This window comes from Oncorhynchus nerka, linkage group LG3, assembly GCF_034236695.1.
Source record: "Oncorhynchus nerka isolate Pitt River linkage group LG3, Oner_Uvic_2.0, whole genome shotgun sequence".
NCBI lineage: Eukaryota > Metazoa > Chordata > Actinopteri > Salmoniformes > Salmonidae > Oncorhynchus > Oncorhynchus nerka.
Window position 1 is genome coordinate 25024535 of NC_088398.1, and position 144179 is coordinate 25168713.

General features: G+C 42.1%; 1 protein-coding gene and 1 pseudogene across 2 annotated transcripts; one reads left to right on the plus strand and one right to left on the minus strand.

The window, feature by feature from the left end:
* Window positions 1-15649: 15649 nt before the first annotated feature.
* On the minus strand, window positions 15650-45775 carry rspo1 (R-spondin 1). Of its 2 annotated transcripts, none has more exons than XM_029627544.2 (6): window positions 45297-45775; window positions 32788-33513; window positions 30273-30464; window positions 24096-24239; window positions 22733-22939; window positions 15650-17466 (listed from the first exon to the last, which is right to left on the minus strand). In XM_029627544.2, the coding sequence occupies exons 2-6, from the start codon at window positions 32885-32887 to the stop codon at window positions 17177-17179; spliced, it is 933 nt and encodes a 310-aa protein (XP_029483404.1). In that variant the 5' UTR covers window positions 32888-33513; window positions 45297-45775; the 3' UTR covers window positions 15650-17176. The 2 variants fall into 2 exon arrangements, with proteins under 2 accessions (XP_029483404.1, XP_029483395.1); XM_029627535.2 differs by having other exon boundaries at window positions 32788-33516.
* An 80830-nt stretch (window positions 45776-126605) lies between these two features.
* Window positions 126606-144179, plus strand: part of LOC115114227 (nucleolar GTP-binding protein 2-like) — a 35618-nt pseudogene continuing 18044 nt past the window's right edge.

Below are 144179 nucleotides of genomic sequence, written 5' to 3' on the forward strand. Positions count from 1 at the left end.
TTGACTTTGTTTAGACATCCTGTAGTTGTAGTTGCATGACCAGAAACACATCTTCAAAGGAACAGTATTTATTCAGAGTGGTACATGCATTCACACAGTCTTCATTTATAGGATCCTTCACACTCTATGATTAATATGTCAAGTGATAAAATCCCAAATGATCAATTAAAAGTTTATGGAAACACCGCACTTTGTCCTCGTGTGAAAATGTCAGTTTATTAAATATCATACAGCTGAAATTTCATCAATCAAATCAAACATTATTTCTAAAGCACATTTCTTACAAACAAATACATTTCAAGGTGTTTAAAGTTTCATGCATTGAAAGGCATGTGTCACTTAACATCCTTCCTATTGGCAGGTCTCTATAGGTGACCAGGGGATTCTCTCCCCCACATGCAAATGACTCCGTGGAGCTCATAAGTGTACCCATACAGCCTACTTCTGTGGTTCACAATATTGGCCATACGGATATGGAATGCGAGTAGAGGAAGCCAACTACAACCCTCTGTCCCGCGAGCCCACAGAGAAGGATCTTCAGTGGCTAAGGAACCATCTCCGGAGCAGGTTCAGTGGAATGGCATGTCTCCTTGAACCTGAGCCAGAACAACTGCTACCATCCCTGTATGTACCGGACATTGTTAAAAAAAACAAGGGCACCTGGGGCCTGCAGGCATCCTGGCGCAGCAGGAGGCTATATGGCAGGCAACAGTTGGACAGAGCACAGAGGGAGGTTGACAGCCAGCAATTTTGGAGCAGTGACTAGGGCCAAGTGCATTGCTCCATCTCGTGGGGCATATATAATGAAGAGGAGGGCCTCAAAGAATTCAAAATGGCTACAGGGATGGACGTGCTATCAGACCTCAGGATAAGACCCAGATGCAGACCGTTCAAAATAACAGGGGACAGGCAAACAACAGGTCAAAGGCCGGCAGAGGTCAGTAATCCGGGGCAGAGTCCGAAAGGTACAGAACGGCAGGCAGGCTCGGGGTCAGGGCAGGCAGAATGGTCAAAAACCAGGAGAACTAGAAAACAGGAACTAACGAGAAACAGGAGGACGGAAAAACTGCTGGTAGGCTTGAACGAGTCAAGACAAACTAGCAACAGGAGCTAAAGGGGAAAATGGGTGACACCTGGAGGGGGGTAGAGACAAGCAGGTGAGCCATGCACAGGGTGATGGTGAAACAGATCAGGCTGTGACATGTGCAGGAGTCAGAGCTTTGAGTCATGGAGTCTGTGTTCCTGGGTGGTCTGGTGGCACCATAGCAGCAGTGGAGGTCAAGTGTCCCTATGGTGCAAGGGACCTTACCACTGAAGAGGCAGTGAAATTAAAGGATTTCTATATCCATGAAGACCATCCTTACTGGCATCAGGTCCAAGATCAGCTCCACATCACTGGGAGGGACAATTAAAGGATTTCTATATCCATGAAGACCATCCTTACTGGCATCAGGTCCAAGATCAGCTCCACATCACTGGGAGGGACAATTAAAGGATTTCTATATCCATGAAGACCATCCTTACTGGCATCAGGTCCAAGATCAGCTCCACATCACTGGGAGGGACACCTGCTTCTTCATTGTGTGGACCACCAAAGCTTCCATCACCATCCCAATCCAGTGTGATGACCTCCGACAGACTCCTATTGCTCCTCCTGTCAGTTTCTGTTTTCAGTGAAGCCAATGGTCCAAAAATATTCTGCATAGTTCATACACACACACTAGGCTCCCCGAATAGGTTATATTGCAGCCAACTAAGTAATGTAGTTAACTTTATCATGTGCACAGTGGGAACGTATATCTGTAATGATCAAATTATTTATTACATCCTATGTCTTACTTGCTGAAGGCCCCAGTCATCCCTTCCCGTACCTGACAATGTTGAATAACAAGTGAACAATGAATAACAATCATAGACCCCAACCCCAGCCAACCCCCCGCAGCTACTTGCCCAAGCCTCCCCAGCTCCTCCTTCACCCAAATCCAGATAGCTGATGTTCTGAAAGAGCTGAAAAACCTGGACCCGTACAAATCAGCTGGACTAGACAATCTGGACCCTCTCTTTCTAAAATTATCCGCCACCATTGTTGCAACCCCTATTACCAGTCTGTTCAACCTCGCTTTCGTATTGTCCAAGATCCCTAAAGATTGGAAAGCTGCCGCGGTCATCCCCCTCTTCAAAGGGGGTGACACTCTTGACCCAAACTGTTATAGACCTATATCCATCCTGCCATGCCTTTCTAAAGTCTTTAAAAGCCAAGTTAATAAACAGATCACTTACCATTTCGAATCCCACCGTACATTCTCTGCTGTGCACTCCGGTTTCCGAGCTGGTCACCGTTGCACCTCAGCAACGCTTAAGGTACTAAACGATATCATAACTGAAATCGATAAAAGACAGTACTGTGCAGCCGTCTTCATCAACCTGGCCAAGGATTTCGACTCTGTCAATCACCTTATTCTTATCGGCAGACTCAATAGCCTTGGATTCTCAAATGACTGCCTCGCCTGGTTCACCAACTACTTCTCAGACAGAGTTCAGTGTGTCAAATCAGAGGGCCTGTTGTCCGGACCTCTGGCAGTCTCTATGGGGGTGCCACAGGGTTCAATTCTTGGGCCGACTCTTCTCTGTATACATCAATGATGTCGCTCTTGCTCCAAGTGATTCCCTGATCCACCTCTATGCAGATGACACCATTCTGTATAAATCTGGCCCTTCTTTGGACACTGTGTTAACTAACCTCCAAACGACCTTCAATGCCATACAACACTCCATCTATGGCCTGCAACTGCTCTTAAATGCTAGTAAAACCAAATGCATGCTTTTCAACCGTTCGCTGCCCGCACCCGCCCGCTCAACTAGGATCACTACTCTGGACGGTTCTGACTTAGAATATGTGGACAACTACAAATACCTAGGTGTCTGGCTAGACTGTAAACTCTCCTTCCAGACTCATATTAAACATCTTCAATCGGCTTCCTATTTCGCACCAAAGCCTCCTTCACTCACGCCGCCAAACATACCCTCATAAAACTGACTATCCTACCGATCCTCGACTTCGGAGATTTAATTTACAAAATAGCTTCCAATACTCTACTCAGCAAACTGGATGCAGTCTATCACAGTGCCATCCGTTTTGTCACCAAAGCAAACTGCGACCTGTATGCTCTAGTCGGCTGGCCCTCGCTACATATTCTTCGCCAGACCCACTGGCTCCAGGTCATCTATAAGTCTATGCTAGGTAAAGCTCTGCCTTATCTCAGCTCACTGGTCACAATATCAACACCCACCCATAGCACGCGCTCCAGCAGGTATATCTCACTGGTCCGCCTTTCCTTCCAGTTCTCTGCTGCCAATGACTGGAACAAATTTCAAAAATCTCTGAAGCTGGAGACATATTTCCCTCACTAACTTTAAACATCAGCTATCTGAGCAGCTTACCGATCGCTGCAGCTGTACATTGCCCATCTGTAAATAGCCCACCCAATCTATCTACCTCATCCCCATATTGTTTTTATTTACTTTTCTGCTCTTTTGCACAACAGTATTTCAACTTGCACATCATCATCTACACACACACACATACATATATATATGTATATATACACACAATACCAGTCAAAAGTTTGGACACACCTACTCATTCCAGGGTTATTATTTATTTTTACAATTTTCTACATTGTAGAATAATAGTGAAATCAACAAAACTATGAAATAACACATGTGGAATCATGTAGTAACCACAAAAGTGTTAAACAAATCAAAATATATTTGAGATAATTCAAATTAGCGACCTGTAACGGGTTTCTTCTTCCTCCTCTGAGGAGGAGTAGTAGGAAGGATCGGAGGACCAAAATGCAGCGTGGTATGTATCAATGATGAGGACCGCCACAGGAAAGGAAGACCCAGAGTTACCTCTGCTGCAGAGGATACGTTCATTAGAATTACCAGCCTCAGAAATTACTACCCAAATAAAGGCTTTACAGAGTTCAAGTAACAGACACATCTCAATATCATCTGCTCAGAGGAGACTGTGTGAATCAGGCTTTCATGGTCAAATTGCTGCAAAGAAACCTCTACTAAAGGATACCAATAAGAAGAAGAAACTTGTTTGGGCCAAGAAACACAAGCAATTGACATTAGAACAGTGGAAATCTGTAATTTGGTCTGATGAGTCCAAATGTGAGATTTTTGGTTACAACTGCTGTGTCTTTGTCAGACGCAGAGTAGGTGAACGGATGATCTCCGCATATGTGGTTACTCCCGTGAAGCATGGTGGAGATGGTGTGATGCTATGTTGTACTTTGCTGGTGACAATGTCTGTGATTTATTTTGAATTCAAGGCACACTTAACCAGCTTGGCTACCACAGCATTCTGTAGTGATACACCATCCCATCTGGTTTGCGCTTAGTGGGACTATCATTTGTTTTTCAACAGGACAATGACCCAACACACCTCCAGGCTGTGTAAGGGCTATTTGATGGAGTGCTGCATCAGATGACCTGGCCTCCACAATCACCCGACCTCAACCCAATTGAGATGGTTTGGGATGAGTTGGACCGCAGAGTGAAGGAAAAGCTGCCAACAAGTGCTCAGTATATGTGGGAAGTTCTTCAAGATGGTTGGAAAAGCATTCCAGGTGAAGCTGGTTGAGAGAATGGCAAGAGTGTGCAGAGCTGTCATCAAGGCAAAGGGTGGCAACTTTGAATAATCTAAAATATAACATGTATTTTGATTTGTTTAACACTTATTTCATAGTTTTGATGTCCCACTGTTATTCTACAATGTAGAAAATAGTAAAAAATAAAGAAAAACCCTTGAATGAGTAGGTGTGTCCAAACTTTTAATTGGTACTATATATATATATATATATATATATATATATAGGAGTAAACTAATGGACTCTTAGGCTTCTACTTCCAGCTTAAACATACCATATAGATTTTACGGACACAGTATATTTTACAATGTTATCTTTTGTTTGGTTTTAGTCTCATCATTAAGCTCCCTTCAACCCCTCCCATCTATCTCTGAACACCATCCAGTTGATTTATTTTTGACATATATATTTTCAACTGTGCTGTGATGTTTCACAAAAGTTCTGAACCTTTCATTTCTCATAGATTCTGCATATTGTAAATTAAAAATAAGAGTATTATTAATAAGTCACCCAGCACTGCTATTTGCAGAGTTAGCTCCAGGTAAATGTTGCAATTCTTCAGCCATTCCTGAACCTGCGACCAGTTACATATATAGATTGTACCAAAACAAATGATCTAATGATTATGTCTCTTTGCAGCAAAATCTGTTGCGCTGGGATGGTTGTATTCCACATATATATAAGCGTTCTATTGGTTGCAAGAATTTTGTATAATTATTTAATTTGAAAAACTCTGTTTTGAATCCATGTGCCATGAATCGGTACATTGAAAATCTCTTCACTCTCAACTATTTTGCAATCTATATGACACATGACACAAAAAGTGTCTATTTTTGTGCCTTAAATGAAACTGGTATACTTTTTTATCATAATTTTCTTTAGCTAACGTTGGTCTTTCTCCCCCTTTCACGTTCTTTTTCCATTTTTTGCGGTAATGCTGTAATTAGTTGGTTGTAATTTTGAGTAGAGCAGACATTTCCATATATTTTTTGTTAGTTACATGTGTGACAACTCCACCAGTCCTATTTATGATATCATGACCACCTCAAGCTCTAAACCCTCAGCGGTAGTAATCACACCAGTGGGGAGAGGGGCATTCTTCTTACCAAACTACATGACCTTTGCTTTGGAGGTGTTCAGAACTAGATTAAGGGCAGAGAAAGCTTGTTGGACACTAAGAAAGCTTTGTTGTAGAGCATTTAACACAAAATCCGGGAGGGGCCAGCTGAGTATGACTATCATCTGCATATAAATGGTTGAGAGAGCTTCCTACTGCCTGAGCTATGTTGTTGATGTAAAATGAGAAGCGTGTGGGAGCTAGGATCGAGCCTTGGGGTACTCCTTTGGTGACAGGCAGCGGCTGAGACAGCAGATGTTCTCACTTTATACACTGCAGTCTTTGAGAGGGGTAGTTAGCAAACCAGGCCAAAGTCCCCTCAGAGACACCAATACTACTTAGCAGGGCCACAAGAATGAAATGTTCTAACGTATCAAAAGCTTTAGCCAAGTCAATAAAAAGAGCAGCACAACATTGCTTAGAATCAAGGGCAATGGGGGCAATATTTAGGACCTTTAAGGTTGCAGTGACACATCCATAACCCGAGGGTAAACCAGATTGCATACCATAGAATACTATAGACACCAAGAAAGCCAGTCAGTTGATTATTGCCAAGTTTTTCCAACACTTTTGATAAACAGGGCAAAATAGAAATTAGCCTATAACAGTTAGGATCAGCTTGATCTCACCCTTTAAATAAAGGACGCACATTGTCTGCCTTCCAAGCACTGGGAACCTCCCCAGGGGGAGATACAGGTAAAAAAATGTCAGCGATAGGCTTGGCGATAATAGGGGCAGCAACCTCAAGAAGAAAGGGTCTAAACCATCTGACCCAGATGTTTTTTTTCAGGTAAAGTTTAAGGAGCTCCTTTAGCACCTCGGACTCAGTGACCGCCTGTAGGTAGAAACTTTGTAGCAGAGCAGGGGAAAAGAGGGAGGTGCTTTGGGGATAGTTGCATTAGAAGAGTTGGGAGATGAGGAAATGTTGGACGGGCAAGGAGGCATGGCTGAGTCAAATAGGAATCCTGACTTAATGAAGTGGTGACTAAAGAGCTCAGCCGTGTGCTTCTTCAGTAACAACCACATCATCAACATTAAGGGACATGGGCAGCTGTGAGGAGGAGTGTTAATTCTCCAGGTCTTTAACTGTTTTCCAGAATTTCTGAAGCAGTGCTTAAAGCATCAGACATGTTTAGCACATACAGTTGATTTAATTAAAACACATAGGGTGTCTATATGGAAAAAATACAACAACAAAAAGACTACTATTGTTAGACCAATATTTTTTTCTTGTCAGGGACAGCCGTAGTAGAAATGCAGGAAATTAGCTTTAGATGCCCCAAAAAAATTGTGAGGGAGGACCCCCTGCCAGGTTATGTCCCCCCACTTCTAAAACCAAAGTTGCGCCACTGGATTTATCACAAAACCAGACAGCAATCTCTATCCAGTGAAGTCCACAACGCATATACAGTAACATAGTTACATGACCATTAAACAACTATTGATTTAAAACCACAGAGAGAGTTACCACAAGTCGCAAAGAAAACATGAGCTGCCTCCACTATTACAGCACCATTTGAACTTCAACATTTGAACATCATCAAATCACCTCTGCTTAGTCTAATACAGTGACAACCAAAACAATTTAGTCCAATCAACGTAAGCTAAATATGATGTGGCTGTCCATGATTCTGATTTCTGTGTGTACGTGTGTGTGTGCATTCGTGCAAGTAGAAAAACATGTTGACTCACCCTACTTGTAGAGAAACGTCAATGTCATCCTCCTCTCTTTCATGTTGACGAAATGGCCTATCACTCTGTCATACAGTACACACTTCTTTTTTTTTGTCCTAGGCTACCTGGCTAAAATGCTTGCTTGCCTAACTTCCATTCATGGGCAACATTAGTTCGTTAACATTAGCCTTCTACATCTAGCTACATATTGAACTTCCATCCTCTCAGGCCAGGGGCACAACAATGTATGAATTAATGGTTGGATCAGAATTGTCGTTGCTTCCCTTGACAATTTCTTTGGGTGCGCCAGGACCATTCACAGTTGAGCTCGCTTAGTTTAGCTCAACGCTGATTGGCAAATTTGGTATACTTTTCTTGTCAAGGGAGGCCAGATGTTCATTGGCTTCCCTTGCCTTTAATGCTACGGGCAGCAACAATGTCTTACTTGTTTGGACCAGACATCATCAGATAGATGGCCTACACACAGTGTAAAGGTTCTGTAACAAAAGATGCTGGGAGACGAGAAGCAAGTACAGGGTGTGGACATAATAATAACTAGACATGAAACAAAACAAGACCGGTGTCTAGACAGAAGAAACATAACATCAATGCTGACTCGGAAATTAAACTGAGGAAGTGATAGATATAGGGGAGGTAAATGACATGGAGTCCAGGTAAGTCCCATAATTAAGTGCAGGTGCGTGTAACGATGGTGGCAGGTGTGCGTAATGATGGGTGAAGCTGGCTCTTGCTAATTGAAGGAACATTTTGAAACACTTAGAGATTAAATGATTGGTAAACATTTTTGGGAAGCCTGGCTTAAAATAAAATGCTATGGTAGTGCTAAACAAGAATACAGAGAAATACACAATCTGTTATTTACACGAGAAACTCAAAAGGCTATAATATCTACAGTCATGGCCAAAAGGTTTGAGAATGACACAAATATTAATTTCCACAAAGTTTGCTGCTTCAGTGTCTTTAGATATTTTTGTCAGATGTTACTATGGAATACTGAAGTGTAATTACACGCATTTCATAAGTGTCAAAGGCTTTTATTGACAAATACATGAATTTGATGCAAAGTGTCAATATTTGCAGTGTTGACCCTTCTTATTCAAGACCTCTGCAATCCGCCCTGGCATGCTGTCAATTAACTTCTAGGCCACATCCTGACTGATGGCAACCCATTCTTGCAAAGTGAATGCTTGGAGTTTGACATATTTGGTATTTTTTGTTTGTCCACCCGCCTCTTGAGGCAAGTTCTCAATGGGATTAAGGTCTAGGAAGTTTCCTGGCCATGGACCCAAAATGTTGATGTTTTGTTCCCCGAGCCACTTAGTTATCACTTTTGCCTCATGGCAAGGTGCTCCATCATGCTGGAAAAGGCATTGTTCGTCACCAAACTGTTCCTGGATGGTTGGGAGAAGTTGCTCTCGGAGGATGTGTTGGTTACATTGTTTATTCATGGCTGTGTTCTAGGCAAAATTTTGAGTGAGCCCACTCCCTTGGCTGAGAAGCGACCGCACACGTGAATGGTCTCAAGGTGCTTTACTGTTGGCATGACACAGGACTGATGGTAGCGCTCACCTTGTCTTCTCCAGACAAGGTTTTTCCAGAAGCCACAAACAATCGGAAAGGGGATTCATCAGAGAAAATGACTTTACCCCAGTACTCAGGAGTCCAATGCCTGTACCTTTTGCAGAATATAAGCCTGTCCCTGATGTTTTTCCTGGAAAGAAGTGGCTTCTTTGATGCCCTTCTTGACACCAGGCCATCCTCCAAAAGTCTTCGCCTCACTGTGTGTGCAGATGCACTTACCTGCCTGCTGTCATTCCTGAGCAAGCTCTGTACTGGTGGTGCCCCAATTCCACAGCTGAATCAACTTTAGGAGACGGTTCTGCAGCTTGCTGGACTTTCTTGGGTGCCCTGAAGCCTTCTTCACAACAATTGAACCGCTCTCCTTGAAGTTCTTGATGATCCGATAAATGGTTGATTTAGGTGCAATCTTGCTGGCAGCAATATCCTTGCCTGTGAAGCCCTTTTTGTGCAAAGCAATGATGACGGCACATGTTTCCTTGCAGGTAACCATGATTGACAGAGGAAGAACAATGATTCCAAGCATCACCCTCCTTTTGAAGTTTCCAGTCTGTTATTCAAACTCAATCAGCATGACAGAGTGATCTCCAGCCTTGTCCTCGTCAACACTCACATCTGTGTTAACGAGAGAATCACTGACATGATGTCAGCTGGTCCTTTTGTGGCAGGGATGAAATGCAGTGGAAATTTTGGGGGGGATTCAGTTAATTTGCATGTCAAAGAGGGACTTTGAAATTAATTGCTGTTCATCTGATCACTCTTTATAACATTCTGGAGTATATGCAAATTGCCATCATACAAACTGAGGCAGCAAACTGTGAAAATAAATGTGTCGTTCTCAAACCTTTTGGCCATGACTGTACTTGCTAATGTCACACCAGCCTTCACTTTGGCTCCCCCTCCTGTCCAGCCAGGCGTTCGGCGTCGTCGGCCTTCTATGTAGCTGCTGCTGAACCTGATACTGGCAAACACCCTTCCCTCATCAACCCCGGATTTATCTCGTCATCATTACACACACCTGGTTCCAATCCCACTCTATCACTGTATATATACTCCCTCTGTCATTTGTCTTTGTCGGTCATTGTAAATGTTGCTTGAGAGGAATCTCCTATTACTTCCTGAGTTCTTTATTATTTTGCGCTTCGTCCCGCCTTTATTTATATATATATATATATATATATATATATATATGTGCTTTAATAAACTCAGTAGTTCTAAACCTGCGACTGCCTACTCCTCTCTACACATGTGCCAGCTAGGTTACTTGCTACTTGTCGATGAGAGTTTGCATGGAGAACTGTGTTTTTTCCCACCCTGCACTTTGAGTGACGACGTCAAAGCTTGTGTAGTTCTGTATTATAGCCACATCAGCATTTCATTTTTAGTGGATAATTACAGGCAAATATTGATAAGTTACCTTGTCCGAGAGAGATTTGCGCAATTATCAAAATGTCACGCCAGGGTAAGCCTACACGAAACACAGATCTTATATGAAGCAGTTCTAAAATCACCTATGGAAAAATGAATGGTGGAAAACGATTGGAACAATTTCCGAATTTTACCTCTAGGTTTCATGAGTATTATGACTCATACTGTGATACTCAATTCACCAAGCATGGACTGATTCACTCACCCGTGAGGAGAACCATCCCACTGCAGTTTGAATTAGCCCTGCCATCATCGTTTATAGACATTGGGACCACATATTGTACGCATTTGCCTGTTGTCGTTTCTGAATTTTGTCTTACAGTCTAGTGCATTTTATAGTTGAAGAACACCCACTACAGATGCATGTGCTTGTTTAAGCATTGTCTCTCACTTGTCTCCCATGATCTATTCACTAAGTCCTGCAGTTTGAACTAGCCCTGCCGTTCTATTTTGGACATTGAGACCGCAAATGCTTTTGTCTGTTGTCTTTTTCTTCTTTTTTTGAAGAGCGTTGGGCCAGTAACTTAAAGTTTGCTTGTTTGAATCCGGAGCCGACTAGTTAAAATAAATCTGTTGACGTATCCTTGAGGAAGGCCCTTAACGCTAGTTCTTCAACCCTAGTTTCTTCTGTAAGTCGCTCTGGATAAGAGCGTCTGCTAAATGACAAATGTACTGTAGATACTCCAAATATTGCCTGAAACACCTTTGCTATTTGTCTCTGTACTCAATAAAATGGTGAAACTATTTGTGATGGTGTTTTTTATTCGTACATACAGTACATGCAGGAAACGTACATTCTGGAAAAAATGTCTCACACTGTCATAGTTTGTAGAATAATGAATGCAGGATTATGGTACCTGACTTTTAGAAGGTTTGGTAGGAAAGGGAATTGTTTAAACCACCTAAATATACTCACATTAACTGAACATTTAGTATTTGAAGCTCAAACATTCATTTCCCAACTGCTGTTTCCATAATCCTGCAGGCTTTATCATTCTCCATACCTTATTTTCCAATGCATCCAACATTATGCATGTCCCCCATGGTATTGGGCAGCTGCTATTTGATACCCAGAGTTTGATTTCTAAACCAGATTAGTTATCTTATTGCAGAGCACATTATACAACTGCTTTTAGAAAAATATTGTATTACAAGGTATGTCATATGTGTGGGCTATGTATTGGCTAATATGCATCTGCAGCTGTTAAACCTCCATTCTAGCACACGTGACACACACACATCTTTCTATATGCATGTTTTTATTGGGTTTCTATGAAAAGTATATGATTGAATGTTTCTTTCAGCCTGCAGCTAGCTGCTTTAAATGAGACGTTTAATCATGCCGAAACATAAGTCGACATTTGAATTAACTGACAGAGGTAGCTAACGAAACACAAGCTGATATTTACAGAAGCTGGCTAGGCTAGTCTGTGACATTGGCTAGCTTTCAATAAATTGGGTAAACGGTCAATGGAGTTACCTCTTCATGTGATCAAGACAATTCGTATTGCATGATTTAAAGTGATATTTATTTAAATTTATTTACATATTTAAAGTGAACTCGAAAACAGATATTTATCTAATTTCAGGCTGGGATCTAGCCAGCTGTATCTGCTCCTCTTCGTCAGAGTGCAGCTGGGTGTTTTCATGAGGCTGTGTTTATATCGCAGATAGAAGCAGGCCATAGGCTGCCTTCATCATACCCACGAGGGGTATGTACTGGAGTTTGATTGGTTTCAAGTTTAGTAGTTCGGCAAATTTGCCTGGACAGCCGAGTGTTGAAATGCCATTTTTCTTTAAAGATGTGCAAGAATTGAAGGTGCCAACAAATTTTATAGTAAGAATGTTTTACTGTCATATACAAAAAATGTGCTACTCTCTCGATGGGGAACGATCAACTTCACGTTTTAAGGCTTCGGCCCACCATCTATAGTTCAATGTATAAAAATGCGGAGTTGGACATTATTTTTGGCTACCATGGGTAGAAGAAGAGATCTCAATGACTTTGAAAGGGGGCTCTCAAAGGGGCATTGAGGGTTTAAAGTGTGTGTGTGTTTATGTCTCAGTTGCCAGATCTCAACCAAATTGAACACTTATGGGAGATTCTGAAGCAGCGTTTTCCACCACCATCACCAAAACATCAAATTATGGAACTTCTCATGGAAGAATGGTGTCGCATCCCTCCAATATAGTTCCAGACACTTGTAGAATCTATGCCAAGGCGCATTAAAGCTGTTCTGGCCCATGATGGCTCAAGGCCCTATTAAGACACTTTATGCTGGTGTTTCTTTTATTTTGGCAGTTACCTGTAGTGTAGATCTACTGTATCAATATTGATACAATATTGGTTTACCCCAAAGGGGGGCAGTATAGTACGTAAAGCAACGAGGATGTTTTCAAGACTTTGGGGTTTTCAGTCTTCATCCCTTAGCATAAGTGACTCATCAACAATACAGGCCAACTGGCCTTATAGTCTCAATTGTAATTGTCGTCATATACATATGTGGATGATGTAATGTTGTCAGTCAGTTTCTTCAGTCAATGAGAGTACTCGCTGTGAGTAGGGCTAAGGCATTGACATTGATGGCATTTAATGATCACAGACATTATGCTCTCTGTGATACTGTTTCTCAGCTTCAGCGGCGTGGATTCCCTATCGATGGATGGCCATTTCAAAATCAAAAGTGTGGCCTGTCAGTCACTTTCTGGCTTGACACATTTCCAAATATATCTTTTGGAGTAATCGAGGCCTCCCTTTGAATGTTCCCTCTGGCCCCTACTGGTCTACCTCTCAGATCTGTAGCCATGAGAGAGAGAGACTGTTGTGCTCCAGAGATGGAAACCATGGATCAGTGTAGTCTCTGGGGGGAAGTCTCAGTGGGTTCATCTTAGGAGAGCTGGATGGAAGCCGCGAGCTCCACTGGATTTGGGGAGAGGCTTTGAATGGAGGACAGCAATGGGTAATTCATAATAACAGTGTAAACCCTAATGTAGTGCACCGCTGTTGGAGTTGCTGCTGTGACTGAGCCTGTGACTAGCAGTGCAGTGGTCTCACGTGGCCCCAACCCCCCGGTCACCCCCACTGATAGGGGGATGGGGGCGGCAGTGGCTCAGAAAAGCCCCCGGTCGCTTGCTTCAGTCTATGGGAACTAACCATGGCTCCGGGGCCTATTTTTTCAGTGAATGATGAAAATGACAACAGGAAGGATTCCCATCTCTATTATTTGCAGGGGGTTGGTTTGGCAAGCAGGGCCTAATAGGGGTGACAGGTACAGTACAAACAAGGAAAAGTGAGCAAGCACAGACGTGGCGATGAGGTTTCACACACATAGAGACTGTGTCCTAAAAGCTAAGCAAAAGTAAGGAGATCAAGTGTTTATGATCCTGGAAAAGCGAGGGCACCTATATACTCTTGAGACTTACCATCAATTTCTCTCCCTGGAAAGGACGGAGGGAGGGAGAGAGAAAAAAGAGAGTTGGAGCTTGAATGTGACGGAGAGCTCAGTCCCATGGAGCCGGAGTTGAGAATTTATGGTCAGGAAGAGGGATGAAAGTGTAATTTACAATCTTAACTCTGCCGTTCCCCCCCCCCCTTGTAATGAGAAACGGCTGTTTTTGTTGCACGGGGCGAAGGCCTGGTAGATTAGACCAGAGTAGACCCATCCCCCTGGCTATGACACATCATTAGTTTTTATTTCTGTCCCTGCTTTTACAGCCCCTGCCCAGGCGCCAGCATTTGGCCCAGCGTTCGGAGACTGCCGCCCCACTTGCGCCAGCTGGGCCATTCCCGTTCCACCTCCCAAGATGGTCTCCCGTCACTCCCAGCGGCATGCAGCGCGGAAGCTGACTTCCCATACTGTTGCTCCAAACCGCCATCACTGGATTAACCGGAATTCCCCAACCTGCCCCACATTTCAAGCAGTTTTCCCATGCTTCAATGGAAGAAATACAGTATTGTCTCCATTTGGCTATTCACAGACATTTTATACAGCTATGTTAACGGTCCAGCGCTGAATGTACCACCAACACAGCCCAGCATGATTATACTTTATATCAGTTTTGAGCAACTTTGGGGCCACAAAAAAAATCCACACATGCAGTCAGAGCTGGCCCTAGCCTTTTGGGGGCCCAAAGTGAAATGTTGTTCGGGATCTCCCTCTTGACAGCGGAACTTTTTTTCCTGCAATTCTACACATTTTGCCCGGGCCGTAGAGAAAATGTTGCAGTTTTTAAGCGAGTTTGCTGCAATGCTACAAATGTAGCCATAAGGTGGGAAAGATTTAGCAATTTTACAACCGATTTCATGCAATTCTACTCATTTTGCCATACGGTGGAGAGAAATGTTTGCAATCCTTAATATATCTGAGTGAAAGTGACTAAGAAAATCAGTGGGGGGGGCCCCCAATCGGTAATTCCACCATGATTATTACAAGTTTAGATAGCTGTCTAGACTAACTTACAAATCCAAAACATTTTAGCTGACGTAGACTAATTGAGTGACTGTCAGTGACTGACATAACAAGAGAAAAAATGCTGATGCACAACCACATTTTGGAATTGCACCTTGTGTATTTTACTATTCTAACTCTCAACAGTAAATTGAGACTGGACTTGATTTCCCCTAAAACATTTTGGGAAATCGATCCCCAGGCCGTGGGCTGCCAGTTGCCCATCCCTGCCGTTGCTCTACTCTTATTGTGACACTGAATGAGATCAACATTATAATAGAGACATCATAGAGCGGTTGGAGAGATTGACTGAGGGGACTGCGCAATGTTGTAAGATTTATGTCATTTTAATTTGGGCTTGTGCATTGTGGTTCAGTTTTTATGGAGACATCGCATGAGATTTGTGCACTTCCTACAGCAATGACAAACATATGCCGTGAATGTTGAGTTCCTCAGGTGCTGTCATTATACATTTCAAGAGAATGTGAAAGGCCGTCTTAATATGTGTGTCAATTATTATGGTGACCGTATACTTACTGGTATAGTACACAAATACAGATCATATACAGGCCAACTACTGTACGTGTGACAAGTGAAACCCATTGAGAGACCACGGGAGAACAAACAGGGAATGGAAACATGGATATGGAAAGACCACAGTAATATTTGATTGCACAGGAAGAGACTGACGACCGTAAAATATACAATGATCATGCTTAGTGTGTCTGCCATGTTTACTGCATCTGCATTTTATTCAAGCTTTCACAGAAGTAATAAGATATACCAATGATATACTGATGTTGACATTTTCAGTACCACTATCCACAATACGAACGCATATTTAACGTATACCTTCTCACGAAGCTAATATTTTTTTTTTTGTTGGTGTAAAGCAAATAGACCCAGGGAAAGCTAAACAAAACGTGACAGCGGTTGCTCAAAGATTAGTGTCAAATGGTACAAAAACTTTCGTCGCTCTTGTCGTATCAGGCTGACAAGTAGCTGTATAATGCAATGACTCTTTCCACTGACCGAGGTGTATATAGTACAGAACACCGATATGTCGGACCCTGTTGCAAACATACATGATTACTGAGCAGCTGTAGAGGGTTTACATGTAACCAGAGCCATATGATTATGGAAATATTGATGCGTTGATATATAACTGTGCCTTTACAATGGTCTCTCTCATCGTCTATATCAAATTTCCCATTCTACCAGATTGATACGTACACACACACACACATTAAGCTTACGTGCAGAAACACATACAATATACCCACACAAGTATACATAGGCTTGTGTGGCCACTACTTTACAAAAACGTTTTGTTGAAATTTTGTAAACATACAGACAGGCACGAATGCACACACAGACACACACAGACATACACTCACAACACACATACACAACGCACCCAGTTTTCAAATCTAAACTTTTTATGCTGAAGATACCAAAACATTATTCTACTTGAAATTAAGGACTAAGCTATTAAGTGGGTAACCTTTGTCTAACACCAGATCAGGATTTGAACTAAAGCCGTCTAAACTTTCTCTGTATTGTTGCTGGTTTGTTTTGGAGCGGATTCCCTTCAAACCAAAAAATGAATTAAAATATGTTTTCCTTCAAAACCACACATTTGTTCCAGTGCCTTTCTTTTGTTTCATCAAAAAATATAATTAAAATAAAGAATCTTAATACTGTTCATTTTCTTTATATCACTTACAACAACATCTCCTTAGAAATATCTACTTGCTACCGTTCACAAAACATGAGTCAAGTCAACAATGAAAAATAGATTTTGAAAAGCACATCAGGGATTCTAATGGACTGAAGAGATCCTTGATCATTGCGAAGCCTCCATCTTGAAATGCTCATATTCATATTCAGTGTCTTCCACTGTTCAGCCACTGGGATCTCCATCTGCCAACTCTAAGATAAACTTGGAAGCGGTGAAATGAAACATGTTGACCCTACTGCAAGGCTTACAGTGGAACCCTCCACAGTGCACATTCCCCCTCTTCCCTCCAAGTCTGATAAGTCCAAGTCCTGTTCCTCATGTATTGCAGCAATCCTCCAGTTCTCTTACAGCATCTTCTAGAATGCATAGCAGCATTAATCCTTTTCTTCATCAGTTTGATATTGTCACCTCAGTCCACTGTCTGTCTCTTAATAATGGCCAATGCAGGTGGGTGTTGCCTAGTTTTTTGTCCCTCCTTGTCCCCACTAAGTCCCAGCGTGACTAAAGCCTAGGCTACAGTGCTAGTGGTAAGACTGGGCGTGGTGGTGGCCTGGTTTTGGCCCTTTTTCCTCCTGCCGCCTCCCTTGCCACCCTCTCTGCCTCCTTTCCCGCCCTCTTTGCCACCCTCTCTGCTTCCTTCTTTTCCTCCCTCTTTGCCCCCCTTCTTGCCACCCTCTTTGCCAGCCTCTTTGCCACCCTCTTTGCCACCCTCTTTGCCCTCGTGGCCATGGCCTCGGACATTTTCTTTGTCTTGCCTCCTCTGCGGGTCTCGTCGCTCGCCCTTATTCTTATTCCCATCTGGATAGAGAGAGGAAAATAACAGATTGAAATGCATTATTACACGGACTACGACACCAAAATAACAGGGTAGTTTGGCTCAGCTTTTATAAACAGAGCTTTGATGGCTATGGTGTGTGTTTTAAGTACAGTAGAGTCAGAATTAGCTTGGTAGACCTTGACATTAGCCCATTAGCCCATATTCACAACATGTTTCTCAGTGGCATTGTGTGGATACCCCGGTTTCTAGCTTCCTAACAGGCCCTTTTAATACTGGCTAATTGCCGCTAAGCCCCAGACATGCAGCTCAGGATCCAGAGCCTTTCATAAATGCCACCATGATGCAACACAGTGCTGCATTGGGCTGACAGGAAACACACAGCAGTGCCATAATGACAGGCCGGAAAACAGTAATCAAGCCTTTGTGAGGAGTGTGGCCGCGACTCTGAGCCGGACACGTCTTAACACTCGCAGAGACAACGGCTGATGGAACATAATAGTTCATGTAAACAGTTGGGAACCGGTCGAGGTGAGCTCCTTTCTTAACGTCTGCCTTCCCTCTCCACTCTACCTCCCCCCCGCATCCTCGTCTTTCCCCTCCTCTTCCTCTCACTCTCGCTGTAGGCTGTTGTCTGGACTTCCACCTGTCACACAGTTTAAGTGCATAATTGCTCCCTAAATACAAACATCCATTAACAGTAGTTTTCCAGGTACTCGGGAAGGAAACACCGTTGAGGAAAGGATAAAACAGAGGAATGAAAGTAAATCAACACTGTTGAAGTGGGGTGCAAGAGTCCTTCATGTCCTGTACATGCAGCTATAGATTGTTCAACATACGAGCACTCATTGACATCCTCTTGACATTGTTGATGTAAATTGCGCTATGCCACTACACCACTAAGCCACAATGAGGTTAACACGTCGGAGCTCTCATGACAGCGTGTGTGCGTGTGTCTGTGTGTGTGTGTGTGTGTGTGCGTGTGGCTTGCTCGTGTGTTTGCGCGGGTGTGAACAACCTTTCACGCACATAAACGGGAATGGATGTTTGTGTCAGGTGTCAGACAGTGGTTGTTTATACTCGGCTGATGAGTGCTCCCACGATGAGAGGAAACTAGGAAGTTAGGCTGAGGAATGTTAGCTATGAACTTGTGTGTTGAGTCTCCATGTTCCCTAGAAACAGAGTCTCAAAACACTCACTAAGGGGGCTGGAGAGCATTCGCTAAGGCTAACTGTTTGACAACAGGAGGCTCATGGAGCATTCTTGTTCGTTTGCTTTAATAATATAATATAATATTTAAGCAATAAGGCCCCGGAAGGGGTGTGTTATACAGCCAATATACCACGGCTAAGGGCAGTTCTTATGCACAACGCAACGCAGAGTGCCCTGTCTACAGCCCTTAGCCTTGGTATATTGGCGATATACCACAAACCCTTATTGCTATTATAAACTGGTTATCAACGTAATTATAGCAGTCAAAATACATGTTTTGTCATACCTGTGGTATACGGTCTGATATACCATGGCTGTCAGCCAATCAGCAATTAGGGATTGAACCACCCAGTTAATAATTAAGCAATAAGGCACATGGGTGTGTGGTATATGGCCAATATACTGTACCATGGCTAAGGGCTGTTCTTATGCACAACGCATCACTGTGTGCCTGAATGCAACCCTGACAGCCATGGTATATCAGAACATATATCACATGACAAAACAGTTGTTTTTACTGCTATTATAAACTGGTTGCCAGCGTAATTAGAGCAGTAAAAACAACTGTTTTGTCATACCCGTGGTATATGTTCTGATATACCATGGCTGTCAGCCAATCAGCATTCAGGGCTTGACGCATTGCGTTGTGCATAAGAACCATATACATGGCCATATACAACACCTCCTCGTGTCTTATTGCTTAATTATATAACTGTTGTAATAGGCCTATGTCTATTTCCTCCATTCTGCACCACGTGCTCCTTTTAGCTTGTTTTCTATATCATTTCTTTGTTATTTGAGTGTATTTGAAAGTACGCAAAGACAAAAAGCCTTGTTATTACTCAAATTTACTCCATAGACATGTATCTCAGTATAAACCAATGAAAATACCTATTTGGCAGTAAACCTGCAAACATTTACGTATTTAATGGCGCATATTTTGAATAAAGAGACCCCTGAAACTAAATGAGTTTCAATAAGCATTCCTATCATTTATTTAACGAGGACCTGGCAGGAGCACAGGTGTGCAGTATCTTTCCTTTTGTTTGGTAGAAAACAGGCAGAGGCAGACCCAATACAGTAGTCTACTAACTAGAAGTAGTTGATGTAACTTTTCTTGAGACACGAGGGGCCAAAGTCATTAAAGCATCTGTCACTATAGGGCCCTATTGGCCAGTTGGCTCCTGACATTGGGGGCTGTGTCACATTTCTTAGGGGAGTGTTGACAAGACTTGATTTCTAGCTTTGTAAAGTATGCATGTGTTGAGTAAATAAACCATTTCTGGGGGATTAATTTCTCCCACTAATGAAAACAAAATGGAGACCATTTGAATTTGGAAGACATTTGTTTCTGTTTAGAGTAATATGCTTTAGTCAGTGAACCTGGGGAGTTACAGTAAGGGCCATTTGTTGAGTGTGCACAGCAGGACCTGGGCTGATTCTCTCACTGTGTAAGGACTTAATTAGTCCCCTGACAAGCCCGCTAATGGATCGAGGGGGACTCCATCAATTTATGACAGCCATGATTGCAGCTCCACTCCATCCAAGCTAAACAACTGTGGCCTGACAAAGGCAATCACGCATTTAGCAAATTCTGTTTTCATGTGGGCCCATTTGTAAAAAGCTACAGGAAGAAAAAGGGGAGAGCTTGGCCAAATCGACACAAAGCGTGAGATCTGCAGACCAGTAAATCACTGGTGTTATACAAGCACTGCCCCCTGTGTTTTTTTACAGTGGCCCCGTCGGCCAAGTCTTGCAGATGGATTCGCGGCCTCGCTAATTTAGCACATGGCAAGTTTTTTTAAGCACATGAAAAAGGGCTTAGACAAGGTCATGATAACCATCGCTTATGAGTTAATTCACACGAGAAGAAAATGTATTTGTTATGTGCCTTGACAGGAGATCCTTACTCATTTTCACAACGGTGTATTCTGACACCAGAATAAGGAAAATAAGTTGAAGCTAATGGCTATCATCTCTCAAAGTCAAACTGTCAACATTTCACAAATGGAGTCACATCATACGTCTCAATCTCCTTCAAGATGCGGGTGACTCCTGAGTCCTGACACACTACACTCTGTTGCTCCAACACGGCATCCCATTCCCTCATTTTCCCTCCTTTCACAACACTCGCTAAGTTTAGAAATTTGGCATTCGGCACTACACATTTATGGGTCAGTTTATAATATTTCACCGTTAATTATTCTTCTCAATCCGTGGTGGAAATTCTTTCCAGGATGCAGGCGTCATGCAGTGTAAATTTGCCTCTCGTTTATCAAACAGTGCTGTCCTGGTCCTGTCCAGTGTGAAGCAAGTCCACTCCTCCCTGAAGAATTACAAGCAAGAGCTCGTATATATATCCTCCCTCGAAGGATTTCTTCATCTAATGTTGTATAATGCTGTTTCTGTGTGCATATTTACGTACTCCATCTGTTACATATTTCATAACTGACATGATTCTTCATTGATTCTTTACAATGGGTAAACTGACAGTCGTTGAAAGCTGTTACTCAAAATAGTAGCAGCCCTGAAATCCAATAAGCGTACCACCCGCTCATAAAGTTTGGGAATATTGCTTGTTTACTGCACACTAAGTCCCTGTAAAGAAATGGAAGCTTCCAACTTTGATTCAACATGTACATGAATTAGCTACCAAATAAAAGATTCACATGGATTAAAACCAGGAATTACAGTGGGAAAATTAAGAGATAGAAACTGTGGCCAAATGGGCCCACCGTTGTCAGCCATACAAAACAACTCCTTTCACTTCAAATCAACATTAACAAATCCACTCCAAACCTTTCTCTACCTTTTTATTGGGTCGATCACAAAGCTAAGTATCCCAGCCATGCTGTTCAATAAAGGTTTGACTGGTCCGTTTTATTTTATAAGGCAGAGTTCATTAAAACCTACTGACCGGGCCTCCCAAGTGGCACAGCGGTCTAAGGCACTGCATTACAGAGCTAGAGGCGTCACTACAGACCCAGGTTCCTTCCCTGGCTGTGCCACAACCGGCCGTGGCTGGGAGTCCCACAGGACGGCACACAATTAGTCCAGCGTCGTCCGGGTTGGGGAAGGGTTTGGCCAGGGGAGCTTTACTTGTCTCATCACGCTCTAGTGACTCCTTGTGGCGGGCCAGGTTCCTGCAGGCTGACCCCCAACGCCAGTTGAATGGTGTTTCCTTCGACACATTGGTGAGGCTCGCTTCTGGGCTAAGCTGGTGGGTGTTTAGGAGCGCGGTTAGGCGGGTCATGTTTCAGAGGACGCATGACCACTTCGGCTCTCCCGAGCCCATTGAGTAGTTGCAGCGATGAGACAAGATCGAAATTGGGGAGAAAAAGGGGGGTAAAATACAAAAAAGAATCGAATAAAAACACTTACTGACCAAAGGAGAGGTCTTTTGGTTTCTCAACTACTTGAATAAACTCCATCTTATAATACCAACTACAACTAGAAATGTGTTATGGGCCAAAGAACAACAACGGAGTAGTACTAATTACAGCATGATTAAGTTGTTATCAAATTGAGTGTTAACGGGCAGATTGCTAGCTTAGCAACATTAGCCAGCTCTGAAACAAGACGGCAGATGAATGATAAGAACTGTGTAAAACTCGCGCCTCGCAGAGCTTTAAAAAAAAAAACAGTCCAACTCCAGCTCTTATCGTCATCCAACACTGCAGTGCACTGCATGGCACCCTCCCATCTGTCTTGCCTGTTTGGCTCTTTTGGAATGTTTGTTTACATGGTTCTCAGTCAGAGACTCCGTGTCCTTACTGAACAAACACCTTTGAGGTACCAGGTCATGGTCATACAGGGGTTTGGTGTTGTGTATTGCCTTGGACATTTCTAATATTGCAGAGGAAAAAAATCTCATTTAGTACAGGGAGTTTATGACTTCATCAGAAAAGATGCTGATCACAATATTATTGACTCTGTAGTTGTGTTGAACTGTTGTTTTGTTTCATCTTTCCTCTACTGTCTCATTCCTGTCTTTTATCCATCCATATATTCATTGTCGGTTTCACTCTATTTCCTCTCGTTGCCACTCTCCTAATGTAGGTATGTGTTAGTGCTCACCTCCTTTCCCACATGGTGCCTTCTGCACTGTGCACTTCTGTCTCTCAGTCTGTGGAGCACAGGGCCGGGGGGAGGACGCAGAGACCGTGTCAGGGCTGGGGGCCTGAAGAAGCTCTTGCACTCTGGTCTGTGTGCCTTTCTTAAAGCCACACGTCTTGTTCTTCTTCATACAGGGACCCCATGGGCTCCATTCGCCCAGTTCACATTCTACAGACGGGATATAAAAGAGGACAGAAGTTAAATACAGTTTTAGATGCACACACATAGAACACACATGCAACAAGCCCAAATTGAAACCCTTAAGTTTTAGATTTCAACAGGTCTTGCATGTTCACAGTGAGAAAGTAATGCAGAGGAACTTATCCAGCCCAAACAGACATCACTCATTTGGCCTTGTCAAGTGCAAAGCCTCTATCTTACCAAGTCTGTCCAGTTTATCTAGAGACCTCCACTGTTTTACCGCTAGTGCCATAATGTTGAGCTTAAGTCATGACTCTATCTGTCAAGAGCTGGTTTCCATTGTGGGGGAAATGTCAAACTTTTTCTGGGAAAATATTTTGACTTTTTTGTTAAGGGTTGGGGGTGGGTGGGGGTAAAGCAAGCAAACTTGATACTGCCAAAAACAATAACAAGGAAATTAGAGAATATATAACAAGAGCGGCTGGAATGAGCACTTTCTGTAAGGTAAGGGAGCAGGGGCAATGCCAGAATGTTAACCTGGGGGTTGACATTCTGAGAAGTCAAGTGGCCTGGAGCAGCCAGCTAGCACTAATGCCATTAGTGCGATATTTGCTTACTTGTGACAGAAATAATTTCAAAAGAAATCAATAAAATGATCCTGCCGGCCTCCCTCCGAAGTTCAGCTGGCTCGCTGGTGATTGAGAAACAGCAGAAAGAGAAAGAAGAAAAAAGGAACAGAGGAGGAAGAGAGCTCAACGGAACACAGCTTCTCCACGTCACTGAAGTCTCGAACTGAACTCTCATATGGCAGGCGATATTCATCCGACAGGCAGAACATACTTGGCTGCTGATAGCTGAAGGGCATTTAGTATACCATGTGTGATGGGTTAGGGTGAACTGGGTATGTTATGGGATCAAATATGCAGCCCACACCTGAGAAACATTCAAGACTTTGTGACAGGCTCTCACCACAAAAACTCATCATACTCAACTTCATATGCTTAATACTCAATGTATGGGTAGTGTGGGACTTACAGTAATATTATCTTATTCAAAAGCTAATATGTGTCAAAAGGCTATATGCCCTTAAACTCATTGTTCATAATCCAGTTCAGTGTCAGCTGTGAGTGAAGCTGTGGCAGGGGATGAAAGGAAGAGAGGTCAGAGGTGAGAGGTCACTCACCTACGCACTCCATGGTCCCGTTGGTGGTGCTGAGGCCTTCAGGGCAGCTGGGGTAACATCGCCCTCTGTGTGAATATAAGCCCTCCTTACATTTTGTGCAAAAATTTCGATTGAAACACTCCTCACAATTCTCTATTTTACATTCTGAAAGGAAAAGGGGAGACAAAAACATGAGTCAAAGAGAGGAGAGAATGAGGAAAATCAAATCACACTTAGTATGGTTCATATTCATTGTGTTAACATAGTATACACGTACACTTTGCATTAACTGACAGCATAACACACCACTGTTCATTGTTCTGGCTTCAAGCTTCCGCGTTAATACAGAATGATACAGTATTACCATACAAAAACAGCAAAGTATGTTTAAAAAATGTGAAGCCTTCCTACTGCACTAAGGGATCCTCTTCTCCTCGGGGGAGGACAAGAATGTAGCCTGATTTGTATTTACTATGAGAGATTTATTAGTGATAAAACAATGGGGAGAGACTCTTCGGGGGGATTTTGCATGAATAACACCCATGTCTTAAAAGCATATGCATACCACGACTATATTTTTTGGAAAGCGGGTGGCCGGGTGCGGGCCAAGAGTAGAGAGCTCGTCAGCGGATTTCCACGCACCTTTGCCTCGTTAAAAACACAGCTTCTCCAGTCAAACAAGCAACTACTTTAAATTGAGGGTAATTATGGGCGCGGGAGAATGAAAAACAGACACCTTAGAGGACTACCAAGAGCCCCCCTTTCTCATCCCAACCCTTCTCCTAGCACCCTTATTTCACGACCATCATTATCTTATTCTGAAATAATAACATTTTCTCTGCCAAAACCAGAGTGTGGAGACAGAGGCACGCTAAGCGAAGGTCACAGATTTAATCCTTACATCTCTGGGTTGGAATATCGGTGAGTATCCAGTCACAAAACACTAGACACCTTTCCCATAAACAACTAAAATAAAGAATGTCTAGTCGGCTGGAGTCTTGCCAGGAGTTCAGAACGAGCCAAAGGGAAGAATCCTCGTTGGGATTTTAATGCCCTAACCTCAATTATTACTTTAAGCTCTTGACAGCTAAATTTGACGTTACTGATGTTCGGAGCAAATACTTTGACAAATGTAGCCCCTTAATGTAAAATACATGTGGCTAACAAGACATCTTGGGGATTTCGATATGTCTGAAATTGAAGCGGCTGACTGGATAATAACAGCAGGTTAGCCACGGAGAGGCTTGAGGAGGAGGTTGAGGAGACTAACCAGCATGCTCAGCGGCCTTTCGGGATGCAGTGGACAACATTGAAACAATAAAGACTGAGGTTAAGTTAATTTCAAGTGACAGTAAAACAGGAACAAAAATGTGGGGATTAGAGTGAGCCAGAACTTTTGTTGTTTTTATCCAAATTTGACTTTTTTCCAAAACCGTCTTCCTGAGTACCTAGCAGACAGACATGCTCTGAGGTTATGGCCCTGTGTTTATGTTCACATATTGTACATGTGCAAAGTTTGTCAGGCTATTTCAAATAAATATCTTGAAGCAAAGGCCAATATGTTCAGGTGGATCCTCATTATGTATCTTGTAATGTGATTTCAGGTAGCCACATGTGTAAACAACACTATGTGGGATAATAACTCTTTGTTTAATTGAACAGGCCCCTATATCGGTCCATGTTGCTGGTATGAGGAGTATCACACATACTAGCCCCCCTTATTCCAACCTTATTCCAACCTGCTGATTGACAGTAAGCTTCTCTGCTGCGAAGGCATCTGGACAGTTACAACTCGTCCAGGAGGAGCTGTGTAAATCTGTATGCTATCTCACCTTCCTCTCAATGTAAGAGCTATAAAATACCAGGGTTAAAGAGTAGGGAAACACTGTTTAAAAGAAAGCAATAAGTGCTTCTTATAACTCAGTATGTACAGTACCAGTCAAAAGTTTGGACACACCAACTCATTCCAGGGTTTTTCTTTATTTTTTACTATTTTCTACATTGTAGAATACTAGTGAAGACATCAATACTATGAAATAACACATATGGAATCATATGGTAACCAAAAAAGTGTTAATCAAATCAAAATATATTTTATATACCTGACATGATGACTCCTTGCTGTCCCCAGTCCACCTGGTCGTGCTGCTGCTCCAGTTTCAACTGTTCTGCCTTATTATTATTCGACCATGCTGGTCATTTATGAACATTTAACATCTTGGCCATGTTCTGTTATAATCTCCACCCGGCACAGCTAGAAGAGGACTGGCCACCCCACATAGCCTGGTTCCTCTCTAGGTTTCTTCCTAGGTTTTGGCCTTTCTAGGGAGTTTTTCCTAGCCACCGTGCTTCTACACCTGCATTGCTTGCTGTTTGGGGTTTTAGGCTGGGTTTCTGTACAGCACTTTGAGATATCAGCTGATGTACGAAGGGCTATATAAATAAATTTGATTTGATTTTATATTTGAGATTCTTCAGAGTAGCCAACCTTTGTCTTGATGACAGCTTTGCACACTCTTGGCATTCTCTCAACCAGCTTCACCTGGAATGCATTTACAACAGTCTTGAAGGACTTCCCACACATGCTGAGCACTTGTCATCTGCTTTTCCTTCACTCTGTGGTCCAACTCATCCCAAACCATCTCAATTGGGTTGAGGTCGGGTGATTGTGGAGGCCAGGTCATTGGATGCAGCACTCCATCACTCTCCTTCTTGGTCATATAGCCCTTACACAGCCTGGAGAAGTGTTGGGTCATTGTTCTGTTGAAACACAAATGATAGTCCCACTAAGCGCAAACCAGATGGGATTGCGTATCGCTGCAGAATGCTGTGGTAGCAATGCTGGTTAAGTGTTCTGTGAATTCTAAATAAATCACAGACAGTGTCACCAGATAAGGACCCCCACACCATCACACCTCCTTCTCCATGCTTCACGGTGGGAACCACACATGAAGAGATCATCCGTTCACCTACTCTGCTTCTCACAAAGACACGGCGGTTGTTACCAAACATCTCAAATTTGGACTCATCAGACCAAAAGACAGATTTCCACCAGTCTAATGTCCATTGCTCGTGTTTCTTCAGCCAAGCAAGTCTCTTCTTCTTATTGGTGTCCATTAGCAGTGGTTTCTTTGTAGCAATTCGACCATGAAGGCCTGATTCACACAGTCTCCTCTGAACAGTTGATGTTCAGATGTGTCTGTTACTTGAACTCTATGAAGCATTTATTTGGGCTGCAATTTCTGAGGCTGGAAACTCTAATGAACTTAACCTCTGCAGCAGAGGTAACTCTAGGTCTTCCTTTCCTGTGTCGGTCCTCATGAGAGCCAGTTTCATCATAGAGCTTGATGGTTTTTGCGACTGTACTTGAAGAAACTTTAAAAGTTCTGGAAATGTTCTGTAGTGACTGACCTTCATGTCTTAAAGTAATGATGGACTATCATTTCTCTTTGCTTACTTGAGCTGTTCTTGCCATAATATGGACTTGGTCTTTTACCAAATAGGGCTATCTTCTGTATACCACCCCTACCTTGTCACAACACAACTGATTGGCTCAAATGAATTAAGAAGGAAAGAAATTCCACAAATTAACTTTTAACAAGGCACACCTGTTAATTGAAATGCATTCCAGGTGACTACCTCATGAAGCTGGTTAAGAGAATGCCAAGAGTGTGCAAAGCTGTCATCAAGGCAAAGGGTGGCTAATCTGAAGAATCTCAAATATAAAATATATTCTGAATTGTTTAACCCTTTTTTGGTTACAACATGATTGCATGTGTGTTTTTTCATAGTTTTGATGTCTTCACTATTATTCTACAATGTAGAAAATAGTACAAATAAAGGAAAACCCTGGAATGAGTAGGTGTGTCCAAACTTTTGACTGGAGAACCACAAGACACTACTGTTTATTTCGAGACTACTAGTAAATCTTGGTAATGTTCTTTAAAAAAAAAAAAAGATGTTTTGCAACAGAAAACTAAAAGGAGTGTTTCTCATTTGTCAAGGTATTCCCTCCCATTTTCAGTCAGAATTCTTCCGTTTGGTGACAAATATGACATGATTCTGTTTTCAAAGATATGTACCTTATGACTTGAGGGCGAAAAACTAAAGGGAAATACCCCTGAACCATTTCAGTTCCATATTTGTATTGCGTCATGAGTTCAGCTTTTAGGAAGTTTGTTTGTAATAGAAAAAACTAAACATTACAGACATCTGGTATTAAATGATGTTGCAACAACCTATCTAACAAAACAACAACTTGCATACACCAAACAGCCTGCGTGTTCTTCCTGTAACAAAATATAATGACTACAAGCTGCCTTGCGCTCTAATTGCCTATCATCATACGCACTTTCCTCAAAAATAAGAAGTTGATCTAATTTACCATTGGAGAGGCAAGTTTAGTTGTATGATTCACAAGGGAACATGCAAAATTAATAACTCAGTTGTGTCCAGAAAATATACATTTACTTTAAAAACATGGATGTTTTGATACATAAATGTTAAAACACAACGGGTATGGACTGTGAACTGGCATGAACCCCTGGCTCGCGAGACAAATATAAAAACATAGACATCCTTGAAAAAACAGACAAACAGCAGTGCATCAGAAATGTTTTTGTTTTGAGTTTCTTCCATTCCTGTTTTCCACCCACAAGTAAGAGAAAACAGACCACGAGCCGGGCCCTTGGCACCCCTGGTTCAGAAAAAAAGGTGTTTGTGCCACCAGAACCAACATGGAGGAGTAATGTAAACATTACACATGTATACCAAACCTATTCCACCCTACTTCACCCCACACCCCTTAAAGGAGGGCTGGACCTACTTATTTGTTCTCATTTTTTTGCTTGCTCATTAAGAAATGCAGCTGCCATGACTGAAGCCAAATGAGAGTTGTCTTATGGGTGTGGTATAATGTGGGTGTGTATTCGCATGTGGGAAGCGTTACTACACTTACTCTGCCAAAACAGTACACAGTTACAGTCACTCAATCTTCTAGATAACTTGAAACAGTCTAACCAGGTCTTGTGTCTGGAATTAGGCAAGGCTAGCTAGTGCTAGTCAACTTCTTTGGCCAATTAGCTTCAGGTGTGCGACCGTTGAAAAAAAGGTTTGACGGGCTAGTTAGGGATCATCAATCAATTACACAATGTAAATGGAAATATTTTCATGTTTTAGTTCTCATTAAATGCTTTCAATATTTGTATATGAATTTCTACAATTTATAGACAGTTTAAGGGTTTTTAAGTCATTGACATTTGGAGCTATTGAAATGTTAAAATATTGTCCCATGTATATTGTGTAATTTACTGATAGGGATATCCAAAGTCAAACCAAATTTACCATGGGAAATTACACCTTAATTCCATGACTTACATTTTCTTACTTAATCATCTTCCAAATCTCTGTATTGGACGAGACTGACTTTATGATTCCACTTTGTAGTCAATTTTGACAATAGAAGGTCCTGTTTTGATTCAGTTTTAAAGGTAGACTCTGCAAAATGATGTTACCACGTGCAGCAGCACAGATATTGAGACGAGCGAGATGCAGGACTCCGCTCTCACACAGTCACACACAGTATCTGCCCATATGCACAGGTTCACTTTCACGCTGTTCACAAAAACAGCGGAGGTTGAGCATCACGATTCAACGCTCTTAGTTGTCGTGGAAATTGACCCAATTTGCTGTTTTATCTGTGTCCTACCGCTGAGTCTAGCTTTAAATTGTCTGAATATTACTGCAACAGAACAATAATGTTCCTACCATGTCTCAGTTCAAGGCCCATCTCCAGCTTGACAGATGCTATTTGCTGATCTTTATGAGTGTGTTGTTGTGTTGCATGTCATTGCTGTGGCTGTGGTCATGTGGTGAAGACAGCTCCTTCCACACATGGCACAGCAGTTCAAAGTGGAAATTACACCTCACTTACCACTGGACCACATTAGTGCCCATTGTGTGTTTACCATTATGGTGACACATTGTGATGATATGAATGTTGTACTGGGGAATATCTTGAACATCATTGGATGTGGGTTTTTTTGTACAACACCGAAAAATGTCAATACAAATATAGGAAACCTTTTTACTGGGGCTTTCCTGGTCAGTTCACATCATAGTCACGAAAAACGTGTCGCCCTATTTAGGACACAATGCATTTAAAAAAACGAACAATGAAGTCCAAGAATCCAAACTCACGGATGCATCTGTTGGTATCGGGAGTCCGCATGCCGAAGTATCCCTGTGGGCACGAGGCGAGGCACACGCCTATCTGGCGGATGTCGTTGCGCTCCAGGAGAATGAAGAGTTTGGGCTTACATTTTATACAGCCATTGTATTCGGAACATCGCTCACAGCCATTTGAGCAAGATGGTGGCCCCTCAGTGCTAACTGTGGAAATATATGGGGAAAGAGAGAAAGAGAGGGAGAAAGAGAAGAGTCATTAAAAACCAGCATATAAGGTCCAGTTACCACAAAGTGAATAAGTATTTATCTGTTGGAGACAAACACTACATTCAACACTGGCAATATCAGTGAGGACATGGCCCTTGTCTATTTTTGCACCACATAGCCATAAACCTGGCAGTAGTTCATGTTGCAGATAATCTAACCAGGGGCCATGCCAAACATCTTTGTTTGAACAGTTTTCTCACTGTTTACTTGAAACTGCTCGCCGGAGATCCTAAACAGATTTTGGTTGGAGAAGTCCGAGTGTTTCGGACTGACATCCTGCGATGATCGATTCCACATCATGCCATGACATCACACAGCAGGGGCCCCCCTGGGGTCAACGAAAAGTGACTCAGCCATCGGGATCTCGCCAATTACATGAGCGTGCCGGCCAAAAAGGGAAATGCGCACAAGTGCGTTAAGTCTCTTCCCAAGAGCCGAACGTCTTTTGGTGTTTTAACCATCCGCCCATGAAGCTGAATATAACAATCTAAGAATTGTACTAAGCCACAAAACTCTGTCTCAAAGCACCCCATCTGCATTCGGCTCTCATCCACATATAATCCCATGATCATGCTTCATATCTTCATATCCCTATTCCCTCATCTTCCAAAAAGGCTAGAACTCAGAGACTCTGCTCTGCTGCAGCCAGTAATTTAAATGATTGCTCAGAAAGCGTGTCAATATGAACATCCTGTTTCTAGGGGCCATTTGGTGCCAAAATGGCGGTCATCCCGGGTTGATTTACAGGCCTATGTGGTATCAGCATCTAAATATATACACACTCACACTGCAATCAATCTGCCATCCCTGTCTCCCAGAGATAAGTTGGGATGGTAAAAGCTTTAAAAATGTTCTCCCCGCAAATCAATTACGCCATGGCTGAGTCATGGTGACCTCGCATGGGGATGCAGCCAAAGTAGCTGTCACACAGCCAGACTCTTAACACTTTAATAATGATAAAAAAAGTAATAATCACACTGTGCAATAGTTAACCAGAGGTGGGGGGGGTGTAAGGTGTTTTCGGACAGTATGTTGGGACAGTTTTTGACCCTGCTGCTAGAGGTAGGTCATGTTCTAGAGCCATATTACTCCTCTGGATGAGGTGTTGTCGAACCAGGAAAGACCGGCACAGAACATACAGAGATGATGTGATGAAAATACCTAACTCCAACAACATGAATAACACAAAATCATACACATCAACAACATGATTATCTACCTGCCAGCCAACAGCAGTGGGTAACATAGACTGTGGGTTAAACCAACTGAAGGTTCCGTGCCGTGTCAATCTCACTTTGTGTCTCAGTCTCTATAGAGGGTGTTCTAGTACATGTTAAATAACCAGGAAAATAAACTTTTTAAAATCACTTCAAAATTCAGGGGGAACACTGTTCACCAAGGATAAGGCTCTTAAATGATAATTGACACATGATTCATAGGTCATTGCTATCTTGCCTTTTACGGTACAGTAAAACACACTTTGCTCATTAGAAATAGGTATTTATTGTGCAATTCTAACAAGACACATCTCATAATGCCTTTCCTCTGGACATCTATAGCCATGCCGAAGCCAAGCTTTATTTACCAAACGCCAAGCTCAATACAGTTCTGACCTCTCCTGACTGTTTGGATGTTTTTGTGAGGTGGGGGCGGGGGGCAAAGGCTGGTATCCTCTAAAAGCTTTTCTGAGGGAAAAGGCATTATATTAAAACCAGTGGTAATGCCTTGCACTGAGATTCACCCCGCTCTGAGGGCAGACACTGAGGCTGAGAGTAAGCTCTGTATTTGTGGGTGCATGAGGTCAGAAAAGTGTTTATAAAACTGCTTGAAAACCAAACAATGGAACATGGTCCAACAACCATGAGCTGAAGTGTCCGAGAGTTGTTCCTCTCAGTGCCTCAGAGGCAGACATGGAGAGAACTGTGGTGCTGAAGCTCTAGCCGTAAAACCCAGGGTGAATCCGCCTAAAACCCGACTATAAACATTCTTAATACCCATAAAAGCTCAACATAAATCAAGAGAGGCGTAAATCATAAAAAGAGGAAGAAAAGAGGGTCATTCAAAGACAGCTGAGGCTACCATAATCCATCTTGGCAAAACAAATAATGAGGAGGAAGAAAAAATAAACAACATGTAATCTTTACTGCGGCCGTTAAATGTTTATAAGAAATGTACCACTGTGGCTCTCGGTGGCTGCATGGAAACCAGAGAAAGAGAGAGAGTGAAAGAGGGGAAGGGATTTGAGGATTTGGTAACTCACTCCGTCTCTGCCTCTGTCCCTTTGAGAGCTTGAGGCCGCTGTCGCTGTGACCCATGGATCCGAGAAAGACCATCGCCAGAGCCACCAGTCCCAGCTGCATAGTCCCTGGTGCTGACCGGCCAAGCGGGGTCCCCCCTGCAGGCAGACGGATAAGGCGGGGGGCCCCTTCCACTCTGTGACAGGTGGATCACTCTGCTGCTGTTGCTGCTCCTCCCTGCTGCTTCCCTCCCTCCGCTGCTGCTGTCCGCTGGGTCTCTCTCTCTCACTCGCTCTCTCTCTCTCTCTGTCTCTCACTGTCTCTCTCTCTCTCTCTAAGGGCTGCTGTGTCCACAACTCCCTTCAGCGGAGGATTATGCTGCTGCGGCTGCAAATCCAAACATGCCCGGGGCACAAGCCATAATGGTGGTGTGGGGGGGGGTCGGTTGACGATGTAATGGAGGAGCGATGCGTGGAGTATGAGAGGAGAGGAGAGGTGGAAAAAGGAGGAGAGGAGAGTGTGGCACTCCTGTTGGTTCAACCCATGAAGACTCGGCGGGGCTAGCAGGGGAGCAGGCAGCCTGTTGGAGGATCGCCAAGGAGCGTTTGGTGTGAATGAGCACCCGAGCCCAGGAGCATGTGTCTTATTAAAGATGCTCTGAGGAGGCGTGGGGGGAGGGACAGGAGTGGGGCTGCTAAAAAAAAGCTGGAGACTCCTACATGTGACAACGCATCTGTCTGTGCCAGGACCTGCTAGAGAGACAGAGACAGACAGACAGACAGACAGACAGACAGACAGACAGACAGACAGACAGACAGACAGACAGACAGACAGACAGACAGACAGACAGACAGACAGACAGACAGACAGACAGACAGACAGACAGACAGACAGACAGACAGACAGACAGACAGACAGACAGAGGGGAGTTGGGAAGGGGTGTGTGTGATGGGGAGAGAGAAATAATGAGACATGAGCTCTAAAACACCAAGCCATTAAGTTAGCATGTCAAGAGAAAATCCACCTCTTGGCCAAGACTGAAACAGATACAAGGTTTTGTAACAAGAACGGAAATTATATCAATTCCAACCATGTCAACCAACAGTGAACCAATGATAAGTACTGGAATTCAAAAACAGTAACTTGATTCCTCCGTTCTTTAAACTGCTTTTAGGGAAAATGTATTGAAACATTTCCAAAATACACAGTATTATATCTGATAAGTAAAATACTTGTTTAAGGCAATCAGCGTCCATTTGTCTTTTGACCTGAAATCAAAGCATAAGATAATGCACTTTCATTCCAGATTTAAATGGACCGCAGTCATTTCCAAACTTTGAAATCGATGCAGATTCATTCAAAGTATTAGCAGCTATGGCACAATGAAACAAAATACCACAAATAGTTTTGGGTCGTTTGCTACACTTCCAGTTGCCTTTGGAGAAGAGAGTTGATTTGAAAAATATGTTTGCTCCATTCTTAAAGTAAAATAATGAAAAAACACATAATAGTCCTTCTACAAACACTTGGAATGAACAAGTGGTGCAGAGATCTTCTCAGATAGTGTCAAGCTATATTTACAGCTCTTGCATATACGGAAAACATAAGGCATAGCTTGTCTGGAACAGTGCAAACAGGGTCTCCTACCCCAAGGGTGAAACAGGGCCATATTTGGCTGTTGTACTTATTGTGGATTGTGAATCATACAGAGTAAGCCTACAAAGACATTTTGGGTGAGTTCTTAAAGCCCCTAAAAAAAGCAACTTCTCATTCAGAAAACAGCCTATGTGGCATAGACATGAGTCACAAACATTTATTCTACTGTCATAATGTACTACAAAGTGTAAATAGGATCGTTTTGGTCATAGTCAGTCTCGACCAAAACATTGTTTTTTTGTGTGTTTTTTAAACTTGTGTCTGTGACTGCATCACAATGGAAATTAAAGTTGGATTTGTTTCAATCCTAGTCACATGCCGTCAGCTGGCAGCACAATCATCAATTCGGAGTGCAGCTAGCTGCATGGTTGACTTTGGATATCCCTATGGGGCTAGTTAGGGACATTAGGGTAAATTACAAAGTGTACATAGGACAAAATGTAAAAATTCCAATTGCTCCAAATTCCAATGACTTAAAAATCCATATACAAATAACGAAAGCATTTAATGAAAAAAACAAAAAAGGTGTGCAACATGAAAATATTGTCTCATTTACATTGTGTAATTTATTGTAATTTATTGACGGTCCCTAAAGAGCCTCAGAGATAGGCTATCCAAAGTCAAGCCAATTTTGCCACAGTTTCACACCAGCCAACTGAAGCTAATTGTCAAAATAATTGAGCTATCTCTTCCCACCTGCAAACAAACACGAGACATGCACATCAATACACACCACAAAACCAACTTCAGTCATGGCCGCTAGCATTTCATAATTAACCAAATCGAAAACGAGGCCAAATCAGGAAGTGCAGACACCCTTTAACATTCTATAATGACCTATAATATCCCTACAATACACTATAATGTCCCTAACACGCACTATAGTGTCCCTAAAGAAAGTTTGAATCAAACCTGCAAGAATCCCAGCTAGATCTTACCATGCTTTTCTTACATTACTGCCACAACCCCGCCAGGCAGTTTAGCCTCCAATTCTGACCCTAATCTCAAGTGGCTGTGCAAAGAATCCAGATAAATTAAAACACAGAGTGTAATCCAGTGAACTCTGTATTTTTTTATATTTATTTAACTAGGCAAGTCAGTTAAGAACAAATTCTTATTTTCAATGACGGCCTAGGAACAGTGGGTTAACTGCCTGTTCAGGGGCAGAACGACAGATTTGTACCTTGTACCTTGTCAGCTCAGGGGTTTGAACTTGCAACCTCCCGGTTACTAGCCCAACACTCTAACCACTAGGCTACCCTGCCTTAATAAACTAAGGAGGACTGGAATGAAAAATGAACCATACATCCACGTGGCATTAATGCAACTGGGTCCTGGACTTCCTGACGGGCCGCCCCCAGGTGATGAGGGTAGGAAACAACATCTCCACCCCGCTGATCCTCAACACTGGGGCCCCACAAGGGTGCGTTCTCAGCCCTTTCCTGTACTCCCTGCTCACCCATGACTGCGTGCCCAGGCACGCCTCCAACTCAATCATCAAGTTTGCAGACGACACTACAGTGGTAGGCTTGATTGCCAACAACGAGACGGCCTACAGGGAGGAGGTGAGGGCCCTCGGAGTGTGGTGTCGGGAAAGGAACCTCACACTCAATGTCAACAAAACAAAGGAGCCTCCTAACCACATTGACGGGACAGTAGTGGAGAAGGCGGAAAGTTTTATGTTCCTTGACGTACACATCACGGACAAACTGAAATGGTCCACCCACACAGACAGCCTGGTGAAGAAGGCGCAGCAGCGCCTCTTAACCTCAGGAGGCTGATGAAATTCAGCTTGTCACCAAAAACACTCACAACCTTTTACAGATGCACAATCGAGAGCATCCTGTCGGGCTGTATCACCGCCTGGTACGGCAACTGCTCCGCCCACAACCGTAAGGCTCTCCAGAGGGTAGTGAGGCCTGCACAACGCATCACCGGGGGCAAACTACCTGCCCTCCAGGACACCTACACCACCCGATGTCACAGGAACGCGAAAAAGATCATCAAGGACAACAACCACCCGAGCCACTGCCTGTTCACCCCATCATCTAGAAGGCGAGATCGTGTAAGCTGTGACCGAGAGACTGAAAAACAGCTTCTATTTCAATGCCATCAGACTACTAAACAGCCATCACTAACATTGAGTGGCTGCTGACAACATACTGACTCATCTCGGGCCACTTTAATAATAAAAATTGGATGTAATAAATGTATCACTAGCCACTTTAAACAATGCCACTTTATATAATGTTTACATACCCTACATTACTCATCTCATATGTATATACTGTACGCTATACCATCTACTGCATCTTGCCTATGTCGTTCGGCCATCGCTAATCCATATATTTTTATGTACATATTCTTATTCATTCCTTTACACTTGTGTGTATAAGGTAGTTGTTGTGAAATTGTTAGATTACTTGTTAGATATTACTGCACGGTCGGATCTAGAAGCACAAGCACTTCACTACACTCGCATGAACATCTGCTAACCACGTGTATTTGACAAATAACATTGGATTTGATTTGAACTACACGGCAGAACATGAATCCAGATTGATAGCCAGTGTGGCTGAGATCGACCAGACAGCCCCTCCCCAGTGAGCCCATTTGTGTAAAAATGTCTTGCTATTGTAAAACAATATTAATGTGAGCAGGGACAGTATTTAATTAAGGGGTCTCGTCCATCATGATGAATAAGAGTGTCTCTCCGAGGGGAGTCTCTGAGATTAAGGGCCGCTGACTGGGTCCCTCTGTTGCGGCGAGTTAGTATGTGAAGAAGTCACACACACACACACACACACACACACACAAACACACACATTCATGCTATACACACACACACACATCACAACTGCTGCTACCAGACCCTTATTATGATTGCTATATACTGCACAATTTAAATACTTGCTCCCCAAAACACGTGTAAATATTGGACTGTAAATTGTGCCCTCTTGTATTATACTTATGCTAAAATATGTATTATATTCTACTGAGCCATTTACTTTATGTTCATATTCTCATGTTTTATTAGTTCTTATTGTTGTTGCATTGTCGAGAAGGAACCTGCAAGTAAGGATTTCGTTGGATGGCGTATACCATGTGTATCCTGTACATACGACTAATAAAACGTCAAAATTCAAACACACACACAGCAAAGAAGCTGAAACAGAACAACAACAGGCACACACACTAACACACCACAGCAGCACACAGTATGAAGGCAATTGCGCATACTGTGGTCCACATGCATACGGACAAACAGTTTGACACCCTAAATACTCCTTTAGGCAGACTAGCCTTGCCAAGCCATGTCAAAGATCTCAGTTAACCAGCTTAAGGATTTAAAACATTTTTTAAATGATCTCCAAAAACACCCACCTGCACCCCAGCTTTCTCCTCTGCTGCTGCCCGGGTTTATTTGCCTTTTGAGGTGAATATTAGAGACATTTCTTCAACACCTACCCCTATATTTACTGTCGAGAGCCAAAAACGATAAGGTTTGTTAATTGAGAGGGATGCTTGGAGAGCAAGGGGGACATGTCCTGGACCAGGGGAATGAACAACCTAGAACAACACGTCCAGACCAGGGCTGAGTAATTTAAGAGATGTTTCACACCGCACTCCGCCTACGACGTTTTACTACCTGCCGATGAAGCACACTCTGTCCCATCCATGTCCTACCTTTATATTACGGCGTGGCGATAAGCCTAGAAGTGGCAACGGACGACTGATACTCAGATAGAGAGAGAAGGGGTGCTAGAGAGGAGAGAGAGAGAGAGATAACGAGAGAGAGTGCAGCGTGTGAGAGAGCGTGAGAGATATGAGGACGAAAGATGGTTGAAAATACGTAGAGTGATAAGACAGTAAAACAGATGAAGAGCAAGATGGACACAAAACACACAACATGACAACATGAGAGTCATCCTTCCACATTGACAGCTGACCTGTCCTCTGGATATGAGGAACATCTCACTGAGCTACTCTGGGGCCACAGTGCCATTTCTTGACAGTTTTCTATGTGCTCTGTCTCGGTTCCCTCATCCATTAAACAGACACAAGCACTGTGTCCCCTTCTTCACAGCCGGCTCCATTCATCTGAATGGAACTGAACTCCCTCATCAAATAGTCAGGAGATTCAATTGCCCTGCTTTGTAAGTCCTTTTGATGAATCAATTATTAAATCAGGCAGGCTCCAGTGAAAGGGAGCTCCCGCCCTCTGGGAATTTGTCGAAACTGAGAAAGTGCCACTACACAGAGCTCAGAGTCAGAAACCTAGCCTACCGATGAACCTGTCAAGACAACGTAATTTAGATCTCAGAGGCCTAATTCACTGGCTGATGTGGTAGGAGCAGTACAAGAAAATGTGAGCTCAGTAAAGCAGTAATGGAGTGACACTGTACCATACTCTATTGCATAATGTAAATTAAGTTAATTCAATGACATTCAAGAGACCAAAAGTGCATTCAAATAGTCCTGATTATTATGGTTAGCCAAAACCAATGTTCTGATTGTGACTCCCAGAACACTGTACATTTTGGGGTCCTAAAATCAGACACATACTTATGCTCAGTGTTTGACTTGGACTGAATTAGGTTCAGGGACTCAGCAATACTTTTGAGCTAATAATATTATTCTGTAACAGGTGCAAGAACTCAAGCAATAGAAAATCAGAGGTGCCGATACTAAGTTCCGGTGATCTCCTGCCTAAATCAAGCACTGCTTATACTGTAGAATCATTAAGCCAAAACAGACATCTCCACTCCACTCCACTTTACTCTAAAACTCCCTAAAAACTGCACCTAAATCCAACAATATTTTCAAAAACTGTCTTTAGCTCTCTATCATATTTTTCCATTTTAAAGCTGCAATATGTAACTCTTTGGGCTACCCAACCAAATTCACATAGAAATATGAGTTCTAGCTATCATTCTCATTAAAAGCAAGTCTAAGAAGCGGTGGAACTGTTCTATGTGCGCCATTTCTATGCTTCCTGTTCTTAAGTTTCGCTTATGCATCTTTTACTTCAGATAGCTGAAAATACATTATTTTTGGTTACGGAAAATATATTTCACAGCGGTTTAGATGGTACAATGATTCTCTACACTTGCTTGTTTTGTCACATAAACTGAAATTATGTGAACTATTAGAATTTTAGCAACAATGAAATGGCAGAGAGATTTCTACATAGTGCACCTTTAAACCCAGAACACTAGACACTACTTTATGAGGGAAAGATAACTCTGGCAGTTGCAATCAGCAGCAAGTGTGAGTGAGACAATGAAAAAGAGCCGAGCAGTAAACAGGCGATAAACACAACCTGTGTTAAAGCACTGAATAAAGTAAGAGTACACACAAGCGTTTCGTTCCACTCCCAAAATTTCAGGCCCTGTCCTCCCCACAAGCTGCCTTGCCTTCCTCTGCTTCCACACAGACACAGGGAAACACCTACAAACTGTGGCAGCCTACAGAGCCTGCTCTGGTGCAACTTATGGACTCCAACACACCTCCTATGTTTGTAATATAATGAAATTACTGCTAGGTGGTGCCTGCCACATAGGCACCGAATGGAGAGATTAGCTCCAGTGTAAGGGCTTTTAACTGGGCCTTTTTTTTCTTTTTTTCTTTGGATTCAGATCCAGATCATTTGGTTCAACAACTGCAGGCAGCGAAGAAACAGGGAGGTTATGTGCACTTTCACCCAGGCATACAGTACATCAATGTTTGATTTACTTTTATTTTATTATACTCCCATCTCTGCCTCCGAGCTGTAAGCTCCAGTCGCATTAGCCAAACCCGCCCACAGGTCGATGGTAGGGGAGACAAACACAATGGCCAGCTGCCTCGAGACAACAGTCCAGCATAAACAGAGAGAGAGAGAGAGAGAGAGAGAGTCCACTGTTTGCTAAAGATCTGGTGCTTCTGTCCCCAACCAAGGGGGGCCGCAGCAGCACCTAGAACCTCTACACAGATTCTGTCAGACCTGGCCCCTGACAGTAAATCTCAGTAAGACAAAAATAATGGTGTTCCAAAAAAGGTCCACATACCAGGACAACAAATACAAATTCCATCTAGAATGGGAAGGGATGACCAGGGATGTTCTCTTGATAAGCGTGTGAATTGGACCATTTTCCTGTCCTGCTAAGCATTCAAAATGTAACAAGTACTTTTGGGTGTCAGGGAAAATGTATGGAGTAAAAAGTACTCCAGTACAAAGCAAAAGTCAAAAATAAAAATAGTAAAGTAAAGACACCAACAAAAAAAAATACTTAGGTAGTACTTTAAAGTATTTTTTACTTAAGTACTTCACAACACTGCCTGGAGGAAACCTGACACCATCCCTACGGTGAAGCATGGTGGTGGCAGCATCATGCTGTGGGGATGTTTTTCAGCAGCAGGGACTGGGAGACTAGTCACGATCGAGGCAAAGATGAACAGAGCAAATTACAGAGAGATCCTTGATGAAAACCTGCTCCAGAATGCTCAGGACCTCTGTTGCCAAAAGAAAAGAGCAACCAGTGAAGAACAAACACCATTGTAAATACAACTCATATTTATGTTTATTTATTTTCCCTTTTGTACTTTAACTATTTGCACATAGTTATAACACTGTACATAGCCATAATAAGACATTTGAAATGTGTCTATTCCTTTTAAACTATTATGAGTGTAATGTTTGCTGTTAGTTTTTGATTGTTTATTTCACTTTTGTTTATAAAAAAAAATGTAATGTTATTTTTTCACCTTTATTTAACCAGGTAGACCAGATGAGAAAATGTTCTCATTTACAAATGCGACCTGGCCAAGATAAAGCAAAGCAGTGCGACAAAAAATAACAACACAGAGTTACATGTGGCATAAACAAAAGTACAGTCAATAACACAATAGAAAAATATATATACAGTGTGTGCAAATGGAGTAAGGAGGTAAGGCAATAAATAGGCCATAGTAGCGAAGTAATTACAATTTAGAAAATTAACACTAGAGTGATAGATGTGCAGATGATGTGCAAGTAGAAATACTGGTGTGCAAAAGAGCAACAAAAAAGTAAATAAAAACAATATGAGGATGAAGTAGGTAGTTGGATGGGCTATTTACAGATGGGCTGTGTACAGGTGCGTCGATCGGTAAGCTGCTCAGATAGCTGATGCTTAAAGTTAGTGAGGGAGATATAAGTCTCCAACTTCAGCGATATTTGCAATTGGTTCGAGTCATTGGCAGCAGAGAACTGGAAGGAAAGGCGGCCAAAGCAGGTGTTGGCTTTGGGGAAGACCAGTGAGATATACCTGCTGGAGCGTGTGCTACGGGTGTGTGTTGATATGGTGACCAGTGAGCTGAGATAAGGCGGAGCTTTACCTAGCAAAGACTTATAGATGACCTGGAGCCAGTGTGTTTGGCGATGAATATCTAGCCAGGGCCAGCCAACGAGAGGATACAGGTCACAGTGGTGGGTGGTATATGGGGCTTTGGTGACAAAATGGGGAAATTATGTTTACTTGCTTTGGCAATGTAAACATATGTTTCCCATGCCAAAATTGAGTGAGTGAGTGAGTGAGTGAGTGAGTGAGTGAGTGAGTGAGTGAGTGAGTGAGTGAGTGAGTGAGTGAGTGAGTGAGTGAGTGAGTGAGTGAGTGAGTGAGTGAGTGAGTGAGTGAGTGAGTGAGTGAGTGAGTGAGGAGAGTAGATAGAAAGGAAGAGAGGGAGAGAAGCAATGATAGTGAGGATATACAGTTGAAGTCGGAAGTTTACACACACATTAGCCAAATACATTTAAACTCAATTTTTCACAATTCCTGACATTTAATCCAAGTAAAAATGTCCTGTCTTAGGTCAGTTAGGATAACCACTTTATTTTAAGAATGTTAAATGTCAGAATAATAGTAGAGAGAATTATTTATTTAAGCTTTTATTTCTTTCATCCCAGTAGGTCAGAAGTTTACATACACTCAATTAGTATTTGGTAGCATTGCCTTGAAATGGTTTAATTTGCGTCAAACATTTTGGGTAGCCTTCCACAAGCTTCCCAAAATAAATTGGGTGAATTTTGGCCAATTCCTCCTGACAGAGCTGGTGTAACTGAGTCAGGTTTGTAGGCCTCCTTGCTCGCACAAACTTTTTCAGTTCTGCCCACACATTTTCTGTAGGATTGAGGACAGGGCTTTGTGATGGCCACTCCAATACCTTGACTTTGTTGTCCTTAAGCCATTTTGCTTCAACTTTGGAAGTATGCTTGGGGTCATTGTCTATTTGGAAGACCCATTTGTGACCAAGCTTTAACTTCCTGACTGATGTCTTGAGATGTTGCTTCAATATATCCATATAATTTTCCTCCCTCATGATGCCATCTATTTTGTGAAGTGCACCAGTCGCTCCTGCAGCAAAGCACCCCCACAACATGATGCTGCCACCCCCGTGCTTCACAGTTGGGATGGTGTTCTTCGGCTTGCCAGCATCCCCCTTTTTCCTCCAAACATAATGATGGTCATTATGGCCAAACTGTTCTATTTTTGTTTCATCAGATCAGAGGACATTTCTCCAAAAAATACGATCTTTGTCCCCATGTGCAGTTGCAAACCATAGTCTGGCTTTTTTTATGGCAGTTTTGGAGCAGTGGCTTCTTCCTAGCTGAGCGGCCTTTCAGGTTATGTCAATATAGGACTCGTTTTACTGTGGATATAGATACTTTTGTACCTGTTTCCTCCAGCATCTTCGCAAGGTCCTTTGCTGTTGTTTTGGGAATGATTTGAACGCGTCTCCTTCCTGAGCGGCATGACGGCTGCGTGGTCCCATGGTGTTTATACTTGCGTACTATTGTTTGTACAGATGAACATGGTACCTTCAGGTATTTGAAAATTGCCCCCAAGACTTGTGGAGGTCTTGGCTGATTTCTTTTGATTTTCCCATGATGTCAAGCAAAGAGGAACTGAGTTTGAAGGTAGGCCTTGAAATACATCCACAGGTACACCTCCAATTACCTCAAATGATGTCAATTAGCCTATCAGAAGCTTCTAAAGCCATGACATAATTTTCTGGAATTTTCCAAGCTATTTAAAGGCACAGTCAATTTAGTGTATGTAAACTTCTAACCCATTGGAATTGTGATACAGTGAATTATAAGTGAAATAATCTGTCTGTACACAATTGTTGGAAAAATTACTTGTGTCATGCACAAAGTAGATGTCATAACTGACTTGCCAAAACTATAATTTGTTAACAAGAAATTTGTGGAGTGGTTGAAAAACGAGTTTTAATGACTCCAACTTAAGTGTATGTAACATTCTGACTTCAACTGTAGGTGGTAGGAAAGCGTTATCAGTAGTCACTCTCCTTCATGTTCTAGGCCCGAAAGACTGCTCAGCACCATCAACACTCTCTAATCTAAAGCAGCAGGTAGTAGTAGCACCATGCATGGCATCTGCATGTGCACGTGTGCCGAAAAACACCTGGCTCTGCCACTGGAATGCTTCAGGAGCCTCCACAGCCCATTTGGGTAATCACTTCCTGTACAGGGAATGCTGGGTAAAATGTGCTACAGATGTTGACTATAACACTACAGGACTGCCTGCTCTGTACAGTACAGTAGATCTCTCTCCTTCCTTCCTTCCTTACTTCCTCCTCCAACTCCTTGTCTGGTAGCTCCCTCTGAGATCTACAAGGAGGAGAATTCCTGTGTTACCAGCACCACCCTGCCCTTTCAAACGCACTCATAGTCTATGGGGCGCCAGCAGTCAGGGTTAGCTGCACTGTGTGTCTGCATGCTGCACATGCTAGCACACCATGCTGACTTTCAGCTGCCTACAATGGTCTTCTGAAGAGAAAATAAAATCTATTGGAGATCTCCACCTGCCCCAGTCCACTCCAGCATCTCTCTCTACCATAATCTCAGTCTCCAATTGTCTGTCTCCCACCTTTCCTATCACTCTCTCTTTGAAGCGGAACTCAAGGGGTCAGTATTTATGTAAGACTGGTGGAGAAGCAGACAGAGACAGACAGATACAGAAAAACGGAGAGAAAGAAAGAGAGGGAGAACGAGGAGAGCAAGAAGGAGAGAGGGAGATAAAAGAGGCCAGTGCTGTTTTAATTAACTGCCAAATTGCTGCTGCCACATGTGGAGTGCCAAAATAAATGCTCAATTTCTGCGCACTCTATTCCCTAAATATGCTTGAATAGCGACCAGCAGAACCAAAAGCATGCCACCATACAATCAGGGCACCCCTAATGGATACAAACGGAGGCATTTAGGATGTCTCAAATTTCAGATTTCTTTCCAGAAAAAGTGAGAAATCTATTTTATTAAACATCACGGGGTTCCTCATGCACATAGGTTACTGAAAATTAGATGATTCCTCTTTCGAAAATGCATTTTTGAGTGTTAATAACAGAAAATATATTGTTCAGACAAACACTATTTTTCCTTACACCTGACCTGGTTCTACATAATAACAGCAGACAAAATAAAACAAGATCCAATTCAATGTCACTGACATTTGAAAAGTTGAATACTAACATGATTGCCATAATGAAAAAAAACATCATAATAATAACACTTCAAAAATACTTTCATTTTGACATTTAAATGAGGGTTGTTTATTAGAGGTAGGCCTATTATTCATCATTAATTAAAAGCTAATTAAGCCATAGTAGGCTAATAGGCTAGCCTAATAAATATGTAATTTAGATGATTTACATTTAATGATGATGATATAATTTATTTCCCATATTACTTAGAGATCCCATAATATTTCCCATATTACTTAGAGATCCCATAATATTTCCCATAATTACAGAGATCTAAACTATTCCAAAATGCATTATCAGTAATCCAGTCAAACAGAATACACAGCGGAATAACATATTTTAATATTCCACCTACCTGTGCATTGCGAACCTCTTATGGTGAGATCCAGTGAGGTGTCGGGTCTCAATTTCCTATTTTATAAGGGAAAATTCGTAACTTGTTTGGTTTCAAAGAACTCCTCCTACATGACACCTCCACATGAGATGGGAAAGAGATCCATCATCATTATAGAGAGACAAATCATTCCCTTTGTTGTATTTTATCAGTTGGCAATTTATGTTGCCATCAAACATTTGGACTCTCCATGTGCATTATTTATGGCAATTCAAAAATCTGCAACTCATTTCAAATAAAATGAGAAAGTAATCTTTCAAATGAATCCACTGAAAAATGTTTGTATGTATTTTGCTATTTCTTTCAGTCAGCGCAGTTATTTATAAGAAGGCTCTTGATAGTAAATCACTCTCTTAATGCAATTTCCACATAAATCCACTTTTAAGCGTCGGAAACCTTCCAACTCAGACAAGTCACTCATAATCCTGGGTTATTTGCGTCCAACCCCATCTATTGCCGGAGTCTCCGCATGCATGAAGTTGAGTTGGCCCCACCCCTCAAACTCACACAGACTGCGAGACGAAAAACCAGAGGTGGAACTCAGTTGGAGTGTACTGTTTGTTAATGTCATCAAATCTTGGAAAATCCCATTAGTGCTAATCTGTGTTGTAATGAAGCACGAAAAAATATCCGTAACGTTCGGCCATCAAGCCTTGCCCAGCTGGATTGGTTTACGCTTAAAGTGAGACATTTAAATTAGGCATATTTCGACAACCGATTGGATACAATCTTATTTTACGGGCCAAACGAATTTTATAACGATAATATTTTCATTCCTAAAAATATATTATATTTTGACTTTACTTTTAAATACATAATCTTTAGTGGCTGTGCACAGACCTAGTCATTTTTACTGACAACTAGACCTACACTAATAAGACTATAGAATACATTTGATCATTTATATATCTCCTAGACGTCTGTTTTCTGCCAGCGCGTCGAGGAGCATTTTTGGCGCAGGGTAAGAACGGTGCAAAAAATGCAAAAGAAATGTAGACTATGCCCAAATCGAAATCACCATTCAAATGTTGAGTTAGGTGCTCGTTTATTTTTTTTTATGTTATTTTTTTAGACTTGGCCATATTTGTGGTTTTTTCTTTTTTAGAATTGGCCATATTTGTGGTAGGCTAATATTAACTGCCGATTTGAATTGTTAAATTAAATAGTATTGAGGTAACAACGTTTGGTTACAAGCTAGGCTATGCCATTACCATGCTATCATCCTAGAGTACATACTGGATGAATTTGAGGGGCAATGTTTTCTACTCATAGCCAAAGGCTATACAGGATACAAAAGTTGTAATTTACCAAAAGTGCTACCTTTCTCGTATTATCTAGGATAGTAGCCAAAATATATCGTCCATGGTAGTTGTGCATCTGTCATTTTATTTGCAGTAGCTGATAACACTTAACTGTCCTTGACAGGTGCTTGCCACGAGAACTGGGCGTTTTGGCGCCATGTGCGAACAAGGTGAAAAATGCCAAGCTAATCTAAGTATGTTTGATTCTTTTGAAGTGTCCAGTTTTGCTAAAGTAATATTGATATTGATTGCCAACAGTGTTGAAAAAAGTACCCAATTGTCATACGTGAGTAAAAGTAAAGATACCTTAATATAAAATGACTCTAGTAAAAGTGAAAGTCACCCAGTATAATGCTACTTGAGTAAAAGTCTAAAAGTATTAGGTTTTAAATATACTTAAGTATCAAAAGTAAATGTAATTGCCAACATATACTTAACTATAAAAAGTAAAAGTATAAATCATTTCACATTCCTTATATTAAGCAAACCAGATGGCACGATATTCTTGTTTTATTTCATTTAAGGATAGCCAGGGGCACACTCCAACACTCAGACGTTATTTATATACTAAGCGTTTGTGTTTACGGAGTCTGCCAGATCAGAGGTAGCAGGGATGACCAGGGACCTTCTCTTGATAAGTGTGTGAATTTGACAAATTTCTTGTCTTGCTAAGCATTCGAAATGTAACAAGTACTTTTGGGTGTCAGGGAAATTTATGGAGAAAAAAGTACATTATTTTCTTTAGGAATGTAGTGGAGTAAAAGTAAAAGTAGTCAAACATATAAATAGTAAAGTAAAGTACAGATACCACAAAAAACGACTTAAGTAGTACCTTAAAGTATTTTTACGTAAGTACTTTACACCACTGATTGCCAATCATTATTTTAAAAGAACTGTCCTTGTCTTTAGGTGGAAAAGAAAGGCAATGAGAAGGATGGAAGAAACTGTTACATGGGCATGACTCGGACATACAGTATGACTTCGAAGAGCAAGGTTAGTTCATTTGTCTCAATTGATAGCCTGTCTGTGATTAGGAGTCCCATAGTGCGGCACACAATTGACCCAGCGTCGTCCAGGTTTGGCCGGTGTAGGCCGTCATTGTAAATAAGAATTTGTTCTTAACTGACTTGCCTAGTTAAATAAATAAGTAAAATAAAATACAATTCAAATTATCTGCCCTCTATAATATGGTATAATAGTACTACCTTTTCTAATGTTCAATAACTTATTTAAAACCACCTGTTTTGCATAAGATTATAGAACTGTGATAGAAGGGGCATTATTAAATGGAGGCTATGCTGTGTAGACTAGTAGGGAAAGTGGTCCTGGAGTCATGGCAAGTTGTTGAATAAACCATTGAGTTCCCAAAATGTTGCACTTATTGCCATGAACAATAATCTATCCAGTCAGAGAACAAAATAAACACAATTTCTACAGAAAAGTTGCAAATATTATATCTACCTCTAAAACCATGGGCCTTTTTAAACTAATATGGTGTACTTCGGTCATGTATCTCTTAACGCTCCCCACATATTTCCTTCCTACCACCTCTCCATTTAACAGAGGGGCAAGGTTGAGAGTGCGTGCTATTCACTAATAAGGAGCAGGAAAGTTTTCTAATGAGTTTTGGCCCACCAATCAACCTAAAAGAGATTATGTATTATTTACACCAGAACTGGCCTCATATAAACCAATCTTGCATGACATGGAATGATCATGTTTAAAGTGTTGTTTAGTAATAGGAAACTCATAGTTCCATCAATCTCTCTCACTCTCTCTCTTTCCCAGTGATGAATAACAGTTAGCACACTTGTTTCTCTTGCTTAAGTGTTGCAGAATGTCAAATCAATCAGAGTATTTGTCCCAATAGATTAAGAGGATGAGAGTGAGAGAAGATAGAGAGAAATGACAAGCGTAGAAGAAATGACAAGCTTAGTAAGCTTCGGCACTGACAGTATACATTCTGTAGAAAACATTAAGAACACCTTCCAAATATTGAGTTGCCCCCTCCTACCCCCATGTTGACTCCAATGCTTCCCACAGTTGTGTCAAGTTGGCTGGATGTCCTTTGGGTGGTGGACCATTCTTGATAAACATGGGTAACTGTTGAGCGTGAAAAACCCAGCAGCGTTGCAGCAGTTCTTGACACAAACCAATGCGTCTGGCACTTACTGTACTACTATACCACATTCAAAGGCACTTAAATATTTTGTCTTGCCTATTCACTCTCTGAATGGCACATACACAATCCATGTCTCAATTGTCTCAAGGCTTAAAAATTATTCTTTAACCTGTCTCCTCCCCTTCATCTACAACAGTGGTTCCCAAACGTTTTATAGACCCTGCATACCCCCACTAGCACTAGGGTCAGCGCACTCTCAAATGTTGTTTTTTGCCATCATTGTAAGCCTGCCACACACACACACAATACAATACATTTATTAAACATAAGAATGAGTGTGAGTTTTTGTCACAACCCGGCTCGTGGAAAGTGACAAAGAGCTTTTAAAGGACCAGGGCACAAATAACAATATAATAATAATCAAGACTTTTGCTCTTTATTTAGCCATCTTACATATAAAACCTTATTTGTTCATCAAAAATTGTGAATAACTCTCCACTCTCACATAGGTAAGTAGTTGCAAAGGGCATCAGTGTCTTAACAGCATGATTTTCCAAGGCAAGAAACTCTGAGTGCAGCCCTATCCAGAATTCTAGCAGTGTTTTCTGATTAAATTACATTTTCACAGAACCACTTCTTGCAATTTCGATGAGGCTCTCTTGTTCAGATATCAGTAAGTGGACTGGAGGCAGGGCATGAAAGGGATAACGAATCTAGTTGTTTGTGTCATCTGTTTTGTGAAAGTACCTGTGTAATTGCGCACCCAGCTCACTCAGGTGCTTCGCTATATCCCATTTGACATTGTCCGTAAGCTTGAGTTCATTTGCACACAAAAAATCATACAATGATGGAAAGACCTTTGTGTTGTCCTTGTTAATGCAGACAGAGAAGAGCTCCAAATTCTTAATCATAGCCTAAATTTTGTCCCACACATTGAATATAGTTGCGGAGAGTCCCTGTAATCCTAGATTCAGATCATTTAGGCGAGAAAAAACATCACCCAGATAGGCCAGTCGTGTGAGAAACTCGTCGTCATTACAAGCGGTCAGACAAGTGAAAATGATGGTCAGTAAAGAAAACTTTAAGCTCGTCTCTCAATTAAAAAAAAAAAACGGGTCAATACTTTGCCCCTTAATAACCAGTGCACTTCTGTATGTTGTAAAAACGTTACATGGTCGCTGCCCATATCATTGTATAATGCAGAAAATACAGGAGAGTTAGGGGCCTTGCTTTAACAAAGTTAACGATTTTCACTGTAGTGGTCAAAACGTCTTTCAAGCTGTCAGCCTTTCCCTTGGCAGCAAGAGCCTCTTGGTGGATGCTGCAGTGTATCCAAGTGGCGTCGGGAGCAACTGCTTGCACGCGCGTTACCACTCCACTATGTCTCCCTGTCATGGCTTTTGCGCCATCAGTACAGACACCAACACATCTTGATCACCAATGTCCATTTGATGTCACAAAGCTGTCCAGTACTTTAAAATATCCTCTCATGTTGTCCTGGTTTCCAGTGGTTTGCAAAAGAGGATGTCTTCCTTATTTGACCCCCCATAAAAGTAACAGACATATACCAGGAGCTGTGCCAGGCCCGCCACGTCTGTTGACTCATCCAGCTGTAACTCATAGAATTCACTGGCTTGTATGCGAAGCTGTAATTGTTTCAAAACATCTCCTGCATGTCACTGATGTGTCGTGAAACAATGTTGTTTGATGAATGCATTGTCTGTATAGTTTGTTTGTCCTTTTCCCCAGCATTGTCCCAGCCATATCTGCGGCAGAAGGAAGAATGAAGTCCTCCACAATAGTATGGGTCTTGCCTGTCCTAGCCACTCGGTAGCTCACCATATAAGACGCTTCTTTCCCCTTCTTGTTAATGGTATCTGTTGCTTTTATACATGTCTTCTACTCGAAAGTTATCTTTATTCTCGCTCAAAAAACTCCCATGGATTATTTTTCAAATTGTCATGGTTCGTTTCTAAATTTCTGCGCAAGAGTGAAGGTGAAGGCTAGAGAGTAATGGTTTCTGTGATTGGATGTTAATTATTTGACTAGGCTACCTGTATTTGACATTGTGTTGTTATTTCACTGAACACTAGATGGTTATATATTATTTTGGGCAGTGAAACGAGGCTACTGTGGCGGGAAAAAAACTCACCCAAATGTAATAGCCCCGTTGGAAAATATAAATGTACTGTTTGAAAAATTATTTTATATATATATATTTTAAATGTGAATCACATTTATATTGTGCGTACCCCAGTTTGGGAATACCTGATACAGTGATTGAAGTACATTATATTGACAGGTAAGATCAATAAGGGATCATAGCTTTCGCCTGGATTCACCTGGTCAGTCTATGTCATGGAAAGAGAAAGTATTCTTAATGTTTTGTACACTCAGTGTATGTTAAATTAACATCCATCTCAACACAGTTTCCATTTCCTCATAATCCAACAGGGGGCCATAAACAGCAATTCCTGGAGATTCTTCAGAGCAGTGATCCTTGTAAACTGTGAATTTTGGACTAGAGGTTCCCTGTCTCCTCCCTGTCTCCTCCCTGTCTCCTCCCTGTCTCCTCCCTGTCTCCTCCCTGTCTCCTCCCTGTCTCCTCCCTGTCTCCTCCCTGTCTCCTCCCTGTCTCCTCCCTGTCTCCTCTCAAACCACAATATGTGAGACAACTTACAGTTTATAAATCGCGTTGGTACTATATTCACAAGTATGTGGTGAATTTTTTAAAACTCTTAGTAAAAACTCCAAATTTGTAACACTTGTAACACAGCCAGTCTTACATTCAAAACCTTTCATTGTGTATTAATTTTGTTTGTAGACATCTTTCACCACACAACCATTGATCCAAAATGTAAGTGACCATTGATCCAAAATATACTGTGAAATATAATGAGTACATTGGTTAATCGCCAAAACACAACATAATCATATCTTCTCAATCTAGTTATTTTAACAACCAGTTAATCCAATAGCAAAAATGGTAAGATACATTTCAAAATTGACCTTTGAATGTTGTATGCTACATTACACTGTTTACACATTTGGCAATAGACTTACACTACCCATTAAAATTGGACCCTGGAGGAGGGTGGTACGCTCATAGGGAATGTATTGAGCATTTGGCATTAGGTTCTCATCGAAATTGCGGTAAATATCCTCATTGTTCATGCACCTGGGGAAAAACCTTTTGGCATTGCGAATCCAAGCCTAACATAGGTCTGGATTGAAATCATTTCATGCCTCATCAATGGCCTGTAGGAGGGTGGTCTGCTCATGGGGATGGTAATCATACATTTTCCACCTGTTTTTTAATCAATCAATACAATCAAATGTATTTATAAAGCCCTTTTTACATCAGCAGTTGTCACCAAGTGTTTATACAGAAACCGAGCTTAAAACCCCAGAGAGCAAGCAATCGGATGTAGAATCGTGTATTGTAATTTACAGTATTGAATTGTTCTTATGTATCATAGTGGTCCTGTATGTGGCTCAGTTCATAAGAACATGTCACTAGCAACACCAGAGTTGCGGGTTTGATTCCCACTGGGGTCACATACCAAAATGTGTGGACTGTTGTCACTTTGGATAAATGTCTCTGCTCCATAAATTGTATATATTACGGTATTACTGTACTGTATTGGCCAATGCAATTTTTGTAAAACATATTTACTGTATATAGGGGATGCATTTCTCGCTTGTTTCGGACGTTCTCGATTATTTGCGTATCGGTATTGTATTCTATTGATATTGTATTACTGCACTGTAGGAGCAAGAAAGAAAAGCATTTAGCTGCACCTGTTTTAACATTTGCTAATCTGTGTATGCAACCAATACACTTTGATTTGATTTGTTACATACAGTACAACTCTGATCTTGTTAATATCAAATGTTTAAAAAATGTACTGTTAAGTCAAATCATAATAGTCATCATCATAGTAGTACATTGGAGTATATATCATTTTTACAGGCATACATTTTCATTATGTAGTTCTCCAAATCTGTAGTAGACAAACAAGTTTACATGCAAAATATACAATTCAGTAATAATTTGTACTGTGGCCAAACCCACTGGCTCCAGGTCATCTACAAGTCTTTCCTAGGTAAAGCCCCGCCTTATCTCAGTTCAATGGTCACCATAGCAGCACCCACCCGTAGCACGTGCTCTAGCAGGTATATTTAACTTGTCACCCCCAAAGCCAATTCCTCTTTTGGCCGCCTTTCCTTCCAGTTCTTTGCTGCCATTGACTGGAACGAACTGCAAAAATCCCTAAAGCTGGAGACTCATATCTCCCTCACTAACTTTAAGCACCAGCTGTCAGAGAAGCTCACAGATCACTGCACCTGTACATAGCCTATCTGTAAATATCCCATCCAACTACCTCATCCCCATACTGTATTTATTTATTTATCTTGCTCCTTTGCACCTCAGTATCTCTACTTGCACATTCATCTTCTGCACATCTATCACTCCAGTGTTTAATTGCTATATTGTAATTACTTCGCCACCATGGCCTATTTATTGCCTTACCTCCCTTGTCTTACCTCATTTGCACACACTGTATATACACTTTTTCTACTGTATCATTGACTGTATGTTTGTTTATTCCATGTGTAACTCTGTGTTGGTGTATGTGTCAAACTGCTTTGCTTTATCTTGGTCAGGTCGCAGTTGTAATTGAGAACTTGTTCTCAACTAGCTTACCTGGATAAATAAAGGTGACATTTTAAAAAATGTATTAAAAAATAAGCATGGAGAGATCCCAACAAGGGGAGCAGTCTTTGAAGAAGGCGAACAGAGGTTATTTAACTTCTTATAAGGCAATTCCAACTCATACAACAGTGCTTGAAAAACGGTCTCAGTTCAAAAATATGATTTTTCTTTTAATACCGTTTTGTATAAGAACTGCACACAGTAATGACTCTTGCAGAAGCAAGCCTGAAGAAAGTGTCCTTTTCTCCTCTAGTTTTCCCCAATGGACCAGGCTGTTATTTTCAGTCAGTTATGAGTAAATTAATAATCTGTGATAGCTGAAATCCACCCCCAGGTGTTTAATCCAATGCATTCTGAAAAAAAGAGTGTAGCAACAGTGGCCATTATTATGTTGAGGAACATATGGTTTTCCTACAGCATGAGTTTACATATTAATGGCATTCACAGTTTCTGCAAGATAGTAGTGACCCTTCATGTTGTCTGAGAGAAGACTGGAGTTCAAAAGCTGAACTGATGCCAAACAGAATAATTGCTTTATAACCAATAAAAGAGGCCTTGCACAAAACATTAAAGGTGCATTATGCACAAACCGCTTCACCATTTGCTGGTCCCTTAACATTTACATTTACATTTAAGTCATTTAGCAGACGCTCTTATCCAGAGCGACTTACAAATTGGTGCTTTCACCTTATGACATCCAGTGGAACAGCCACTTTACAATAGTGCATCTAGGTCTTTTAAGGGGGGAGAAGGATTACTTTATCCTATCCTTAACTTAAAATAGTTCACTTAATTTCAGTCAATGTGACAAAACAACCAATGTATAGTGTAAAGAATCATTGCACCATCTAAACCGCTGTGAAATATCTTTTCCATCATCAAAAATATTATATTTTCAGCTGTTTGAAGCTGATGTGAAATGAAAGGAAACTTAAGAACAGGAAGCCTAGAAACAGTGCACATTGAACAGATCTATCGCTTCTTAGACTTCCAAGGAAAACGACAGATCTATAATTCACATTTCTATGTGAATTTGGTCAGGTCGCCAGAAAAGTGACATATTTCAGCTTTAAACAGTAACAGCAACATTCTCCCCAAGGACAACTTTAATACAGTCATCTTCCCCACTAGCCATCTCTTTATTAATGTGTCCTGCGCATCATTTCAAGAGGGTAAACACAAAAGTAGATGGACAGGCAGATGGTAGTTTTGCAACATATCAATGATATAGAAAGTACAGGAGCAAATACATTTGGGGTAATCAGTTTGAAATATCAAAAACAGTGAGCATAATCTAATATTCAGAGTGTGCTTTGCTTATTTGCGATTTGTGGCATGTGGTTTGAGTTTGAGGGAGCATCTATGCATGTTTATCCTCAGGCCTCTATTTGGCTTGTCTTCCTTCCCTCACTATATAAACCGTAACGAGCTGAGCTTTAGTTACCAGGGGGATTATCATGTGGTAGGGACAGTATGCACTGTGGTGGTGACCAATGATCGGCCATGTAGTAGATTGATTGTATGTACTGTCTGCCACACATTTGTTTGTGATTTATATGTTTTGGATGCAGACACTAGTTGAAGATGATGCAAGTCTGTTTGATTGATGGACTAGATATAATAATTACAGTAGCATGTCTTCACAACATGCTGGGCAATTTGTTGGGTTTTATAACCCTTTTCATGATTTAAGTGTGATTTTTGTTTTTGCTATTGTTTTGACTTGGTACTCAACTTAAGTTGCCTGTAACTACTCAGTTAGTGTATATAGACAGCATGGGGCACCCTCATGTTCTGTTTTACAGCATCATAGCCCAGCTTTATTGTTGTACTTTCTTTACAGTTGTTCTGTTAAACGTCTAAATTTGGAAAACGAGAACTCTGTATACATTCCAAAGCACAAGTTGGGGGCAAATTCTTATTAGGAGCCTTGGGAGAAAAATGGAACGATTCTTCAATTTACATACATTTGGTCCTAAATGGCATGCCTATGTCTTTTTGGACCCTATTTACAAGTCGTTTGATTTTTCCTGTTTTTGTAATAGGTGATTCTATTATGAACAAAATAATACATATTGACACTGTATAGCAGAGCCCCAGTAACAAACAACCATCTTGATCAGCTTCTAATCGTTTATTCGACATATTCAAAGCCAACTTTTCATTTGAATTGAATTTGGCACCTTCTAAGTTAATGCCGTCATTTGAACCCACCAACCCGGCTGTCTGTATATTCTTGATGTGACCACAGTGTTTTTCTTGAGCCTTACATTCGGTGACCACACAGTCTCTATAAGCCATGTACTTAAGATCTCAGTTGGAGCATCAGAAGGAACATTACCACTTTCTAGTTAACACTGTTATTTTCACATTATACCAGAAAGAGAGAGAAAATAACAAGCAGCACAAACCATGTGTGATGGGGCCACTTTGACCGGAGATCCCTAAGCACTTTATAAGTCGCTGTTAACGACCGTAATGGTCATTTAGTCATACGCACATCCACTGCAATCCCTCTCGAAGTTGGAGTGGCACATCTCGCTCCGCCTGCCAAGAGACGTCCTGAGGGAGCCCTAAAACCGAGCCAGACAGTCTTTTTGGTGTCAGATATGAGATTTTTTTATGCATGCAAATGTTACCAAATAGACTTTATTAAGGTCATAATTTCTGTCAAAGTCTATCAGCCAACGGTAGTTAAGGTCGTCGTAATACCTCCAGGGTAGAGTGCAGCAGAGCCAGTTTAACGAGGGGCCTGGGGATTAATGATGCCTAATGATAGGTTTATGACTCCAAAATCGGACTGTTCGGAACAGCGGGACATGAATGTCAAAATAAAATATATCAATGTGCTTCAAATCCATCACACACAAAGGAATATAATATCAACTTAAGTTGCCAAAGAGAGGAAAGAAATAAATTGTAAAAAATGTATGAAATAAAGCACAATCCCTGTTGTTCACCACGTAATAGCAAAAACATGCCTAGTTCCTAGCATGCAGAATATAAGAACATCCTTTCTCAGACTACTGTGCTAACATAAGTACTTTAACCTTTTGGGCATGTACAAAGCCTTGCTTGATCATGAGCACTTCAAAACTAATAGATGGGACTGGCTGGGAATAATTGTCGAATGTCATATAAAACACAGATACTGTAGATGGATAAATGTTCTACTGGCTGCAGTTAAGTTGATCTTTTTGCCCAAAAAACGGAAAACAGAGGGAGTTGGTTTTACATATTCTGTTCATATGAGATGCTGCTCAATAAGTCAGAACATCCCAAGTCTATGTTGGCTGAAATTGTATACAGCAGTTAACAATCTAGATGTAAGTCAATATAATTGGGAAGAAATTGTGATGTTTTTATTTGGGTGGCGGAAAAAAAGTTTTTTTGGATAAAGTCTTAACTTAAATGCTATCTTCCAGAATGTCTCAGTCTTGTCTGATTGAACTAATGAGTTCAGTGGAGTCTTTAAAAGAAATCTCAGTCAGGCACACTTACTACACTTGCAGCCACTTTAAATTTGCTCAAGGCCCTCTGAAATGAGTTATGTGCTTTTCCACTGCCGCATGCAATGAATACAGAGCTCTCATTCAATCAGACACAAACTGGGCTTTCAACTCCCCACCGGAGATGACATCACACTTACTGCTGCTGGAGTTTAGGGGGTTTGTATTGGCTGGGAAATATTTAAAACTGCGACAAAGACAGCTTGGTAGACAATACACCAGGCAATTTATTGAGAACGGGGACCAATAAAGCATTAAGTAATGCGAACATGCACGTCTCTTCAAAAGTCTAATCCAAGCTCACACTTCTTGCCAACCCTGTTCAATATCTTACTAGCTCATTCATTCACATGATGAGTGTATGCTTGACTGGATACATTATTTAACTCCTTCAGAGCTGTAACCATTTTACCATAGTGGCTTGCCTTAGTCTACACTATACCCTCCAATGTGGCACATGAGTTTGATGGTTTACCCACGTGTGATGTTATTCTGCATTTGGCTGGCGAAGTGTTAAATGTATGCGCTGCATGATTTTAGGTCCCTTACAGTCTTCTTCCCAAGAGATCAACATTATTTTGTCAGTAATCAATTATTTGCTTATGTCTCCTATTTACAGAAAAAAAACTACAGCTGAGGCTTACGGTGAAGCTAGCTAGCTATCTGCCCAGTCATCTGTGCAAAAATCTTCATGACCCCATGTTATCATATCCAGAGTGCACACAAACAGTATCTCAGTTGCCATGCTCACTTTGAATGACACAGATGCAGTACTGAACTGGCTGGATTAGACACTAATGGATGGCTTAACCTCTACACCATGCACTGGCATCGCCATGGGCTTTGTAGGAGGGAAGGTTCTCGTTCTCACCGTACAGCCTATTTACACCGCTCGCTATTTCAACGATAGGTGTGACTGTGAAAGGCAGATGCGGGCTATTGTGTGGATTGGTAAAAAAATAAAAAATAAAATAAGTCATGAGCATACAATCAATTGGGTTTCGGTGATGGATTTGTTTATACAGTGGGGAGAACAAGTATTTGATACACTGCCGATTTTTCAGGTTTTCCGACTTACAAAGCATGTAGAGGTCTGTAATTTCTATCATAGGTACACTTCAACTGTGAGAGACGGAATCTAAAATAAAAATCCAGAAAATCACAATGTATGAGTTTTAAGTAATTAATTTGCATTTTATTGCATGACATACAGTGGGCAAAAAAGTATTTAGTCAGCCACCAATTGTGCAAGTTCTCCCACTTAAAAAGATGAGAGAGGCCTGTAATTTTCATCATAGGTACACTTCAACTATGAATGACAAAATGAGGGAAAAAAATCCAGAAAATCACATTGTAGGATTTTTTATGAATTTATTTGCAAATGATGGTGGAAAATAAGTATTTGGTCAATAACAAAAGTTTATCTCAATACTTTGTTATATACCCTTTGTTGGCAATGACAGAGGTAAAATGTTTTCTGTAAGTCTTTTCAAGGTTTTCACACACTGTTGCTGGTATTTTGTCCCATTCCTCCATGCAGATCTCCTCTAGAGCAGTGATGTTTTGGGGCTGTTGCTGGGAAACACAGACTTTCAACTCCCTCCAAAGATTTTCTATGGGGTTGAGAACAGGAGACTGGCTTGGCCACTCCAGGACCTTGAAATGCTTCTTACGAAACCACTCTTTCGTTGCCCGGGCGGTGTGTTTGGGATCATTGTCATGCTGAAAGACCCAGCCACGTTTCACCTTCAATGCCCTTGCTGACAAAAGGAGGTTTTCACTCAAAATCTCACTATACATGGCCCCATTCATTCTTTCCTTTACACGGATCAGTCGTCCTGGTCCCTTTGCAGAAAAACAGCCCCAAAGCATTATGTTTCCACCCCCATGCTTAACAATAGGTATGGTGTTCTTTGGATGCAACTCAGCATTCTTTGTCCTCCAAACACAACGAGTTGAGTTTTTACCAAAAAGTTATATTTTGGTTTGATCTGACCATATGACATTCTCCCAATCTTCTTCTGGATCATCCTAATGCTCTCTAGCAAACTTCAGACGGGCCTGGACATGTACTGGCTTAAGCAGGGGGACACGTCTGGCACTGCAGGATTTGAGTCCCTGGCGGCGTAGTGTGACACTGATGGTAGGCTTTGTTACTTTGGTCCCAGCTCTCTGCAGGTCATTCACTAGGTCCCCCTGTGTGGTCCTGGGATTTTTGCTCACCGTTCTTGTGATCATTTTGACCCCACGGGGTGAGATCTTGCGTGGAGCCCCAGATTGAGGAAGATTATCAGTGGTCTTGTATGTCTTCCATTTCCTAATAATTGCCCCCACAGTTGATTTCTTCAAACCAAGCTGCTTACCTATTGCAGATTCAGTCTTCCCAGCCTGGTGCAGGTCTACAATTTTGTTTCTGGTGTCCTTTGACAGCTCTTTGGTCTTGGCCATAGTGGAGTTTGGAGTGTGACTGTTTGAGGTTGTGGACAGGTGTCTTTTATACTGATAACAAGTTCAAACAGGTGCCATTAATACAGGTAACGAGTGGAGGACAGAGGAGCCTCTTAAAGAAGAAGTTACAGGTCTGTGAGAGCCAGAAATCTTGCTTGTTTGTAGGTGACCAAATACTTATTTTCCACCATAATTTGCAAATAAATTCATTAAAAATCCTACAATGTGATTTTCTGGATTGTTTCTCTCATTTTGTCTGTCATAGTTGAGTGTACCTATGATGAAAATTACAGGCCTCTCTCATCTTTTTAAGTGGGAGAACTTGCACAATTGGTGACTGACTTAATACTTTTTTGTCTCACCTCAAGAGTATTTGATCACCTACCAACCAGTAAGAATTCCGGCTCTCACAGACCTGTTAGTTTTTCTTTAAGAATTCCTCCTGTTCTCCACTCATTACCTGTATTAACTGCACCTGTTTGAACTCGTTACCTGTATAAAAGACACCTGTCCACACACTCAATCAAACAAACTCCAACCTCTCCACAATGGCCAAGACCAGAGAGCTGTGTAAGGACATCAGGAATAAAATTGTCGACCTGCACAAGGCTGGGATGGGCTACAGGACAATAGGCAAGCAGCTTGGTGAGAAGGCAACAACTGTTGGCGCAATTATTAGAAAATGGAAGAAGTTCAAGATGATGGTCATGCAAGATCTCACCTCGTGGGGCATCAATGATCATGATGAAGGTGAGGGATCAGCCCAGAACTACACGGCAGGACCTGGGCAATGACCTGATGAGAGCTGGGACCAAAGTCTCAAAGAAACCCATTAGTAACACACTACGCCGTAATGGATTAAAATCCTGCAGCACATGCAAGGTCACCCTGCTCAAGCCAGCGCATGTCCAGGCCCGTCTGAAGTTTGCCAATGACCATCTGGATGATCCAGAGGAGGAATGGGAGAAGGTCATGTGGTCTGATGAGACAAAAATAGAGCTTTTTGGTCTAAACTCCACTCGCTGTGTTTGGAGGAAGAAGAAGGAGGGGTACAACCCCAAGAACACCATCCTAACCGTGAAGCATGGAGGTGGAAACATCATTCGTTGGGGATGCTTTTCTGCAAAGGGGACAGGACGACTGCACCGTATTGAGGGGAGGATGGATGGGGCCATGTATCGTGAGGTCTTGGCCAACAACCTCCTTCCCTCAGTAAGAGCATTGAAGATGGGTCGTGGCTGGGTCTTCCAGCATGACAACGACCCGAAACACACAGCCAGGGCAACTAAGGAGTGGCTCCGTAAGAAACATCTCAAAGTCCTGGAGTGGCCTAGCCAGTCTACAGACCTGAAGCCAATAGAAAATATTTGGAAGGAGCTGAAAGTCCGTATTGCCCAGCGACAGCCCCGAAACCTGAAGGATCTGGAGAAGGTCTGTATGGAGGAGTGGGCCAAAATCCCTGCTGCAGTGTGTGCAAACCTGTCAAGAACTACAGGAAACGTATGATCTCTGTAATTGCAAACAAAGGTTTCTGTACCAAATATTAAGTTCTGCTTTTCTGATGTATTAAATACTTATGTCATGCAATAAAATGATTTACTTAAAAATCATACAATGTAATTTTCTGGATTTTTGTTTTAGATTCCGTCTCTCACAGTTGAAATGTATCTATGATAAAAAATTACAGACCTCTACATGCTTTGTAAGTAGGAAATCCTGCAAAATCGGCAGTGCATCAAATACTTGTTCTCCCCACTGTACATGACTAGATAGATTTGATTAAACAAATATCGACATTAATCAGTGACTAGGGCAGAATGTCATTCACACTGCGCTTTCCGGCTGAGGTGTAATTGACCTTTTAAAAGTATGTTTTTGTGAGCTGTTCTATAGTGCACCTCAGATTAAATCCCAGCCTAGGAGTCTTGAAGCATACAGGTACACTGTGAGTCAGAGATGCCAACACACTTCCTGCATATCTGATTTACCTAGAGGTAGAAAGAGACACAGGCTACTGGTGTTTTAGGCATAATGATTGAGATATCCATCTGATTGAATCTCTGAATGTCTCTCCAGTGAGTCCATAAAATGCATTTTTATTAGAGCTGAGCACTAGACCAGTTTGGCTCCAGTATCATTGGTTTATTTTTCCCCTTCTCGACTCCTAGGCTTTCTGTTGATCTTAACGATTACCCGTATAATAATCGGAGACATGTTTTTGTCTTTTTCTTCCTCCTAATCTTATCGAGTCCTAAAGTTTATGTCCTTCCTTCCTTCATTCCACAGCCCAATATCATATTTGGCCATGGACAGAATGAAAGGAGGTGCAGGGCTATAAGTGAATAAAAAGGAGTGAAGGACACCATCTACAATGTTGGGGAGCATAAAAAAGACAAAAGAAGCATTGTGTGACTGATGAAAAATGAATCAGCTGGTCTGTATTTTGTCATGTTCTCTTTGTCTGCAGCCGTTTCAGCATGACTACTTTGCCAGAATATTATACATCGTTGAAATCGTAAAATTATGGGTTTGCAAAAAATAATGCAATTATGGAATTCAGCCTTTATTATTTTGAAACAACAGTCTCGGGATAGCTTTTATGTCTGATTCTGACACAGAGAAGAATAATTGTGTATGTGCTGACAGAGTGTATCCTGCTATAATCGATTGCAGAGAGGACATCCTCCATTCTGTGTGGAAGACTGCTTGCCGTTGATTCTGTGATCAGGGCCGAGGGCTCATATTCAAAAATATCTTAGAGTAAGAGTACTGATCTAGGATCAGGTTCCACCCTGTCTATATAATCTTATTTATGTTGATCTAAAACCTAAAACAGATGCTATATCAGCACTTGAGACTCTTTGTGAGTACAGGCCCTGTCTCTTGACTGATTCTGCAGCCCTGAATGGGCTGATATCGTCCTGAATCGTGGCCCAAACAGGGTGCAATGCAGACACCCTAATCCTCCGGATCCACCCGCACGCACATTGTCTACAGTGGCGTTAGTAGATCAAACGAGGTCTGCAGCATTTGCAGAAAAGTTCTTTTTTTCTTCTTCCCATAACCCCTCCTCCCGCCCCCAAAACAGGAACACTTCGGTCCATTGCCTAATTCATAGAACTAGGCAGACAAGAATCTGGTCACAGGAGAGTTTCACTTAGTAATGCTGGAGAGAGTTGGAGGGTGATGATTCAGGGGACTTAGTATTGATGGATCTCTTCCTCTTTCCCACGTCTAAGCCTTTATTATGGATGGTATATAGTGCACACCTTTGGCATGACATCAACAAATAATATTATGTTGACTCAACCCATATGTATTTCATCGGAAATCCACACTTCCCACAAATGAATCAGTTCCTCAGACTTGCTGGGATTATGCTATGATTTACTTTACTTTACTGACTTTATTGTCCCCATGGGGAATTTTTGTTGCAGTGTCATGTACACGTTTAAAGCGGCGTTTAAATAACAAAACAAATTGACAATACAACTTTCATAACAGTTACATATCAATAAAAATAGACTAGCCTGCTGGCCTTACTGGGTCGATAGGAACATTAGCCCGAGCTATTTAGGAGGGATATCACACCTGCCACAAATGATTGTCTAGTTCTGTTTTTCCTGCCGAGGGGTGTCCTATACCTGCGCCCAGAGGGGAGAAGTTCAAAGTCTGGGTACAGGGGGTGGCTTGGGTCTAAAATGATTTTGTGAGCCTTGCGGAGGGACCTTAAAGATCTCATCCAGGCCTGTCTATTTGACTCCAAAGTACCTTACTTGCTGTGGTGATAATCCTTCTCAGCATATTTCTCTGGCTGACAGGGGAATTGCCAAACCAACAAACAATACAAAAAGTTCAAATACTCTCAATGAAAGATTTGTAAAACAGAGTCAGCATAGTACAATTAACATGAAAAGATCCCAGCTTTTTGAGAAACCCTCTGTTCACTCTTTTTGTAGATCAGGTATGTAAATTTACTCCACTGATGCTTATTGTCCAAGAGGACACCCAGATATTTGTATTCTTCCTCTACAATCTCTATGTTCTGACCTCTGATAGATGTTGCAGAGGTAGGTGTTGTATGCTTCCTGAAGTCTATGGACATCTCTTTGGTCTTATTGGTATTGAGTGTGATTCGTCACACCACTCTACAAAGTCATTTAGGATCGGGCCATGGTGTTCCTCGTCATCATGCAACAGGCTGATCAAGGCAGTGGCATCAGCGAACTTAACGAGGTGTCTGTCAGGATGGTTTTTAACAAATACATTAGCATGATCTCAAGTATAAGGTTACATGACTTCCATCAAAAGGTGACTGATTCACAGATTTTCACAAGTCATAATCAGCTATTTAGATGGCATGCATTGATCTCTATGCTCCAGTTCTTCCTGAAAATATGTAACGTACAAAATATCCCAGATAATAATTTTCCAAACATACAATCTGTCATTACGTTACTGCTGACCATATTTACTCAGTAAATTTGCGGTTGACCGTGTTGGGTTCAGACAGGAATTCCCTGGAGCTTTTTACACACTTCCGACTTTCTGCTCTGCTCCATATGTTTTCACTACATTTCCTTACCTCCCTGTGTTTCCTATCCAGCTGTTGGCTATTCTTGATTGTACACAGAATGTTCACAAATAAATTGAGATATTTTAGAAAGTGATGCTTTAATCATTGTTGGAATATAATTGATCAATAACTCCACAAATGCTTATATTGATCGTGGACAATATTGATCGTGAAGTTATTCATATTAGGTTGTAGATTGATTCCTTACGAAAGCCACCAAATTTGTTCTATATAGAATAGTCCTTTTGAGGAAGGATTATTATTTGCTACATTTGTATCTAAAAGCATAATTGAGAAATTATTAGTCAAAGCTGGCATATTTATGAAATGTTGACCTTTGATTCAATCATGTTTAATCTGAAGGTGCTACAAAGCAAAAATTGGTGTCATATAAAGATTTACCGATTGCTCTGTAATATGAGTAGTATATTGATTTAAGGAACTTAAAAAATATGGATTTGAATATAGAAAAACAAAAAACAAACATGAATATTGAAAATATACCATTTTAGAATTTTGACAAGTGTTTCAATATTGTTGAACATAATATACTCTACGAGCATGTCAAAGTTCCATGGTGGGCTCTCTGCTAGTTTTAATGTTATGATTCCAATTTCTAAGTGAATGTGAAAATGGATTCAAAATGGTCACCCTCTGCTGGTGATTTGCAGGATATGCAACAATCCAAATAAAAGGAGGGCTGTGATTGGTTACATTGCTTCCTATGCCAATTTCTCTGCATAAAATGGGCCATAACTTTAAAACATGCTTGGCCTGTATGCTGTATATACTGTATACCAGGGTATTTTGAAGTACCGACGGAATGATTTTCAAGCTAGTGTCCGCTATGGGAATTCGCTAGTACTTTGTTAGCATAAAAAAATTGAAATAGAATCCCTTGTGTGCACTGCCGGTAATAACATATTCCCCAGAGTGGTATGGGAACTGTATGAAGGGATGGAAATCTGGATACAACTCAAACTTACCGTAGAGTATATTATATTTAACAATATAAAGAAGCATTTGCCAAATCCAACATTTTATATTTTCAATTTTCATGTTTATATTTTTCAATATTTATAAATTAAAGTAAATCTTTTTAAACTTGAAATCAAAATACCACTCATATTACAGAGAAAGTGGTAAAGCTTCATATGATACACATTTTTGCTTTGTAGTGTCTTCAGATGAAACATTGTGGAGTCTTAAAGAGGCCTGGTTAAGGTCAACTTTGATGAATTATTTCTCAATTATGCTTTTAGATACAAATTGTAACGTCGTCGTTGCATGAAGGATCGGACCAAAGCGCAGCGTGGTAAGTGTTCATGGTTTTATTGGATCAACAAACACTCAAACAAAATAAACCAAGAGGGAAAACTGAAACAGTCCTGTCAGGTGCAGAACACTAAACAGAAAACAACTACCCACAAAACACAGGTAGGAATAGGCTACCTAAGTATGGTTCCCAATCAGAGACAACGATAGACAGCTGTCCCTGATTGAGAACCATACCCGGCCAAAACAAAGAAATACAAAACCTAGACAAATGAACATAGAATGCCCACCCAAATCACACCCTGACCAAACCAAAATAGAGACATTAAAAGCTCTCTAAGGTCAGAGCGTAACACAAATGTCAAATATGTCAACAATCATTCTTCCAAAGGACTATTCTACGGATTGCATTTTGTGAAAATCCCCCAATTCATGGTATTTTTTAAATGGTTTTCGTGAGGAATCACTCTGTAACCACCTGTGATGAGCACAGGCCCACACAGTAATTTATCATCCCAATTTATTCATTTCTATCGAGAACACTCAAATAAAAGCTATCCTGTCATCTGAATAGATGTATGTGGAACACAAGAATGTTATGGGAAGCTTTTCTTTGAAACTCTTCCCACTGCTTCAAACTAACGATTGATCACACTGGAAACAATGTGCCCAGAACATTTGCAGCTGCCAACATGTGTTTGCCATATTGGTCCTCATAAGAACAGGCAGAATATCACCTTAATTTCATGCATCTGTGCCAGTAGTTCCGTCATAAGGATGTAGCAAGCGGACTGTCCTATACCACCCACAGACAGAATTGTGCCAGAGACGCTAAATAGGTATGACATCTTCTACAGAGATCTACAGTCTCTCACAGGTAATCAATTCAGTTCAATAGGTTTTGGCAAACGCCACCCTCTTCACTGCCAAAAAGCATGTGATCTATCTCTCGCACTAATCACCTGTGTTCTCTGTGTCTCATAAAATCCCCAGCATGGCAAAATGTAATCTTTGTGTTATTGTGATGTATTCTGTCACTCTTCTCCTTACAAGAAACAGACAAGACATGCATTGGGATAATCAACGAGGGGTTATGTGTTCTTTGGAAAATAATGAACGACATTCCACGGAGTTGCATTATTAACAGAGAATGCATACAGCCCTGAGTTGATTATCCCTTTTTACCATGGCTATAATTTAACACATTTGCCGCAAGAAATGTGTTCATTTACTGGTAGAAATGTATTTAACATGCACTGTTGCTAGCAAGTTTACTAGATAGCTACAGTAGTTGCTATGGTATTCAAACAAACAGACTTGCCAGTTTAGCTAACCAAACCATCAGTCGTAGCTTGCTATTATGAAATTCGAAATCAACAATGCCAATAATGTTTTCGATTTTGCTTTCAAACGCAGCTGAAACATAGAACATGTAAGAATGAACTATAGCCATTGAATTCTACAGTGCAAATATACCGTGCATTATAGGGAAATAATGCATGCTCTAGAATGCCCTTCAAGCCAATTAGAAACAAGTATTCAATGCCATGGTATAGGCTGAATTATAAACTGGGTGGTTTGAGCCCTGAATGCTGATTGGCGGACTGCCGTGATATATATCAGACCATTTACCGCGGGTATAACAAAACATTTATTTTTACTCCTCTGATCAAATCAAATCAAATATATTTACATAGCCCTTCGTACATCAGCTGATATCTCAAAGTGCTGTGCAGAAACCCAGCCTAAAACCCCAAACAGCAAGAAATGCAGGTGTTGAAGCACGTTGGCTAGGAAAAACTCACTAAAAAGGCCAAAATCTAGGAAGAAACCTAGAGAGGAACCAGGCTATGAGGGGTGGCCAGTCCTCTTCTGGCTGTGCCGGGTGGAGATTATAACAGAACATGGCCAAGATGTTCAAATGTTCATAAATGACCAGCAAATAAATGACCTCAAATAATAGGTCTGGGACAGGTAGCACGTCCGGTGAACAGGTCAGGATTCCATAGCCGCAAGCAGAACAGTTGAAACTGGAGCAGCAGCACAGCCAGGTGGACTGGGGACAGCAAGGAGTCATCATGCCAGGTAGTCCTGAGGCATGGTCCTAGGGCTCAAGTCCTCCGAGAGAGCGAAAGAAAGAGAGAAAGAGAGAATTAGAGAGAGCATACTTAAATTCACACAGGACACCGGATAAGACAGGAGAAGTACTCTAGATATAACAAACTGACCCTAGCCCCCCGACACATAAACTACTGCAGCATAAATACTGGAGGCTGAGACAGGAGTGGTCAGGAGACACTGTGGCCCCATCCGATGATACCCCCGGACAGGGCCAAACAGGAAGGATATAACCCCACCCACTTTGCCAAAGCACAGCACCCACACCACTAGAGGGATATCTTCAACCACCAACTTACCATCCTGAGACAAGGCCGAGTATAGCCACAAAGATCTCCGCCACGGCACAACCCAGGGGGGGCATCCCAGACAGGAAGATCACATCAGTGACTCTAATGACTTTGGTAACCAGTTTATAATAACAATAAGGCATCTCTGGGATTTGTGGTATATGGCCAATATACCACGTCTAAGGGCTGTGTCCAGGAACACCGCGATGCGTCGTACATAAGAACAGCCCTTAGCCATGGTATATTGGCCATATACCACACTCCCTCGTGCCTTATTGCTTAATTACGTCAGGTATCACTTACTTGTCCTATTGTAACTGGTTTTAAGAATTACGGTATTTTCTGAAGACATGTCATCCCGGACTGTGCAAGAGATGACTCAAAGTACAGCAAAGTACACAGTATAGCATTTTACTCTTGACGGCAGCTAGAGACGGGGAGTGATTTAAGATGCCCTTTTGAAAGTGAGGACAGTGAATGCTTTGTTATCTGATGTCTCGTAAAGAATAAATCCTCTGTTTTATAATGCAGTAGAACATCGTGGGATTTCTTTTAAATTCTTCTTGGTGTTTATGTTTGGAAATGTTGAGACATTTTCTGTTTTATTGCCCGACAATTTCAAATAGGTGAGCGAAATGCTCCAAGGTTTCAAAACTTAGGAAAACAATTTTGACTGAAAAACCTCAAAGCAATTTAGGTACAAATTCTATATTCTCCATACAAAGGGTTCTAAATACTTTTCAGCAATTTGAATTTACATCATTGTAATTGAGTTGAAGCTTAAGTGGTATTTTCGGATTCCAAGGCCAAGGTTAAAGCCCAGACCAGGTGAAAGAAAGTACAGTGCAGCAAAGAAAAAGCCAAGATATTGGAGCAAGTGTCGGAGCCAGAAGGTATAAAAGGCTAGCGAACATACGAGACAGAGAAGCCAAGCACTGCTCCAGGTTTTTCTGGTTCTGACGTGACAATCCACATGAAGGATTGTGGTTGAGGTTCTTTCCTTAAACGGTGTTGTTACATTCATAACATCAGGCTCTAAGTTAATACATTTGTTTGTAAGATCGTTGGTCTTGACTCTCTTTTCTGACACATTCACATATTTAGTAAAGGAGGAAGATGTATGACCTCACATGGTATGAAGCACTGGTCATATAGTGTTTGCCCTCATTTCACTGCACCAGTGCCTCCATCGTGAGGGCAAAGGCATCCTAAGGTGAAGCCGGCCATGAAAACCAGTACCAAAAACCTGCAATAGTGCTTGGCAGAGGTACAAGCGGATGATCTATATTAGTTGGTGGAACATAAAAAAATACTTCTCAGAGGTTTTCTGCCAATTTGATGAAGACTCAGACAACCATAACAGCAAGACCTCGTTGATCATAGACAGACACACGAATAGGGCTGGTGAACTAATAAGTTGGCCGCTGCCGAGATTTCAAGATGGTCTCATATTTCTAAATCCCGTTTAATTTTCAGATACCCTCCAGAAAAGCAGTGCAGTAAAACTTTCCAAAACTATGTTTTATGAATTTGTTTATTGTATTGTATGTCTTGGCATGACTCGTCAAGATCCTACTAAAATGTTATGTTGCTTATGACATCCAATAATTATGACATCCATCTGAATATCGGAGGTTGTCAGGTGTTTTCTTTTCCCGGTCAGATAATTTTAACCATCCTATAAGGATGCAAGGAACTATCCCTCATTTGCATGTCATCTATGTCAGTACCAAAGCCATCAGAAGTGACTCAAATGGCGAGTTTGCTTTAACAATGGAGACAGTGAGACAATGAACAGCGGCCACGGCCCCCCTTGAAATCTGATTGGCCACCCCAGTGCCCCCGCACCCAGGAATTCTGAGATCTGATAGGTCGTCTCTGAATATATTGATACGCTTGACAAGATGTGCACCGACAGCAAGACTCATCAATCTCACCGGAGAGAGCATCCGAGCGAGGCAAACAACGCTCCTCTGTCTTAGTATCTGTAGGCTATGTACAGTATCTGATGCTGTCTGGCCAAAAAGAGACATGATCAGATACATGGGCTACAGATACTAAGACGACATAGGGGTGCTGTTTACGTCGCTCGGTTGCTTTCTCTGGTGAAGTAGATTCAACTTCTTGCAAATTGAAGGAAAGTTATGAAAGACGGATTGACACGAATGAGAAATATTTGATACGTTTGTTCATTTTTTAAATTGGAAATTGTTTTGGCATCCATGAATACGTACCACTTAGTTGGCTGAATATTATTACATTCAAATAGCGGGTGGACAGTGCACTGTTTGGATTTTTGACTTATTTTGGAGTAGACGAATGTGCGCCGGTAACATATTTAAAGTGGACATATGTAACTTTTTGGGCGACCCGACCAAATTCACATGGAAATGTGTGTTATAGATCTATCATTCTACTTGACAGCAAGTCTAAGAAGTGGTAAATCTGTTCTATTCTGTTCTTAAGTTTTGTTTTTGCATCTTTTACTTTTGGTTTTGTGCACCAGTTCAAACAGCTGAAACAACAATATTTTTGATATTGGAAAATATATTTCACAGTGGTTTAGATAGTACAATGATTCTCTACAGTATACTATCTTATTTTGTCACATAAACTGAAATTAGGCAAACTATTAGTGTTTTAGCAACCAGGAGTGATTTCTGTATAGTGCAACTTTAACCTACGTTTTGAAGTGATCAGTTTGACAATCAGATGAAAACAATATGACTGGTTGTGTTTATGACAGGTTAAAGGTAATACAGTTTTACAGATAAATTACATATCGTTACTATAAATGCCCTAAAAAAATGATTCGAAGTCCCGTCAAAAAAAACCTATGCTGAAGCATTAAATGCATGGAACCATCATAATTACTGTATATTGAAAAAGATCCACCTTGCATCAGTTAAGGTAAAACATGTTATGGCACCCCTAAACTGCATCTGTGCCACACCTTGGCCACTCCATAAAACATTTTCTGGACACACCACTGAAAATGAGTCCAAAAAGTAGATGAGTTAAGCCCATTGGACCATGTTTTAGTGTCTGATTAATGTCAACACGGGCCCAGGTTAGTTGGACTTCCCCTCGTGCGTGGCTCTGTTTGAACTCTTCACCACACAGGAGATGTCTGAGAGAGGGCTTTTCAGAGGATCAGACTGGGAATCTTAACGCTTGTCAAGTGTGTCGGAAAACAGCTCTGGTCTGATAAATATTTATAGGGCTAAACCAATGTGGCATGGAATCTGAATGCCAGAGGGAGAAAGAATTGAGTAAAGCAGAAACGGTGAAAGACAAAATGTACCCTTAAGTTATTTTTTAAATGATTGTTTTAAAGGTGTATTCCCATGAGCAGAGTGTCCATATTAGGACTCAAGTTCTATGAATGTGTTACTATGTCCTAATATGGACACCGTATACACCTGTCTTTGTCACAGTTACTGTAGCCCAAGGAAATGTCAGATACAGAATAACAGTGATGCAACCCTTGACATTTGAAACACTTAAGATACATTTTAGAATGAACGATTTGACCTTTTCATCAAGAGATTTGAACTTTTCATCAAGAGATTTGGTAAGACCTTTTGACTAATTTAAGCAAGACCCCCTACACTGAGATCCTAGTCACCTTTGCTAGTCGTCAGTATCCCACAGAACTGATGCTCTCCAAATAGTTATTGCCTTTATACAATTTGTTTATGAACAGTTTATTCCCTCAAGCAGTTTTTAATTCATGTACTGGCATTGGAATTGAAATAGAATTGACCCTGGCAAGCGACATCTCTCCACTATGTACCCTGATCTCATATATTGACTGTCTAGCATCTCCCTAATCTGATTCCCTCTAAGAGAGAAACACTGCTTGTGCTTTTATGTTCACATAAACTACACCCATGGCAATCACCCAAGGGTATAGTTCATGTCATCTGTATCTAAGCCATTTCATTATTACGGGATCCACGGCAAACTCAGCTATTAAGAGAAGACTGACTGAAGAAAAATAAAGAAACTCGATGGAGGAAGAGGTTGCGTAAATGGGGGGAGTGATAAAACAGCGCAAATGTGCCAATTTCATCACATCAGCATCGCTTTCAGATCTTATTGGATAATTAGGTCAACATGAGAAGGGATTTGAAATAGTCCATGTGAACCACATATTGCAGAAATAAATGTTTTTGATACTTCAAAAATAACCTATTCGTTTTTCACTCTCATACTGTATTATGTTCCCTGTCATCAAGACAGGCACTAACAAGACATTGTTCTATAAACATATTTTTATTGGCTATGATACATGGATAGTGCTGCTATGATTAAGTTATGGACGACTTAACATTTCCAAAGTACCGTTATTACAACGGTGTGGTCTGCCAGCTTCAAACTAAAGTAGTTGAAAATGGGAATTGCAAACAACAGCGTATCAGTCCCTGGGAAATCATTTTGTAACTGCCCTCCATTTTAGAAAATAAAAGGCCAATGGATTGATCACAGGTGGCTATTACTTATGTGACAAGTATAAAAGAGTAAGTGCACTAGGTAAACACTGCATAGCAGGTACTCAAGTACCTGTAACAACCTTTTCATGGATTCTACACCACAAATAAGCATGGTTTAACAATTGACCTGTTGTTGTTACTGCTGTTTACTTTGTGCATCTACGTCATCTTGCTGAGTCTACCTTTAAGATCTGTCCATGTTACCACAACAGCAGGTGTCTTTCAGGGGTGGAATCGTCTTTTGAACAGCCTGAACAGAATCACTGACCATTTACCTAGAATCTCTAAGAAGGTGCTGAGATAACTGCCCTTGGTTACATTCCTCAAATGTCTCAGAGGTCATGCAGCCTACTGTACATCCTGAGAAGTGACACAATGGGGATATAGTCTAGTAGTATGTGACAGCCATAAGGTTAGCCTAGTCGCTATGACTGACAGATCAAGAGCTTAGGGAGTTGAACTTTTCCTTTCCTCCCTGTACTGTGATAAGTGCTTGGTTTTTTATTGGATAGACTTGCTATTATTTGCAGTTGTTTACGTGGGATTTGCTGTGTGGTTTCATAATTAAATTAGGTTGAAGAACGAGGGTAAACGCAGCAACAACTCTGACCTTTAGTTTGCCCAATAAGTTATTCCTGGATGGATGCCATGGTATTTAAGAGGGGAGAAGATGAGCAATGTACTCCCTTGGAGTTTTCCGTAATAACAATTACCCATGGCTTTATTGAGGCGCATTATCGAAATAGAATACCACGAAATACTCCATGTTCTATTAACATATCAATCTTTTTAAAAATAGGAAATATTATAGTGAAGGACCACACATCATACCTGCCTTGATGTAAGTTCAGAGTATGATTTTTCATTTCAAATGTAAACAAGTACCATATGTTCATTCAAAAGCAGATAAAGCTCACACAATGACATGGTATGGTTACTTTAGAGCCAAAGAGATTGCGAGCAATATTTATGGCTTGGTGCTACTAATGATTCTGCAAAATTCACAAATAATCATGTGTAATTATCTAAATTTGTCTAAGTAACTGCCGACAGGCGTCTTCTGCTCATAATGAATCATATACTGTCTGTAGGCTACAGCCATGCAATTAAAAGCCAATATCATCCAACAAACCCAGGAATACATTTTAGGTTGTGTATGTGAGAAAACAGTAATATTCAATATGTGTGAAAGATGTCAGGGAGGCTCATCAAGATATAAAACGTAGACTGACACTGCACACACATTATTTGCATATATATAGACAGACTAGTAACAACTGGCACTTCTATTGAAAGAGTAGCCTTGTACAGTGTAAGAACCAAATCATTCAAATCTGTGAACAAAGTGAATGGAAAGCATGATGAAAACATAATGTTCTTGAAACCATGGAAACATGACCCATAAAATTAGCATGTGGAGTTAATTTGGTAGCTACGCCTAAAATGAGACGACAATAAAAATATAATTGAAAAAAAAAAACTCAACAAGAATGTAAATTACAAGACCAGGAGATCTGCCGAAATACAGGGATTTGACAGGTTCATCATGAACACCTGTCGTGTTCAAGTCATGCCACATTCCCGCAAACAGGTGTCAGAACAGGTGTTAACAGGTGTGTATTACTAATATGTCAGCTTGGGTGACATTTAACTACAATGGTTAAAATGTGACTATTTTAACATGAGACCGTTGCTCACACTAAGGTAAATATACGCAGACTAAGTTTCCTTACCAGGATATTCTCCGTTTGGAAGGCCACAATACAGAGAAAATAGTATACCAGACAATTAATCCCAGATACATGTTTTAATAGTTCATGCAAAATTATGAATTGAGAAGCTAAGTGCCCATCCAAATGTTGAGCACAGTCAGCATCGTTGCTTGAGGGCTCCCACACTAGCCTTCCAATGAGTAAAACACTAGAGCCATTGCTCCAGCAAAGGGAGGGCGAGAGGGAAGGGAAAATGGAAAAGATTGACAAGAGGGTCAGGGCTACTTTACACCATGGAGGACATTACCTGTGATTAACACCCAGGACAGTTCCAGAACATCTGTGTGAGATGAGAATTCTGCTCAGGCAAAACATAAGCAACGTTGATCAGAGGAGAGGAGCATGGGCTGGCCGTTGTCGAATCCATGCACCATGCGGGGCGAGGGAGAAGGTTTGTTTTTTAACAGATGTCTCGTACAATTGAGATCTGAATATTTTCAACTTTAATTAATCACTCCCCTTTATGTGTCTCATTTGGCCGTTAAAATATAGCCGTGGAAGACGATTGTCAGCTTCTCAAAATCCAATACTAAGAGTGAAATAATTATCCACAGTTGTCTTACAGTTGTTTGGACAGCAAGTTAATTTACACGTTAATGGATAAAATATTAATGCTGGTGACTCCTCGCATAGCTTCTGGGTCCCTGAGATGAAGCAATTTGAGGACTTTTTGTAACGTTGGGGATGCAAGCTATCAAACTTACAGTACTAGTTTGACAGGGTTGTTACAACTAAGAGCGAGGCTAAACTTCTCTACTGTTTTGGTCCTGTAGCTACCACGTTGTAGCAGCGTGACCCCGAACCCGTGCACATGCCCCAGATACTCTGTAGTGTGTGAGAGCAAAGTCTTGCATCACGCTCATCGCATAATGCTGAGTCTACCTTTAATACTTACAAAACATTGTTTTGACTAGAGATAAACACAGACAAACTTAGAAGCAGAGGCAGGACAAATACGGAAGAGGGACAAAAATGAGAAGGGAGGGGGAAACAGATTTTGTTTGAAAATCTGATTTCTGTAAGGGATTTCCTCCTCTTCTTCCGAAGAGGAGAGGCGAGAAGGATCGGAGGACCAATATGCGGCGTGGTAAGTGTCCATGGTTCTTTTTAATAAGAAATACTTAACATGAACACAACTGAATACAAAAACAATAAACGTGGAACGAACGAAACCCAAAACAGTACCGTGTGGTGAAAAACACAGACACGGAAACAAACACCCACAAACAAACAGTGAAACCCTTGGCTACCTAAGTATGATTGTCAATCAGAGACAACTAATGACACCTGCCTCTGATTGAGAACCATACTAGGCCGAAACATAGAAATCCCCAAATCGTAGAAAAACAAACATAGACTGCCCACCCCAACCATACTAAATAATGACAAAACAAAGGAAATAAAGGTCAGAACGTGACAATTTCGGCCTGGCACCCGGCAATGTTAGAGCAAGGACATTAGATTGCTTCGCGTGACTTTGTGAAATTGTCTTAAATTATATAAGCTCCAAGCTGTCTTTTAGCTTGAATGGCAAACAAAAGCCACAGGTTTGATGCTCTCCATGGGTTTTTGGGGAGGCATTTCTGGGAGAGATGTTCTGATTGGGTTTGAACCGTGAGTTTGGAAACATTGAGGCCAGAACTCAGATGTCAGATTTGGTTTCTGATTTGTGAGAAGACACCCTCAGCTGCCAACGCTTTAGACGAGAAACGCTGGATTCAAACGTGATCTTTGACTGTGACCGACATGAAAGGAGACATCCCGTTATGAAATCAAAACACCATATTACGAAGGAAATTTTATTAAAATCAGCTTTTCTTCTATTTATGGTCGTTGTTTGGTTGTCTCTCCAAGAGTATGTTCAAGAGGGTCTAAGTAATACCGACGTTTCAAAATATTTTGACATTTGAAGAATCTGGGCGTACTCCAAGATAACGTCACCATATTTTGTTTCTTTGATCCTTCTGACTTTATAACAATCATACAATTTATATATATTTTTGAAAGTTAACGTGCCTTACCAGGTGTTTGAAGAAATGTGAGAATCCACTTGGTATACTGATTGAATTGGCTGCCATAGACTGCCATTTAGTAATTTGGGTGAACTATCTATTTAAACTCACAATACAACGCATTATACAGTACACGTGTTGTTATGCTGGTCTCTGCATGTGAAAAAGCACATCTATCTGAGCAGACTGTTATGTTGACAGTAATATCATCACATGTGATTCCTCAAATGTTCTGCAATATTTCAGCAGTTTCAAAGAAGAGTGTGACACTTGTTTGTTCTGTGTTAAATGGTGGCATAACTTCACCAGATGTTGACTAATTGCAGTCCAGAGAGGGTCCAGCCAGAGTTTACAATTTTGTAGCACGCGGACAATGAGCTGTGCTATTTCACAGCTATTAACGCTGTTTATTGTTCTCAGCGATGAACTCTGAAGGCATGCAGTGCTTTGAAGTCAGCTGCGGAGCATGTTTCGCACATTTACACTTATCATCGAATCCTTAAAAAGCTGTTGACACTCAATAACTCATTAGTAGCTCATCCACATAAGGATAGAATGTGGCCATTCACTATCAAAGCCCTGATGTCTGCACAATCACACAATGGCAATATCTTAGCCAGATATCAAAAGCCATCAAATGACAACACCTGCTCCGAGACTCAATCAGAAGCTATCCATTCCTGATAGATCACACAATGTAAAAATGAGAAAATGCACGTCTTCAAAAGACATAGTTCTGCTAGTCATTGAACGAACTTGTGAAACTATGACGATATTACCCGGAGTGTCAATTTGGGAAAGATCTCAACCAAACAGATTTCAATGACTATCGCTCATTCTGTTATTCTGCAATGCTCAGAATGAAGGTCAGATTCAAAATGTGATATTTTCACAACAATTTGAGTTAGGCACGCAGATCTCACATTACGATTTGTCCTTAACTGACCAGCGTAAGAAAGTCTTGAGAATGCTTAGGTCAGGGAACACCGTTGCCTATATCCAAACATTTCAGATAAAATACCTTATAAATATATCCGCAGTCTCAATTAAAGATTGTTCACCATAATCGCAATCCTGCCTAACAGTAATCCTCCCTCTCAAATGGCATATAATGTAACTGTCTTCATGTCTGTGACATCTGATAGAGAACAGGAGTTGGAAGACTCCATGAAGACTAGTGGTCACTACGGCGTCAGCTATTGGGGTCCAAATGAAGGATAAAGTTGGATTTTCTTGAGGTTCTATTTGATACTGACTGCATTTAGAACTGCCTCTGCAAGGGAAAACTCATGGGTAGAATCACCCCAGTACGCACCACATTGAGGAAGAAAACTTGGACTGCTCTCCTGCTCTAGGGATGTCAAAGGAGTGCAGTAATTCAGAGCCAATAGGAGATTCTGAACTTCATGACTTCCCCACTGAGATCTATCCTTAAGCGACCCCCTTTCTCAAGTATGACCCTAAGAAAATAGTCTGGGTACACAGAAATGTACCAAATGTCCCACATTTTGTTTGCATCCCACACAGTAAGTAACTACAGAAGGGGACTGGAGCCCTCTTAAGCTGTAGTACTTAGCTTGTTGTGCATTGTAATAGAAAATCAACCATGGCAGGGGCCTTGGGCTTATTTTGGTTTTGGCAGGAATACCATCAGAGTACCCCTTTAAAGAGGATGATTTTGATGATCTTCGAAGCTAAAATGTTTCTCACCAAACAGTTTCTTGAAGTTCACCTTTCAACACCCAGGTGTCAAAAACATGTTGTCAAAAGTTTTAATTGTCATCATTTTCTTAAGAGCAGAGTCTGCACCATGAATCGATTCTGAAATCAGATACCATGGTGGTCAAATAATATACATACTGTTTGAGATGTCCGCCTCCAATTCGTAGGGCATTTATGATCCTAATTTCTAAATCTGAACCAAAAACAATAAAAGCTAAAACTCGTCCAATATGAGAGAATGCAGCCCCAGACATATTGTCTCTTCAGACAAGGTTCATTAAAGCGCAATGAAGGCTCACCCATGATGATGAGAATTTACAACTGTTTGCTGTCTCTCACATCCAGTGCAATATATCCCCAATCCTGTGCCACAGATTCAATCATTTGTCTGCTCAAGAAATAATATGGGATTTCAAAAATGGAATATGGGATGGATCCCGATCAATCAAAATGTTTCACTGTTTACTTGACATTTCTATTAAGTGTAATATCCATAACACCTTTTACCTTTTGGAAAATGTTCATTTGGATGAATTTTCATTTATATTTCAGGCTTCAAGGAAAATTGGAACAGGGTTTTTGGGAAAAAGGAAACCAGACCATTTTTATTCATTTGTAAACTAAGCCGTTAATCATTGAAATAACTTCCCCCGTACTCCCCTGGTCACTAATGGCGGGTTCAGGAATGAATAATAGGGGAATTTTAAAAGGGCTGTCAATTATTGCACGGAACAACAGTTTTCAGCTCTGGACAAGCAGAAAATTGGTGCTTTAGCAAAAGCCAAATTGTGCCCAGGTTTTCTTTCTTGTCTGGTAATGACAAAAGCAATACATCTGTCTTTCAGTCACCCTAAGATATGATCATTATGTGATTCAAATGAATTAAAGACCTTTGTAGGACATCAATGAGGTGGTTTGGTTCAGTGAACTATACTCATGTAATTAGTGGTGAACAAAATAGGTGGGTAAGCGCTGATCTCCATTCGCGGTGAATAAAGTAGGTGAACGGCGTTTACGTGCATTTACCCTCCTCTACACCACTGCATGTGATGCATTAATGGTCCTGACAGCGGAATAATCAAGTTCAATGGCAGACGAAGTGTAACAGAGATGGTTCAACAAACTACAAAAGTAACCTGAAGAACTGTGTTCGCTTCACAAGCCAATGCCTTCACAAGCTGTTGCCTTCACCAGCTAATGCCTTCACCAGCTAATGCCTAAGTAATCATGCAGACAACCTGGTCAGATCGAAACCCAGATCGAAAAAATGTTATATTTTTTATATTAAACAAACTTTTATATAAACCCAAGGCGTATATTCTCTAATCACTTCTCCACAATCTGAAACGATTTGAAATGCAACAATCATTTTATCATTTAATTACATTTTATAGTAAATGGTGATGTCACAGGCAGCCCTATATAATGTAGCCTACCTACCTGCCTGTTGGACATACTTGACAACTTGTTAGGCTTGGAGAAGCCATTGAAAAAGTGATCCAAAATAAACACTTTTTTTGTTGCAAGTTAAGCCTCTTTTTTCTCCCTCTCTCTCGTCTGAGAGCCAGGAACAGATGTCCGATCTGGCTGATGAATTGAAACCATCTGAATCAACTCTCACAGTCTAACTTCAATAAATATATATTTCAACACGTTTAGTGTTAGTTAAACAGAAAAAGGTGAAGAAGAAGAAACAGGTTCTCCAATGTAACCTGTTACAGAGCAGCGCTGTCATGGGGCTGAGTCACAGGTAGGCTACTGAGATCAGGGTCTATATTCACAAAGTGTCTCAGAGTAGGAGTGCCAATCTAGGACCAGCCTTTTAGAATAGACAAGGGACCTGATTCTATATCAGCACTCCAACTTTGAGACACTTTGTGAATACAGGCCCTGAATCTGAGGGAGAGGGTAAGTATGTTTCCCATAAGTATTTTATAATTCCATAAAGGTTTCACAGGTTTCACCATAACAGTCAACAGTTGTATTCACTTGATTTCACAATATTAATTTTTTGTATTGCCACAAATCCCATTTACATAGTTGGCGCTATTTTTGTCCCACATTATTAACGCAGATCCACTTCTCCACACAAAGATCCATGCCATGGGGCCCTGATGGCCAAGGTGGCATCCAGAGGAGGTATTTCCTCACCAGCAGTTCAACAAAGAGAGTGTACCCAGGGCTGGGGCTGTGTTTCCTCACTGAAAGAAGAGCTTCACAAAAAGTGAGATCTTCTCTCTTTTATTTGCATCGTATCTCACTATGTGGAGTTTTTCGCTCACGGTCTCGCACCCTCTCCGCCATGTAGGTGTCAAACAGAGGCGTCAAACAGACAAATGCTGCCATCCATCCCTGGTGGCCTAACTCTATTTGTGGTTTAAAATGCATGTTTGGCGACCAGTGGCTTTAAACCCTTTATGTTAGGCACACATTCACATGTCATTCCCTTTCCAACCACTGTGACATTGCACATTCAGACCGTAGATCAGGAAAGTTCAATCTGGAGCTGAATTGGACATGTCAAGAGTGAGAGCAGTTATTAATGTTATGCTAGAGTTATTTAAGCTCTACCGCAATGATATATAAACTAGACAACTACAGATAAAAGAAAAGCAAGATTGTGTATCTGGTAACTGGGTCGTTTATTTTTTTCATGCAAAATGTTGCCAACAAAGAGGAACATGAATGATGGAATTTCCCTCCTTTGCATGCTATCCTTTTTACTATGTATCTTCAGGTTTGTTTGTGTGTGTTTGTGTGATGTGTGTGTGTGCATTCGTGTATTTGAATGCATAGGTGTGTGCGTGCGTTCGTGAGTGCATGTGTTTAAATACATGCAGTAGGTGTGTGCTTGCATTGGTTGCATACCTGCGCACAAGCGTGTGTGTTCTAAAATAGAGTAAATCACCCATGTTGCAAAGACAAACCCTTTGAGCATACATGTGTGTCCTTTGGTGGAGGCTGCGGATTACGAGAGAAGTATCACATCTGCAGCAATCAAACACGAGAGAGACCATGTATTGGAAACGTGAATGTGCTCGTGATTAGTCTGTCACTGTGTGATAAACATCATGAGTCAAATCGAGCTTCCCAGCCCCAGTAGTTCTGCTCAGTAGGCGACAAGAAATATGGCTTCTTGCCATCTAAAAAATCAGTAGTGATCACAAATGTTGATGTACACACTCCAGGCAAGGGTGATGTACACATATGTCATACACTTCTTGTTGAAACTAAAGGCAGGCCAGTATCAATATACAGCGACTCAAACTCTCCATCTGATTGGAGTTCAATGGGACATAGAGCACAGAAGTTGTATTTGGCCATTGATTGTTTTTGTTATGCAGTAAAATACTACAACTGGTGTTTTGGATGACACTGTTAGAACAATAAACGTGATAACACAGTACTCATCAAGAATGTTTGATAATGTTGAAGCCTTTAACCCTCTTCCATTACTCATGTACATACTGATGGTCATATGTAGTCTGTGTGCACATGCGCCCACTCACTCACACACACACACACACACACACAAACACACACACACAATCACACACACACCAAAGTAAATTACCACTGGGAGTGTAAATGTCAGTTGAGCTCCTGGCATGTTGCTCACAGCCCAAACATTGAGTTCATCTCAGAGTGCTCCAGTGGGAGACCGTCTCTGTTGAGGTTAAATATTTAATAAGAGGAAAGTCTTCGAAAAGACAGTGATGATGTCAATGACTTGCCCCAATCAAACCTCAGAGCAAAGAGCAGTTTCTCTAAACTTTATTTTGCTGTTTTTTCGTCTTATTCTGACATTTCGAGTTTCTCGTCATTTTTTTGTCAGTTACTGGATCTTACCAACAGATCAAAAGGGGATCAAAAGTTGCTATTAGCTCTTTTCCCCCACATTATCCTGACATCATACTGACATCCACCAACGGTGTGTAGGATATTACTTCTGTAATAAAGTCACAATAGATTCAGTAGACATTGAGTATGAACTTAAATGTGAACATTTAAACGTGATCATTACAACCCCAATGTAAGCCTACAGAATAAACCCATCCATACCAAGTCAAGAAGAGTTCAGCAATGCAAGCAAAGCAGTACAGCCAAACTATGGCGGTTGAAAATGCAGTCCAGAATGGAAAGATTTGCATCAAATAAAATCCCCCGAAAAGTTTCCGCTGGAGAGGGAGTATTTTCCCAGAGATTACAATTCTCATGCACAAATAAATGCCTTTGATTTGCATCTGAGGACTATAGAGAGCATTTTAATTCACTCTGTGTCATGGAGAGAAGACAATCTCCATCCAGCCAATTAGCCAATACAGTAGACATGGCTTCAAATACTATTTGAATCTTTCAAATACTTTGAGCATTTGCTTTTGTCTGCCTGAAGGGCCAGATGGGAGGGGCATGCCATTTTGGGACTATTCCATTGGCTCCATTATGCCAGGCAATCTCAACTAGGCACAAATAAAGTATTCAAAATTATTTCAAAAAGCATTTGAACCCAATGCAGTAAATGAAGAAGACTGGTAACCAGCAACAGCCATGTTCCAGAAAAAACAAGATCTGCACACAAAGGAAGAACAGCAAATAAGGCTGTGATCTTGCCCCCTCTCCTCCAAATTCATCCCAGCTGTCTCAATTACAGCAATGTTTTGTTTCGAAAGACGATGATATTTAATCCACTGTTATATGATTTTGATAGACAGCAAATGCATTCTTACATTAAGAAAGTGTTGGCTCTGTGTTTTCTGTTGCATTTAAATGATGGTATCTGTTGGGTGGTCTGGCTGGGGTCATGTTTGTAAACTCCTTAACATTGACTAAGTCAAAGGCCCTTCCTCTTTGGACCTATAAACTAATTGACAGTTATAAAGTGAGATTTATTATGCATTATTCCTATAGATGGCTATTATATGGTTTTTAGAGGACCCCTAAATTCCTAGTCGGGAAACAAGTAAATTGATAGGGCTGTATGTGTATTTGTGTGTGTGTGCACGGTTGAGTGTGTGTGAGAGATATGAGGTGGAGAGAATTGAGACAGTTTAGCCCGTACAGATGTAGGATCTTAACTTGATCACTCTTTTTGTTAATGGAAATGAACAAATGCAACATTTTTGTCACGCCCTGACCTTGTTTGGTTAGGTCAGGGTGTGACTCGGGTGGGAAAGTCTATGTTTTCTATTTCTTTGTTTTTGGCCGTATGTTGTTCCCAATCAGAGGCAGCTGTCTATCGTTGTCTCTGATTGGGGGTCATATATATGTTGTCATTTTCCTTTTGGGTTTTGTGGGATCTTGTTTTCTGTTTAGTGTCTGTACCTGACAGAACTGTGCGCGTTCGTTTTCACTTTGGTTATTTTGTTTGAGTGTTTTTTGAAAATAAAAATCATGGACTCCTTCCACACTGCGCTTTGGTCCACTCCTTTCAACGAGAGCCGTTACAGAAGATCCCACCACCAAAGGACCAAGCAGCGTGGCCAGGAGGAGCAGGGATCCTGGGCCTGGGAGAAAATGGAGTGGAGGACATCCTGGACCTGGGAGGAGGTAATGGCAGGGGACAAGACCCTGCCATGGAAGCAGGCGGGGACAGCAAGAGAGGAATGGCGATGATGCAAGGAGTTAAGAAAACGACGGAAGCCCGAGACAGCTCAAAACATATTTGTTTGGGGGGCACACGGGGAGATTGGCGGAGTCAGGGTTTAGACCTGAGCCATCTCCCCGTGCTTACCGTGGGAAGCGTGTGACCAGTGCGCATTCACAGCCCGGTGCGCTCTGTTCCAGCTCCCTGCATTTGCCGGGCTAGAGGGAGCATTCAGCCAGGACGGATTATGCCGGCTCAGCGCTCCTGGTCTCCAGTGTGTCTCTTCGGCCCAGGATATCCTGCGCCGGCTCTGTGCACTGTATCCCAGGTGCACCTTCATAGCCCAGTGCCACCTGTGCCAGCGCCCTGCATTTGCCGGGTGAAAGTAAGCATCCAGCCTGGAAGGGTTGTGCCAGCTCTACACTCGAGACCTCCAGTGCGCCTTCACGGCCCAGTGTATCCCGGTGCCTGCTCCACGCACCAGGCTTCCAGTGCATCTCCCCAGTCCGGTGAGACCGGGTCTGGCTCCACGTACCAGGCCTCCAGTGTGTCTCCCGAGCCTGGTAAGCCCTGTGGCAGCTCCACGCCCCAGGCTTCCAGTATGTCTCCTCAGTCCGGTGAGACCTGTTCAGGCTCCACATACGAAGCCTCCAGTGATGATCCAAGGCCTGAAGCCTCCATTGATGATCCAAGGCCCGAAGCCTCCAGTGATGATCCAAGGCCCGAAGCCTCCAGAGATAATCCATTGCGCGAAGCCTCCAGTGATGATACATGGCGCGGAGCCTGCAGTGATGATACATGGCGCAGAGCCTGCAGTGAAGATCCAGGGAAAGGAGCCTCCAGCGATGGTCCGGAGCCTCCAGCGACGGTCCCAGTCCGGAGCCTGCAGTGACTGTCCCCAGTCCGAAGCCCCCAGCAACGATCTAGGTCCCAATCCCTGCACCAGAGGCGCCACCGAAGTGGGGGGAGCCTCAAGCGGAGCGGGGTTTTCACCTGGTTACAGACAGCTGATTTGTTGTGCACTGCCGTCCACAAGTGAAGGAAAAAGGTAAGAGGAGGAGAGCGCGTAGATGCGAGAAGGGATTATACAACGAGCAAAGTGATCATGCTGTTTGTATGTGGCTGCAATGAAAGTGAACAGTGTTTGCGTGTGATCAGGAGTGTATTCATTCTGCCGATTCCGTAGAAAAATGTTTCATAAACGGAAGCAAATGGAATGAGATGGGGATAAACATATTTGATTTTGTCCAATAGAAATTCTAGTTTGCAACTATTGGACTAATGATTACATCATAGATCAGCTAGATGCAGAGTGTCCAAGACGGTATTGAATGTTTCACTGATGATGGGTATAGGGAAAATTTGAGTATCACCTTGCACCTAGCAATGTTACATTGAGCTGAGTTAATGGAATATGAATGACAGTCATCCATTATGCTTTAATAGAATTAAGGTCGTGCTCATAAAAAAAACGGCACCAACCACCACTGATCTGTATGTGTGTGTGTATGTGTTTATGTGTGGGTGCACGTGTGCATGTTTTAAAATAATAATGGGAAGAAAGCTTTTATTCCTGCTGAGTATCATAAGCCCTGGTCTGGATCGCCGTAGTCTTCTGATCAAATTGTGAACTTATATCGACCTTCACTGTTATGGAATTTATTACAAATATATTTGATCTGTTGATTGATATTTTTCCTTAATATGTTGGCCAATTGAAGAGAAATTGATTTTCACAGGGTTAAGCTGTATTGGAAGATGAACAGTGAAACCTATAGAAAATATATGGGACACCCAGCAGCCTACATAGCAAGACACATAAACCAAGCCATCAAGGAAGAGGAGGAGGACAGAAAGGGAGAATTGGGGAAGGTATATTCCAGACACTCTCCAATGCTGCATTCTTGTAGTGCAAGGAGGTGTAGTTCACACATCCTATCTGCCCGCTCAATTTAAATATTTTGCTGTGTTTAAAGTGCTTCTTAATTTTTTGCAGTCTTCAGCCCTCCCAGATGATCCATTCCAGATGTGGTTCATCTGTGAGGTGAGTGTCTCTCTCTCTCTGTCTCTCTTTCTCTCTCTCCTTCTGTGTCTCTCTTTCTCTTTCTCTCTGTATCATTTAATCACTATAATTTAAACACACACACGCACACCAACAAAACACAAGCTCACAGGCTTCATCTGACCTTTTCTTTTCTCTTTTTTTCTGCTGTAATTGATCTTGTTTTATGTTGAGTCAGGTAACTGTCATAAGTATTTCCAATGGATAACAGGCATTACAAGAAAACATTGCATGGTTGTGGGAAATGGAAAAAAACAACTCAAGAATTTGAATTGAGATGTTATTTTGCTGTGGGTAGATCGCTTTGTTGATGTCAAATGTTTTCCTCGTAATTTTGTGGGAGTCGTAGATAAACTTGATTAAAAAGCACAAAATGGAAATAAGAAAATGCTTCTTACATCAAGCAATTGACCGCAGACTGTTGGGCCAATCACTGTCAGGACAAATGCAGACATGCCATATCTGGACCAATCAAAAAAAGACAAGGCTAATCCAGAACAGAGTTAGAAAAACATTTATTCCAAATGGTCTTCCGAGGGGCCCTATTTGTGTAGAGGGTATGGTAAGAAGTTGAGAACAAGCAGCTACACAGCAGCTACACACTCATGGGCTTCAAATAAATCTAGAGTTGTTTTCATTGGGCGGCCATTTTGACGTTGAGACTGGTGTTTTGCGGGTACTATTTAATGAAGCTGCCAGTTGAGGACTTGTGAGACATCTGTTTCTCAAACTAGACACTCTAATGTACTTGACCTCTTGCTCATTTGTGCACCGGGGCCTCCCACTCCTTTTTCTATTCTGGTTAAAGCCAGTTTGCGCTGTTCTGTGAAGGGAGTAGTACACAACGTTGTACGAGATCTTCAGTTTCTTGGCAATTTCTTGCATGGAATAGCCTTAATTTCTCAGAACAAGAATAGACTGACGAGTTTCAGAAAAAAGTTATTTGTTTCTGGCCATTTTGAGCCTGTAATCGAACCCACAAATGCTGATGCTCCAGATACTCAATTAATCTAATGATGGCCAGTTTTATTGCTTCTTTAATCAGAACAACAGTTTTCAGCTGTGCTAACATAATTGCAAAAGGGTTTTCTAATGATCAATTAGCCTTTTAAAATGATCAACTTGGATTAGCTAACACAACATGCCGTTGGAACACAGGAGTGATAGTTGCTGATAATGGGCCTCTGTACGCCTTTGTAGATATTCAATAAAAAATCTGCCGTTTCCAGCTACAATAATCATTTACATCATTAACAATGTCTACACTGTATTTATGATCAATTTGATGTTATTCTAATAGACAAAAAATGTGCTTTTCTTTCAAAAACAAGGACATTTCTAAGTGACCCCAAACTTTTGAAAGGTAGTCTACGCCGTAGTTTCCTTCTGCAGAATTGAGACAATGGGACAGGAAGGCACAGGGATGGAACTTTTTGGTCCTGGGAAGACTGCTGGGACAGGATAGCCCTCACTCTTAACGTCAGAAATATCAACCTCAACCACAAACTGACGGGACTGGTCTGGATGGACGAGGATGGGGGCTGCAGTGAACCGATGCTTCAGGTCAACAAAGTCTCTGTCATCAGCTGGGGACCAGATGAACTGTACCTTGGGAGAGGTGAGTGCAGAGAGGGGGGCCGCCAGGGTGCTGTAGCCTCGAATGAAACAGCGGTAGAAATTGGTAAACCCCAAGAAACGTTGTAGCTGCACCATGGACATAGGTTGGGGCCAATCCACTACTGCTTTCACATTTTCAGGGTCCATCTGGACATTTCCTTCAGTGATGACATATCTCAGAAAGGAGATTGTAGAACGGTGGAATCTCACTTCTCCGCTTTCACAAATAGCTGGTTCTCCAGGAGGTGCTGAAGGACTTGTCGAACATGGAGGACGTGTTCTTGGGTAGAACGGGAAATAAACTGGATATCGTTGAGGACTTGTCGAACACTAAACAATTTAACATGTCCCGGAGCACATTGTTTAACTTCTCTAGGGTAGGGGGCAGCATTTGGAATTTTGGATGAAAAGCGTGCCCAAATTAAACTGCCTTCTACTCAGGCCCAGAAGATAGGATATGCATATAATTGGTAGATTTGGAAAGAAAATACTCTAAAGTTTCCAAAACTGTTAAACTAGTGTCTATGAGTTTAACATAACTGATTTGGCAGGCGAAAACCTGAGAAAAATCCATTCAGGAAGTAGGATTTTGTTGTTGTTGTAGTTTTCTATTCAATGCAATTACAGTATCCATTGACTAAAATTGAAGTTCCTATGCCTTCCACTAGATGTCAACAGTCTTTAGAAATTGTTTCAGGCTTGTATTCTGAAAAATGAGGGAGTAAGAGAAGCCAGAATGAGTGGACCCTGCCGTGTCACAGAGCTTTTTCATGAGCGTGACCGAGAGAGTGCCTTTCTTGTTTACCTTTTATATTGACGACGTTATTGTCCGGTTTAAATATCATCAATTCTTTAGGCTAAAAACAACCTGGCGATTGAATATAAACATCATTTGACATGTTTCCATGAACTTTACGGATACAATTTTGATTTTTTTGTCTGCCTGTTGTGACTGCGTTTGAACCTGTGGATTACTGAAGAAAATGCGCAAACAAAACGGTTTTTCGGTTATAAAGAGAGACTTTATCGAACAAAAGGAACATTTATTGAATAAATGAATGTCTTCTGAGTGCAACCATATGAAGATCCTCAAAGGTAAGTGATTAATTTTATCTCTATTTCTGACTTGTGTAACTCTTCTACTTGGCTGGTTACTGTTTGTAATGATTTGTCTTTCGCCGTAAAGCATTTTTTAAAATCTGACACCGTGGTTAGATTCACAAGAAGTTAATCTTTAAACCTATGTAAAATAGTTGTATCTTTTCTGAATTTTTATAATGAGTATTTCTGTATTTGAATTTGGCGCTCTGCAATCTCACTGGATGTTGACCAGGTGGGATGCGTCCCACATACCCTAGAGAGGATTTTTTTATTTTTTTTATTTATTTCACCTTTATTTAACCAGGTAGGCTAGTTGAGAACAAGTTCTCATTTGCAACTGCGACCTGGCCAAGATAAAGCATAGCAGTGTGAACAGACAACACAGAGTTACACATGGAGTAAGCAATTAACAAGTCAATAACACAGTAGAAAAAAAATGGGCAGTCTATATACAATGTGTGCAAAAGGCATGAGGAGGTAGGCGAATAATACAATTTTGCAGATTAACACTGGGGTGATAAATGATCAGATGGTCATGTACAGGTAGAGATATTGGTGTGCAAAAGAGCAGAAAAGTAAATAAATAAATAAAAAAAACAGTATAAAAACAGTATGGGGATGAGGTAGGTGAAAATGGGTGGGCTATTTACCAATAGACTATGTACAGCTGCAGCGATCGGTTAGCTGCTCGGATAGCTGATGTTTGAAGTTGGTGAGGGAGATAAAAGTCTCCAACTTCAGCGATTTTTGCAGTTCGTTCCAGTCACAGGCAGCAGAGTACTGGAACGAAAGGCGGCCAAATGAGGTGTTGGCTTTAGGGATGATCAGTGAGATACACCTGCTGGAGCGTGTGCTACGGATGGGTGTTGCCATCGTGACCAGTGAACTGAGATAAGGCGGAGCTTTACCTAGCATGGACTTGTAGATGACCTGGAGCCAGTGGGTCTGGCGACGAATATGTAGCGAGGGCCAGCCGACTAGAGCATACAAGTCGCAGTGGTGGGTGGTATAAGGTGCTTTGGTGACAAAACGGATGGCACTATGATAGACTGCATCCAGTTTGCTGAGTAGAGTGTTGGAAGCCATTTTGTAGATGACATCGCCGAAATCGAGGATCGGTAGGATAGTCAGTTTTACTAGGGTAAGCTTGGCGGCGTGAGTGAAGGAGGCTTTGTTGCGGAATAGAAAGCCGACTCTTGATTTGATTTTCGATTGGAGATGTTTGATGTGAGTCTGGAAGGAGAGTTTGCAGTCTAGCCAGACACCTAGGTACTTATAGATGTCCACATATTCAAGGTCGGAACCATCCAGGGTGGTGATGCTAGTCGGGCATGCGGGTGCAGGCAGCGATCGGTTGAAAAGCATGCATTTGGTTTTACTCGCGTTTAAGAGCAGTTGGAGGCCACGGAAGGAGTGCTGTATGGCATTGAAGCTCGTTTGGAGGTTAGATAGCACAGTGTCCAATGACGGGCCGAAAGTATATAGAATGGTGTCGTCTGCGTAGAGGTGGATCAGGGAATCGCCCGCAGCAAGAGCAACATCATTGATATATACAGAGAAAAGAGTCGGCCCGAGAATTGAACCCTGTGGCACCCCCATAGAGACTGCCAGAGGACCGGACAGCATGCCCTCCGATTTGACACACTGAACTCTGTCTGCAAAGTAATTGGTGAACCAGGCAAGGCAGTCATCCGAGAAACCGAGGCTATTGAGTCTGCCGATAAGAATATGGTGATTGACAGAGTCGAAAGCCTTGGCGAGGTCGATGAAGACGGCTGCACAGTACTGTCTTTTATCGATGGCGGTTATGATATCGTTTAGTACCTTTGAGCGTGGCTGAACCAGTGCAGCTGATTTGGTCATTGACCTGTTTGGTCTAGGATAGGCAGGGCAGGATTTGCAGCTCTTTCAGAACATCTGCTATCTGGATTTGGGTAAAGGAGAACCTGGAGAGGCAGAAATAGAGGGTCCAGATTGTCAAGCCCAGCTGATTTGTACGGGTCTAGGGGCGAACAGCTGTTGGAACCTGGAGGTTGGAGGAGCCAGGCGGAAGGCATGGCCAGCCAGCCGTTGAGAAGTGCTTATTGAAGCTTTCGATAATCGTGGATTTATCGGTGGAGACCGTGTTACCTAGCCTCAGTGCAGTGGGCAGCTGGGAGGAGGTACTCTTGTTCTCCATGGACTTCACAGTGTCCCAGAACTTTTTGGAGTTGGAGCTACAGGATGCAAACTTCTGCCTGAAGAAGCTGGCCTTAGCTTTCCTGACTGACTGCGTGTATTGGTTCCTGACTTCCCTGAACAGTTGCATATCACGGGGGCTATTCGATGCTATTGCAGTCCGCCACAGGATGTTTTTGTGCTGGTCGAGGGCAGTCAGGTCTGGAGTGAACCAAGGGCTGTATCTGTTCTTGGTTCTGCATTTTTGAACGGAGCATGCTTATCTAAAATGGTGAGGAAGTTACTTTTAAAGAATGACCAGGCATCCTCAACTGACGGGATGAGGTCAATGTCCTTCCAGGATACCCGGGCCAGGTCGATTAGAAAGGCCTGCTCACAGAAGTGTTTTAGGGAGCGTTTGACAGTGATGAGGGGTGGTCGTTTGACTGCGGCTCCGTAGCGGATACAGGCAATGAGGCAGTGATCGCTGAGATCCTGGTTGAAGACAGCGGAGGTGTATTTGGAGGGCCAGTTGGTCAGGATGACGTCTATGAGGGTGCCCTTGTTTACAGAGTTAGGGTTGTACCTGGTGGGTTCCTTGATGATTTGAGTGAGATTGAGGGCATCTAGCTTACATTGTAGGACTGCCGGGGTGTTAAGCATATCCCAGTTTAGGTCACCTAACAGAACAAACTCTGAAGCTAGATGGGGGCGATCAATTCACAAATGGTGTCCAGGGCACAGCTGGGAGCTGAGGGTGGCCGGTAGCAGGCGGCAACAGTGAGAGACTTATTTCTGGAGAGGGTAATTTTCAAAATTAGTAGTTCGAACTGTTTGGGTATGGACCTGGAAAGTATGACATTACTTTGCAGGCTATCTCTGCAGTAGACTGCAACTCCGCCCCCTTTGGTAGTTCTATCTTGACGGAAGATGTTATAGTTGGGTATGGAAATCTCTGAATTTTTGGTGGCCTTCCTGAGCCAGGATTCAGACACGGCAAGGACATCAGGGTTAGCAGAGTGTGCTAAAGCAGTGAGTAAAACAAACTTAGGGAGGAGGCTTCTGATGTTGACATGCATAAAACCAAGGCTTTTTCGATCACAGAAGTCAACAAATGAGGGTACCTGGGGACATGCAGGGCCTGGGTTTACCTCCACATCACCCGCGGAACAGAGAAGGAGTAGTATGAGGGTGCGGCTAAAGGCTATCAAAACTGGTCGCCTAGAGCGTTGGGGGCAGAGGATAAGAGGAGCAGGTTTCTGGGCATGGTAGAATATATTCAGGGCATAATGCACAGACAGGGGTATGGTGGGGTGCGGGTACAGCGGAGGTAAGCCCAGGCACTGGGTGATGATGAGACAGGGCCTGGAAGACAGCGGGGGCATTGGTGAGACCTAACGGCATGACCAAGTACTCATAATGTCCACTGCCAGTGTTGAAAGCGGTCTTCCACTCATCTCCTTCACATACCCTAACCAGGTGGTAGGCATTCCGTAGGTCCAGCTTGGAAAAGATGGTAGCCCCCTGGAGAGGTTTAAAATCAGAGGAGAGGAGTGGTAGTGGGTAGCAAATCTTGATCATGATGTCATTAAGACCTCGGTAGTCAATGCACGGACGCAGGGTCTTGTCCTTCTTTTCCACAAAAGAAAACATCCCCTGCGCCGGCAGGGGATGCAGAAGGACGGATGCTTCCAGCAGCCAGAGAGTCCTCAATATACTCCTCCATGGCCTTGGTCTCCGGGCCGGATAGAGAATATAGCCGACCACAAAGACGGTGTGGCGCCTGGGAGAAAGTCAATGGCACAATCGTAGGGACGATGCGCGGGGAGAGAAGTAGCCCATGCCTTGCTGAAGACCTCCAGGAGGTCATGGTACTCTGCGGGAACCTCAGAGAAATCCGAGGCTTTACTTAAGCCCAGAGGAGGACGTCTCGAGGAAGGCTGTGCCGCTTTATGGCAATGGGAATGACAGAACGGGCTCACACCCAGGATGGAACTTGTGGTCCAGTCAATAACGGTGTTGTGTTTTTGGAGCTAAGAAATCTCAAAACAACAGGAACATGGGGGAAATCAATGAGGAGAAGCTGTATTGACTCACTGTGATTTCCTGAAACCCACAGATGAATCGAAACAGTGCTGTGGGTAACTCTTCCAATGGAGCGGCCGTCCAGTTCTCTAGTGTCCATGGGAACAGAGAGGAGTTGAGTGGGGATACCTCATTCAGAAACTAGAGTAGCATCCATAAAACTTTAATCTGCCCCAGAATCAATGAGCACCCAGAGAGACTTAGACTTAGACGAGTCTCCCCACAGCAGTATGCGGGTGATGGGAATTAGAGGATTCCCAGTCTGGCTCACCAGAGTACTTGTACCTACTAAAGAAATAGGTCTCTTAACAGGGCAGGTTGCTATATAATGTCCAGTAGAGACAACAGTTGGAGCTCACCCTACGTGAACGTTCCCAAGGCGGTAATCTAGCTCTGCACAGTTTCAAAGGCTCAGGAGTATCCGACTCACCTGTCGCCAATGATTCTCGAGGGAACTCGGGTGGCTTCAGTTTTTCACAGAAATGCACACTTCGGGGATTTCCAGATTCCTTCGGAGGTGAGCAAACAGCAGCGGATGGACAAATGTTCCCGAGACCCGACCTCTCTCTCCTGCGTTCTCGTAGATCTCCATCAATCCTAATCGTAAGGGCGATGAGCGAATCGAGCTCCAATGGTAACTCCTGAGCTGCGAGCTCGTCTTTTATTTCCTCCGATAGTCCTTGAAGGAAGGTATCGAACAGAGGCTCCGGATTCCAGGCACTCTCGGCGGCCAATGTGCAAAAATCTACCGCATAGTCTGCCACACTACGGGAGTTCTGACGTCCCTTCAGTCGTTTTCGGGCCGTCTCTCTCCCGGGCATCGGAGAATTGAATACCTTCCTCACCTCCGCCATGAAATCTTCCAGGTTATGGCAAACGCAGGAGAGCGCCCTTCCGGACATTAGTGTAATTAGATAAACTATCTTTGATTGAGATGAAGGGAATGAAGATGGCTGAAGCTCAAAAATTAGGGAGTACTGGGAAACTACACCCTGCAGGTTCTAGGATTGCCAGCATATCGCTCCGGAGGAGGTAAGCGGGGTTCTCAGGGAGCCAGGGTAGGCTGAACAAACCCACCACTAGTAGGGAAGTTATTGAGTGGCTGAAAGGTCTCAGATGTGGCGTGCTGTCTGCGAGCTAATTCACAGAATTGCTCCATTAACGCCTTGATCGCCTGGTTGTGGTGTTCCACCAGAGATCAGAACCCCTCCATCAGGTTCCGAAGTAGCTCCTCCTGTATCTTAATGGTAGGTCCATGCAGGGAGACAGCGTGACAGAGCTGGTCCAAGTCTGCTGGGTCAGTCATGGTCAGTTCGTACTATAACGACACAAGGCGTGACCCAGATGCAAACATGGAAAGCTCTGATATTTATTATAATCAAAGGGGTAAGCAAAAGGCAGGTCGGGGACAGGCAAGAGTTCATAACCAGGTCAGAGTCCAAAACGGTACAGGGCAGCAGGCAGGCTCGAGGTCAAGGGCAGGCAGAAGGGTCAGGCAGGCGAGCTCAGAGTCAGGACAGGCAAGGGTCAGAACCAGGAGGACGAGAAAAACAGAGATTGGGGAAAAAAACAGGAGCTAGGATAAAAATGCTGGTTGACTTGGCAAACAAGACGAACTGGCACAGACAGACAGAAAACACAGGTATAAATATACAGGGGATTAATGGGGAAGATGGGCAAAACCTGGAGGGGGGGTGGAGACAACACAAGGACAGGTGAAACAGATCAGGGTGTGACATACCTTATATAGACAGGTGTGTGTGCCTTTCCAAATCATGTCTAGTCAATTGAATTCAAGTTGTAGAAACATCTCAAGGATTATCAATGGAACAGGATGCACCTGAGCTCAATTCCGAGTCTCGTGGCAATGAGTCTGAATACTTATTTGAATAAGGTATATTTATTTTGCAAAATTTCTAAAAACTTGTTTTCACTTTGTCATTATGGGGTATTGTGTGTAGATTGATGAGGGAAAAAAATATTTTATCCATTTTAGAATAAGGCTGTACCGTAACAAAATGTGTAAAAAGTCAAGGGGTCTGACTACTTTCCGAATGCACTGTATGTCCTGATATCGAAATGTACCTCCAAATCGACATCATCTACCATATCTTGCTGATCTTGCTTTTTACTCTACAATCACATGACAGGGAAGCAGAAACGTTTAAACGTGTCAAAATGGTGTCCAAGATTGAGCGACTGGAAAGAGTGTTCTAAGGGAGCTCGTGTCCACCTCCACCACCACCAAGTTAATGGTGCAACAATGATGGAATGTTTGAGAAAGTAGGTGAGGCATGAAAGAGCCCATGAATAGGCTACCAGGCCCTGGGCTTGGGTGAAGTTCAACGCAATATGACTCTGTCACAACGTTCTGTAAAATAAGCACCAGACCTGGGTTGAAATACGATTTGAAATATTTTAATTTTATATTTTAATACTTCAACTGTGCTTGATTGTGCTTGCCTGTTTGCCTGTTTGCCTGCTTGCCTGTCCCCAAGGTGCAGACCACGCCCACCTGGCACTCCTTGCAGACCAAAGCAAACGTTTTTTTAAAGATTTCAAATAGTACTTGAACCCAGGTCTGATAAACACAACTCAGGCGTCCCTCTGCCTCTCTTCTCTTCCCTCTTTCTCGTTCTCTTTCTTCATCTCCAGACAGACAGGGAGAGAACCAGGGCTGAACGACCACAGTAACACCAAAATGCCTTTGCGAAGCTAAATTAATGGGGTCCAGCACAGCGAGACAGTCGTGGTGATGCCAAACGCTCTGCACTGCCCGGTTGAAAAACACCGTTAGCCGCCGCAACCCATTTATTAAAAGGGAGCTTGGGGGAACCTTGGTTCTAATTTACAGGTCCTCGGGTCCACCACGAAGGGAGGGTTGTGGTTGCCCAGGGATGCCAGTGCTACTGCTCCAGATCTAGTCAGAGAGTCAGTCAGGTCAGAGAGAAACCATTAAAGGAAACAGGCAAAGGGTTGTTATAAAGGCACATCCAGTACATGCTTATAAGAAGTTTATAAAGCATTATACCCGACTTTTAGTAAAAATGTTACCCGTTTCTTTTTATGGACTAGAAACGTGGTAATGAAAGTCATAAAATGAGGATTGTGCAGTTTAGACAAGATGATTTGGTGGGACTTCATATATATGACTACAGAATATGAATGTGCTATGTATTGTGTATAACGGTAACAAGCAGGTTGCCATACACAAGGTCGCTGATTCGAATCCCACCCCCAACACCTTACCCTGAACTTAACCAATCACATCTTGCCTAAATTTAGCCCAATCCCTAACCCTAAACAATTAGGATTGCTTCCCTAAATTTAATGTGGCACTCCAGTCTCCTTTTCACCTCATTTAACAGCTGATTTACGGAACAAAAGGCACATCTCAATAGGTGGTTCAGGTTAGTCATAACATAGCACAAGTTCTCTATTGTTCTCTATTGCTTTTCTAATGTTCCTCAAGCACAGGGGGAGGCCGATGACATCACGGGTACCCATCAGACCAACTCCTTGAATGCCCTATTGAACTCCTTGATGTTTGCAAAACAGTTTTTTAAAAACCTTTTACTGTGTGTACTTTACTGTATTTATACTCGGGATGTCGCTTTTTAGCAGTAAAAAGTAAAAAATATTGCTGGAGGACGTCTTTAACCAGTCTTCCCTAAACTTCACCAATCACATTTGTTTCTGCCCTCAGAAAAAGATTGAATAGGAAAAACTCAACTCTGAAAGTTGCTGACACAAAGAAATGGAAAATATATAGAACTCTATGTCTCTGACATTAGCAAGCTCCCAGTCACTAAACCTATAGGTGCTGAGTCATGTGGCTATATGATGTGGCTTTTCTTGAACACTGAATAATTTCCCATCTCGGGGAAGCCAAGCGAGCAGACAAGGGATACAAAGACAAGAGAAGAGACAGCATGAGACAGAAAGAGAAAAGGGAGAAAAGAGAGAAGGAGGAGTGCAGACGGACTACATGGGAACTAATCATCTAGGAACTAATAATCCCTACACAATGTTCCCCAGGCATGAAGGTTCTGCTCCGCACCATGGGGGCTCTCCCTGGTCCTGCACATTCTTCCCAACCCAGGTTTAGTTCCTCTGGGAAACGGCACCTTTTTCCCACTCCCTCGTAGAAGCCAATATCTCTGATCTTTCACCAGGTCCATATAGCACAAGGTTGGAGGCCAGAGGGAAAAAACTCTGACTCATACTCGTCATGCCTCTTTGTAATAACTTTTTAAGCATCAAGGTCAGACTCTGCATCACTGTAATAGTTACACAGCTTCAGGAATTGTTACAGAAAATCCATTTGATTAGTATTTGACTACTGATACTGATTTTAGTCCATAATCTCTCTCTATGGAGTGCAAAATGTCACATAGGCACACACAGTAACATGTGCCATGGCAGGTCAATCATACTACTCTGTCTTGTTACAGCCCTCCCAACCTCTGTCACTCTGCCAGAAATACTTTTTTGATCCTGTATCCAATTCAAAGGTATGTAAATCATATAACTCATTGTTTTTGCATATTTGTGGACATACTTGGAGCACTAACTGAAGCATGCGGAGCGATTGTTTTATATTACAAGTCCCCCCTCCCGCTCCCATCATGGTCTGTAAAGAAGAGAGGAGGCTGGGGAGTAGCTGTGGCATCCCGGACTCTAGGCCGGACAGCATCAAGCTTTAGCAGCCATTCTAGAGCTAGACAGGGGTGATGTGAATTCCATCTTGGCAAAGTGACACTTAATTTACAGCGATGCTTCTGTTTCATTGCACATATACAGAGAGAGAGAGAGAGATCCCCATCAGGCCTGGCCTGGAAAGCAGCAGCAGCCCACACCTCTATTCCCTCGCATTTCCCCCTAGACTACTTTGTCAGCATTGCCTCAGTCAGCATTTTACGTAAATAAAGCTCCTTAAAAGCTCTGTTTCTCTCTATGTGACAGCAAGATGTTTCAACAGAGATTAACATTCCACAACCGGTGTCTGTGTGTGTCCTTAGTCTTCACACTCCAGTATGTGCACACCGAATACTGGTTATTGATAGACTGCCATTCCACAGTTCCGTGCTGTATTTGGTCTTCCAGCCTTTCCCTGACAAAGCAATCCGTGCTCATTCCACATTATACACATCTGGCCAAAGCGAAAAGGGAGAAAATAGACATAGGGAGGTCAAAGTGTGTTTGTGTGGGGAGGGGAATAACAACTTCTGCTATAAATCTTGTTATTTGATCAGCTGGAGGAAGAGGGGAAAAGAGGCACCCCAGTTGCATTAGAGAAGAAAAAAGGAAATGCACTCCACATAGTAGAGCAGGACAAGGGGATGATTTTCACCCATTTTATAACCACCATTGCCGGGGTCATTAAAAGAAGCCAGAAGCATTGTGGTCTGCGGGGACCGTGACAGACCTTAGGTAAACATGTCTTGAAGCAAAATAGAAGGGCGCCGTTAAACCAGAGCTGTTTTTTAATGTTCTCTGGCGGAGGTCGTTGCAGGTTAGATGTGGAGACCAGTGTCTGGAAGAGGTTGGGTGGAAACACACAGACACAAAGAAACACACACGGATGCCAGGGGTGTCACTGTCTCTATCTCTGTCCTTTAAAGGTAACACTTGCACCCTAGTGATAATCTGTTGTTGCTCACCCGGGACACATAGTTGTGATGGTCCCCATCCTGTAAGCACCCAAAAGGTTGTATCACGATACCTAGAAGGAAAATGATTTCTTCCATTTGTCCCTTCCAGAGATCCACTTACAGGCGCTGTAAGCGTTCACTTCCGCAAACATTTAAAGTGAGACGGATACGATAGCTTCACCTAGCCACCTAGGAGGTCGTCATAAGTGGTCTGGATGAACACCAACATAGTCTCATGAGCTTGGTGAAAACAGAAGCTAACGAACGCAGGAGGTCAGAACGGTCTGGTGAGATTTGTGTTTAATGAACATTTCCTGGATGTGTGCCCGCAATCTTCCCAGACTGATCTCGCTTGAGTCATTACAGGCCTGTTGCAGAATTGTCCAATCAAATTTCCGTATTTACTGTGATCTCTAAAAGGTTTCTATCCGGCATTGTCCTCTAGCCGAATTCAAAAAGCGTTTCAGAGTGCTGACCGAAAAAGCCTAAATTGATCCTGTATCAGCAATTCTACTGTGAGACCTCTCATGGGGCCCTTCTAGCAATTCTGGTTGAATTGGAGCTCAGGTCAAAAGGATGCAAAACTCAAGCCATTCTCCATTATATTAAAGTGAAACAGCAACCCACATTTTAAATTTACCAATATGATACACATGCAGGTTTGATACGACCCCTGTATGACACACAACATAGATTTTACGCGGTCACGTATGGAGTACATATGTACAGAATTTCTCTCTCTCTCTCTCTCTCTCTCTCTATATATATATATATATATATGTATATATATCCTGTTCTTTTTTTGCCAAACCACATACAATACCGGACCACAGATAGGAATTCAGGAGCAAAACGGTTTCGGCCCGCTTCACGATTTTCAGAATTTGTAAATTCTTCCCCCTTTTCATTGCGTTTTTATACACTCAGGCACTTCATCCATGCAAAGTATGAGGAACCATGATACTGTTAGAATGGAATGATATTACATTCACAGAACTTTTTTTATATCATTGTTAAAAGCATAATTATTTATCTCTACGTCAACTCTAATTGCGATATCTAATTGGGTTTTTTAAGCTTCACTTCTGCATCTCCTCTCTTAGAAAAAAAGGTGCTACCTAGAACCTAAAAGGGTTATTCAGCTGTCCCCATACGAGAACCCTTTGAGGAACCCTTTTTGATTCCAGGTAGAACCCTTTTCGAACCTTTTGGAACCGAAATGGGTTTTACCTCGAACCAAAAAGGGTTCTCCTATTGGGACAGTTGAATAACCTTTTTTAGAACCCTTTATTCTAAGAGTGCATTTCAAAATGTATTGAACCATGTTACTATTACACCAACCGTTTAAACGACTGCCTCGAAAGAATATAAAGGAAAGGTAAGTGTCTATGTCTCCGTGGGAGTTGTTCTCTGTGTGGTGTCTGACTGGTGCCCTTGCTGTGACTGGCCCTGTCAGACAGACAGCTTTACACAGGGAGGGTCAGGACAAACAGCAGAGGCATGCTGGGAGTCGGACAAGAGATTGTTTCCTTCTGCGCTTCCCCTCTTCACCTGACATCCTCTCCCACGTTGTTACAGAATAAATATGTGGCTTACCAAGGCCAGTCCCAGTCCCATGTCATTTCAATGTGGAGAATTGGGTAATATTTGGTAGATATGTTGATCAATGAGATTCCAACCTATTTTCACCCACTCAAAAAGACAGCCAAAAGTTGTCTGGATGATGCAATCTCTATTGCAGTCCACACTGCCCTTTCCCACCTGGACAAAAGGAACACAGATGTGATAATGTTATTAATTGACTACAGCTCAACATTCAACACCATAGTGCCCTCAAAGCTCATCACTAAGCTAAGGACCCTGGGACTAAACACCTCCCTCAGCAATTGGAACCTGGACTTCCTGACGGGCTGCCCCCAGGTGGTAAGGGTAGGTAACAACACATCTTCCACACTGATCCTCAACACGGGGGCCCCTCAGGGGTGCGTGCTCAGTCCCTTCCTGTACTTCCTGTTCACTCATGACTGCATGGTCATGCACGACTCCAACACCATCATTAAGTTTTCCGACAACGATGAGACAGGCTATAGGGAGGAGGTCCGAGACCTGGCCGTGTGGTGCCAGGACAACAACCTATCCCTCAACGTGATCAAGACAAAGGAGATGATTGTGGACTACAGGAAAAGGAGGACCAAGCACACACCCATTCTCATCGACGGTGCTGTAGTGGACCAGGTTGAGAGCTTCAAGTTCCTTGGTGTCCATATCACCAACAAACTATCGTGGTCCAAACACACCAAGACAGTTGTGAAGAGGACACGACAAAGCCTATTCCCCCTCAGGAGTGAAAAGATTTGGCATGGGTCCTCAGATCCTCAAAATGTTCTACAGCTGCACCATCGCGACTGGTTGCATCACTGGTTGCATCACTGCCTGGTATGGCAACTGCTCGGCCTCCGACCACAAGACACTACAGAATGTTGTGCGTACGGCCCAGTACATCACTGGGGCCAAGCTTCCTGTCATCCAGGACCTCTATACCAGGCACTGTCAGAGGAAGGCCCAAAGTCTCCAGCCACCCTAGTCATAGACTGTTCTCTCTGCTACCACATGGCAAGAGGTACCGGAGCACCAAGTCTAGGTCCAAAAGGCTTCTTAACAGCTTCTACCCCCAAGCCATAAGACTCCTGAACAGCTAATCAAATGGCTACCCAGACTATTTGCATTGTCCCCCCCCCCTCTTTTACGCTGCTGCTACTATCTGTTTATTATCTATGCATAGTCACTTTAACTCTCCCTACATGTACTGTACATATTACCTCAATTACCTCAACTAACCGGTGCCCCCACACTCGCCATTGTTGTTTTACTGTTGCTCTTTAATTATTTGTTCCTTTTATTTTTTACTTATCTATTTTTTACTTAACACTTATTTTTCTTAAAATTCCATTGTTGGTTAAAGGGCTTGTAAGTAAGCATTTCACTGTAAGGTCTACATCTATTGTATTCGGTGCATGTGACCAATTTGATTTGAAGTTTGTTGAATTCCCAATGTGTTTTCACTATGCTTTCAACCATTTGAAAAAACACAACACAGTTCAAATGGGAATACAATGTGTTATCACCATGCTTCATCAAATAGCACAACCAAATTACCTGGATTGTGGTTGAGTTTACAATAAAGTGAATGGTGCAAGTGATCAATGCTGTTTGAGATTCAGTGCAGATTATTATAGCAATTGTGAAGATTTCCACAAACCTGTGAACCCGAACATGCTTTCTATGATTACATAAGAATACATATATTGTATACAGTAACCTCAACATCTGGCCGTGGATGTGTTACTAATTTGAATAAATACTGTTACATTCGTTTATAAGATAACCTTAACATTACACGATTTATTGTCTTACAAAAGTAATATTGAACAATGCAACCACATATTAACATTTAAAGGAGATGTACAGTGCGTTGGGATACTATTCAGATCCCTTCACTTTTTCCACATTGTTACCTTACAGCCTTATTCTAAAAATTGATAAATAAAATAATACTCATCAAAGTCATCAATCTACGCACAATACCGCATAATGACAAAGCAAAAACAGGTTGTTAGACATTTTTTAATTTTTTTATGGAATATCACATTTACATAAGTATTCAGACCCTATACTCAGTACTTTGTTGAAGCACCTTTGGCAACGATTACAGCCTTGAGTCTTCTTGGGTATGACACTACAAGCTAGGCACACCTGTATTTGGGGAGTTTCTCCCATTCTACTCTGCAGATCCTCTCAAGCTCTGTTTGGTTGGATGGGGAGCGTCACTGCACAGCTATTATACGGTCTCTCCAGAGATGTTAGATTGTGTTAAAGTCTGGGCTCTGGCTGGGCCTCTCAAGAACATTCAGAGACATGTCCCGAAGCCACTCCTGCATTCTCTTGGTTGCGTGCTTAGTGTCGTTGTCCTGTTGGAAAGTGAACCTTCGCCCCAGTCTGAGGTCCTGAGTGCTCTGGAGCAGGTTTTCATCAAGAATCTCTCTGTAATTTGCTCTGTTATCTTTCCCTCGATTGTGACTAGTCTCCAAGTCCCTGCCGCTGAAAAACATGCCAACAGTATGATGCTGCCACCATGCTTCACCGTAAAGATGGTGCCAGGTTTCCTCCAGACATGACGCTTGGCATTCAGGCCAAAGATTTAAATATTGGTTTCAACAGACCAGAGAATCTTATTTCTCATGGTCTGAAAATCCTTTTGGTAAACTCCAAGCGGGCTGTCATGTGCTTTTTACTGAGGAGTGTCTTCCGTCTGGCCACTCTACTATAAAGGCCTGATTGGTGAAGTGCTGCAGAGATAGAAGAACATTCCAGAAGGACAAATATCTCCACAATGGAACTCTGCAGCACTGTCAGTGATCATCGGATTCTTGGTCACCTCCCAGCAACGCCCCCCTACTGTATTGTGTATTTTTTGTTGAATCCTGGGCTGAATTTAAACAACAGCTGTTGCCCACTGAAGTCGGTTACGACGATGAACTGCAGTCAGGTCAAGACCTTGGTGAGGACGATGAGCTCCCTGAGACGGTTTGTGACAGTTTGTGCAGAAATTCTTTGGTTGTGCAAATGCACAGTTTCCTCAGATGTCTGGGTGGCTGGCCTCAGACGATCCCGCAGGTGAAGAAACCGGATGTGGAGGTCCTGGGCTGCCGTAGTTAAGCGTGGTCTGCAGTTGTTGGGTCTGTTGGACGTACTGCCGCATTCTCTAAAACAACGTTGGATGCGGCTTATGGTAGAGAAATGAACATAGCATTTTCTGGTAACAGCTCTGGTGGACATTCCTGCAGTCAGCATGCCAATTTCACACTCCCTCAACATTTGAAACATCTGCTGAATTGTGTGACAAAACTGCACATTTTCGAGTGGCCTTTTATTGTCCCCAGCATAAGGTGCACCTGTGAAATGATCATACTGTTTAAATCAGCTTCTTGATATGCCATACCTTTCAGGTGGATGGATTATCTTGCCAATGGAGAAATGCTCACTAACAGGGATCTAAGCTAATTTAAGCAGAATATTTCAGAGAAATAGTATTTGTATGTGTATGGAAAATTTTGGGGATCTTTTATTTCAGCTCATGAAACATGGGACTAACACGTTACATGTTGCGTTTACATTTTAGTTTTATACATCTAAAACTAAAAGCATTGTATTTGGTTCAAACCATTCTGTAAGACCTAAACCTCAAATAGGAGTTATGTATAAAGAGTGTGACATTTGAGCAAGTTGAGGAAGCTAAACTCTAGGTATAACATTGGATGGTCAATTTTCATGGTCAAGTCATATTAAAAAAAGTTGTTGTGAAGATGGGTATTTATGTTATAAAAAACTGTAGTGGTTGTTCATGCTCTGGTCTTGTCCCATTTTGATTACTGCCCGATGATAATATGGTCAAGTGCAGCAAAGAGAGACCTAGCAAAGCTGCAGCTGGCTCAACACAGAGCAGCACGCCTTGCCCTTAATTACACATACAGAACTAACATCGACAACATGAATGCCAGTCTTTCCTGGTTGAGTGTTGACAAGAGATTAACTGCTTCTCTTCGAGAAATATGATGAAAAATCCAGATTGTCTGCATTATCAAATAACATTTACCTCAGACACTCGTACATACCCTAAAAGACATGCCACCAGGGGTCTCTTCACAGTCCCCAAGTCCTAAACAAATGTATGGCAATGCACAGTATTATACAGAGCCCCGATCACATGGAACCTTCCATCTCCAGCAAAATGACCTTTAAAAACAGATTAAACAACAACTTTGTATTGTTTGCATTATTATCTGTTGCATTATTTGTATATCATATTTTATCAGTGGTTTGTTACTTGTTTTGTGTTACTTGTATTGTGTTTTTTTTGTAGACCCGAGGAAGAGTAGCTGCTGCTTCTGCAAAAGCTAATGGGGATCCAAATACAAAAAATGGCATTCATATCGACTTCGTCAATCAGACGGTTAACAAGCAAATATTATATCTGTTTTCCACCCGCAACTAAACCTGGCTGATTAAGCTAGCCAGTTGATAGTAAAGCTACGATGAATGTCAGAAGCCAGCTACAGTAGCTAGCTAACGTTAGCTGCTGTCAATGGAGTTCATCTGAAATGTACCATTATATTTCACATGATAAACAAACTACTGTCATGCCTTTTCACCAAAAATCTATGTACACGGGCTTCCGGGTTGGAGCGAGCGGTCGCATCTGCACTCGGTCCGCAGGTAGTATTACATTTCATTATAGTACAACGGTTTGATTTGTCTAATCTTAGCAATTTCTTCTTAGCTAGCTACATAGCCGTCTTTCTATCATAGATAATTGCGTAATATATTTCGTCGTCCTAACGCAGTCTACACTGCCCTGCAGCTAGCCAGCTAGCTAACGTCCACCGTTAGCTAGTCCACCGTCTACCGATTAGCAACGGTTTGATTTGTCTAATCTAGCAATTTCTTCTTAGCTAGCTACATAGCCGTCTTTGTATCATAGATAATTGCGTAATTATATTTCGTCGTCCTAACGCAGTCACTGCCCTGCAGCTAGCCAGCTAGCTAACGTCCACCGTTAGCTAGTCCACCGTCTACCGATTAGCAGCACAACTATTACACTCAACTGAACGACTTGATTAGTGTAGTGTTAGCTAGCTACATAGTTGTCTTTGCTGTCTTCGTATCCAAGATAATTGTGTAGTTAGAGTGTGTAGTTTTAGAGTGATTATCTTAATTTACCAAGGTTAGCTAGCCAGCTATTTGTCGTCCTTAACGTAGGAGACACTCCTAGCTAGCCAACAGCTAGCCAACGTCTACCGAACAGAACTTCCGCACTCAACAATCCGGTCGCATTTCGCTTCGCTCCACAGGTAGTATCACATTTTTCATTTCATTTCATTACAGTACAACGGCTTGATTTGTTTGATCGTAGCTAGCTACATAGCTAGCTACATAGCCGTCTGTGTATCAAAGATAATTGTGTAGTCTTGAGCGATTTCCTAGGTTAGCTAGCCAGCTATTGTCGTTCTTTTAACGCAACGTAACGTAATCAACACTGCTAGCTAGCCAGCTAGCCCCGAATAGCAGCACAGTAGCACAGTAGGAACTATTACACTCAACGGAACGACTTGATTAGTGTAGTGTCAACAACGCAGACACTGCCAGCTAGCCTACATAGTCAACAACGCAGCCTCTGCCAGCTAGCCTACTTCAGCAGTACTGTATCATTTTAATCATTTTAGTCAATAAGATTCTTGCTACGTAAGCTTAACTTTCTGAACACTCGAGACGTGTAGTCCACTTGTCATTCCAATCCCCTTTGCATTAGCGTAGCCTCTTGGGTAGCCTGTCAACTATGTGTCTGTCTATCCCTGTTCTCTCCTCTCTGCACAGACCATACAAACGCTCCACACCGCGTGGCCGCGGCCACCCTAATCTGGTGGTCCCAGCGCGCACGACCCACGTGGAGTTCCAGGTCTCCGGTAGCCTCTGGAACTGCCGATCTGCGGCCAACAAGGCAGAGTTCATCTCAGCCTATGCGTCCCTCCAGTCCCTCGACTTCTTGGCACTGACGGAAACATGGATCACCACAGACAACACTGCTACTCCTACTGCTCTCTCTTCGTCTGCCCACGTGTTCTCGCACACCCCGAGAGTTTCTGGTCAGCGGGGTGGTGGCACCGGGATCCTCATCTCTCCCAAGTGGTCATTCTCTCTTTCTCCCCTTACCCATCTGTCTATCGCATCCTTTGAATTCCATGCTGTCACAGTTACCAGCCCTTTCAAGCTTAACATCCTTATCATTTATCGCCCTCCAGGTTCCCTCGGAGAGTTCATCAATGAGCTTGATGCCTTGATAAGCTCCTTTCCTGAGGACGGCTCACCTCTCACAGTTCTGGGCGACTTTAACCTCCCCACGTCTACCTTTGACTCATTCCTCTCTGCCTCCTTCTTTCCACTCCTCTCCTCTTTTGACCTCACCCTCTCACCTTCCCCCTACTCACAAGGCAGGAAATACGCTCGACCTCATCTTTACTAGATGCTGTTCTTCCACTAACCTCATTGCAACTCCCCTCCAAGTCTCCGACCACTACCTTGTATCCTTTTCCCTCTCGCTCTCATCCAACACCTCCCACACTGCCCCTACTCGGATGGTATCGCGCCGTCCCAACCTTCGCTCTCTCTCCCCCGCTACTCTCTCCTCTTCCATCCTATCATCTCTTCCCTCTGCTCAAACCTTCTCCAACCTATCTCCTGATTCTGCCTCCTCAACCCTCCTCTCTCCTCCCTTTCTGCATCCTTTGACTCTCTATGTCCCCTATCCTCCAGGCCGGCTCGGTCCTCCCCTCCCGCTCCGTGGCTCGACGACTCATTGCGAGCTCACAGAACAGGGCTCCGGGCAGCCGAGCGGAAATGGAGGAAAACTCGCCTCCCTGCGGACCTGACATCCTTTCACTCCCTCCCTCTCTACATTTTCCTCTTTCTCTCTGCTGCTAAAGCCACTTTCTACCACTCTAAATTCCAAGCATCTGCCTCTAACCCTAGGAAGCTCTTTGCAACCTTCTCCTGCCTCCTGAATCCTCCCCCTCCTCCCCTCTCTGCAGATGACTTCGTCAACCATTTTGAAAAGAAGGTCGACGACATCCGATCCTCGTTTGCTAAGTCAAACGACACCGCTGGTTCTGCTCACACTGCCCTACCCTGTGCTCTGACCTCTTTCTCCCCTCTCTCTCCAGATGAAATCTCGCGTCTTGTGACGGCCGGCCGCCCAACAACCTGCCCGCTTGACCCTATCCCCTCCTCTCTTCTCCAGAACATTTCCGGTGACCTTCTCCCTTACCTCACCTCGCTCATCAACTCATCCCTGACCGCTGGCTACGTCCCTTCCGTCTTCAAGAGAGCGAGAGTTGCACCCCTTCTGAAAAAACCTACACTCGATCCCTCCGATGTCAACAACTACAGACCAGTATCCCTTCTTTCTTTTCTCTCCAAAACTCTTGAACGTGCCGTCCTTGGCCAGCTCTCCCGCTATCTCTCTCAGAATGACCTTCTTGATCCAAATCAGTCAGGTTTCAAGACTAGTCATTCAACTGAGACTGCTCTTCTCTGTATCACGGAGGCGCTCCGTACTGCTAAAGCTAACTCTCTCTCCTCTGCTCTCATCCTTCTAGACCTATCGGCTGCCTTCGATACTGTGAACCATCCGATCCTCCTCTCCACCCTCTCCGAGTTGGGCATCTCCGGCGCGGCCCACGCTTGGATTGCGTCCTACCTGACAGGTCGCTCCTACCAGGTGGCGTGGCGAGAATCTGTCTCCTCACCACGCGCTCTCACCACTGGTGTCCCCCAGGGCTCTGTTCTAGGCCCTCTCCTATTCTCGCTATACACCAAGTCACTTGGCTCGGTCATAACCTCACATGGTCTCTCCTATCATTGCTATGCAGACGACACACAATTAATCTTCTCCTTTCCCCCCTCTGATGACCAGGTGGCGAATCACATCTCTGCATGTCTGGCAGACATATCAGTGTGGATGACGGATCACCACCTCAAGCTGAACCTCGGCAAGACGGAGCTGCTCTTCCTCCCGGGGAAGGACTGCCCGTTCCATGATCTCGCCATCACGGTTGACAACTCCATCGTGTCCTCCTCCCAGAGCGCTAAGAACCTTGGCGTGATCCTGGACAACACCCTGTCATTCTCAACTAACATCAAGGCGGTGGCCCGTTCCTGTAGGTTCATGCTCTACAACATCCGCAGGGTACGACCCTGCCTCACACAGGAAGCGGCGCAGGTCCTAATCCAGGCACTTGTCATCTCCCGTCTGGATTACTGCAACTCGCTGTTGGCTGGGCTCCCTGCCTGTGCCATTAAACCCCTACAACTCATCCAGAACGCCGCAGCCCGTCTGGTGTTCAACCTTCCCAAGTTCTCTCACGTCACCCCGCTCCTCCGCTCTCTCCACTGGCTTCCAGTTGAAGCTCGCATCCGCTACAAGACCATGGTGCTTGCCTACGGAGCTGTGAGGGGAACGGCACCTCAGTACCTCCAGGCTCTGATCAGGCCCTACACCCAAACAAGGGCACCACGTTCATCCACCTCTGGCCTGCTCGCCTCCCTACCACTGAGGAAGTACAGTTCCCGCTCAGCCCAGTCAAAACTGTTCGCTGCTCTGGCCCCCCAATGGTGGAACAAACTCCCTCACGACGCCAGGACAGCGGAGTCAATCACCACCTTCCGGAGACACCTGAAACCCCACCTCTTTAAGGAATACCTAGGATAGGATAAAGTAATCCTTCTCACCCCCCTAAAAGACTTAGATGCACTATTGTAAAGTGGCTGTTCCACTGGATGTCATAAGGTGAAAGCACCAATTTGTAAGTCGCTCTGGATAAGAGTGTCTGCTAAATGACTTAAATGTAAATGTAAATGTACACATATAAAAGAGAATATTTAATATCAAGTATCATTTTATTCTAGGACTTCAGGCCGAGGAGTAACATTCATAGCATTACTTTGTAGAAATGACTTATGTTCTCCTCTTCAAGATACTTCCTGAAATTTGATTGATGGATCAATCTAGCAATAGTTGCAGTAATAGGCAGCTGGGTTTTTGGTTGAATGGTCAGGCGCAAAAGGTCCTACCCCTATGGATGATCAAACCTCGATTTTACTTGCAAATCTCTTTCTACAAACTTAAAAAACATTCAACAAGCTTACAAATCTTTTAGTAAAGTGATAGAACTCTGAGCGTGCACAGATTCAAAATCTGCAGGGGTATTTTTGATTAACAGCAGAATATTTATAGTCGTAAATGGACAAAAAATCCTATTGAATGTATTTAAATGTCAAGTTACAAGTTTGTGACCATCGTTACATTTTTCACACATCATGATACAAGCTTGCGAAATGAAATTACATATTTGTGAATTCTATTTGCAACCACGAATCTCAATGTGTGACCACGAAATTCAAAATACAAACTCATGGGCTTCCGTTATCATTATCCCATAGAAAATGTGTTATCATGATGACATAATCTTGTGGTTTAAATTTTACCCTCAAAACAACAGTCTCTGACTTTTTCAAATCCAATGTATTTTCTACATAGATTCCACAACACAATACATTGACAAATTATGTTAAAACAACATTGATTTACGCAGCTTGTGCCCAGTAGGTAGTTACTGAAAGGTCTCTGTATCGCATAGAAAGTTCAGCAAATGTGCTTGAGCATGAGAGGTATTACTTTACCCATTGGTCTCACTTAATATTTTACCTCATAGATTGAGGTTATCAGCCAACCATTTGTTTTACTGGGTAAAAGGCACAAGATTGTCACACCCTGACCATAGTTTGCTTTGTATGTTTCTATGTTTTGTTTGGTCAGGGTGTGATCTGAGTGGGCATTCTATGTTGTGTGTCTATTTTGTCTGTTTCTGTGTTTGGCCTGATATGGTTCTCAATCAGAGGCAGGTGTTAGTCATTGTCTCTGATTGGGAACCATATTTAGGTAGCCTGTTTGGTGTTGGGTTTTGTGGGTGATTGTTCCTGTCTCTGTGTTTGCACCAGATAGGACTGTTTTGGTTTTCCACGTTTGTTGTTTTGGTTTGTATTATGTTCATGTTTAGTTGTCTTATTAAAAAACATGAATAGAAACCACGCTGCATTTTGGTCCGCCTCTCCTTCACCTCAAGAAAACCGTTACAAAGATAAAAGATAAAGAGACCCTAATTGAAGCATCTTGTGGTTTTTAGTATCACAGGCGTTTCACTTTTCTCACAAAGTTCAAGATGGAAATGTGAGGTATGGTGCCATAGTCCCTCTGCCCAGAGTCCCAGACCCTTTCCCTTCCTCCCCATGCCCTCTCTCCTGGCAAGAAAAGTGGTTTGTTGGTTTTCTTTGATCCACACCGGACCATGACTCTTTGGAGAGGGCAGAAAGTCGTTGTAATCATCTGTGCTGTAGATACATCTCACTGCATGACCTCAGTGGTACCCCCTCAAAGTTTCAGGGTGTCACGAATCTCGGGCACAATGGTCTTCTCTGTTGTTTCTATCTAATGCAGAGTGCACCAGATAAACAGTGGAGACAAGGTAGCACCTGCCACAGAAAAACAAGAGGAGTAGGAGAGTGGAGGTGCCCACTGGGGAACACAGCACTGTTTCAATTCAACTGGAGAGAAGTATTGGCAGGGAGCAAGCATGGCTTAATGCCCTCTTTAAACTTACCGTGCAAAACATATTTTTAGCCTTCCCCTCCAGTTTTACACCACAGCATGACCGCAATCCAGTTACTGACATTCAAACTATAGCCTGCAGTCCAAGCTCTTTACATTTGCACGAACACCCCAGATGCACAGACGTGGTGCGAAGGTGAGGCCTGAACTCCATGAGAGCTCATCGTTGGACTTTTGGAGAGTGAGGAGCGTCCGAGTGTGTTTGTTTTGGACCGACTATAGACAGACCTACATCTGCCAGCTTCTCTGAGCAAGTGCTCTGGCAGAATGCAAATGGCTCGGGAAACTGAGATTGCGGGCGGGGAATCGTTTTCGCGTTTCACTTCAGATTAGCGTCGGATTTCCGAGAAACCCTCGGCTGCACATATTTTTCTTATCAGAAGGTCATTCTTTTATTGTTACTTTAAACACTCTGGGATAGTTTGCATACTTGCCTTCCTTATTGTGTTTCATTTGAAATCCTACCCGTAAGAAACAGATGAGTGTGTTTTCAGTCACATAAAGAAACAAGAGGTGTGGAATAATAAAGGAGAGCAAGCTTTGAACCTTTTCGATCCTAAAGGGCTGTGGGAGAGCAGTTTCCTTGATGTCCTGTTGCCTTGGTCGTTCCAAGACACAAGTCTCTCTCTGTTAGTTCAGTCATGCACCCTGTTTTACAGATTTTGTAGTCCTTGATATTGTTCCATCGAAAGACAAAAAAGAAAAGTATCGTTATTTAGACTTTTTGGGCTTTGCTCGTAATTGCTCCCACATGATTCATTGGAGATCGGTATCTGATCAGATAAAACACTAAACAAAAGTGGAAAACTATTTTCAGGCTAACTAATAAATGCCTTTCAATGTAGAAAATGACTTGTAAAACCCCTGACTCGCTATAAAACACATTCAATCACAGGCTCAATGCGACGAAAATGTCTTCCTTCAGAGGTGACAACAGAAGCTGTTTTATTCTCAGTGGTCATGCACAAATTTACACTAACTGTGATGCTCACTTGTGATTTGTGGCAAAGAGAGACTATGTAGGTGGCGAATTAGCGCCCATTATGAGTCAGTATGATGGCGGGTATTCCTCACTACTGTGAGGCCTACATCGCTTCCCATTGGGCACAGACGTCAGTTCAACGAACTGTCACCCTTTAACTGGATTTAGGTTCAAAGTTGAGTGGGAAAAAAATACAGAATTCCCTTGTGTTGATTACTTTTTTCAAATCCAATCAGTTTTCCCCATTTATTCAGCGTCGTCACATTAAATGTTTTTGTTGATATGACGTGGAAACAAAGTTGATTCATCCAGTTTTTGCCCAGTGCGTTGCTCCCAGTATGATTCCAGTGCAGAGGAAAAATCACTGAACGACTGACTGTAAATTGGTAGCATGGAATTAACCGATGAAGTCAAACAATGGTGAAACAGAGTATATCAGTTTGGATTCTAGCCAGGTTAGCAGATTGGATCCTACCAACAATCTAGGCAAAGGTTCAGCTAGTGTACTACATACACTCGGCCTAACCCTATTGACGGAGACATATAGCCCAAACAGTAGTTTATATGCCGTAGATTAGGCCCCATAAACACCATTCATTAAAAGAGTGGGCGCAGAGAATGCCTCCCAAAGCCCCTGCCAGCAGATAATGCCATGATTTATGTGGTGTGAAAATTGTGGCCACACCAAGCTAGAGAACTAAACAAGTGGAAGGTTTTGGGGAAGTGGGGCAAAAATAAACAGAGGATAAAACACATTAGTAAAACATATCTCCTTAAAGAAGAAAATACAAGAAGTGCCGTAATTCCATTCCAGCTGGGCTTTTCCAACATTGTTTTCATTAGTTTTAGTGATTCACCGTTTGTTCCCGTCTTTCTCTCGTTCGATCCCCAACCATGAATTCCAAACCGGTCTAATCCCACATTAAACTGGCAATAGTCTGTCCACATATTTAATGAGGTGTAGGCGGGTATGAGTGATCTGCAGACAGTGCTGCTGGGTAGCTTCTTTGGCCTGTTAGCCGAGTGTGGATAGATGGAGATTGAGGAGCTGAGATAGCCGCTGCCTCATAGCAAAAACCACAAGCCCTCAAGAGGATCTTCAGAAGCTATATAATGACACAAAGTGGGAATGTTGGAACCGCCTTAACAATTGGGTTTAGCTCTGCTGAACATGCTACCACCCAAAGAAGATGGAATCTCTTTTCTCTACGTTTCCATCTCACAACTGCATCTACACCTTCTCTCCGTCGATGGGTGATCCCATTCGAATGTGATGGCAAATCTCTGGGTTATTTTGATGAAATGGCTCAAAGCAGCAGTGGCTCCGTCAGCACTTCGGAAGCACTTCAGTCCAGCTCTGAAACCCCCTTGTCCTGAGAGCAGGTATTCTACAGCAGGGTCTCCACAGCACAGCACAGCGCTCAGAGTGCGAGAGAGAGCTTAGACCATCAGCAATTAATCTCTTTTTGTTTAGTCAGTCCGGTCGAAGGCTGTACTCCCTCACCAGGGCCACGTATCCCATTTTGACTCAAAGCAGAGCTGCTTCGAGACCCTTCTAATTAACCACACTGAGATATTATCTACAAATGTACATACACAGTCAATTAGGAGCTTACTTCAATGCGACGCCACGGCGAGCCAAAGTGGAATAACTCACTAGGCCCAGCCTGTTTTGATCATCCCCTCTCGCAGCATGCTGTCGATTCTAAAAAGGCAACTGTACCTTTTAGCCTCGTTGTATCCTCTGCATCTGGCATTTGTCTAGCTAGTGCATAGAGAGAACAAATGTTTTCAACGAAAAGAAAATGTTTATAATTCCTGCCACAGCGTATTAGTGCCCAGCCAAACAATAGCGAGGGAGGAATTGCCTAATTGCATTGCTTATGACGAATCATTGTGCTTTTCGGGCACTGCGGTTTTATACCAGCTTTAATTTGATGCTGCTGTGGCCTTTTGAGATTTTTCAGGGCTTCGCTGTACAGAAGGGGGGGCTTTTAACGCCTGCCTTTGTGTTTTGGAATGACATTTTCCTGTAGGCCAAAATCTGTCCTCAGTTACAGATTCTGAAGAAGTTATGTGATTTGTTTTTCTCTGACAAAATAAAGACAGAGGCCACACACTACATGTTCCTGTGATGAACACCACACTGACCTAAGTTTGACCTGCATTCCATCAACAGCCATAGTACAGCAATGGAGCAGCTCAGGTTTCTCTGTCTTATATCATCTATGTTGCCAGGGACAGGTAAGCCATCAAGGGGAATTGGTTCTCATTCATTAAACTGCACCAGCCTTTCTGAAACCTCATATACTTAGGTTAGCTGGAAGACACCACCTCTGCAGTCTCTGAACCTTGTTCTATATGGTAGCCTAAGTGAAGCAACATCAGAGGTGAATACACCATTAGCCCTGCAGTGTTACTTGAGACATAACTGAATAATCGCAAAGCAAAGCAATGATGGCCTAACGACAACGTTTACAGTATCCACAGGTGTAAGAGCAACTTAACGTAAAGTGTTACCCAACAATACAGTTTACTATGAGACGCCTTGACTCTTAGCACAGTACCAGGTCCAGTGTTGTGTTTATTATAAAACATATGATCAGCTCTGATAGCTCTGCTGGGAAACGGTGTTGTCTGGATCCCACGTCCTACTTCTGTGACGTCAGTCACGAACACGCTCCACAGAGGAGGTCCGCATCCATCCAAGAACTTGATTGAGTCAATACGCACCCGCAAGAGGGGTGCCATGACCTCGCTCGTTGGCCCTGGGCAGAGGCAGAGACGAAATAAACAAGTTCTCCTTCCCATGAGGCTCCAGAAGAGGACCCAAGAAGAAGAAAGGGAAGAGAAGCACTCTGCAAGTCATCTGTCAAATATTTCTCACACTGGCTCCTGGATGAGTGGCCAGAGCACATGGGGCTCCCCTACTTGCTAGGCCACTTTGTTATATAGTTCTATAAAAACTAATACACGCAGAATCCTGTAATTTAATACAAGATTGCTTGCTAAATCTGCAATTTATTGCAGTGGTGTAATTTAGCTGTGTCTGCCGCCGCTTGCTCTGTCTGCACGAGAGCACTGTGACCTCACTCTCCCTCCCTGACACGGCTTAGATGCTCCAGAGTCTGGGAGCACTGATACATGCTTTTGTAAACCTGCCTGAAGAGTAGGGTATAAATAACCTTACCACACAAGTGGAGGAGAATATAGACCCATCTCATATGGCAAACATCAACAGGATCACTTTGGATGCGTCCCAAATGGCACCCTACTCCCTAAATAGTGCACTCCTTTTGACCAGAGCCCTATGGGGCCTGGTTAAAAGCAGAGCACTAAATAGGCAACAGGGTTTCATTTGGGACGTACCCTTTGTCTGTTTAAATTCAACCTACTGAAAATGTTAAAAAAACTTTGCAAAACCCCTATGATACAAAGTGACATAGTATATAGTTTACGAAAGTAAACTTTCGGTCTGAACGCTTATTAAATTCATCAAGTATGCAGAACATAATTTACTGTGTTTCCTATTAAATGGGCATAGTGGGAATGAATGCAAACATATCATCAATGAGCATTGCGTCTTGCTTCTTCTCCTCTTTCCTTTGCGGAATGTCATTCACCTATTTACCTAATAGTGTCACGTTCTGACCTTTATTTTCCTTTGTTTTGTCTTTATTTAGTATGGTCAGGACGTGAGTTGGGGTGGGCAGTCTATGTTTTGGGTTTCTATGTTTGGGTTTCTGTTTCGGCCTAGTATGGTTCTCAATCAGAGGCAGGTGTCGTTAGTTGTCTCTGATTGAGAATCATACTTAGGTAGCCTGGGTTTCACTGTTGGTTTGTGGGTGTTTGTTTCCTGTGTCAGTGTTTGTGCCACACGGGACTGTTTCGTTTATATTCACTTTGTTATTATGTATTGTGTCATGTTCAGTTTATACTATTAAACCATGGACACTTACCACGCTGTGTTTTGGTCCGATCATTGCTACACCTCTTCAGAAGAGGAAATCTGTCGTTTCACATAGCCTATAGGCACGGTAATGCACATTCCTCATGCTCGCTGTTCAACCTATGGGCTCACTCTCGCAATTATCACCATCTCTCTCAACCAAGGGGTATAAATCTTGGGAGGTATTTTTGTCAACTTACTCTCATGTTCTCTCACTTGCTGTTTTTCAGCAGCAGTTGTTGACAACCATCCACCTCCCGCCTCACCACCACCAGTATAATAACCTCAAGGCCTGTCATTGGAACTCCTTTCCCCCAGCGAGGGGGTTTTGATGCCAGCTGCCTAGCATAGGGCTACCTGTCATCAGCATATATTGCATTCTGTCTTTTGTCTAATCAGTTTAGCCTGTACTCGATTGAACTGTTCTGCTTCTGTTAGGCAGTATAGTGTCTCCTACCAACTACAATGAAAACAAATGTCTTATTCAAAATGTTTTCCGTATGTTGTAGATGGCTGGTTCCACATGGTAGTAAATGACTGGTTACACTTTGCAACATTCATTTACAACACTTTATTGCTCAAAGAACAAAATGTTATAGATAAAACAGGAATAGGCTATTATCTGTGACGTATGATATGAGCAGAGTAATACTCAGAAATTACCCTAAATTGCACTCCCACTCTAATCTTAACGGTTAGGGTATAAAAGGTGTAAAAGCTGAAAGTAATTCAGGAGCATTTGTCTGTTCTCTCTTTGTTTGTCCTGACAAGAACCCAGCCTTTGCTTGAGATTTCAATACATTTTGAAGGGAAAATGCAGCTTTGTGATCTGAGGGTGTTTTATTTATTTATTTGCAGTGCTTTGCTAATGCCGTCTGTTCCAATTTCATCTGTATGAAAATTAGCAGAGAACATTACTTGGTTTGGTCAGAACTTTTCTCCTGCTGCTGTTGCGAGCTTACTGGAGTTGAACACTGGCAGAGACACCTTCAGAGGCAGTGAAAATGAACGCTACGTCATGGCACTGTGCCATATAGTGTAGTACCACCACAGTAGCCAACTCTACACAATCTTATCTTTGCCAAGAGTGTACAAAGCTGTCATCAAGGCAAAGGGTGGCTATTTGAAGAATCTCAAATATAAAATAGATTTTGATTTGTTTAACACTTTTTTTTTGGTTACTACATGATTCCATATGTGTTATTTCATAGTTTCGATGTCTTCACTATTATTCTACAATGTAGAAATGAAAAAAAAATAATAATAAAAACCCTTGAATGAGTAGGTGTTCTTTAAACTTTTTTCCGGTAGTGTATCTTGATGATGAAAGAAAAAATACTCAGTAGGCTGTTAAAGTGGAACCTTACAAGTCTCTTCCGACCGGGTAAAACACCTCTAAACACACAGTCAAGGTAAAAAACTTTTAAATTCCTTTAAACGTCATATAAAATGGATACAGAGGACCATTATTAAGCTGGGTATGCCTGTTTCTTATTGGCAACGTGCAAGGCCTTTGACGCCATTATCTACGCATTCCACAAGGTATCTGCACAGGTTTCAAGTGTATTAGCCTGTAGGCTAATAGACTGTAGGCAAAACACATTTATTATAGTTGTCAGGGCTGTACCGTCACACACAAGAATACCTTGAAGACCACATTTTCATAAACGTATCTACTATGAGCACAGATTGTTGCAGAATAACAATGTAATCTAACCAACATTTGCATTTGAGCTGAAACTGATGCATTTAGGCTAACTTCTTAATAAATGAGTGGATAAGTCATCAGAATGACAGTGTTTTCAGTTAAGAATGCTGAATGGAAACAACAGCAAAAAGACATGTAGGATGGATGACAAACAGTCCAAAGTTGGTAGTTAGGCCTATATAAATAGATGTGTAAGGCCTATAAACTGTACAAATGGGTAGGGTATAAAATAAATTGTTGTGTGGTTAAATAAAGTGCAACTGTAAAACTAAAATGGGAAGGCTATTTATAATCCCAATTTATAACCTGAAGAACAGTTGCAATAGGAATAGATGTATAGGATTGACAGTAAAAGACTTACTGTACACTTTTGTGCACAATCCTCTATGACCCAGGCAAGCAAACCAATACAACTGTATTGCACCCTCTTCTGGAAAAAGCAGCAATGTGCAGAATTATAGCATTTAGTAGCTAGTATCACCAGTACAAGCTACTATATAAATAGGGTCTACATAAAAAAAACTGCTTTCTCAGGTGGTGATAAAAAAAAATACAAATTCTACAAAAAGGTGAAAGAGTGGAACATTTAGTTTGGGGGGTATAGGGCGGGGGAGGTGAGGGGGAGGTCACCTCGAAAAAGACAGAACATGTATTTTATTGGTCGTTTTGGGACGTGGTTTGCATTGTTAGTATTTCGCTTGGCTAAACAGCACCCGTTTGGGAATTTGTTTGGGAATGTAAAATAAGCAGAAGACCTTAGAACACCAGCTAAACGATTTTTGGACAAAACTGCATAGGACATAGCCCAGGATGTAGGTCTACTCTTAAGGAGCCTACCGCTACTCCTTAAGGTACAAGGATGTTATATGTTATTTTCATAGGTAACTGGCTCTGCCAGACAAATCAGCCAAAAGCTCCATCTAAATGTGAATTGATTCTCAATTGCTATACAGTTCTCGAAACATAAAGCCCTTTACTTTCATGTCACATCAAAATGATTTCACAAATGCAAAAATATACACTTACTATAGAGTGTTTTAATTGGCTTCTTCACAGTTGCAGCAGACAGTATTCATGATAGTAGCTCATATCCCGCTTAAGGTGTTATTCGAGATAAGCTGTTTACATGCACCTTTGATACCCCGCTCATGAGTATCCCTGTAACTATGAATAAACAGAATTGACCTCATTTAAATATATGGGTTAAATGGAATAATAACTGAAATATGAACTCTGACTGTAGGCCTATAACCTCTCACATGTAGTGTAATATACACTGAACGAAACATGTAAAGTGTTGGTCCCATGTTTCATGAACTGAAAGAAAAGATCCCAGAAATGTTCCATGTGCACAAAAAGCTTATTTCTCTCAAATTTTGTGCACAAATTTGTTTACATCCCTGTTAGTGAGCATTTGTCATTTGCCAAGATAATCCATCCACCTGACAGTTGTGGCATATCAAGAAGATGATTAAAGAGTGTGCTCATTACACAGGTGCACCTTGTGCAGAGGACAATAAAATGCCACATACTGTATCTCGTAAGTTTTGAGGGAGTGTGCAATTGGCATGCTGACGGCAGGAATGTTCACCAGAACTGTTGCCAGATATTTTAATGTTAATTTCTCTACCATAATCTGCCTCCAACATCATTTTAGAGCAATTGGCAGTACGTCCAACCGGCCTCACAACCACAGACCACATGTGACAACGCCAGCCCAGGACCTCCACATCCGGCTTCTTCACCTGCGGGATAGTCTGGGGGGGGTTCATTCTTGGTTGGGCCTGGCTCGCCAGTGGGTGGGCCCTGGCTGACAAGTGGGAGGGCCTATGCCCTCCAAGGTACCCATGGCTGCACCCCTGCCCAGTCATGTGGAATCCATAGATTAGGACCTAATACGTTTTTTTTTCAATTGACTGGTTTCGTTAAATGAACAGTAACTCAGTAAAATCTTTGAAATTGTTGCGTTTATATTTTTCTTCAGTATAGATTACTGATGCATTAAATTCTATCGCTGTCAGACATTATTCTGGTGAGCACTACATTATTTAGTCTTCTGGGGGAACACGTATTGATAGAAGAGAAGCTGCATGTATCTGTCACGCCCTGGCCATAGACAGGCTTTTTATTCTCTATTTTGGTTAAGCCAGGGTGTGACTAGGAAGGGGTTTCTATGTTATTTTTTCTATGTTTTGTATTTCTTTGTTTTTGGACGGGTATGGTTCTCAATCAGGGACAGCTGTTTGTCGTTAGTAGCTCTTGCCCACATGGGTTTTGTGGGTAGTTAATTTCTGTTTAGTGTCTGTTCACCTGGCAGAACTGTTTCGTTTTCTCTTCGTTATAATTTTTGTTTAGTGTTCAGTTTGTTCTATGACGAACATGACGAACACTTACCACGCTGCATTTTGGTCTCTCCTTCCACCAACGAAAGCCGTTACAGTATCAAACTATAGTTGACAAACAAATGGCCTCCCAAATGTCAGAAATTATATTATAGCAAATGTGGAAATTATAAGCAGAAAGTTGTCTAAATTAGGGGTGAAAGTAGCCAGTAGTAAATGAATTATAGTAGGCTAAATTATTATGTTGGATTGAACTGCGCAGGTAACGTGATTTGTTTGACAATCAGATTAAAACATCATCACACAACATCCATGGTATGTGAAACTGAGCCTGCACAGACCGCAATACAACAGTAGACAGGATAAGATGTTTACATGCAACAGTATCCTGTTTTAGATCAGCATATCCCAGGCATCTTATCCGGGGTTTTTAACACCAGGATACATGTTTTTTTCGGGTTATTGTAAATGAGATGAGGTTTATACAGTATGTGTCAACTCAAAAACAGAATACTTGAGTATCCTGAATAATAACATGATATTGGTGTGCATGTAAACATGGTCACTGACATGTTTCAGGCGGCCTTAAGCCATTAGCATGCTAGATAACTAATTAGCACAGGTGGTCCCTCTGTCTTCTGTAAATACATGCTGTAACATGGATGCATGGCTGTGTGGGAACAGTGACCCTAACCCTGTAGATGGGCTAGGGCATAGCCGCGGGAGGGCGCTACAGCATCCCCTGAGAAATCTGAATAAAAAAATGTGATTTAGTGCACTGCGCTTTTAATAGTCCTTTATTAGTGAAACTATATGGCTATGGGTTAAGGGTTATGTATAAGGTGAGGGTGGAGAAGTCCTAATGATCCCGGATAGCACTGACCATTACTTGAGCATCACATGGTCAGAGAGGAAGAGGTGAAGTGAGAGATTTCATGTAGCGTTCAAAACAACTGGGAACTCGGAAATCTCCGACTTCAGACTTCAGTGTGTTCAAGACAACTGGGAACTCTGGGAAGAAAAAAAATATATATATATATATATATATACACTGCTCAAAAAAATAAAGGGAACACTTAAACAACACAATGTAATTCCAAGTCAATCACACTTCTGTGAAATCAAACTGTCCACTTAGGAAGCAACACTGATTGACAATACATTTCACATGCTGTTGTGCGAATGGAATAGACAACAAGACACCCCCAATAAAGGACACCCCCAATAAAGGAGTAGTTCTGCAGGTGGTGACCACAGACCACTTCTCAGTTCCTATGCTTCCTGGCTGATGTTTTGGTCACTTTTGAATGCTGGCGGTGCTTTCACTCTAGTGGTAGCATGCGACGGAGTCTACAACCCACACAAGTGGCTCAGGTAGTGCAGCTCATCCAGGATGGCACATCAATGTGAGCTGTGGCAAGAAGGTTTGCTGTGTCTGTCAGCGTAGTGTCCAGAGCATGGAGGCGCTACCAGGAGACAGGCCAGTACATCAGGCGACGTGGAGGAGGCCGTAGGAGGGCAAAAACCCAGCAGCAGGACCGCTACCTCCGCCTTTGTGCAAGGAGGAGCAGGAGGAGCACTGCCAGAGCCCTGCAAAATGACCTCCAGCAGGCCACAAATGTGCATGTGTCTGTTCAAATGGTCAGAAACAGACTCCATGAGGGTGGTATGAGGGCCCGACATCCACCATCATTTGCAAATAAATTCATTAAAAATCCTATAATGTGATTTTCTGGATTTTTTTTCTCATTTTGTCTGTCATAGTTAAAGTGTACCTATGATGATAATTACAGGCCTCTCTCATCTTTTTAAGTGGGAGAACTTGCACAATTGGTGGCTGACTAAATACTTTTTTGCCCCACTGTATATCTAATAATATCCGACTTGTGTTACACCTTATTGACGATTCTGATCTAATCTTCGAAGAGAGTTTTATTGTCTTCTTAGACTTTTATATAGCCTTTGATACAGTGGAACATGAGTTTCTATTTCTCTCCCTTGAGAAATTTGGCTTTGTGGAATTATTTTGTAGTACTATTAAAACTCTTTATATGAATGGGAACAGTTCCATTAAATTAAAGCATGGCATTTCTCCTAGATTTGATTTGAAAAGAGGGATTAGGCAAGGTTGCCCAATGTCGCCTTACCTCTTCCTGCTTGCAACCCAACTTCTTACAAGAGAAATTATCATAAGTCAGCTTGCAGATGACACCACCCACTTTTTGGAAGATGCTGACCAGATTCCTAGAGCAGCCGATAAATATTTTTTTCCAAAGCATCTGCTCTTTGCCTATACCTTAATAAGTGTGAATTGTTTGCTGCTAAAGTGTGATACCCTCTATATGCAATATTCCAGTCAAGGAAAAAGTAACATACCTTGGGATTACCATATCTAAGGATCAACAGGAAAGATGCTCATTACATTTCATATTATTGAAAAAAAACGACAAGGTTTTTTGAACCATTGAACCATTTGTTGAACCATTGGTTGCAAAGTGATTTATCCTTGAAAGGTTGAGCATTGCTTTCTGAAGCTGAAGGTATCTCCAGACTTACATATGCAGCCCAGTCCCTCCATCTTGACAACAAAATAGGTAAAGTGGTCGGCCAGATGCTTTTCAACTTCATCTGGAAAAATCATACACATTATATTAGGAAATCTGTCGTTATGAACACATATGAATATGGTGGTCTCAATTATTGGGATTTTCCTACTTTGAATAATACTTTTAAGATAAATTGGGCTAAACCGATGTCAACAACTACAGACCAGTATCCCTTCTTTCTTTTCTCTCCAAAACTCTCGAACGTGCCGTCCTTGGCCAGCTCTCCCGCTATCTCTCTCAGAATGACCTTCTTGATCCAAATCAGTCAGGTTTCAAGACTAGTCATTCAACTGAGACTGCTCTTCTCTGTATCACGGAGGCCCTCCGCACTGCTAAAGCTAACTCTCTCTCCTCTGCTCTCATCCTTCTAGACCTATCGGCTGCATTCGATACTGTGAACCATCAGATCCTCCTCTCCACCCTCTCCGAGTTGGGCATCTCCGGCGCGGCCCACGCTTGGATTGCGTCCTACCTGACAGGTCGCTCCTACCAGGTGGCGTGGCGAGAATCTGTCTCCTCACCACGCGCTCTCACCACTGGCGTCCCCCAGGGCTCTGTTCTAGGCCCTCTCCAATTCTCGCTATACACCAAGTCACTTGGCTCTGTCATAACCTCACATGGTCTCTCCTATCATTGCTATGCAGACGACACACAATTAATCTTCTCCTTTCCCCCTTCTGATGACCAGGTGGCGAATCGCATCTCTGCATGTCTGGCAGACATATCAGTGTGGATGACGGATCACCACCTCAAGCTGAACCTCGGCAAGACGGAGCTGCTCTTCCTCCCGGGAAGGACTGCCCGTTCCATGATCTCGCCATCACGGTTGACAACTCCATTGTGTCCTCCTCCCAGAGCGCTAAGAACCTTGGCGTGATCCTGGACAACACCCTGTCGTTCTCAACTAACATCAAGGCGGTGGCCCGTTCTTGTAGGTTCATGCTCTACAACATCCGCAGAGTACGACCCTGCCTCACACAGGAAGCAGCGCAGGTCCTAATCCAGGCACTTGTCATCTCCCGTCTGGATTACTGCAACTCGCTGTTGGCTGGGCTCCCTGCCTGTGCCATTAAACCCCTACAACTCATCCAGAACGCCGCAGCCCGTCTGGTGTTCAACCTTCCCAAGTTCTCTCACGTCACCCCGCTCCTCCGCTCTCTCCACTGGCTTCCAGTTGAAGCTCGCATCCGCTACAAGACCATGGTGCTTGCCTACGGAGCTGTGAGGGGAACGGCACCTCAGTACCTCCAGGCTCTGATCAGGCCCTACACCCAAACAAGGGCACTGCGTTCATCCACCTCTGGCCTGCTCGCCTCCCTACCACTGAGGAAGTACAGTTCCCGCTCAGCCCAGTCAAAACTGTTCGCTGCTCTGGCCCCCCAATGGTGGAACAAACTCCCTCACGGCGCCAGGACAGCGGAGTCAATCACCACCTTCCGGAGACACCTGAAACCCCACCTCTTTCAGGAATACCTAGGATAGGATAAAGTAATCCTTCTCACCCCCCTCCCCTTAAAAGATTTAGATGCACTATTGTAAAGTGGCTGTTCCACTGGATGTCTCAAGGTGAACGCACCAATTTGTAAGTCGCTCTGGATAAGAGCGTCTGCTAAATGACTTAAATGTAAATGTATATCTCCTACCTGTATGGGGTCTATATATCTCCTACCTATATGGGGTCTATATATCTCCTACCTATATGGGGTCTATATACCTCCTACCTATATGGGGTCTATATATCTCCTACCTATATGGGGTCTATATATATATCCTACCTGTATGGGGTCAATATATATCCTACCTGTATGGGGTCAATATATATTCTACCTGTATGGGGTCAATATATATCCTACCTGTATGGGGTCAATATATATCCTACCAGTATGGGGTCAATATATATCCTACCTGTATGGGGTCTATATATATCTCCTACCTATATGGGGTCTATATATATCTCATACCTATATGGGGTCTATATATATATCTCCTACCTGTATGGGGTCTATATATATCTCCTACCTGTATGGGGTCTATATATATATATCCTACCTGTATGGGGTCTATATTTATATTCTACCTGTATGGGGTCAATATATATATATCCTACCTATATGGGGTCTATATATACCTCCTACCTGTATGGGGTCTATATACCTCCTACCTGTATGGGGTCTGTATGGGCCCTCTCCGAGTTGGGCATCTCCGGCGCGGCCCATGCTTGGATTGCGTCCTACCTGACAGGTCGCTCCTACCAGGTGGCGTGGCGAGAATCTGTCTCCTCACCACGCGCTCTCACCACTGGTGTCCCCCAGGGCTCTGTTCTAGGCCCTCTCCTATTCTCGCTATACACCAAGTCACTTGGCTCTGTCATAACCTCACATGGTCTCTCCTATCATTGCTATGCAGACGACACACAATTAATCTTCTCCTTTCCCCCCTCTGATGACCAGGTGGCGAATCGCATCTCTGCATGTCTGGCAGACATATCAGTGTGGATGACGGATCACCACCTCAAGCTGAACCTCGGCAAGACGGAGCTGCTCTTCCTCCCGGGAAGGACTGCCCGTTCCATGATCTCGCCATCACGGTTGACAACTCCATCGTGTCCTCCTCCCAGAGCGCTAAGAACCTTGGCGTGATCCTGGACAACACCCTGTCGTTCTCAACTAACATCAAGGCGGTGGCCCGTTCCTGTAGGTTCATGCTCTACAAAATCCGCAGAGTACGACCCTGCCTCACACAGGAAGCGGCGCAGGTCCTAATCCAGGCACTTGTCATCTCCCGTCTGGATTACTGCAACTCGCTGTTGGCTGGGCTCCCTGCCTGTGCCATTAAACCCTACAACTCATCCAGAACGCCGCAGCCCGTCTGGTGTTCAACCTTCCCAAGTTCTCTCACGTCACCCCGCTCCTCCGCTCTCTCCACTGGCTTCCAGTTGAAGCTCGCATCCGCTACAAGACCATGGTGCTTGCCTACGGAGCTGTGAGGGGAACGGCACCTCAGTACCTCCAGGCTCTGATCAGGCCCTACACCCAAACAAGGGCACTGCGTTCATCCACCTCTGGCCTGCTCGCCTCCCTACCACTGAGGAAGTACAGTTCCCGCTCAGCCCAGTCAAAACTGTTCGCTGCTCTGGCCCCCCAATGGTGGAACAAACTCCCTCACGACGCCAGGACAGCGGAGTCAATCACCACCTTCCGGAGACACCTGAAACCCCACCTCTTTAAGGAATACCTAGGATAGGATAAAGTAATCCTTCTCACCCCCCTTAAAAGATTTAGATGCACTATTGTAAAGTGGCTGTTCCACTGGATGTCATAAGGTGAAAGCACCAATTTGTAAGTCGCTCTGGATAAGAGCGTCTGCTAAATGACTTAAATGTCATGTAAATGTAAACATTTCTAATAGAATCCAACTTCAATTTGGAATTTCATCCCTCATTATATCTTCTCCCGTTTTGGTGGCTTCAATTTTATGTTACTTTGCAATTATTGTTTTTAAAAATTGTATTTAACCTTTATTTAACTAGGCAAGCCAGTAGTGAACAAATTGTTATTTACAATGACAGGCTACCCTGGCCAAACCCGGACGACGCTGGGCCAATTGTGCGCCGCCCTATGGGACTACCAATCACGGCCGGATGTGATGCAGCCTGGATAACATTGATAAGATTCCTACAAAATTATCTGCTTTTCATAGACAAGTATTCTTAGCGTGGTCGTTAATATATAAACATTTTTTCTTTCTGCATAGGTATTTCATTTGGAAGGATATTTTGTATAGAAAAAAGTATTTATTTAATCATAACCATATCCTGCTGGTGAGTAAACTTTTTAATGCAGAAGGATTGTTACTCAATTATGAGGAATTTATATCTCATTACAATATCCCTGTTACAGCTAGAGAGTTTGCCATAGTCTTTGATGCTATTCCATTTGGAACTCTCATGTTATTTAGAGGTGTAACCAGACCTCACCTTCTTGACCTACCCTCGTTTAATCCAGTTGACTCTTCAGTAGGAAAAATGTGTTTCTCCTTGTTCCCTCAGAACAGATCTATACGTGCTTTATTTCAAAGGGATATTGTATCCATTCCTTATGTCACAACTTACTGGAATACATCTGTCTAAAATATCTGTTGGGGAAAAGTCTGGTTATTACCACACAAATACCTGCTTGTTAACAAGGTCAAAGAGGTCTCTTTCAGAATGATCAATAAGTATTACCCTGCAAATCATTACCTGAAGAAACTCAAAAAAGACATTCACAATTTTACCTCATAAATCTAATTGTGCTAATGGCAAAATTTCATATTCATAAATGTAAATTCACTAATAAAAAAACACTCTTCCGTGTTCTTCCGGAATTTGAACAGTACATTAAGACCATTCTACATTCTTCTAATAAGAAAGCTGTTAAAACAATCAATATGTGTGTATATTTTAAGGTCTTTGTATAATCTGTAATTTGTTTTACCCTCATAAATCTAATTTAGCTAATGGCAAAATTTCATATTCATAAATGTAAATTCACTAATAAAAAAAATACTCTTCCGTGTTTTCTGTAAGGAATTTGAACAGTACATTAAGACCATTCTACATTCTTCTAATAAGAAAGCTGTTAAAACAATCAATATGTGTGTATATTTTAAGGTCTTTGTATAATCTGTAATTTGTTTTACGCCTTAGCATATGGTATCATTGCCTGTTTGTATAGTTATATATATACACTAAAAAATAATAAAGAACACATGTATTGTCGCTCTCTGATGACGTCCTTCCGGAATCTGCGGGACTGGTTTAGGACACCTGGTTCGGGTACATAGAAGAAGTTGAAGCTATAACTTGACATTTTGAGTGTTTTCTACGTGTGTCAAATAACCTGTCAAGATGGTGAAGCCACGGTTCAAGGGGAAAAGCACGATAAACACATCGGCGGCCAGCAGTAATCCTGGTATGTTTACAGTCCATGCTCTATGTAACGTTACTCTTTGTTTACAGCTAATGTTAGCTAGCTAACGCGATAGACTCTCTCTGATAGATCTGTCCGTTTCTTCTAACAACACAGACACATTTGGTCCATATGTGACATTCGTGTTAGCTAGAAATGGAAACGTATACAATATGTTTGGCACTGACATAATTAGTTCAGTAACTAGCTAATTTAGCTACACATTCTGTTAAACCTTTTGCCAAAAACACAACGTAACTTCCATAACACAACTGAGAATTGCACTTCTTATATGGATTTCCAATATTGTTCTGACACTGACAATGAATTAACCCAAAATACCACCACACACCTATAATCTCTAACACTGTGTGGCATATATCACCATAACCTTACGACTCTACCTTTTACAGACCGACCAAAGACTCTTGCAGGTTCAGGCAACAGCATGAGGGACCGGGCAACTGTCAGGCGTCTGAATATGTACAGACAAAAGCAGAGATGGTAAATGGTGGAGAGAAAACAACATGTGACACTTCCATATGAACTCTTTCCTTTAATGCTAGTGTAACTCTCAGGTCAGCAGTTGACACTTTACCCAGATCAACCACACCAGTTCCTGGTATTCTATATGTAGCTCCTCTTCATTTAAAAAAAAAAAATGATTGTGTTGTAATATATTTGACTGTAATATAATTTCCATGCACCAGCTTTTGTGGCCACTGACTATTTCCTCTGCCATTAGCAACAACAGAGGCCAGGTGATCAAGCGTTTGTCGTACCAGTCCACTGTGGCTGATGGGACACAGGCCAGAGTGGAGCCCAACATCAAATGGTTTGGTGAGTAGTTTGGTTAAACTGCAATTGCCACACTGTCTCAAGTTAATCCACAAATTCTCTTGGCTCTGTTTTTATTATTGATTTGACAGGTATAATGGCAATTTGTCTAACAATTGATTGGCTAGTTGAAGCAAGTTGAAACTGTATACAGAATGGTGGAGTTCTTGTCAATAATGTCTAGCAAACTCTTGATTTGTAAGAATAAATCTGTTTTATGCCTTTTTTAAATATCTGTGTATGGAGAGATAAGATGGCAGCCTCAACTTTCTCACACACACACACACACACTGGTTAATTCTTCCCCTCTGGTCTCCACTGTCTCAGCAAACACTCGGGTCATCAAGCAGTCATCCCTACAGAAGTTTCAGGATGAGATGGGTGCGGTGAAGAAGGACCCATACCGCGTGGTAATGAAACTGCCCATGTCCCTCCTGCACGACAGAGTCAAGGCACACGTGAGTACCAAGCAGGGGCGCATTCATTTGAGCACACTGGTGTTGTCACGATACCAGCATTTTGACATCGATACCAGGTTTAGTATCAGGACACTGAAACAATACATTTGCAAAAAATGTCACAGAATAACCACTGGCCTTTATTTATTTTTAACATTGAACAGTATGTTGATAGCTAGTTTTTATTTTTTATTTAACCCATATTTAGTACAACATCTAAAATAAATACAGTGCCTTGCGAAAGTATTCGGCCCCCTTGAACTTTGCGACCTTTTGCCACATTTCAGGCTTCAAACATAAAGATATAAAACTGTATTTTTTTGTGAAGAATCAACAACAAGTGGGACACAATCATGAAGTGGAACAACATTTATTGGATATTTCAAACTTTTTTAACAAATCAAAAACTGAAAAATTGGGCGTGCAAAATTATTCAGCCCCTTTACTTTCAGTGCAGCAAACTCTCTCCAGAAGTTCAGTGAGGATCTCTGAATGATCCAATGTTGACCTAAATGACTAATGATGATAAATACAATCCACCTGTGTGTAATCAAGTCTCCGCATAAATGCACCTGCACTGTGATAGTCTCAGAGGTCCGTTAAAAGCACAGAGAGCATCATGAAGAACAAGGAACACACCAGGCAGGTCCGAGATACTGTTGTGAAGAAGTTTAAAGCCGGATTTGAATACAAGAAGATTTCCCAAGCTTTAAACATCCCAAGGAGCACTGTGCAAACGATAATATTGAAATGGAAGGAGTATCAGACCACTGCAAATCTACCAAGACCTGGCCGTCCCTCTAAACTTTCAGCTCATACAAGGAGAAGACTGATCAGAGATGCAGCCAAGAGGCCCATGATCACTCTGGATGAACTGCAGAGATCTACAGCTGAGGTGGGAGACTCTGTCCATAGGACAACAATCAGTCATATATTGCACAAATCTGGCCTTTATGGAAGAGTGGCAAGAAGAAAGCCATTTCTTAAAGATATCCATAAAAAGTGTCGTTCAAAGTTTGCCACAAGCCACCTGGGAGACACACCAAACATGTGGAAGAAGGTGCTCTGGTCAGATGAAACCAAAATTGAACTTTTTGGCAACAATGCAAATCGTTATGTTTGGCGTAAAAGCAACACAGCTCATCACCCTGAACACACCATCCCCCCTGTCAAACATGGTGGTGGCAGCATCATGGTTTGGGCCTGCTTTTCTTCAGCAGGGACAGGGAAGATGGTTAAAATTGATGGGAAGATGGATGGAGCCAAATACAGGACCATTCTGGAAGAAAACCTGATGGAGTCTGCAAAAGACCTGAGACTGGGACGGAGATTTGTCTTCCAACAAGACAATGATCCAAAACATAAAGCAAAATCTACAATGGAATGGTTCAAAAATAAACATATCCAGGTGTTAGAATGGCCAAGTCAAAGTCCAGACCTGAATCCAATCGAGAATCTGTGGAAAGAGCTCGAGCTGTTTTGCAAGGAGGAATGGGAAAAAATTTCAGTCTCTCGATGTGCAAAACTGATAGACATACCCCAAGCGACTTACAGCTGTAATCGCAGCTAAAGGTGGTGCTACAAAGTATTAACTTAAGGGGGCTGAATAATTTTGCACGCCCAATTTTTCAGTTTTTGATTTGTTAAAAAAGTTTGAAATATCCAATAAATGTCGTTCCACTTCATGATTGTGTCCCACTTGTTGATTCTTCACAAAAAAATACAGTTTTATATCTTTATGTTTGAAGCCTGAAATGTGGCAAAAGGTCGCAAAGTTCAAGGGGGCCGAATACTTTCGCAAGGCACTGTATATTCAATTTCTTTCAAAAAATAAAACTCCATATCAATTACCCCCAAGAGTTATTTTGACTATTTTCACATTGTAGAAAAATAGTGAAGACATCAAAACTATGAAATAACACATGGAATCATGTAGTAACCAAAAAAGTGTTAAACAAATCTAAATATATTTTAGATTCTTCAAAGTAGCCACCCTTTGCCTTGATGACAGCTTTGCACACTCTTGGCATTCTCTCAATCAGCTTCATGAGGAATGCTTTTCCAACAGTCTTGAAGGAGTTGTCACATGCTGAGCACTGCTTTTCTGTCACTTTGTGGTCCAACTCATCCTAAACCATCTCAATTGGGATCAGGTTGGGTGATTGTGAAGGCCAGGTCATCTGATGCAGCACTTCATCACTCCTTCTTGGTCAATTAGCCAGTGAACAGTTGATGTTACTTGAACTCAATAAGCATTTATTTGGTCTGCAATTTCTGAGGCTGGTAACTCTAATGACCTTAACCTCTGCAGCAGTCATGGCGGTCCTCATGAGAGCCAGTTTCATCATAGCGCCTGATGATTTTGGAGAATGCACTTGAAGACACTTTCAAAGTTCTTGACATTTTCTGGATTGACTTATCTTCATGTCTTAAAGTAATGATGGACTGTCATTTCTCTTTGCTTATTTGAGCTGTTCTTGCCATAATATGGACTTGGTCTTTTACCAAATAGGGCCATCTTCTCTATACCCCCTTTACCTTGTCACAACCCAACTGATTGGTTCAAATGCATTAAGGAGGAAAGAAATTCTACAAATGAACTTTTAACAAGACACACCTGTTAATTGAAATGCATTTCAGGTGACTACCTCATGAAGCTATTTGAGAGAATGCCAAGAGTGTGCAAAGCTGTCATCAAGGCAAAGGGTGGCTACTTTGAAGAATCTGAAATATAAAATATATTTTGGTTACTAAATGATTCCGTATGTTATTTCATAGTTTTGATGTAGAAAATGGTAAAAATAAAGAAAAACACTTGAATTAGTAGGTGTGTCAACTTTTGACTGGTACTGTATGTTCGTCATTCTCACTCAAGTCATTCAAATTTAGTTGCTAGTAGAATAACATTACAATGCAAATGTTCCGTGTACAGTGGCAAGAAAAAGTATGAACCTTTTGGAATTACCTGGGTTTCTGCATAAATTTGACATGGATGAAGATCAGATCAAATTTTAAGTCACAATAGACAAACTCATTGTGCTTAAACTAATAACACACAAATTGTATTTGTCTGGTCTATATTGAATACATAATTTAAACATTGATAGTGTAGGTTGAGAAAAATGTGAACCCCTGGGCTAATGACTTCTCCAAAAGCTAATAGGAGTCAATGAACCTGGAGTCGAATCAATGAGACGAGATTGGAGATTTTGGTTAGAGTTGCCCTGCCCCATTAAAAAAAAAACTCACCAAATTTGAGTGTGCTATTCACGAGAAGTATTGCCTGATGTGAACCTCAGACAAAAGAATTCCGAAGACCTAAGATTAAGAATGGTTGCCTTCCATAAAGCTGGAAAGGGTTACAAAAGTATCTCTGAAAGAATGTCCACGGTAAGACAAATTGTCTGTAAATGGACAAATTTCAGCACTGTTGCTACTCTTCCTAGGAGTGGCCGTCCTGCAAAGATGATTGCAAGAGCACAGCGCAGAAGGCTCAATGAGGTTAGGAAGAATCCTAGAGTGTCAGCTAAAGACTTACAGAAATGCTAACATCTCAGTTGACGAGTCTACAGTACGTAAAACACTAAACAAGAATGGTTTTCATGGGAGGACACCATGGAAGAAGCCACTGCTGTCCAAAATAAACATGGCTGCACATCTGAAGTTCGGAAAAGAGCACCTGGATGTTCCACAACGCTACTGGAACAATTCTGTGGACAGATTAAACTGAAGTTGTGTTGTTTGGACGGAACACACTACACTGTGTGGAGGACAAAAAGGCACAACACACCAACATCAAACATCATCCCAACTGTAAAGTATGGTGGAGGGAGCATCATGGTTTGGGGCTGCTTTGATCCCTCAGATCCTGGACAGCTTGCTATTATCGACCGGAAAAAATAATTTCCAATTTTATTAAGACATTTTGCAGGACAATGTAAGGCTATCTGTCCTCCAATTGAAACTCAACAGAAGTTAGGTGAGGCAACAGGACAACAACCCAAAAGATCAACAATATGCCTTCTGGAGTGGCCCAGTCAGTTCTGACCTCAACCCAATTGAGATGCTGTGGCATGACCTCGAGTGGTTCACGCCAGACATCCTAAGAATATTGCTGAACTGAAACAGTTTTGTAAAACGGAATGGTTTAAAATTCCTCCTGACCGTTGTGCAGGTCTGTTCCGCAACTACGGAAAACGTTTGGTTGAGTTTATTTCTGCCAAAGAAGGGTCAACCTGTTATTAAATCCAACCTACACTGTGAATGTTTACACTGTGTGTTCAATAAAGACATGACAAATTATAATTGTTTGTGTTTTTAGCTTAACCAGACTGTTTGTCTATTGTTGTGACTTAGATGAAGATCAGATCACGTTTTATGACTAATTTATGCAGAAATCCAGGTAATTCTAAAGGGTTCACATACTTTTTCTCCACACTAAAGAATTGTTGGCCGTTTTGGAATAAACCTTCCTTGCACTGCTTTGTAGCACCTTGTGCTTAGTTGTTTCTGTTGGCTGGCCCTCATCTGCTCTGTACGCAAAGTATTCCCACAGTTCACTTCTGGAGACCCTTTCGTCAACAACATGGGGGTGTGGAGTTATGTTTTAGTTTGAAGAAGCCATGTTGTTGGCATTTTCTCTCTCCCGCTTGCTTCTCAAATGTGGCTTGCGCTGTGTATGCTGCATGCGCAAGTAGCCTGGCTATCTTACTACTGTCCCCCTTGAAAAGATTCAGACAAATTACTAGACAGACTAGCTCCTCTAAATCCGTATATGACTTGAGACACATTTGACACAAGTGCCGAAAGTAACAAATTCTAGTATCAAACCGTTCATGTTTTTAGTATCGAAAAGTACCAACGTTTCGGTAGACCGTGCTACATTAGCCCACTGTAGCAAAAATGTTTTGCGACTGAAAACTAAAAGTGGTTCAGGACTTTTAGTCTTCTGTTTTGTGCCTAATGAATACGACCCCGGTCAAATTAGGACACCAAGTGACTCAATACTGGGGTGGAGTTGGCTACTTGATGGTGAGCAGACGGCACTCTCCACACTGTGTGCTTTCATATTTGTGGTGGTGATGTTTTTGACTACAGGGAGTGTCAATTGTGTTCGATCTCACGCAATGTTATTCAATATTGTCCCATCTGGCAAAGCTGTAGTGGTCTGTCTGTCTTGTGTGATATGAACATTAATTTTTATTTATTTGGATCCCTATTAGCTTTTGCAGAAGCAGCAGCTATTCTTCCTGGGGTCCACAAACTCAAAACACTGATAGACAAGTCACACACATTTTAAATACAACGTTATACAAACAATACATTTTTTTTAAAGTGGCTCCTCACTGTCCCCGCTGTTCCATGAGTTGCTTTTTAATCTGTTTTTAGGTAGTTTTGCTTGAATAATTGGAGATGGGAGTTCCATGCGATCATGGCTCTGTATAAAACTGTGCGTTGCAGTGAATTTGTTTTTGAAGAACCCCTTGTTGGCATGTTTTGTGGGGTATCTGAGCTGAATGTTATTTGATTATATAGACTAGAGGTCGCCCGATAACTTGAATCGGCCAATTATTCATAACAATCGGTAATCAGCCTTTTTGGATGCCGATTTACATCGCAATCCACGAGGTGACTGCATGGCAGGCTGACCACCTGTTATGCAAGTGCAGCATCAAAATGACCTTGTGGCTGCAAGGAGCCATGGTAAGTTGCTAGCTAGCATTAGGGCCGGCAGGATAGCCTAGTGGTTAGAGCATTGGGCTAGTAACTGGAAGGTTGCAAGTTCAAACCCCCGTGCTGACAAGGTACAAATCTGTCGTTCTGCCCCTGAACACAGTTCCTAGGCCGTCATTGAAAATAAGAATTTGTTCTTAACTGACTTGCCTAGTTAAATAAAGGTAAAAAAAAAACGTATCTTATAAAAAAAAACGTATCTTCACATAATCACTAGTTAACTACACATGGTTGATATTACTAGCATGTCCTGCATTGCATATAATCAATGCGTTGCCTGTTAATTTATCAACGAATCACAGCCTACTTCAACTTCGCCAAACGGATGACGATTTAATAAAAGCGCAATCGTGAAAAAAGCACATTCGTTGCACAAATGTACCCATTCATAATGCCTTTTTAAAATCAATACACAAGTAGTTTTGATTTTTTTTTTTACCTGCATATTTAGTTAAAGACATTCATGTTAGCAGGTAATATTAACTAGGGAAATTGTGTCGCTTCTCTTGCGTTCAGTGCAAGCAGAGTCGGGGTATATATATGCAGCAGTTTGGGCCACCTGGCTCATTGTGAACTGTGGGAAGACCATTTCTTCCCAACAAGGACCAGAATTAATTTGCCAGATTTTTACATATTTATGACATAACATTGCACAACCTTCAATGTAACAGCAATATTTAGACGTAGTGTTGCCACCCCTTTGATAAAATACGTATTTCACTGAAAGAATAAATGTTTTGTTTTCAAAATGATCGTTTCTGGATATGACCATATTAATGACCATGGATTGTATTTCTGTGTGTTTATTATCAATAAATCTATGATTTGATAGAGCAGTCTGACTGAGCGGTGGTAGGCGGCAGCAGCAGGCTTAATTCAAACAGCACTTTACTGCGTTTGCCAGCAGCTCTTAGCAATGCTTCATTCACAGAGCTCTTTATGATTTCAAGCGGGTGATGGCAATACGAAAGTGCCTATAAGAACATCCAATAGTCAATGGTATATGAAATACAAATGGTATAGAGATAAATAGTCAACGTGTCATAATTCCTATAACTACAACCTAAAACTTATTAACTGGGAATATTGACGACTCGTGTTAAAAGCTTTCATATGTTCTCATGTTCTGAGCAAGGAACTTCAACGTTAGCTTTTTTACATGGCACATATTACACTTTTACTTTCTTCTCCAACACTGTTTTTGCATTATTTAAACCAAATTGAACATGTTTCATTATTTATTTGAGATTAAATTGAATTTATTGATGTATTATATTAAGTAAAAAATGTTGTAATTGTCATTATTACAAATACATGCAGTTGAAGTCGGAAGTTTACATACATCTTAGCCAAATACAAAAACTCAGTTTTTCCACAATTCCTGACATTTATATCCTAGTAAAAATTCCCTGTCTTAGGTCAGTTAGAATCACCACTTTATTTTAAGAATGTGAAATGTCAGAATAATAGTAGAGAGAGATTTATTTCAGCTTTAATTTCTTTCATCACATTCCCAGTGGGTCAGAAGTTTACATACACTCAATTAGTATTTGGTAGCATTGCCTTTACATTGTTTGTTTAACCTGGGTCAAATGTGTTGGGTAGCCTTCCATAAGCTTCCCACAATAGGTTGGGTGAATTGTGACCCATTCCTCCTGACAGAGCTGGTGTAACTGAGTCAGGTTTGTAGGCCTCTTTGCTCACACACACTCCATAGGATTGACGTGAGGGCTTTGTGATGGCCACTCCAATTCCTTGACTTTGTCTTCAAGCCATTTTGCCACAACTTTGAAAGTATGCTTGGGATCATTGTCCATTTGGAAGACCCATTTGTGATTAAGCTTTAACTTCCTGACTGATGTCTTGAGATGTTGCTTCAATATATCCACAATTTTCCAGCCTCCCCCTTTTTCCTCCAAACATAATGATGGTCATTATGGCCAAACAGTTCTATTTTTGTTTCATCAGACCAGAGGACATTTCTCCAAAAAGTACAATCTTTGCCCTGGTGTGCAGTTGCAAATCGTAGTCTGGCTTTTTTGTGGCGGTTTTGGAGCAGTGGCATTTTACTGTGGATATAGATACATTTGTACCTGTTTCCTCCAGTATCTTCACAAGGTCCTTTGCTGCTGTTCTGGGATTGATTTGCACTTTTCGCACCAAAGTACGTTCATCTTTAGGAGACCGAACGCGTCTCCTTCCTGAGCGGCATGACGGCTGCGTGGTCCCATGGTGTTTATACTTGCGTACCATTGTTTGTACAGATGAACGTGGTACCTTCAGGCATTTGGAAATTGCTCCCAAGGATGAACCGGACTTGTGGAGGCCTACAGTTTTTTTTTTCTGAGGCCTTGGCTGATTTCTTTTGATTTTCCCATGAAGTCAAGCAAAGAGGCACTGAGTTTGAAGGTAAGCCTTGAAATACATCCACAGGTACACCTCCAATTGACTCAAATGGTGTCAATTAGCCTATAAGAAGCTTCTAAAGCTATGACATAATTTATTGGAATTTTCCAAGCTGTTTAAGGCACAGTCAACTTAGTGTACGTAAACTTCTGACCCACTGGAATTGTAATAATATGTCTGTAAACAATTGTTGGAAAACTTACTTGTCAAAACTTACTTACAGTAGATGCCCTAACTGACTTGCCAAAACTGTAGTTTGTTAATTAACATGAAATTTGTGGAGTGGTTGAAGAATGAGTTTTAATGACTCTAACTGAAGTGTATGTAAATTCCGACTTCAACTGTATATATAAATAAACATTAATCGTCCAATTTTAATCGGCATCGGCTTTTTTTGGTCCTTGAATAATCGCCGTTAAAATATCAGAATAAGTCTACCTCTAATTTTCGTCAGTAATATTTCTTATAAAAAGTAGATCAGAAGCAGTTAATCGCTCATCACAACCCTCAACCAAGAAAGACTGGCATGCATGTTGTTGATTTTAGTTCTGTATGTACAGTTAAGGGCAAGGCGTGCTGCTCTGTTTTGAGCCAGCTGCAGCTTTGCTAGGTCTTTCTCTCCTGCACTTGACCCTATTACCGGACAGTAATCAAGATGGGAGCAGAGCCTGAACAACTAGTACAGTTGATTTGTGTCAAATGCAGAAAATCTTTTTATAACAGACATAACCCTCCCCATCTTCACCACGACTTTGTCAATATCACTTGACCATCCAATGTAATACCTAGGAGTTTAGCTTTCTCAACTTGCTCTATGGTCACACCTTTATGTAGAACTCCAGTTTAAGTCTTCGGGAATGTTTTGAACCAAATACAATGTCTTTACTATATTAAAACGAAAAGCAAGTTTATTATGAATCACCTGTTCTGATGCTGACTACTCCTTATTTAGAATTTCAGTGAGCCCTCTGGCTTTGGTTGCTGAAATGTAGCATGTGGACTCATCTACATACAGTCATTATAGCTTTGTGGCAAATCACTTGTAAAAGAAAAATAGATGCATAATTACCAAAAGTATGTGGACACCTGCTCGTCGAACAGCTCATTCCAAAATCATGGGCATTAATATGGTCTCCGCTTTGCTGCTATAACATTTTCCACTCTTCTGGGAAGGCTTTCCACTTAGATGTTGGAACATTGCTGCAAGGACTTTCAGCTTTGAGCATTTAGTGAGATTGGGCGCTAATGTTGGCTGATTAGGCCTGGCTCGCAGTCGGCGTTCCATTTCATTCCAAAGGTGTTCGATGGTGTTGAGGTCAGGACTCTGTACAGGCCAGTCAAGTTTTTCCACGCTGATCTCGACAAACCAGTTCTGTAAAGACCTGGCTTTGCGCACCGGGGCATTGTCATGCCAAAGCAGGAAAGGGCCTTCTCCAAACTGTTGCCACAAAGTTCGAATCCCAGAATCGTCTAGAATGTAATTTTATGCTGTAGCATTAAGATTTCCCTATGACGGTGCGGCATTGAAAGTCATTGAGCTCTTCAGTAGGGCCGTGTGTTTGTCTATGGAGATTGCATAGCGATGTGCTCGTATTTTATACACCTGTCAGCAATGGTGAGGCTGAAATAGCCAAATCCACTAATTTCAAGGGGTGTCCACATACTTTTGTATATATACTGTATCTGACGTTAGAACACTCTAGGTTCTGTTGGATAAATAACTCTGCAACCATGTGATGTAAAGCCATAGCCATGAGTTTTTTTCAATAACAATTTATGATCAATAAAATTAAAGGCTTCACTGAAATCTAACAATGCAACTCTAACTATCATCTTGTTCTTTTATTTGAACTAGTCATCTGAGTCAGTGCAGTGCAAGTTGAGTGCCCTTTATTTATGCTGAAAGTCAGTTAACTTATTGTAAAATCATTACACTGTTTTCCTCAGGCAGCCTATGTCTTAGAGCCTGGTTACACCAGACTGAGCGTTCGTTCCGGTTTAACCAGGCTGTATTTGTGAGGTGAAAAATGCACGGGTTGACAGGTCAGGTGGGATCTTCCTCTCCAACTAGCCTATTCCGCTCGTTTTGCTCCGCTTCACAATGATCCAACCTGCCTGTATCGAGTTGTGCTTTGCAAGAGAGAGTTCGATGTAGTTGGCCAACTTTGTGCCCCCGGGTGATTTTGCTACACAATGTTCCTGTAGATTGCTCTAAAACCATTATTTTCTCAACCGTAATAGCCTATGCATTATGTTGATTCCTGCTATGAAAGTATCTGCCTGTCCCTGTTTTGCGGCCGGCTGCTGTGTGAGATATGCGCATGGTGGAGGGAGAGATGCATTCTGAGAAGCACAACCATATGACCATTGACGAAAGTGCTACTGCAGGCAAATTAGTTTTTTTTTTAAAGCTAATTACTCTTTCAGTTACATCAAGTAGGCTACGCCTGGCGCTGGAAAGTTTTGTTGTAGGATTAATAAATGATCCTACATGGCTATATATAAACACAAAAATAATTTGAGTTATCAATCTAGCAAAATGTTTTGCACTTCCTCAGGATGTGAATAATATAGCTTATAGGCCAATATGAACAAAGATGTCATCAAATTCTCTGAAGAGCCAAAAATAAATCTGATAATTCTGGATCTTATTTTGACAGGTTTCATATCAAAATATTAGTCATGCATTCCTTGTATATGCTGCATGAAATAATAGCTTTTTTAATCATCGACTGCCACTAATGTGCAGTGAATGTTCTTGTATTTGTTATTGAGCAACATGGTCAAATTTATCACAATATGACTTATTGTTAATTTCGCCTAGCTATAATAAAAAAAACGCCCCAAAAGACTACAAACAATACTTCTGTCCAGTTCTTCATGTTCTCTCTGAACATTGTTGTTGAGTGAGTTGTTCTGTGTTCTTTTCCCTCTAAATAGCTCCATATGCGTGCGAGACCTTTCAAGACGCTCAAAGCTGTTGGAAATAAATGGCCTTTTCCTTTCTTTTCTTTTTTACTCTCCCTCCTTTCCCCACTCCTCCTTCCTCTTGCCATTTCATGTCTTACTCCATTTAGGGAATTGAGCCCCATGCCAAAGGAATGTGAGCAAGTCCAGATACGTTGCATAAATAATTTTTAATTTGATGTCAATTCTGGTTCTCTGTCTTCTGATCTGTTCCTGATCTTCACCGTTTGTTGGCTGAGTATTCTCGCCAAGGTCTTTTTCAGGTCTCTTATTCTATTTTATGGTGATGTTTTCACCATAGTTTCTGTCTTCAGTCGGTAGCACGTATTTGGAGTTTTTTGCTTCCCCCCCCGAAGGATTTTTTTTGTGGTCATTTACTGTTAGATTTTAATTTAAAAAGCCGGCATTAGAATACTTCAAAACAAGACCAGAAGGGGTGGAAGAATGAAACTGGAGGTGATGGACACGTCGTTTTAGAAAGAACAACCTCCAAAACATTCTGGCGGATGGTCAAGGTGAAGCTGAAATCTTAAACATCGTTGCTTTTGACGAGATCCATAAACTGTTTGTTTGTTTTCTCTCTCTCTCCGTGTTGCAATAGGACTAAGGCTACCTTTTACGGCTGTTTCGGAGGATAATTTAACTCCTAATCAGATCTGGCTCAGACAATGCAGTTTATTGACAGTTTCACTGCATACTTGAGGTGCTGTGTTTGTTCTCCGCCGTTGTTTATTGGTGGAACCCCTGGAACATGGCCACCAGCTCCGTCGCATAAAGCTTTGCAGTTTGCTCCAACTAATTACAACCTAACCTATACCTCACACGGAATTCTACATCACTGTGCTTTCTCTCCACTACTGTTCCACCCAAGAGTTGTGTTCCAACTGTAACCCCATCCAAGCCGTTGGGTTTTTATTCTGCTTGTTTCTTCACACGAGGGAGAGAGAGCAACTGTTGCTTTACCGGATGCATTTATTTTGCATTGCATGCGGCATTACAAAGCCACACTCTGTGATACAACGCAGGCGGCCGTAAATCTGTTGGGCGAGCACAGAACTGCTCTTCTCCAGCCCCCCTGGGTTGTGGTTTGTCTGTAAGGCAGCTGAACAACTTGCAGACATTTTGAGGACGCTTATGGTTATAGAGCTCAGACACCCATTTGAGGACCATAATAAGAGAGTACAGCACAGACATAATCGCATCTATCGTCCCACATTTCCACATCCATCTTTCACATCTATCGTCAAGTCTTCCCCCTGTCTGTCTTCCTAATGTGTCCCTCCTGTTGCTTCTCTCAGGAAGCAGCTGTGATAGAATGGCCTCTCAAATAGATTGCAAAAGCCCCTGTTTCTCCTCCTGTTATCTAACCAGTGCAGTCTGTCAAACAATTTTGTCTAAATTATCTCTCCCCGTCTCCTCCCCTTGGCCACCATCTTCTGCAGAACTCTAAGGTACACATCCTGGACACCGAGGGCTTTGAGACCACGTTCGGGCCCAAGGCGCAGCGTAAACGACCCAACCTGATGGTGGGAGACATGAAGGACCTGGCAGAACAGGCTGAGGTCTCGGTACAGACCTACAGCACTGAGAAGGACCGCGACTTGGTCACAGAGGACGATGGGGTCAGGTGAGTGCAGTTTGCGCGTGTTAATTCTGATGTCACTTTGACTGACAGTGACAATGCCTTCCAAACGTACTGGGCTTTTTCAGGTATACCAATAACTACAATCCGTTTTCTATTTACTACTACCCCAATTCCATGATTGATACTCCATTTTTTTGTTTTGATAATATAGCCTAGCTTTAGACTGTATGTTGGACCACATGTTGCACTGTATGTTATCTACACACAGAGAGGAGGCTCGTGAGGAGATCTTCAAGAAGGGCCAGTCGTAGAGGATTTGAGGAGAACTCTACAAGGTACAGCATCTTTCTATCTGATCTAGGAATGTTTATTTTAGTTCACCTTGATATTTCCTAATAGAAACTGCGTACGGTGCAGGTATCAGGGATGCAAACTTGCCGCTATGTTTCTCATATCGAAATGAATTACAGAATGCATCCCTACGCTTCCTACAAATAGAATATCAAAGGTCAGAACGTGATGTCCGATATGTCATAGCAGAATCCGTCATCCAATAATATCACGTGTGACGGCTGTGAGCAGCTCTCCGCATCCCTAACAAGCCATTAGTCTACACAGCTGCTTTTCTCTCTCCATTCTTTCTGTGCACCTCTATCAGTTTTAAAATGTTATTTAGTCGTGATGGCGAGCTGGGGTGTGCAGGCAGTGATGGGGTTGGATACGTGAGCAAGCAGGCCAGTCTGACTAGGCTTTGCAGTCATGCAGCCTCAGTCACTGCCATAGAGGAAAAATGGACCACAGTGATAGTCATGCTTGCGCTTTTACTTCACTGAAAAAATGTTTCTGAAATATAGTGATTCGAGATGAGTTTAGCTCAGCTACGAACTCTCTCACTCCTGGTTATGCCCAAACCCTGACTCTGCCTTCCTCTCTCAATATCACTCCTTAACCCACAGGTGCTGGATGCCCGCGACCCCATGGGTACGCGCTCGCAGAGCATCGAGACCTACACGAGGAAGGAGAAGCCGTGGAAGCATCTGATCTTCGTGCTCAACAAGTGTGACCTTATCCCTACCTGGGTCACGGTAAGAGATCCCTTTACTCTATCCTGAGACAAATGCATGTGTAGGGGGGTAATAATTATCGTGTATGCGTATTACACTGACAAAAATAACAATGCAACATGTAAAGTGTTGGTCCCATGTTTCATGAGCTGAAATAACACGCTATTCAAAGTGCGCTGAACAAATTAAGGGAATCGTTCACGAACATTGGCACATTCTAAAATCCGATGATAGTCTTGGTAATGTGTTTTCGGACCTTCCCTTGGTCGTATTCTCGCGGGGCAGAAACCAATTGTTACACTCTGATTTACCACCCCAAGATATTCCTGAACAACGTCCATTTGCACCCCTACTGGATGGAAATTACAAGTGTAATGGCTGTGCTCAATGCAATGGCACTTATAAATGTAGATCCTTCAAACACCCACAAACAGGGAAATCGATCCCAATCAAAGGTGTTATTACGTGCTCCTCTATAAGGCAGTTATTTATCTTATAACTTGTCCTTGTGGTAAAAATTGTGGGTTAAACAAATCGTGAATTTAAAAGTACGTATCTCAGAGCATCGTAGCACCATTTAGGTGCAAAAACTTGACTTACCCAGTTGCTGCCCACTTTTTGGAGGCAGGCCACTGGATATCGTCTCTGCGTTTATATTGTCATCGAACATGTCACCCTCCCTAGGAGAGGGGGTGACCTTGATAATTTATTGTTAAAACGAGAGGCTGCCTGGATCTTTAACTTAAAGACCCTTGCTCCCTTCGGTCTCAACGTAGACTTTGATCTGAAGCCGTGATTGTGACTTTGCCATTTGTAATTGTTTGTAAGCTTGTGTAGTCTAAAATGAATCTATGATTGTATGCTCTCCATTTGTTTTTTGTATGCTGTTCTTTGTATGCCATTTTAATATTTGAGAATTAACCAATGATATTAGGCCACTCTTGGCCATGATTACAGACACCTGTATCTTTTGACACTATATAAACAAGTCATCCCACAGTGTTTATGATTATACCCTGATGAATGATGAAGGCAGCTTGGCTGTCGAAACAGTGGATATGACATTTTTGCATCTGAGCTCCTAGAGTGTGCGGCTCTCCTTTATTTTCAAGTTCTACTCCGCTAGCCAGCACCTCGCCTAAATACGTGTGCGTTTCTTTTTCTTCTAGAAAAACCTAACTAGCAGAAATTGTAAACAAGTTAGAAATTAAACACACCTTGCTATAGGTTACAATCTACTACTTAGCAAAAAAATAATGTATGTCATAAAATATATTCACCCCACCCAGTATTGTAATCAAAACTTACCAGAAAGCATATCGTCCTTGGCTCAGACAGTGTAGTAGTGTGGGTTCAATAGCATCTCATTAGTGTGCAAGATCTTGAGAATCAGCTGTATATGTGATGGAAGAGTGCACTGCACCTATGATGGAAGAATTCACTGTGCATGCAGAGGGTTGCAATTCCATTGAATTGGGGATAGTTTAACCAAAATATACCAGAAGACCTATAATTGCCTTGTGTGTCCCACAAAAAAATGTGCACTGTTATAAGCTAACTTTTTTGTTGTTGATGAATTTAAGCAAAATTCCCCAACTTAACTTCCCATGGAAAAATTCCAGAAATTTCCTGGAAAGTTTTTGACCCTTTGCAACCCTACGAACAACGAACACAATTGCATTTTATTGATGGCAATTTGAATGCGCAGAGATACCTTGGCAAGATATTGAGGTCCATTGTCGTGAAATTCATCTGCCGCCATCAAATCGTGTTTCAGCATGATAATGCATGGCCTCATGTCGCAAAGATCTGTACACAATTCTTGGAAGCTGAAAATGTTCCAGTTCTTCCATGGCCTGCATACTCACTAGACATGTCACCCATTGAGTATGTTTGGGATGCTCTGGATTGACATTTACGACAGCGTCTTCCAATTCCCGCCAATATCCAACAACTTCTCACAGCCATTGAGGAGGAGTGGGACAACATTCCACAGGCCACAATCAATAGCCTGATCAACTCTATGATAAGGAGATGTCGCGCTGCATGAGGCAAATGGTGGTCACACCAGATACTGACTTGTTTTCTGATCCACACCCCTACCTTTTTTAAAGGTATATGTGACCAACAGATGCATATCTGTATTCCCGAGTCATGGGAAATCAATAGACTAGGGCCTAATGAATTTATTTCAATTGGCTGATTTCCTTTTAGGAACTGTAACTTAGTAAAGTCTGAAATTGTTGCGTGTTTCGTTTATATTTTTGTTCAGTGTACCTCATAGTAAGACGACGCAATTAGCCTATTCAAATATGTATCTTACTCCAAAAGATAAATGGCTATATGCAAGAGACTACAGTTGA

Bases quoted from the DNA above. Each gene is read 5' to 3' on its own strand.
- rspo1 (XM_029627544.2), bottom strand. From the start codon at position 32,887: ATGCAGCTGGGACTGGTGGCTCTGGCGATGGTCTTTCTCGGATCCATG. The intron at 30,465-32,787 runs GTGAGTTACCAA...ATATTTCCACAG, and splicing joins GGGACAGAGGCAGAGACGGA to TTAGCACTGAGGGGCCACCA. The intron at 24,240-30,272 runs GTGAGTTTGGAT...TTTTCCTTTCAG, and splicing joins CGATACCAACAGATGCATCC to AATGTAAAATAGAGAATTGT.